Source organism: Vigna angularis, chromosome 7 (genome assembly GCF_016808095.1).
Source record: "Vigna angularis cultivar LongXiaoDou No.4 chromosome 7, ASM1680809v1, whole genome shotgun sequence".
Classification (NCBI taxonomy): domain Eukaryota; kingdom Viridiplantae; phylum Streptophyta; class Magnoliopsida; order Fabales; family Fabaceae; genus Vigna; species Vigna angularis.
In genome coordinates, this window is record NC_068976.1 from 11,872,158 (window position 1) to 12,016,336 (window position 144,179).

Consider the following 144,179-nt stretch of genomic DNA (forward strand, 5'->3'; position numbering starts at 1 on the left):
AAGTGAACCTCAATGGTACATGCTCATCACAAATTGTTTTTTCTTTTCATTATTTCAAAAAATACTAAAAAAAGAGTTTAAATCTAATCCATCTTCAAGAAAAAGAGACAACAATAATTATCAACAAATTAGTTTTATATTTAGTTGATATGAGATTTATATTTAATAAATTTTATTAAAATAGACTCTAATATTATTAAAATAAAAATTATTATTTTTATTTATATATTATAAATTAATTTTATTTTTAGTGGATTTAAAATTTAATTTCAAAACTCTTGAGATGAGACATACCTGAATATTCGAAACAAGGTTCAGAAAATAATGTAAATGTTATAGGAAGAAGGTTTGTTGGTATATTGGAAAGCAGTGTGATAAGTTAGGTTTGGAGTTTGAGTTAGGGCAGAATAAGGACATGAAGAAAATGGAGTGATAGGATCACGCGCACCTCAAAAGTACCTTAATCATATGATATCAAACTCATTTATATCCTCATTCACATAGGAGACAAAACCAAACATTGTCTTCATATTCCAAAGTCACCAAACAAAACTTTCGTAAGTACTTGAAAGTCCATCAACAAAGACACTGTGTCCCCCAGTTGTTGCAGGATTGTCCCTTTGCACATATGTTTTCACATCCTTTTAAATATTATCCCTTTTTATTTCCTCACAACTTTCTCATCAATGAATTAGCTTATCTCCTTTCTATTTCTAGTTACAACTGATTCATAATGAAATTGTATCAATTAAAAACAAGTTTTATTAATTGGAGTGAGATCGTGAGAGTTAAACACAACTTTGATGCTAACGGCTTAGAAGGAAACTTTTACTTTAATTCTCTTTTATAGCAAATTAAAATTGTTGTAGAATGACACGAATTTAAAAACAAAATTATGAATCTCTTTTTTATATGTTATTTAATTTTCTTATTTTCTACATAAAACTTTAACTCATACTTTAATTCTCAAGAATAATTTTTAACATAACAGTATTTTTGCTTTTCTCCCATGGGTCTCTCTTTGAAACCAATTTAGCAGAAACTATAAAAATGGTCCCCATAGGGTAAAAAAATCCTATGGTGATGAGTCGTATAGTGTGGCAGAAGAGACAAAATGGCCGACAATTAAAAGAGGAAGTTGATATGGAGTTCCTCTGATGCCCTTGATAGTGGTATTTGGGATGAAGTTAATAATTAGAATTAATATTAATATTATTATTATTATTATGGCGGATCTAATCTCTAAGTTAAAGTAATGGATTAGGTACATAAGTTTGGCTTTTGCAGAGGCATATAACACTAATTATTGTTACCATATTCGCAAGTCATTTTTGGCAACTTTGGTTAGCAAAAGTCCTAACCCCACCTTAAAGGGCAATGAGTGAGTTTGGGAATTTAAAAGAGAGTAATCCCATTGGGCAAACAACTCAATGACTTCATGTTAGTATATTGTTAGTTGTCTAATCAATGCAAAGAACCAAATCTCTTTATGAGATCTCTCTGTCTCTGTAAACAGGTCCACATTTGAAAGCTCTCCCACAAAACAAAATCACAAAGTTTCAATCCATCCATAAAAGTAATATCTTTCGGATCCACGTGAAAGTACCACATACAAGACAACTATCATGCTTTTTTCTCTTCTCAAATCTTCTCTTCTTGTTTATGTTTTGGATTGGATTCCATAGATTTTTAGGTATAAAAGACATTTGACTAAATTCAATCACCATTTTTTTATCTTATCATTTCTTTCCTTTCATTTTTAAATTCAAATGTGAATTGATTCACTTCAGATTTTATTTTCACTGTTTTTTTTTTCACTATGCTTGTTATATTTAAGGCAAACTTCAAATTAAGAATGATAATGGTACATAAAGATGTATTCTATTTATTTTGAAAGGAAGTTTAAATTTCTATAGTTTAGTTATATTTGAATTATTTGTTGTTAGATATATTAAATTATTAAATATTTTAGATATATATGTTTTTTTATTTTTTATCTTTAGTTAATTTGTTATTATTTTTTATTTGTATTTTAGGTTTAACTCATTTTTCTTATACTACAAATATAGTATCCTATGTATATATTTAACATAATGAAAGATTAATTTTATATATAATTTTTTACTATACTGAACATGGTATCTAGAGTTTAAGGTTCTTTAAAATTTCTCTTATACTATAAATACAGTATCCTATGTGTATATTTAACACAACAGAAGATTAATTTTATACATAATTTTTTATTATACTGAACACGGTATCTAGGGTTTAAGGTTATTTGAAATTTTTTTTGTCATCCTTGCCTATTGCAACCATCTTCACTATCATTGTTTATCCTTGTCATCATCCACCGGAGCATTAGTTTTGACTAGCGTCATCTCAACTAAGCGACCACAACGCTGTTGAGATCGTTGTCATTGGAGTTCATACATGCTCTCACACATCGATCATAGTTCGTTGTTGTCTAGGTTGGTATGTCATCTTTGCAAATCTTTATATGGCCTAAAATAGTGTCCTAGGACCTATGTTGAAAAATTTAGTAACATTGTTCAACAATTTAGTATGACTTGGTGTGAGGCAAATCATTCAGTTTTTTACCATTACTCGAGTGTTGAATGTGTCTACTTGATAATATATGTTGATGGCATCGTTCTTACATGCAATGACAGTCATAAGATTTCTCAAATGAAACAATATCCTTGTAACCATTTTTAGACCTAAGATCTTGACAAACTTAAATATTTCTATGAGATGACATAATCCAACAATGATATTGTTATATCTAAAAGGAAGTATGCATTGGATATTTTTGGAGAAACTAGGTTGATGAATTCAAAATTTGTTGACACACCCATGGATCCTAATACTAAACTTCTACCAAAATAGGGGAGCCTATGTTAGACTCTGAGCAATATAGAAGACTAATTGAAAAATTGAATTATCTTACAGTTATTCATCCTGACATTTCCTTTGCAGTTAATGTGATAAGCCAATTTCTTAATTCTCGTGTGAAGATTATTGGAATGCAGTTATCTATATATTAAAGTATATTAAAGTACATTAAAGATCACTTGAAAAAGGATTCTTATATGGTTCCAATAACTATACAAGAGTGGTTTGTTATTTAGATGTTGATTGGATATGATCTCCTTTTGATAGAAGGTCTACACCCAAATATTATGTCTCCATTGGTGGTAACTTGATATCTTTGAAAAACAAAAAATAAAGTGTTGTGGCAAGATCTAGTGTAGAAACAGAAGATAAAGTTATGGCTTCAGTCACTTGTGAGCTTGTTTGACTTAAGCAACTCCTAAGAGAGTTGCAATTCAGAGATGTCATTCAAATGACACTTATATATGACAATTAGGTTTCTCTCATATTATTTATAATTTTTTTTCATGAAAGAACCAAACACATTCAGATTGACTGTCATTCCATTTAGGAGAAGATTGTATTTGGAGACATCAAGACTGAGTTCGTTAATTCAAGTGACCAGTTAGTAGATATTTTCACTAAGTCTTTATGAGGGTCGAGAATTAATTATATTCGTAACAAGATTGAGACATACGACTTGTATGCACTAGTTTGAAGGGGAGTGTTAAATATATTAGACTATTAGATTATTTTTATCTTTTATCTTTAGTTAGTTTGTTATTATTTCTTATTTGTATTTTGAGCTTAGCTCATATCTTTTTTATTTTAAATACAATACCTTATATGTATATTCAACATAAGAGGAGATTAATTTATACATAGTTTTTTACTATATTGAATAATTGGTAACAATTATGGAGTGAATGTTATTTTTTTTTTTGTTTTAAATATTTTTTGTCTCTGGAAAAATTATATATTTATTCGTCCTTACAATTTATGAAAGTCATATGTTATGAAATTGTATTTTAAGACTAGCTCAACCCAAAACCGGGTTGTAAAGTTGGGTTTGTATTTACTTATATATTGTGAATTAATTTTAGTCAATGAAAGAATTTCAACACACTCCTTTGTGTTAAGCCATATAAATCTCATGTATGAGACTCTATATTAATAAGTGGTTCGATAACGAGTATAACAATAAATTCAACAACCAATAAATTTTACATAATATCCATAACTCTGATATTATGTTAAGAAGTATACTTAAAATCTAACTTAACCTTAAAAAATATTAGTAAGATGAGATTTGTATTTATTTATTTATTTATTTATATATAACCTAGTTTCGTTGTTCGAAAGGATATTTTACATTATTTTTATAAAGTGAGGAGATGAAATAGATATATAAGATAGTTTAGGAACAAAACACAAGTTTTCCCAAATAAATGATATTATTTAGTGAAATTATTTACTAAATTATAGATGGTAATTTAACTTAAGTTATATGTATTTGGTTCATAAAATAATATTTTCAGTAAAAGATATTAAAATAATGAATTTGGAGATATATTTTTTCTTATTTCTTATTCTAAGATTGCTTTCAAAAATTAAGTTTTAAAAACAATACTCCAATAAAAGAAATCATTTATAATTCCATTTCTACAGTTTACATTAAATTTATCGAGTTCATAGGGACTCGTGTTTCTAGTAGGTTTATTTTTGGGTCAGGCAAATAGAATAAAATACATTAGGTACAAGTAGCTAGAATATAGCAATATATTAGGTGTGTATGTACCTAGTAAAATGAAATAATGAATGATGTTTAAAATGTTTGTTTTTTCTTTCTCTGGACACAAAGATGATGCTGATAAGGACAAATGGAAACATGGTTAGCTGGGCCTTGACTGTCACGTACACGAGTAATCAATAACCCTAACATGGCATTCACTTTATCGTCTGAGATGCTTTTTTTCTTTGAAAAAGCACTTTCTAAACCTTAGTTTGTTTAATTTTGTGCATCATCTCTTACTCAGCTCCCTTCACACTCATCCAAAAAGTCATTTTCCCAAAGCCCAGTTTGCTTTACTGTCCATGCAAGTTGTGTGCTACTTATGACCACATGAATGGATCGAAAGTAAGTTTCTAAAATGAATCAATAGTTACCAATTGCTGAAGCAGTAATTTCAACTTCAAGTTCAAGTTCAAGACACAGGTTCCTTTAAAGAAACTTCTCCACAAATCCATCTAAAAGATATAAAATTAATTTCTGCCACAACAACAAAAAAGAGATATTGTGACAAAAGTTTAGTAATAAATATAAAATTTATCACTATTTATACTTGTGACAAATTTTTTATTTATTTCAAATATTATTCATAAAAATGACAAAATTAAAAAATTGTTAGAATAATTATATTAAAATAATTTAAAATATATATGTAATAAATATTTACTAAATTTTTTTATATAAATATAATAATTTTTCTTATGATAAGAATATGATTAATACAAAATTTTATTAAATATTTATAAATTAATGTTTATTTATTATTAAATTGTGAATTGCGACGAAGTTAAATTATTTGTGTCAAAAGTGTCAAATTCATTATTATATATATATATATATATATATATATATATATATATATATATATATATATATATATTTATATTAAATAAAGCACTTACACATATATATGTAGTGAAAAATATTATTTTAGATGTCAATTCAATAATTTTTAATATATTACTTGTGATTATTTTTAATTTGTTACATAAAATATACATGTCACAAATAATAGCTTAATAATATAAAATTTCTTAGTAATATAAAGTGTTGTATTGTAGAAGTATTTTCACTTTGATAAAAATATGATATCTAAAAGATATTGAATATTTAATAATTAATAAAAATCATATAATATTAATTTTCATTATGATGATAACATTGTAATTGTTAAAAAATAAGTTACTTTTATTTGTAACAATGTAATTATTATTAATAAATATAATATTTGTCATCATTTATATATTATTTGTGATTATTCACTAGTGTAGCGAAGGGAAACAATCGCGGTTGTTTTTGTATATACGTCGGGTTTTAACACTACAAGAAAAATCACTTACATACCGTCAAAATCCGTATATAACATCAAAAATCCGTATATAAAATGATTTTACATACGAATTATATACGGACAAAAATCCGTATATAAAAAAGGCGTAGCTAAATTATATACGGAAAATCCGTATATAAATTATATACGGATAAATCCATATGTAATTTACATACGGATATTACATACAGATAAATCCGTATGTAATTTACATATGGATATTATATACGGATAAATCCGTATGTAATTACAAATACATATGTATCTATTGTTTATAAAATATTTAACATATTTATTTAGATTGGTTTTTTGTAATAGTTATATAATTAATATTAAAATTTTTACACATTAAAACATCTCATTAAATTTTAAATAATTACTACCAGATTATAAATGTTAAGAATTTATAATATATAATTGTGTTGAAAATCAAATAATTAAAACATTGAAAATTTTATTTGAATACTCTATAAAGAGAGTTCAAAGAAATAAATACAGAAATTACTACCACCACTTCTCTCTCCTACTCATGAACTCCATGTCTTGCCAAACAACATTCACATGTCTTTGTTTTTTGTGAAAAAAAGATAAAATTACTTTCAACTTTTTGCTTGGATTTGGTTCTCCACTAACCACTGCTCCTCTTTATCCACAGCCCTACTACCAGCAAAATGCTAATGCTCTAAAACAATTGTTTTCTTTTTGTCTTGAACTAAAAAAAAATAAATTATCCTAATTTTCTATTCCTTTTGCAGTCCTGAACCTCTTAGCATCCTTTGTCATCCTCCCAAATTCCTCTATCACTCACTTCATGTTAAACTCTTCCACTTTCTCTACCATTTTCACAGTGCTTCAATTGCAGCTATTACAAAAGAACATAAGAATTAGTTAAGACAACAACTTACAACATTAATAATAGCTATACAGATATATTAAAATCGTTTTATTGAAATAAAATTGCACAAATATATTAAGAATGATGTGATAGAAATCTAGAAAAATTAACTAAGATATTGTATAATAACTCTTGTAATGTAAGATTACATGTCATAAGAATAAAGAACAATTACTTTATAACATCAATAAGAATATCATTGAAATATGAAACTTAAACTTGTTTGACTTAACCTTTATATATTCAACCTTATTTTGTACTCTAAATTAACTTTTTGTAGCATACTATTTTCGTCAAAAAGTGAATTTTTCATTCTTCAGTTTTTTTCAGTTTTCGTCAAAATGTGCATATATTTTATTTAACTTACTATACTCACCTAGTAATCATTAATAAACTTACTATTATTCAAACTCATTCCAAAACCACAAGTAACCAAACCATCCAGTCAGGTAATGTGCAATCAACTTTAAAACTAAGATAGCATATTCTAACAAAATGAAAGTAACTCTCAGATATTTCTATAAATGTTTTCTTAAAAAATATAACCAAATTTCCCATCAATTTATTAACATTTATATTGCATACTTAACTTCATAGTTCTACATTACTCTGCAACCATAAAATGAAATTACATTTTCTCCTTCAGATGCAAATTTAAAGGGGAACAACCCTTGAATAAAAATCAAACAAATCTAGTTAAGATTATGATACAGTAGCATTCAATAATGATGTCTACAAAATTGTTATTAACTCAAACAAGTCTCAACAATAATATCACAATACTGCCTTGCAACTAAAAATAAGCATATATGCCTCTATAAATGATCTATATTACATAAATTTTGGCCAAATTATATACCTTAGAAAAGAAGGAGCCATACAGCTTTGGGGCTCTGTACCATCTTGTAGCAACACAATCCTGCAATATGGACCAGAAGAAATAACGAGAAAACTCAATATTACTTTTGAATATAAAGAAAATTATATCAAAGTCTTAATCAATATTATAGTAATACAATACTTTTCCTTCAGATATAAATTTAATAACTCAAATCCCTGTTTTCTTCATTTTATTTGAAGGGCAACGATTGGTACAAAATATTGTGTGGTTCTGAGAGAGAAAACTTAATGAACAAAGAGTGAGGAGAAGCCCAATTTGTTGAGGACAATATGCCTTTGGCGTGAGGATACAGAGAGCGCATTTTAATATGAAGAGTAATAAGTTATCAAGAATGAACAATCTCATATTAGCTCTCTTAGACATTTAAACAAACAGTTTATGAGCAAAATTAACATATAATACTCAAAATTAAGACAAAACAAGCCAATACAAATTCAACCTTACATGAATCAGAGAAAAACATCAAAACAGAGATGTGAAACAATGTCAACACAATAATGAATCAAATGAAAACACGACACAAAGGAGAGATACTTAGCTTTTGAATTCCGTGGAAGAATCAGAGCTCTGAATACCACCTAATCGATTCAAAACGAGATTGAACGGTGGAAAAGAATTTTCAATCGGAGGAAAAGCTTTTAAACGTAGTAAAAGAGGATTTAATCGGTGAAACTTCAAGAAAATGGTGAAAGGATGACGAAACCCTAGAAGGAGATGAAGATAATCGGTGGAAGAGGAATTTTGTTGTTAAATAGGCTGAGGCAGGAAAGAAATATGAAATAAGATAATGAATGTTTGAAGAGAAAGAAAGCTTATCGTTGATGGTGAGCTCTCGAGAAGAAAATGAATGTGGCTGATGATGTGGTCTGAATGAAGACATGGCAAAGGAAGAACGCATGGCTACAAGGAGGGAAGGAAGAAGAAAGAAGTAAGGGTGTGAGATGGGGAAACAAAACCATCTGAGTGTTTCTTCTACTGAGAAAAAGAAAGAAGAAAGGATTTGTGGGTTTTTTTTATCTGAAATGAAGGAAGAAGGAAGGGTTAGTGAGTGAGTGAGAGACTCATTTTGGAGAGTTGTAGTTAGTTTTTTTTTTTCAAAGTTAGAAGAAGATCGGGGCTTTTTCTAAAGTTTTTTTAATTATTAATTAATTAAAAATCCGTATATAATATCTGTATGTAAAATATTTAATATATACAGATTAAAATCCGTATGTAATAATCTGTATAAAAAACGCAATTTTCTTGTAGTGTAGAACAGCGACATATACGAGCGAGGTAAAAAGTATGGGACTTTAGGCCGCGGTTACAACTGCGTTAATAACCTGGGGATATGACAGCGGTTTTTTCTTGAACCGCGACCAAAACCTCCTTTTTTTAAAAAAATAATTCGTGTAACCTTTGGCCGCGGTTCCAACCGCGGTAATAACCTGGGGATATGACAGCGGTTCCTACTGGAACCGCGACCAAAACCTTTTTTTTAAATTTTCGTCTAACCTTTCTACCTCGGTTTTGGCCACAACCGCGGCCTATTCTCCTGCAATTTTTTTTAATAGCAGGTCTGTTTTTGTGATATCCACTATCACAAAAACAGACCTGCATATCAAAAATTATCATAACAACATAGATTCAACAGATTCAACACAATAGTCAATATTTACATCACATAATGTACAAAGTCTAATAACTATAAATCAACATGTTCTAATGTATTTTAAATTAAATAACTATGAACTATTATATAATCTAACTAAATGTTTTGCAATTGCTTTCCTCAGGAATGTAAGTGACTTCTTAAGAATTGGAGTAGGAGTCTTGAATCTCTGCACAAGAAAATTGTTATTAATTAGTGTATATGAATTCCAAATGTTGGAGAAAATCAAAATTCATTAAATTTAAATATTACCGTTTCCCAGCCTCTTGTGATATGGGCACGAATAATGTGGGTCATCCAATACATTACATAGTATCCACACTCATATGCATATGAAGTTTGACGAGAAGAACTCCCAAAATAGTCTCGAATGCCTACTTCAATTCCAGCAGCACGCACACGTCCAAGGTGCTCAAGTCGTCCAATTGCAGTGGTAAGAATATCTTGGCGACCCTCTGGAGTGAATTGACCTTGGGAGCTCTGCTCAACCAAGGAGTCCTGTAACATAACAAAACACCATTATTCTTAAAAAAGTTCAAGGTAGTATGTATAATGAAATTATTATTATTTTAGGAACAGTGATAACTTACAATTCTTTCAGATATTTCCCGTGCAATGTTAGAAGAGTAGGCACCCGACGATTTTAAACGAGCCAACTTCCATTTCTCATGCTGACAAACGTGTGAACTTAGTTGAACCAACATACAAAGGTGTTTCCGCATCAGTCGACATCATATCATACACATGAGCTTTGACAAAATTTTCTGCGCCAACATCGCGGATCATGTCCTTTAATTTGTCTTCATTCGGTCGATCTTCTTCCATGGTGGAATCAATAACATTTTCAGTTTGGGAGTCAGTCGGAAAGTGTATTTCTTCGCCATGCCATATCTATGTTGTATAGCATCTTAGGAAACCATCACAGATAAGATGTTCTCTAATTTGGGTTGTGTTCAACTTTCTCGCATTCAAACAGTTCACACAAGGACATCTAAACTTCACTTCATCATCACTTCTACCCTTATTACGTTGCACAAATTGTATAAATTCCTCTACCCCTCTCGCGTACTCAGCACTAATGCGTGGTAAATTAATCCAAGATCCATACGTAAATATTCTACAAAATTACAATCATACAATTATACAATATATTCAACATACAATCAATTCAATCATACAATCAAACAATTAATAAACATTTAAATTATCAATTCAAACATTCAGTCATACATAATTATTCATATTCAACATACAAAAAATTAAAAATTAACAAAATGAAAATTAATAAACAGAATAATACGAACCTGAGAGCGTGAAAAACCACACAATGATGGAGAAAATGGAACAACCCGCGGTCTGAAAAGGAACAAATTTCAAAGAAAAAACACAATACCTACAATAAAATACAATAAAACGTAAGTTTGATAATATGAATCAATAAAAAAATCGTATCAAACCAACCCAAAAACGAAAAAAAAAACGAAAAAACTTCAGCGACCAAATCCAAATTTGATCGGATACAAACGTAGGTGATGAAAAATGAGGAAGGAAGTCCTTCTACAGTGACGACGGTGGCACAACAGAGGTGTAAGGAAGAAGGGAGAAAGTGGTGGCGGCAGAGAGAAGTTGCAGAGAGAGATCGCGCTAGAGAAGAGGAATTATTCATGATTTTTCGAATTTTAACCCTGTATAGGGGCTACTACCGCGGTTCACTAGAAAATCGCGATAAAAAATTTTAAATTGATCTGAAATGGAAATTTTGAAATTTTTTGCACACTTTATGCCGCGGTTCCCCGCCCAACCGTGGCCTATTCTCTTAAATATTTAAAATTTATTCAGATCAGGGAATAGACCGCGGTTCCCCAAACAACCGAGGCCTATTCCCTAACTCCAAATTTATTTCAGGACTGACTTGGCGGGAATGTTAGAAATTTGCAAGGAAATAGGCCGCGGTTCCCCTCAGAAATGCGGTCTATTCCCCTGCAAATTTATTTCAAGACTGACTTGGCGGGAATGTCAGAAATTTGCAGGGAGAATAGGTCGCGGTTCCCCTCAGAACCGCGGTCTATTCCCCTACAAATTTATTTCAAGACTGACTTGGCGGGAATGTCAGAAATTTGCAGGGAGAATAGGTCGCGGTTCCCCCAAGAACCGCGGCCTATTCCCCTGCAAATTTATTTCAGAAATGACTTGGCTGGTATGTCAGAATTTTGTAGTGAGAATAGGTCGCGGTTCCCCTCAGAACCATGACCTATATTGTCGATATAATTTCAAAAATGCCACCGCGCAATATTATGCTGCGGTTTCTAGTGAACCGATGCATAATGTGCGCGGTAGTAGATCAATTTTTTACTAGTGATTTCTTAATTAATCATAAAAATGAAAAAAATATACTTTTCACAAAATAATTATTCATTAATATTTATATGTGACATCCCAATTTAGTAATATAAAACTACTAAAATGAACATTACATGAATAATGATATAACAAGAACTACAAATTTATTATGAATAAAATTCTTTACCTAAAGATTTTAAGTACAACCTAAACTGCAGGCTTCACTCCTAACCTTCCGCTGAGTCAACTGAAAGATTGTATCCTTAAGCTCACACCTTTAAGGTGATCATCGCAAAAGAGAAACAACATAACTAACTTAAGCAAGGGTAAGCTAGAGTATTAAAAGATTTTGCATACTATTCAAAACAATAACAATATACATGTATGTTATGAATCAAGCAACACAGCAATTGTTCCTCTCCACTTGAAACCCTTTTTTTTACTATCTAGATAGATGCATTGATGTCGGACTCATGGGAAACATGCACTCGTGTATGGTGGAGCAACCTAGCTCAGAAATAATAATAATCACATCCTCAACCACCACTAATAATACCATACACCAAGGTTAATCCATCAAACATCTATGGCCCTAACCAGTGACCATAGACTAGGATCTCCTGCTACTCTCCATGACATAATCACTCATCTCTATGTGAAATGAGGTTATTGAGAGTGTCAGGATCATTCCCCAATCCAGGAGCCCCTACTTCAATACATAACACAACATAACTAACTTAAGGATTTTCCTCCTTGGAATTCCTTTCCCACATGATACTTGAAATACAAACTTCACAGACTATTTGAACATCATTATCACATCTCATACATAATCATATTCATAACTTTATTTCCATACAACATTGCATACTATCACATTGAATTCCAACATATAACATCAATAATCATATAATATCATAGATACTTTTACCCATTCTAAAAATCAAAACACAGTTCAAGGTTATAAGAAAACAAGGATAGAAAGAATAAAAGCAAGTTCTGGACTGGTCGCTCAGCGCACCCAAACTCGTTGTGCGAAAATAGAAACAATGGGTTCTGCTCACTCACCTCTCACTCAGCGGGAAGTTCGCTCAGCTAGAAGTGTTCTACTCGCTCAACAGACACCAGCTCGCTGTGTGAAAACAGAAAGAGTGGGTTTTGCTCACTCACCTCTCGCTCAGCGGAGAGTTCACTGAGCTAGAAGTGTTCTGCTCGCTCAGCGGGGAGTTCACTCAACGAGACTGCGTAATTCAGCAGCATCAATTCTGCAAAATTTGTGCCCCTCAACCCCTCATTACCTATCCTATTCATATTTTCCAACTTCTAAAACCCCTAGATTGAATTCTAGACTCAAATATACCTAAATAAATGTTTCTAAACCAATCTAAACACATTCTAAACTCACTAAACATAAGATTTCAAACTAAAACTTATCAAAATCTCACTTTAGAGACCCAAATTGAATTCCACCAATTATGGCTTATTTTCAAACAACTTAGGGACTCCAACAAGTCCCAAATGACTTACTAAGACTCCCCAAATTGACCATTTGAGCACATAACCTCTAAATAAGATTTTCACTAGTCCACTTCCCCAAAATTGAGTTCTAAACTAAGTTGAACTCTACCTAATCACCACCACACATTCACACTTCATATTTCTTCTATTTTAATTGTTAGAATAATAACTCACAAATCAACTTATAACCAACTCCAAATACCTCTAACCAGTTCACAACACTTCGCTCACAATTTCCCTGTCCAAAACCTATTTTTAGACAAAATGACTTACAATCAATAGTAACCATTTCTTTCCCACAATTCAATTAACATACTAGCTTCAGAAACACCAATTCCCAAGTCAATAACACATACAAACAGATTCAACATGTTTTAAATCATTCATCATCACACAAAGCATCAACTAACTCATTATCTAAAAAATACAATCAGAATTTCACTTTCTCAACATCTTCATTCTTACACGCATATGCATGCCTAAATATTAAATCACAACACATATAAATCCCACTTCTTTCAACATAATCACAATTTAAAGTAAAGATTCTAGCTTCCCTTATCTCTAGCAACTCGCACCGTTCCATAAAATACCCCGACCGAGACTTGCACCGCAAGGAACTTCTAAAAACATCTATAAATCATCGAATGATGATAGAAGAGAAGCCTTAGAACCTAAATTGAGTCAAGAATTTAAGAAGAGGAACGCTTGATCCATGCAAGCAGAACTCCTTCACAGGATCAAGAACCCTAAACACCAAAGAAAGGGGTTTACCACTTACCTGTTCGATTCAACTAATTGATCGGTCAGATTGGTGGCCCTTAACGCAGAGATTGCCTAGACACTTTGTGATCGTTGAATAGATGATTGAGAGTAAGAAATTGTAGAGAAAAGTGAGAAAGAGCGGAGAAAAAAGGTTTTAGAGAGATAAAGAGTTCTTAAAGTAAAGAGATGAGTTTAGAAAATTCTATTTATATTATAAAGTTATTTTATATTAAAATATTTGGTCTCATTATTTTAATACACCTACCAACTCTAATACTTTACTTTCTAGATAAAATTATTTTTTGTTTGATAAGAATATAGTTAATAAGAAATTTATTTAATGTTCATTAAGAATATCACATAATATTAATTTTTATTATTATTAGTATATTAGTAGTAATTGTTAGAAAAATAATTGTTGTGCCATATAATCAAAATCATGTCCTATAATACTTGGAATAACACTTCACACCCATTGTGCCATTTTAAGAATACAATTTTATATATGCTAATTTATAAACTTATCTATCACTTGATATCTTTATACTTTTTATTGTGATATTAATATATAAAATTTAAAGTGTCTAAATTACGTGGGTATACAAGTAAATATTTGAAGAGATAGATGGATGAAAATAAATCAATATATAAGATTTATTTACATCTAGATAGTGAAAAAACAATAAAAATAACTAATAGCGAAGTTTATTTTATAAAATAATATAAAACAATATTCAATTATTATTGATATCATCTTCATTAATAATATTGTTTCTTTGTCTTCTATTAAATCAATACTTTTATATAATTTTCTTCATCGTTATCATCAATAATTTTCACAAACATCATTGGATTTGGACTAAGTCATTTTTATGTAATGAAAAATGATGTTTATTTTGGAAAGCGCATTAGCTGTGAATTATATTGAGTCAAAGTCTTATTTTCTTGACACATTTCATTTGTAGATTCTTATGGCATATCATATTAATGTTGTGGTTTTGTTTTTACTCCTATTAGCCAATTAGGATCTTTGGTGTGTTTAACATAATATACTTGTTGAGCTATTATTAAAAGGTAATTTTAATAATAGTTTAACATAATATCATAATTTTTCACCTCTAAAAATTTGCAATATTAAAAGGTGGTCAAATGCGCTATTAGGTGTAAAAACTTACCAACATAATGTTCTTTGCGTAGTTAGAATCTGTTACCAGTAAGGCAAATAGTAAAAACCTTGTCCTCAATACTCGTCCTTGGATTATTAGTCAATGTGCACATAAAATATTTTCTAATTATCAATCCAATGAATTGACAATTTAATTATTCTATTTGTACATAATGTTTAGATATAGAATGTTTAGGTGAGTATATATGTTGATCTTAGCTTTTAGCTTTAACATTAAAAAGAAGGTTCAAGTCTGACATGTACGTGACCCATTAATCAACTCTTATAAACCTCATTAATAACCTCATTAATGGCTACTTTAAACTAAGGACCAAACACATCCTCTTTTAAAGAAATATGAGAAATAACTAAAATTAATTTATTAATCTCTCTGAAGAAACAATCAAATTATTCTTCCCACCATAATCTTTTACCAACTGAATTTATATATTCGCTTTAGTATGCATGGATGTTATTCATCAATCTTTTTACATTTCACATTTCTTTAAGGTGGCATGTCTTTTATATTCTTATTGTATGTGGATCAACTTAGGCTATGATAAACTTTAAAAATAATGTTGTCACATAAAAATGTCATTATTTCGAGTTGTAAAAAATGTTGATGTAAACTATTAGGTTCTAACCCTCGTGAACCAGCAAAGGACTTACGAATTCAGAAAAATCAATAAGTTTTAAATTTTAGTACTTTGACATAATCTTTTAAATACTTTGTTTGAAGTCATTATAAAAATTAAGGTGTTGTTTAAGATATTATAGTCAATATTAAATTTAAAATAAGTTAATTGAACTTTAGTTAAAAGTAATGCAATGGTTAAAAATATTTTTTACTTATGTTAGAAGATATGATTAGATTAGTGTCAGATAATAAGTATTTCTGACACATTAATGTCTTAAAAAAATGTGTTAGTTGAGACTAACCATAAAAGATTTGATAGAGATCAATAGGAAAAAAACATTAATTAAGTCTAACTAAAGTATGCAAAATTAATTTAAAGATTCTTTTGAATAATACCAAAGATTAACTAAAATTGAATTAATTAAAGAAAAATATGTTGTAATAAAGGCTAAGTTGAAGATCCTTCATTGAGCCAAAATTATATTTAATATGACTGTTAATAATGTTTTAAATGATACTTTACAAAATTTGATTGGTGTGATCATTTAATGTCTTCCCGCTTCGACAGTAGTGGATGAACAAAATACTTTTTAGCAACTAAATATAGAACAAGGAAATCAAGCATAGAGTAATTATTGAGTGGAACAATAAGATGAAAACCCCCCTACTTCACCTCATCCTTATTGGGATTATTAATATAAGAGAATTTTAGGCTTTATTTATTACTATGTTTCGAAATATTTGACTCATACATTACTGGAGATTTATATTTTATAATGTTTTGAGTTTATTTTCTTAATGACTATTTCTTAGATATTATATATAAATTTTTTACTGCTATGTGTACTTCAATCAATGTCCAAATTTACATAATTATTCCAAGAAATAAGTTGTGTTATCAATATTCAAATATATTTGTAAGTAATTATATACGAATTTATCCTTAAGTAATGTATGTTACGTTCACTTTGTCTACAAAATTTTATCTGTAAGTAATTTGTAGGTTTTCTATTACTTATGGATTATGTGAGTTATTTATCAATTTTTGTTGTAGGTAATGAAGCTTTTTCTTGTAGTGAAAGAATACCATTTACCAAAGTGCAAAAATGGAAACCAATAATTCCAAACAATTTCACCTTCCTATTTGAGTCTTAAGGATCCATATGGCCTCTCAATCGATTTTGATAATTGAGACGAATTGTGGCTCAGCACGCACCCTCACAAGGTCACCCTCGATAGTTTACAATTGTGTCACAACCTCCTTCTACATCACTGTGAGCTCTTGTACGTCTGCCCGCACCCAATCCAGCTCGACGCTCATTGCGATGATAACACAAAACTCTGCATCCACCTTCTACAACTTCTTGTAGATCTTGCACACCTCTATGTTACGCTTGGCGTTAGTTGAGTGGTAGTGTGGAGGGGCTGATGCAGGAGAAAAAGGGAAACCCACATAGAAAACTCCAAGAAACCAAAGGTTGAGTGGAGCATGGTAAGATAAGAGAAACAAGACTAGTGGTGGATGAAAACAACAACAAGGAAGAAGATGATAAGTCCTCAATTTAACTAATGGAATGACAAGATGGAGAAGATAAAAGTCCTAAAGAAAAATGAAGTTGACCAAAATAGAAATAGTATTGATATGGGAATACCATATTGGTTATCTAAAAAAACTAATATAGTAATTAGTAAAAAAATATTCTTTTACTCACATTTTTATTATATCAGTTGACTCATTTTATCATTGTAAAATGTCTATGTTACATCAATTTTAGTAGTAACTGTCAGACCCCATTAAAACACACCCAAAACCCCAAGTAGTGGGATCCATGTGCCAAGAAGTGAGTGAGCGTCTCAGTTAGTAGAGAACAGGTGGCTGCAAGGGAGTGGTCATTCGTTTTGGACGACGATAGTATTTAAGGCAAAATTTCGAATGTCGTGCCACTTCTCTGCATGCCTTTCTTCTTCTCCACCCTGCTGAAACCATTTTCTCCTCCTTCTCTCTAAGAGGTCTTAACCATTTCTTCTTCCGATCACCTCTCAGGCACCGTCTGAACACTCCCGGCGTCGAGGGCATTTGTTTGAACCGATCAGTTTTGGATTCTGGACTGGTAAGTTCTTCTCTCTCAGCCGAGTGGTTTTTCTGTACATGCAAACTCAGTTTTCGGTTACATGAATTCCTTAACCCATTTCTGAACGCCTTTTTGGTCTTTCATTTGGTTAGTTTCGTAAATCGTGATCGTAGTCTTCTAAGAGATTGGTGGTGAGCTATTCTGTTCAAATTGTGAACGTTCGGTCACGCTTAGAGGTAATTGAAGCTTATATAATTTAATTTAGCTTGTTGTGTTGAATGTTTGTATGCTTGCATGATACGTTTGATTATTTGAGGAGTATGAAATATGATTGTACTACTAGTTTGGATGTGTGGATGGACGTATGATATACGCTGTGAACTGAGTTGGAATAGAGTTTAATCTTCGAATCATAGTATTCTGAACAAAGGTGATAGTATGGTCGAGCGTCATTAGCGAGCGTTCAGTCTTTCTTGGGAGTGCATGGTCTTACTTGAATTATCATGTGCTAGGGATAGTGTTTAAGAGTCTTTCTGTAATATTATATAGGAATAGGTAAACTGTGACCGAGAGTTTGTATTCATCGTTCAGTTTTGGTTGAGCGTCCGTTCATGTAAAGTTCTTCTTCTAGAAATGATTTCGTTAATGAAGAGCGTGTTATAATAGTAGATATGTATATATGAGTGTTCAGTCTAATTGTAGTTCTTCTTTAGACTTCCTAAACAGTTTAGTTAAATGTGTTATATACTACTCAAGGTCGTAGACGTTATTGTTCCTTTTCATTTAGAATAAGTGGTGGCTCAATTGTATAGATTTATATAGTCATTCATTTTATGTAAGTTTATTAGTGATCGGTCTTGGACCAAGTGTTCAGTCTCAATAGCGCTCGTTCCTGATAATCACTTGGTCTTGGTCCAACGCTCGTTCAATAGTATTCAGTTTCTACAGGGCTCGGTCTTAAACCAAGCGTTGGGTCTTGTTTTCTATAATATATATTTACCGGGTTTAGAATAAGAGTTTTCATTCAAACTCTATAACGTTCGTTACTCATAGTTTCTCATCAGTATTAATATCGTGCGTCAAACAGTGTTGGTTTTTAAAAGGTATTTGGCCTAGAGTCTTAGTACTCGGCCTAGGCTTCGTGACGTTCGTTTTGAACTCTTAGTGGTCTGTTTATTTAAGTTAATAAGTAACGCCCAGCCACATTAGTTTCTGAGAAGTGTTAATCCAGTCGAATTTATGAGATAATGAGAGAGTGTGATCGTATTTCAGTCGAATGTGTCAATGATTGATTTTAATGGAGTTTGACATGTGATGTGAATGAAATAGCGTGATTATGAACGAGTATTCCAAGGAGGAATATTTCAGGAAGTGGTTATTGATTTGTAAAGTATGAATGTGGGCAAAGCTTAACGGGCATTCATCCTGGTATTCCATGATTACTCGTTCTCATGTAGAGAGGAGTAAGTCATGTGTGGGAATGGCAGGAGGTCCTAGTCCATAAGGTTAACTTGGACGGAACGGATCAACCTCGGGTGGCAATTGTTGAGGGTATCCCAGTTACTACATCACCCGAGTGCACAAACATCGTAGCTACACAGGATTCATACAGTCCGGACAGTCAGAGTCATGTGGTCGTTTTTGCATGCCTTGAATGTATGAATGATGGATTTGAGTGTCGTTGGTTTATTTATGAATGTTGTCTGTTGTTATGGAAGAAATTAAATTACATAAGCTTATCCTGTTTATCATTTTTGTCTGTGTTGTGCGTCCTGTCGTTGTCCTGTTGCAATGATCATCCGTGTGGATGTGAGCAGAAGGAGAAGAGCTGCTGGAAGAAGTATTGAAAGATGTAACGAAAGTGAAGGCCGAACCTTGACAGTGTTCGGTCTGGTGTTGGCTTTCTCTTTTGTAAAGATCGTGCGGTATTAGTATATTTTGGTAAACGTTCGGTCTAGTAGTAGATAGCGTTAGTTATTAAATTCCCTACTGTTATGTAAGGTCGTTCGGCCGTAATAGTATATAGTCGAGCATTGAACTAATCTGTAGTATTGTTAACATGTGATTATTTTCTATATGGTTTTACACTATATTTTTGGGATGTTACTGTAACCGATATAATATGTAATTCGATAATTATAAAATTGTCATGGCATTTTTTTTCATATCGATTTTGTTTTAACGGATGTAAAATTACGTGTATTTACACTAAAAAATATCCATATATAATTTTATTGAACTTTTTTTAGTTTTATAAATAATTATTTTCTAGATTTTTACTAATAGAATGGTTTAATAAGAAGATACAAATTTTGATATTTTATTTGTTAATATTTTTACTGTTTAATTATGTTTACTTACAATTTTTTCTCATATGCACATTTGGTGTATGATCTGTGTCTATTGATTTTTAATGTAAAGACGTACTGTCTCTTGAAATATTTTATCTCTTTTCATATTAGTTTTTTAGAAAATAAATAATATCTTGTGTAATGATAAATTCATTTTTAATATAATGATTCAACATTAATATTCCGGTGAAAAGTCAATTCAAAAACTTGCAGATATTCCGAATCAAAGGAGCGTTTTGCTCATTAATTAAAATGTCTCATTTGACACTAATAAAAATTGTTTTGACTAAATGATATTTTAGAATCAACATTAATTTTAGATTTTATGTAAATCTAAAAAAAGTATTTAACCATATCCAGTCTAAATTTAAGTAATTAAATTGAATTTAAAATAAAAAAATATGGATTTAAATTTGAAACGAATTAATTAAAATAAACTTCAGGTAATTTTCATCATTATTTTGAACTGGAATTGAATATTTGAATTTTTTGTATGCCCCAAACTAGAGAAATAATTAACATTGTATAAATAGTAAGTGTGAGTAGTCCAAAACCTTCAAAAAAGGACAAAAAGTGTTGCTTTAAATTCTTCAAACCTAGAGAACTTTAGTTTTAAGCTTACAAACTAGTAAAGACAAGAATTCATCAAATTAGGTGAAGTGGGGTTAATAAATTATAAATAAGTTATATATTACTATAAACTTGCTAGTTTTGATGTTAATTAATTATAAGATAAATCCTGCAAAACTTGGCACGTGCGAGGTCACATGTCTTAAAAGCTTATGTTAAAAACATTTGAACTTATCTATTACTTATGTTAAAAACATTTTTACCACATGTTTATATGTTCACCTCCATTCCAAGTAACTTCAATTCATAAACAAGAATATTTCTTGAGTACTACTGTGTATTATAAAACTGGTACACGAACCATTAAAAAGTGACTCCATCTAGTTTAAATCTCAAACACAAGCCTCTATTTTTTTGTCTTCTGTCTTTACATTTCTTGTTTAAGCAACAACTCTTCATGGTAGTTTCTCATTGTCATGTCTATATGTTTGGTTCTCTTGTATTTTGTTGTTGTACTTAATTATTTTGATAACTGAGTAGGTCAGTTTGTTGGAGATATTTTTGGTTTCTTTAATTTGGCACTGTCCTACATTAGCATCACTGTTTTCATTTGACAAATTCCACTACAAAAATCTATTATTCATTTGACATAATGAATCTGTGAGGACTGCAACATCAGTGCCCACACAATGAATGCACTGAATGAAGCCGAAACCACAAAAACAATTGCATTTGTTCTTCTCAACCAATGCCCTTCTTTCTTCCTTTCCTCCAACGAGTAAGTGGGTTGGTCATTTCTTTCAGTGGAAAGTGCCCAAACTCTCTCTAGTATCATACCTTCGTCCAAAGTGGTCACTTACGAATTATCTAAGAGTTGTAAATCTGAATAAATGTCATGGCTTTTCACCATACAGACTATAGTTTATGTCCTAATAATAAATAATACTTAATTCAACCCATTCTTATATATTATTAATTTTTTTCACATAGACTCACAATAATATATAAATAAAGTTTGTCTGATATAGTACATGTCTAGAAGGCACCTTTCACATACGGAGAAGACAATTTGTGGTACTTACGCATTACTTTCTCCAATGTAACTTCAGCAATGTTGACATTATCGAATAAAACCTAGTGTTGTGCACAACTTTATGATTCTAGACGGTTGACCTTTATTATACTGGTTACCTTGTCAAATTTTGTTTCCATCTGTTTGATCCATTGCCCCAACCAAATATACCCACCAATTGCAAGATTCAATTCAAACTTCAACAAAACCTACCTCACATGAGTTTCAAGACAACATTCCAAAATATAAACACCCACATGTGGATTTAAAAACCTCATTCAAGCATCCACACCTTCTTACGACAAAAAATGTCCCTCCAAACACTCATTTTCACATCCCTTTTGGTTCTATTCATGAGTGTCCATTCTCAAGCTCTTCTCGACCCTTCTAATCGGAAATATGCACCAAGCAAGGCAAGTGTTAGAGCTGCGTATTGGCCTTCGGGTGATGATCTTTCGCCTTCTTCCATCGACACAAAGTACTACACTCACATCTACTATGCTTTCATCCAACAAGACCCTCAATTTTTCCACCTTAGCGTCGCCGAATCCGAGAAAAAATGGATTCCACAATTCATCAACGGGCTCCGCCACCGTTACCCGCCTGTCAAAACTCTCTTGTCGATTGGCGGAGGTGGCAGCAACTCCACCGCCTTCTCCCTCATGGCCAGCACCCAACACAACCGACAAGTGTTCATCAACTCCACCATCCACGTGGCGCGCCAATTCGGATTCGACGGCCTCGATTTGGACTGGGAGTTCCCAGAAAACGAGGTCGACATGTCTAACCTAGGTATCTTGTTTCGTGAATGGCATCAAGCTATTACATTGGAAGCACAAGCTTGCAGAAAACCGCGTCTGCTTTTAACCGCCGCTGTTTATTACGCTTCCACCATTAAACTTATCGGTAATGGGCCAAGAACATATCCGGTTCAGGCCATTCGCAAGTACTTGGATTGGGCCAGCCCAATGTGCTTTGACTACCATGGGACTTGGGACAATTTTACAGGCTTCAATGCTGCTTTGTATGATCCAAACTCCAACATCAGTACCCGGTACGGAATCGGGTCTTGGATCGGATCGGGTGTGCCCGCGGGGAAGTTGGTTATGGGTTTACCATTATACGGACGGGCATGGGCTCTCCAAGACCCGAATGTTCATGGGGTCGGAGCAGAGGCTGTTGGGGAAGCCACTGATACTGATGGTACAATGGATTATGATGAAATTTTGGTGTTCAACAAAGAAAATGGTGCCACTGTTGTGTACGATGATGTAGCCGTGGCTTTCTACTCTTATGCGGGTACTACTTGGATCGGGTATGACGATGGAGCATCCATAACGAAGAAGGTTCGGTTTGCTAGGGCTTGGAGCTTGAAAGGCTATTTCTTTTGGGCTATCGGAAAGGATAAGGATTGGACCATCTCGAGACAAGGTAAGTCACTGTTCTTGTTCTTGTTAGCATATATTTTCATCTTCTTTGTTTCTAATTTAGTCTAATATGTTTCTTTTTCTTTTCAGCTTCAAATGCATGGGGACATTGATGAATCCACCGTAGTGTTGTTTGACTAGATAAAATTTCACATGAATCAGAATTTCATTCAATCCTCATATTCGGATTATGGTGCTACCTTACTTCAATAAGAAAACCATTGTAACATTCTTGAGTACTTTTGATTATGTACCAACAATGAATCAAAAATATATTTCAAATTTCAACTATTTTGCATGAATTCATCCAATGCAAACTTTTTGCATTATTTTAAAGGTTATTGTCAAAATTTGTTAGCTCAACCAACGACAATAAGAGATGGATAAAAATATTTAACACTGATAATGCATTTTAATGTCTTAAACCGTTGATATAAAAACAAAACAAACAAAAATGAATAAAGCATTTAATACATTCAAATCAGAATCTGGAGAGGTTTAAAACAGATGCCTAAAGAACGAATTTCTCATATAATAAAATTTGAATTTGAAATTATCTTTTTTAGGACTTTCACACGTTGATAAAGTTTGAAAAATGAAATTTCCAAATTTTAAAATACTTAATTATGAGAAGTTTGAAATAAGATGTATGGTCATGATAACTTTGATGTACATTTCATTTTAACGCCTAAACAAAATAACTTTGACGAAAATTCATCTAGAGTATTGGTGACATTTATTTTGACTTATGAACTAGGAAAACATATCATACATGCTTATCTACCGGTACGAACACCTTGATATACGACTATAGATATAATTTTTAACAAAGGTCAAATTGAACTTTATGCTAGGATCCTTTAAAATATTCACAATGTGAAGAAGGAAATAAAGAATAAGTAATAAGGTTCAATGCCCATTAAAAAAAAGCGATAAGTTTGAATTTTATATTTTGAAATTTATTTTGTAATATAAAACTCATCTTTCTCTTAAAAGATATTTTTCTATAAGACTTTGAGAATTCTTAATCTTCGAATTAAAAAGAAGACATAATGAATTTAATAACTATAATAGTCAAACTTAAAACTAATAATAATTTAAGTTTCATAATTTGATAACATCTTTATTTATAAATTTATTTTTCCTTATAAGCCATATTTTTCTTAAAATACAAGATAATCAAATATAAATTTTGCCAAGTAGGAATTATACAAGATAATCAAATATAAATTTTGCCAAGTAGGAATTATATGATATGCATTCTAAGTATTCGGTAAGAAAACCTCTTGTGAAGCAAGGATTATGTAATATCGGATTTTCACTGGGACAGTCTTTGAACGTATCGAATATGATATTCAGCCAACCTTAATTTTTTTAAGAAGTGTCTCCGGTCATACCAAAGTTGATATTGCTTGTCGAAAATTTGCTTATCATTCTTCCTTGTAAACTTTAAGTATGTAGTTTTTATATTTCTCCACTACAAAAATCTTTTCAAAATAATAGTTTTATTTTTCTAAAGAGTTTAGTAAATTATCATATTATCTAATAAACCAAACTCTATAATCCCTACTTAGAAAAATTAAAAGTCTACCATAAACATAACTTAAATGTACATAGTAATTAATTAAAAATGGTAATATTATACTCCTTATAAAGCCACACTTGAGTTCCTAAATGAAAGATAATTAAATTCATAGTTTTATAATAAGTTTTATTTAGGTATTATACTTTTACAACTTCAAAGTAAAAATAAAATAAAATAACACCATAATCAATATATATAGGAGTGAGCAAACTGAATTGCACTAGTTAAAAACGACACTGAATCCAAAAATAGTTCACTTGAACTGAATTAAACTAAAAAGTAGTTCAAATGAACTGAACTGAACTACTTTTTATTCTACCAAACGGTACTGCACTGAACTCTACTGAATTGAACTAAACTACAGTGTAAACTGAACTGCACTGTTAACTGCACTAAATTTAACTCAAAGTTTAAGTTTTCAATACAAAATCAAATCAGAGCAAAAAAGGTCAGCAACTGATTCATAAACTGGCAACAACTAACAAAATCCCAAATGTAAAACATATTTTCAAATAATCCAAATATGAATTTCCAAAAACTCTACATAAATATGGATCCTACATTAGATATACTTTTACAACATCTTATAGTTTATTATGTGGTAAGGTAAGTAATATTAGACCAATTAGGATGTAATAGAAAAATCAAGAAAAATGACCAGACTTGTATGCTTACCATCAACTATGATCTAATGTGCTTAGTTTTCTCTTAAGCATATCAACAAACATGTAGAGATCATAAATTTGAGAAAAATCAACCCAATGCAAATGATGAGTCAACTCCCAAAGAGAAAAAGATAGCAAAATTATGCTCCACTAAGAATCTTATGGTGGCAACGGAGTACTTAAACGAATATGGGAGAAGCTCCAACAAAAACCCTAGAAGATGGTTAAGGTCGAGCAGTGAAAAGCAAGTGCGGAAGGCTTGAAGACTTGTTGAGCAGCGAAGGGCTAATAGGGGAGAGGGGAGGGGGGATGGAAGATGACGAGGAGGAAGAGGTCGACGAAGACAAAATAGCTGGGAGGGTGATAATTGAATATGAATTGCAAAGAAAATAAGACAAACAATTAACACAGTAGTTAACTGCACTGAAAATATTTAAAGTTTAGTTCTTTTAAACTGAATCAAAGACTAGTTTAATTAGTTATTAATATACACCAGTTTAGTTTTTTTAAGTATAATATAGTATAGATAACGATAATTTAATATAATTTAGTAAATTATGGCCAGCTCTAAATATATAAATATTTTAACATTATGAATGTATATATATTATAAAAATAATTAATATTAAAATCCAAAAGTTCTAGATAACAAAAATAGAATAAAATATGAAATTAAATAAATTTCTCCATTTAAATCGTTTACTTATCTAAATTATAATATTATTTTGGTTTTAATTTCTATTTTAAAATTGGTTTAATTATTTTGATAGTCTCCCCTTTAAGGTAATGTATGAAGTTGATCTATATTTTTTAAAAAAAGTTGCAATTCTGTTCTAACTTTTAAAAATGATTCTTTTTTTAAAAAACTACTAACGATGTTAACAACATAATGTTAATATGTAGTCTTTTTAACTTTTTAATTTTTTTTAAACATAAAACAAATTATAAAATTTTTATTGCCAATGTCAAGTTCTTGATGTAACTCACTGTCAATGCCACATAATATGATACTACTTCAACATGAAGTTATATTATCTCTCTCTAAATTAAACAAAATTTATTATTTGTAACCCAGGGATATTAACCCACTTTTGATTTTATTAATAATGACTTTAAATACCAAATTTTAATATAAATATTAATATATATTTATAAAAAAATAAATTTGATCTTAATTATAAAAGGAAAAAATTTATTTATACAAAGTATAAATAGTATTAATTAATTTATTTTATAGAAAAACAGGAATGAATAATATATTAGTTTTAAATATTGTTTTTTTAAATATTCATACTTAATTAATTTTAATATTATATAAAAAAGATCCCAATTAATAGAGAAAAAATTTATTATTTGTATATATAATATTAATTAATTTATTTTTATAAAAGAACATGAATTAATAATTTTGAATTTTATTTTAATTTGATCTCTAATTATTTTAATTTTCAAAATATTTTTTTATTTTCTATATTGAATGATGTCCGAGTAGAGACATAATAAATAATAACTTAATTATTAAGTCAACATTCTATAACAAAAAATTACATAATTATTTTACTATTATAAAATCTCTTGGATATAAAATATGTGATATATTAATTAAAAATATATTATAATCATTTTATAATTACAAAACAAAGTATAATATATTAAAATAAATTAAAAGTGTTTTTAGTAAATTATATATAAAACTAAAAGTAAATTATTAATTAAAAAGTAAAAATATTATTACACAAGTTACTGTTGATAATACATTAAAATGTAAAATAAATTGTAGGTAACTCTCTTATTTATATGAAATAAAAGATAGTTATATACTTAAAAGTAATTTAACTATTTTAACTTATATTATATTTTGTTACTATACTTATCTTTTGTATTATTTTCATTTAGAAAAATATTTAATACAACTAAAACTAAAATATTTGTATGAATTTAAAAGTATTTGAAGTTTAAATTAATTAAGATATACTTTAAGAAGTGAAATATTTGTATGTTGTACAAAACTTTATCAATAAAAACATTTGATAAATTGAATTTATAGCTATATTTATATAAAAACACATACTATATTCCTATCAACTCTTTCAATCACTTCTCGAAATCAAATTTATTATTCCAAATTAATTTGTTCTGATTTGTGCCACGTCAGCTTCCAAACATTCAAATTAGTTTTCCCTAGGTTGTGAAGACAAAAGGAACACATTTAGGTACAAGAATATTTGTTTTCTTTTGGAATGATTTCCATAGAATCTCTCAAATAAATTATAAATTCACAATTTAACACAAATAATTATTGACATTTAAGAAAATGGATAGTAAAATCTAAACTACATAAAGTAGAATAATAACAGATACCACAAATGCATAATTGTTGCTCAATAAAATACATTTTGATTGACATCAACAACAAGTTTTTCACTAATTTGACAATCAATAAAACAACTTAATGATAGGAAAAAATAATCCTTTTTTTGTGTGAAAAATAAGAAAGAGTTTTTTTTTTTTTTGTGTTTTATTGATTTTGGTCAAATACAATATTATTTTTTTATTCTTCTTGCAAAACATTTTTAAACTACTTATCAAGTCAACTTTTTAATACTAGCTAATTAAATGAGAAAAAAAAAAAACAGAATTGCGAGAAATATTATATGTTGTAATATTAATTAATATTACTTTATTACTAACTTACTATTAGTTATATACATCCGTTTTCAATTTTATATAACAAATATTTTGTTTTTCATTTTTTCATATTTAGTCTTAGTAGTACTATTATAGATATAATATGTTTTTTCCTAACCTAATGACATAGTATATAATATATTTTAGTAACTAAAACATGATGAATTCACTTTCTAAAGACAATCTTGTTTTCTTTCAACTAATAAATACTTGTAAATTGTTATATATAATGATCAATAAAATATATAATTCATTTTTATCATGTTATACACTTAAAAAAAATCTAAATATTTTTTAAATCTTATTATAATCCAATCCTTCAAAACATTGTTACTATAAAAGGTAGTAACTTTCCCATAAATAGTATAATTTTTATAATTTATAGTAGTAACTTAATAATAATTTTAAATTTAGAGTAAATTACGATCATATTTAAGTTTGATCTAATATTTTTTTCTAGACAAGAAGATAATGCCATAAATAATGTAATGTATGTGAGATAATTAAGGAAATTTGTTAGTAGGTAATAAAAAGACATAAAAAATCATGAAAATTATGGAAGATCATATCTGTAATTTGATCTAAGTTGTAGAAGGAAATTATCATAGGTTTCTGTTTGGTTGGGCTGTACTGAAAGCATGAATTTTCTCTGAAAATTTTGAATAGGTGATTCTTTCTCTAAATTTTGATCATATCTGTTCTTTTTAGTATCTAAGAAGAAAGGAAGATCCATCACTATCTTCTATAATATAATTGGATCAATGTTTCATGTTGTAAGATTAACTTTCTCTGTGCACACACCAAGTTCAAGATTCTGTATCTTTCTCATTCAACAATTGTTGCACACACTCTCATGTACTACATCACAACTTCACAATCATGTTTATCAACTTTTCAATTGTTCTCTCTTTCTCTCCCTTCATCACTCGTACTTTCATAAAATTTTCTTTTCTTTCTTTTGGGTAACTGTGTTTCATAGATTTTCTGTCATGGGATTTTGGCTTCAAATATTTACAAAAGAGAAAAATCTATTAAAGTTTCAAGCTAATTTATAGCAGATGACACTTTTTGCAGAAATTTACTGTGGTAGAGAATCATAGAATGGATGATTTCAGAAATGAGTTTCACAAAGGATTGCATGTTCTTGCTGTTGACGATGACTCAACCTGTCTCAAGATTCTGGAGACTATGCTACAAAAGCACAAATACCATGGTTAGCATCTTATACTCTTTCTTTAAGCTTTATTTATAGTTTTTCATTGCATTATTAAGAGTCTGTGAATTCTACTCTCTGCTCTTTTTTTTTATTTAGCCATTGTTATTTGTTCTATTACTAAAGTAATTTGTTTTGTAAAGTTGAATTTTCAAATTGAGTTTGTTAGTCTGATTTGTTTGGGTTTTCATTTGGCAGATCTTATCATAAGATAGACCTTAAGTCTTCCAGATATGTCAGCTATTTAAAATTATTGTCAATGGAATTATCTGATTTTCTGTTGTTATTTGGTTTCAATGATGTGAAGTTTTGGTGTCATTGGATGCAACACTTTCCCATTGAATTTGTTTCTGCTTGTATCTCCAGTGTAAAATTTTGTCTTTTTGTAATTATATTTACTTTAGTTATGGATTTTGCAGTAACAGCCACTAAAAATGCACAAACGGCATTGAATCTGTTGAGAGGAAACAAAAACGGGTTTGACCTTGTTATCAGCGACGTGCAAATGCCAGACATGGATGGATTTAAGTTGCTTGAGCTTGTGGGGCTTGAGATGGACCTACCTGTCATAAGTAAGAAGCCATGATCTTAATTTCAATCTTAAACAGTTCAGTTTTGTGTCCTCTGTATATATATTATTATTAGTAGTTAGATAGTTAATATTTGTGGATATTTCAGTATTTGGGTTTAATTTGCAGATTCACTTTGTATATACTTTACACAAGTACTGTTTACTTCATTACTACTAAAGATCTTTAGTATTTTGGGTCTTGTTTTCAGAGCATAAACTGAATTGGTTGCAATGTATTTGATTTGGGATCATAGCAGTGCATATTGTTGATTTATCGCACAATTTAAGGTCTTCTTCAATTCATCACATAATGCACCTTTGGTATACACATGTATAGTAAACCTGGGAAAATTGTTTTGGGATATTAAGGTGTTGCAGCTTCATTTGGATGTTTGATTTGACAATGTTAAATGTTTTTTATATCAGTGATGTCGGTAGATGATGATTTTAAGATGGTGATGAAGGGAATTAAACATGGAGCTTGTGATTATCTTCTGAAACCTGTGAGACTTAAGGATGTAAAGAATATTTGGCAGCATGTTGCCAGAAGGAGGAAGATGGGTTCAAAGGAGCAGAATAGAAGCAGTAACCAAGAGAAAGCTAATACTGACAGCAATGAAAGAGGTTCAGTAGCAACAGGAAATTCAGATCAAAATGTAAAGTCTTCCCGAAAGAGGAGGGATGAGGATGACTATGATAATGAGGACCAAGAGAATGACCATGACAATGAGGACTCATCATGTCATAAGAAAGCTCGAGTTGTTTGGAATGCAGAACTGCACCACAAGTTTGTTTCTGCTGTCAATCAATTAGGCTTTGAAAGTATGTTCTTGAATTTATCTCTTACTCCAAATCGTCTTTATCTCATTTCCCAGAGCAAATTACACTATCACCTCTTGTTTTGGAATTCACATGATACCCTTTTCTCTGGTTTCCACTGTTAATAGTTTGAAATACATTACACTGCCATTTCTTGTTATTCATTGTGTTGTGTGAATATTATAAGGACCGTTACTTATCAATAGTTAAGTATTTTGAACAATCTCAATAGTTATTTGTACAATTTACTCTGTTTCTTATCAATTGTTCTTTCCTTTATTTTTATTTTAACAAGCTTCTTATGATTATTTGAGTAGGTGATAGCAATCAAATGTTGAGGTCCTTAAGATATGGAAATTGTATTAAGCATTATTTTGAACACTTTCTGTCATGAGCTCCCTGAGGGTGAATGTAATGAATGCCTTCGATCATTACTGATGTTGTACTTCTTGCCATGGAGTGTTCTATTTATGAATTGTGACTCTCATGATATTGTTAACCATTTTTTCTGCAGAAGCTGTACCTAAAAAGATTCTTGACTTGATGAATGTTGAAAAGCTTACAAGGGAGAATGTGGCCAGCCACCTTCAGGCATTTTTGTGAACTTTTCTTCTTTAGTTATTCGAACATAAACCATTTCACAAAGGAAATCTCACTGTGTCTTTCTATGGCTGCAGAAATATAGGCTTTATCTGAAAAAGATCAACTGTGCGGCGAACCGGCAGGCTAATATGGTTGCAGCATTAGGCACTACAGATCCATCCTTTCTGAGAATAGGTTCTCTGAGTGGTGTTGGACATTTGCAGTCATTGACTGGTTCTCAACAGTTTCATAACAGTACTTTCAGACCCTTTGGACCTGGTGGAATGGCTGGTAGATTGAACACTTCTGTTGGTGTGAATGTGCATGAAACTCTTCAGTTGGGTCATGCACAAAATTTTCACAAATCTATGCATGATCCATTCAAGTTTCAACCTGCTATAACTGGTGGCAATCAGAATAATGGTATTCAGGGAGTGCCATTGTCCACTGCTCTTGATCAATTTCAACATAATAAGGGTGTTGGTATTGCTGTTAGTCCGATTCAAAGCATTTCCCCTTTTATTGATGTTCAACCAAAATTTTCAGTGCCAAATAAACTCCCAGATCTGATACCAACATCAACAGTAGGTTGCTCAGCCTCTCCTGTTTTGGACGTATCAAACAATGCTTTGGTATTGAAAGCTGATAGTGAAAACACACAAGGGGGTGGAGTGTTGTTTGGTCAACCTTCATTAGCCTCTCAGAATTCTCAATTCTCACTCCCTTTGCTGGATCATGGTAGGTGCAGTGATATTTGGTCAAATACTGTTCAGTCATCAGGGACAAATTCTTACCCTGCAGGTGAAACTTTTCGAGTGAGGAATCTGAGTGGTGCTTCATCCATTACTTCACTGTCTAATCCATCCCATTATTCACTACAAGGAGTTCTTATTCCAAATAATTCTGGACAAATTACCAATAGTGTGGTGCCATTTCAAGGGTGGGATGACAACAATGATGATAGTACTTTCCCTTCAAATATTTTTTGTAACTCAATGGACTCTCTGATGGATACTGATGGCAACACTTCTTTCAACTCAATCTACAACAGAAACACAGAATTCAGTTTCTTTGATCCCTTACTGATGAAACCTGATGGAGTTACGGGATTGAGTGAAGAAAACACATTGAAACAACAACAGGGATACATCATGAACCATACCAAGTCTCAAAGCAATAGTGCCGCTAATAATCTTGGTTCCGTGGAAGAATTTGTCAGTTCAATGATGAAACAGGTGATTGTATTTGTTTCTAGTTTTGGTTTGTTATTGTAGGTTTTCCCTCTGTTTTCCTATTGATTAAAACATGTATAGATCTTTTGATTAGGTTGATACCAACATAGACAAGATAATAGTAACTTATTCGTTTAAGCTTATTATTATGTAAAGCTGTTAAAGTCTTGAAACTTTATGCATGCTTTTTATCAATTTATATATATGCATTACCTGTGATAAATAGTTAACACAATGTCCTGCTAAATTCTCTTGTTATATAATTAGTGAAATAATGATTTAATTGGTTACCCTTTAGCATTTTGCACCTGATTTTTTCCTCCAATCACAGATATCTCACATAACTATGTAATGCAGAAACAAGACAATGTGAAATTATTGGAAGGATACTTATGCGACAACAATCTCTCTGACGGGACATCCATTTGACACTATGTTTGGCAGTATATTTAAGCATCATGTCATGCTTGCTGACGAATTTTGTGGCGTGTCAAGTCTTCTGAGTTTACCTATTTTCTTAGTTTTTGTGATTTTGGCATTTTTCTCTAGTTATAGAGTATTGCTTTCAGCAAGGGCTTTTCTCATATTGTGAAATGATTTGTTTATGGATGGTGCAAAGTGGAGTTGACCATGTTTAGTTTTGTGGAGAAACGCTTTAGGTCCATAAGCAATGATAACTTTTTTTAGTGACAATAAAGACGGAGTTTTTCACTCTTTTTATGATGAATGCAAACAATGCCACCACGAACTAATATTCATTTATTATTTTAGCAATACATGAGTATTCTTGAATAGTTTTGCTTATGAAGTTCCTCAGAGCATCAGGTGAGGTTGATTTGTGTGATGTATTAATATTTAATCCCTTAGTTGTGATGGAGACACTGTTCATTGTTTAATTTATACTAAAATCATTGGAAATTACTTTTTTGTCTTGAACAATGTTGAGACCAACAACATATTGATTGAAGTTGAATCATGGTTTGTATGATCTAGCATATTGTGCTAACTATGTCCTTGTTTAGTTAACAACTACATGAAATTGTTTGCATAAATAGATTTATAAACTATGTTAGAAATTAAGAATGATTAGTATTTCAATTCTATTTTATTCTCATTGAATAAATTTCAACTTTTAATCTGAGTTTTAATTTTAATTTAATATGTAATTATTAATTATTTAAACTTAAAAATAATTAGTTCAATCTTTACAATGTTTTTCATTTTTTGTGGTGGATGACGTACATGTTGAGGTGAGGTGAGGCAATGATGTTCCAATTGATTATAAGTTAATTATTAAGTCAATATGCTAAACTCTGTCAACCTAGTGATTCCATGATGTAGATTGAGTTAGCAATTCTATAAATCATGTTGAGCTATAATGATTCATTATCCTTAAAATGTAATATCGATGTTCCAACCTCAGTCATAAATACATTGATATTGATTCAGGATACCACACTTAGATCGAAGTAGTATGAATCGAAAAGACAGACTATGAGAGATGAGATAGTACGAAATTTTTAAAATTTTTACTTTAAAGTGAGAAATTCTATAATTTTAAGTAATTACTATCACAATTTCTTACCTTGTGTTTAAATAGATGACTCAACAAATTAAATTAAATTTCAATATATTAAATGTGTTTTTTTTTCATTTTAAATCATTTTTTAATTCTTTTGCTTGGGCAAGATAGTTTAAATTTATTAAATTTTAATTGTCTCCTCTGGATACAATTTTTCAGTTATCACTAAATTCAAAAAGTTAATACTTTGACACTATACAACTATCAACAAAAAAAACCATAATCATTGCAAATTTTAACAAAAAATTTGGTTAACTCTAAAACAAACATTAACTGAGAATAATTATAGCCTACATTGGCCAATATATAATCCCAATAATGTCAACTAAAAAACAATCATGTTGACTAAAATAATTTAATTTATATTAACAAAAAAAATAGTATCATTATTTTAAAAAAAAGCAATCTCATTGGCGGAAATAAAAATCCTAACTAACATTACTAAAAAATAAGTAAGTCCTAGTTTTTTTTTCATTGTGGACTTGTTTTAAGTCCTATCCCGAAAAACCCAAGTAAAAAGAATTGAAATAGGATTGAAATGAGTAATGGTACTGTAAAAGTGTATCATAGTAATATTACTCATTTAAATCTTATTTTAATCCTTTTTATATTGTGTTTTTTATATACATTCATTTGAGACAGAATACAAGAATAAAATGGTCATAAAAGTGTAAATTTTTGTACTTTTTTAAGAAAAAAGAGAGTAAAAAATAAGAAAGAGCAGTGTCAAATGAATGTAAAAGTTTTAAGTGTGTCAAAGAATAATTTTCGATTTAAATAAATTATTACAACACTTTAAAAATTAATTTTATATTTAAAAAATCTTATTTGTTGTTATTTTTATATATAAATAATAACTTGAACACAAATATTAATGGAATATTTTACATTGTTAATGTATAATTTATGTACACATAAAATTATATTTTATTAGATAACCTAATATGTTATAATTTTATTATATTTAAATCAAGATTTTTATATCATATGTTATCAAATAAAGGGTTAAATATGTTTTTAGTCCCTAAACTATATTTTGTTTTTAGTCCCTCTTTCAAATTTTGGTACACTTTGATCCTTGTCCTTAAAGAAACTATAATTTTTCGTCCTCCAAACTAAGACCGTTAAAAAATAGGTTAAGTTGGCTAACGAAGTGCCACCTCATTTTCTCTTTTTTTGACACTGAGTCAATCTTTCCCTGCTTCTCTCTCTTCTTCTCCCTCCGTCTCCTTTCTTGCATCTTCACGCCGATTTTGAGGTTGCTTTTCACTTGGTTTTTCCTTTTCTTTTGAAGGGAGTCGAGCCAGTTTCAGAGACTGAATCAAATCATCACCACCTTTATCGCTAGACTTTGCAATCTCCATAGAGGATTCATGATCAGCCACAAGTGCACCAAAATCCAGGCCTGCATTGAGAAGTTCATCATACTTCCCACTTTGCATGATTCTCCCTTCCTTCATCACCTTGATTATGGTATTATTAAATACTAATAGATATATTATCCGTTAACCCTAGTCTCTCTCTTCCATTCTCTCTCTTCTCCAATTCTTCCCACACAGACATAAGAAAACCCAAATTCTTTGTTTTCGAATAATCAGACAAAAAATAAAAAAAGAGACGAAATTTGTATCCACACACATTCATCTATCACAATGGAGAAGCTTTTGTGTGATTCAACCACCGTCGCCGAACCATTCCAACGTTGGCAGCACTTCCATGGCGGGATCCCAAATTTGAGTCAATTACAGCCGTAGATCTCATCGTTTCGGCTAGCGTCGGTGGTGCGACCTTCGCCGACGGTTGGGAAGATATCGTCGGTCTGGAAGAGCAGCAGCGACGCCACCTCTAGAAGCTCCACGCCTAAGGCGTGCTTTGGAAGCCACCAGAGGAGGTAGAGGACTCGTCATCGTCTCCACCGTCGTCCTCCCATCTTAGATTTGTCGTTTTCCAGCTCTCATACAGTGGCGAGGTTTCGGTCGATGGGAACTGTCTGTTCACGGCGTCTCGGAAGGCGATGGGAGTTGAGGACATGGACTCGCGCGAGCTGTAGCGGCGAACGGTGAACCAGTTCTCGGAGGATCTTCGATCTTCGACACATGTACTCGCCAGATCTGAAGAATGGTTGGGGGATTCATGTTACTCAGGAGGTGAAGTTGCTGGCAAAGAAGGATGATCAATTTGCTCTTGATTTGGCCATCGACGAGCTCGTTCACCTCGGCATGCAAAGGTATTAAATCAATCTGACTTTGCATTGAAAAATACCAACGTGGCAAACGTTAGCATCATCACATGTGGCCAGACATTAGCCACCTCAGCTTCTTTTTAACGTCGTTGATTTGGAAAGACGACAAATTATGGTTTCCTTAAGGAGAATGATCAAAATGTACCAAAGTTTGAAAGGGAGACTAAAAACAAAATCGCTTAATAGTTTAGAAACTAAAAACATATTTAACTCTTAAATAAAATATATAATATATAGTTTAATATAATTATTGATTATATAATATATAATTCTTTAACCAATTAAAAATACTTAGATTTATGATAAATTACGATTTAATTGAATTTTTTTATATTCAAAATTAATATTCTTTTAAAAAAAGAAGACTCATGAACTTTTTTAGTGAGGGGTGTTTTAGCCCATGTATTTTTCTGATCTCAACCCATATATGTCATATGTGAACTAAATTTACAAAGTCTACAAACTACTCGAATACTAAAAAAAGGAGATCATCTTCCTGGTGAGGATTATTATTAGCCTCAATGAATATTGAACCTAACTAAGGTCTATAAATCACTCATAATATCAATAATATTATATGAAAAAATATGAACATATATGAGATTTAAATAATAATATTATAAAGGATTGATCCTAACACTTTGAATAATTGGAAAATACAAATTTGAACATGTAAAACTACTTATAGATAAGAAAAACATAAAAATAGACACTAAAGAACGAGATTTGATAAACCTTAAATATTGTCACCAAGATATACAAACTTTTGATAAGATAAAAATATTCAGGAAAAAATCCTACCAGATAATTTCTCTCACTTTAAATAATATAACTAAAATATATTGTCTATTCCTTTCTTCCACAAAATTATTTATATCCCTTTACAGAAAAAAAATCATAAGTAAATTTTTGAATATTTTATTCAAAGTTTAACAATTGGTTTTTTATTTTTAACAATGAAGTTCCCTTGGCCGACACTTTTTTGAGATAAATAGTGTTTCCCAGTCCTCGCCATGAAACTCGTATCATTTTTCATTTAATATTTAGTTAATACTAATCAATTGGAATCCCTAGATTGACGCTAACGGTGATAATACAGTGGCAACTGATCAACACTAAGCTTAATATTTGATTCTTTGTTTCTTTTTTGTTTTTTTTTTCGATTTTAATAGCGTCTAATAATTAATTTTAAGAACAAACTATATTTAATCGTTTGAAGAGATGTTTTATTCTGTTACTGTGTAATAATGTCTAATTTTTAGTATTTTTTATTCTTTATACATTCTGTTTTATGTATTCTCTTACGTGAGTGTTATTTAATAGCCTCTTTGATTTTAATAAAGGTATTCAGTTGGGAAGAATAGCAATATACATCTCTTATTCTTTTAGAGCTCCCAGTGGCCTGATATAGAAGTTGCAGCTTACGAAGATAAATAATGATAAATTCTCCTAAATAATCCCTTACTTTGATGGTCAACATTATGATTATTGGAGTGAACTGATGGAGATTCTTTTATATGCCAAGGGTCTCTGAAGTCTGATTAAAAATGGTGTTGAGGAGCCTATGGAGGGTACTGTTCTGTCTCGTGAACAATTGGAGCAATTGGAGAAATCCATAATTAAAGATCACAAAGTCAAGCATTACCTTTTCAGGGTCATAATATATCAATTTTTGAACAAATTCTAGATAGGAGCACATATCAGATTGTTTGGGATTCCTTGAAAAGAAAATATAGAGGAAATGATCGTGTGAAGAAATCAATGCTCAATGCATTGAGAAGGGAGTTTGAGGTGCTTGAAATGATAGAAATAGAAACCATCACATAATATTTTGCTAGAGTCATGGTAGTGGCAAACAAAATGAGAAGTAATGGAAAACTTATGTTTGACTCAAAGGTGGTTGAAAAAATACTTCGAACATTGACAACACGTTTTACCTATATTTGTGGTTTTTTTCGAAGAGTCAAAGGACATAGAGACAGTGTCTATTGACGAACTTCAAACACTAGTAAAAAATCGCTCTTTTAACTCGTAGATTACGCTTCGGTTCTAGAGAAACCGAAGCGTATCAAAATGTGATGGCAGTTTCGTTATTTTTACCAAACTATATGCCTCAGTTATACAAGAACCGATGCATAAAAGACATATTGCCTCGGTTAAATGAACAACCGAAGCATACTGATGCCTGTAGTGTTAAAATACTTTTAAGTTTGAAATTTACCGAGTGCTTTATGCATTGGTCTCACTGAAAACCGAGGTAGTCAGTTGTTATTGTCTCAGTTAAGTATAGTAACCAAGGTAATAGGGTCTTTACTTAGCCAGATTCACGAAACAGTTGTCTTCTCACGCGAACTTTCCTCTTCCTCTACGAATATCCTTCATTGTTGTCGCCTGCTCATCACGCCTCCCCCGCCGCTTCTCGTCGCTCCTTCGTCGCGTGCTCGCCCCTTCGTCGCGTGCTCGCCCCTCGTTCGTCGCTCCTTCTTCTTCTTTCTCTCGTGGTCTCCATTTTGTTTTCTGTCGCGTTTCTCTCGCTGCGTCAAAGGCTGCGTCGCCACAGTTCGTCCACCACAGGCGCCTCCATTGTCTCCGGCGAAGTCCTTCCAAAAATAAAAAATAAAAAACCTATTGCATCAGGTTTGGTCTTCCTTGCGGCGACACAAATTGGGGTTTTCTATGTAGGTGCGAATTCGCGATTAGGGTTTCCATGGTCTAATTTGAGGATTTTTTCTGCAGGTTTCATGGACGAAGTACGAGGAGGTTGTTGGAGATGAAGGAACTCACGATTTGGCTCACAGTGGTGATGGTGAATCATCATGATTTGGCTATGCGAATTGAGAATTTTCGAATTGATTTTGTGATTCTGGTTTGTAGGTTTCTTTGGATGGAGGTTTTGGGTGGTGCGTTGGAGAAGAAGTTGGTTTTTGTAGTGTTCACAATGGCGAGGAAAGCTCTATGATTAGGGTTCACAGTGGTTTCTAGGATATTGCTGGTGTGAGTGGTTTTTGGCTTTTACTGCAGGTGGTTGGATGATTGATGGAAGCATTGCGTGAGGAGGATGATGAACTGGGTTCTTGGCTAGGTGTTTTTGTAAGTTTGTAAATTTCTGATGATGGACGAAGAAGATGGTGGTTCGCAAATTGGGTGGCAGGGCGATTCTCATGAAGGACGAAGGTGGTCTATGGTGGTGTTTTGCGTGGTCCAATGCGAGAAAGACGAACCTGCAATGGTAGATCATGGTGGCGCATGGTCGTGTTGGCGGCGTGTGGAGTGGAACATAATTCAAATTGAACGAAGGTGCAAATATGGAGATCTCGTGGTGGTTGGCGGCGTCCTGATGGGAGGAAGACCATACTGCCTCGGTTCCCTTTGAACCGAGGTGAAATCCTACACCTTTTTGCCTCGGTTCACAACCGAGGCATAAAAGTGTAGACTTTTTACCTCGCTTTTATATGCCTCGGTTCAAGAACCGCTGCCTATAGGCGAAAATAATCGGTGTCGTTGCCTTTGACTGCACTAGTGAAAGCTTCTTGGTAGTCCATGAGCAAAAGTTTAAAAGGGACTACTAGTTATGGGATATTCTATAAGAAGGGAGGAGAAGAAAATATGCTTGCTTTCACAGATTCTGATTATGCAGGAGATGAGGATGATTCTAAAAGCACTTCTGGTTATGTATTCTTGCTAAGTTCAGGAGCAGTATCATGGATGTCCAAGAAACAACCAATTTTTACTCTCTCAAGTAAAGATGCAGAGTTTGTAGCTGCTGCTGCCAGTGCCTGTCAAGCAATGTGGATGAAAAGAGTGTTGGGAAACTTAACTTATATTCAAGACACTAGCACTATTTATTATTATGTGTGACAATAATTCTACCATTAAACTTTCAAAAAATCTAATGCATGGCAGGAGCAAGCTTATTAGAGTGTGTTTTCATTTTTTAAGAGATCTGGTGCAAGATGGAGAAATTGAGTTGATGCAATGTGGAACTAAGGAACAAGTTGTAGATATAATGACCAAAGCTTTAAAACTTCAATCTTTTCAGAAACTCAAGATGAAGATGAGAATGATTGATTTATCTGAAATAAACTAACACGGTAAGTCAATTTATGGGAGGAAATGAAGAAATATTTTATAATTTTACTGCATGATAATGCCTAATTTTTACGCACTTTTTATTCTTCAGCCGTTACCACTTGTATACATTCGGTTTCATGTATTCTGTTACCTGAGTGCTATTTAATAGCATCTTTAATTTTAATAAAGGTAGTTAGTTGGCAAGAGTATCAATATACATTTTTCAATCGTGACCCATTTAAATAAAAATTTATAAACTAAAAATTGTTGGTAATAAAAATAATTTTTAAATTGAATGTTTTAATGAATTGATTTCTAACCAGTAACATTAATTATTAAGATTTCGACTATAAAAAAATTTGTATTTAAATTAGTTACAATTAAAAGCCAATCATTTGGTAGTCAGTTAGTGTTATCGACAAATTTAAAAACCTAATTCATTATATTAACCAATTTAGAAATTAGTATAGTTATTAATAATTTTTAGTTTATAAATTGATATCTAAATTAATCATTACATTGATTAATTATTTTTGGTTAGAAAAATTAGTCAATACTTATAAATTTTCTTGTAACGATAACTTAAGACAAATATAAATAATAATCTATATAATATTTAGTCATGGAAAGGTGCCTTAAGTATCATCAACCTAAATAACAATTTTTTTTTATTAGTTACGGTATGTATACATACAAGGTTGTATATAGGTTAAACCACCTCAAATACTTGTATATCAAATATTGTTTAGTTGATAAAAAAAGAGTATATGAACTATTCATTAAAAGTAAAAAAATAGAAAAAAGAATTGAAATAAAAGTAGCATATAAATTTCCCAAACGAAATACTAATTGTGAAATCCCGTATGGCTATAACATAATTAATAAGATTAAAGTAAATATATTTATTGATCTAAAAAGTTATAGTAGTGTGTTGTAGGTTCTCCCATGAAACGTTGTCCTAGGAGACCTGAGCAACAGAATTATTATGATTAGATATAGATAGAGAAAAGAAGTTTCAGGAGGCCATGGTTAGAAAGCAGTGATTAAAAGCACTTATATGTTCAGCTTCCAAGCCAATTCTGACGTCGACGGCATTGTTGTCAGTAGGGCTTTGCATGAAGTAAGCGACCTGTGGGATAGGAGTGGCAAGAGGGGATGCATAGGTTGGTTTTCCATGGAAGAACTGAATGTTGTGAAAAGGCATTCTTGTCCAATCAGAAACCAGAGTGAGCTCCTTAAGTGGAGGAAGAGAAGAACCTTGTTCTGCTCCTTCTAATGCTTCAACGTAGCTTCTCACGTAATCGTGGTTCACTTTGTTCTTCGCCTCTCTTATTTTCTCAATGATGCTTTCATGGCTTGCATTTTCCAGTTCTCCCATTGGCATCATGATCGATGCAAGAACATATGCATTTCCACTGAAACACTTTGGCAATGGTGGTCTCGTCTTGTTCCTTATGTCCACTGCAAATTGGAGGCATACTTGTTTTTCCTTTTTCACCCCTAATGCTTTGCTCCTTGCCTATACTCAAACTCAAAAAATTAAAATATATTTATGTCATTTATTTTATATAACTTTTCAATTTAAGTATATGAAAAAAATTATATATTTTATATTATAATTAGTAATTCTAAAAATATAAAACATATCTTATTATTTTTTCTTTTAAAAATAATAAATATTTCGTGAAGGACTAATTATATAGAGTCATATTTACATAAACTAAAATCATATTTAAGACTTGTTTAATTAGGATATAGTTAATTTTAATTGAAATATTTATTCCAAAAGTACTTACAAAATTAAATTATTTAAATAAATAGTTAGTATTTTTATATTTTGCTTGTATTTTCGACAAACCACTTGCATAATAAATAAGTGTTCATATATTTCAAAGTAAAGTATTGACACAAAAGATAATTATATTCAAAACATATAAATGATTTTTTATAATTTTATAATAAAAAATACATCGATTTATTTCTTATATAAAATAAATTAATAATTTATACGTACTAAATTTATCAATTCAGTTGCTGCATCAGAAGTTCAGTCCAGAATGTTTACAAATTTCATACAACTTAAAAATTAATTAATATGTTCCATCATATTTTTATTTAGTATTAATCAATTATTTAAATTACAGGTAAATTTTATATGTTTAGAAAGGACTCAATTATTTGAAATTTAGTATAAAAGTATAAATATGACCATTAAATAATACCGGCTTAAATTCCTTTTTGATACATGTGATATAGATGCTTTTGATTTTAGTGTTATTTTAATTTTTGTTTGGGTGATGTTTTGAATATTTATTTTTCGGTATTAATCAGTTACCCAACTGCCATTAACTATTCTAACAACACATCATTTTATTTAATTATAACTTCAGTTTCACCATTTATATTCTTTTTTATTTGATTTCCTCTAAATATTTATTTTGTAATTCTTACCACCTTAATTAGTGTGACAACAAAATAAAAAAAAATATTAATGCCCACAATTTTTAATTAAAAATCCACATATTAAGTATAATTATAAAACCTTGACATCTCCCTAAGAGTGATACTCCAAAATTCAATCATATCTTAAATTGAAAGTTACAGAAATTATTCCAAGCATATTTTAAACAGATTAGTGTAGTTGTTCTGATATTTGGTGGCATAAGTTAGGGGCCAAAGAAAAAGATGTGTGTCAGGCTGTGGTATCTTTGTCATATAATGAAGTAAGAAAAGCACACAAGTACTGAACAAGGAAAAAGAGAAAATTGAGATATTAACTTACCTTCCAAAGGTGAGCTGCAAGAACCTCAAAGGTTGAGAAAGGAAATGAACCTCTTTGCATGGGGAAGTGTTTCCTTTTCAAGTTTTCTGTCATTGCACCTGAAACATGATACGTTTTAAGAACACACTTCTTTGAATTCGAGGCTGTTCCAATTTGCAGAGGAAAACCCTTTTGTGCACAAGCTGTTTGCATTATAAGATTATATAAGTGATCTACTGCCATGGCCCTTTCTTCTTTAGAATTTGAACTTGTGTCTGAAGGAAAATTTCCAGTCTCTCTTGCTGCTTCAAGAGTACCGCTCAGAAGCATGCCTCTCTCATGCACTGGCTTTGGAACCTCATCAGATCTGCTTCTTCCTTTCACAATTTCCGAATTTGAAGCCCATGCACGCAAGAATTCATAGGTTGCTGGCCCATCGAACAAAGAGTGGCTTGTTCCAATACCAATTGAATACCCTCCACAACCAAATTTAGTGACCTGTATTTATCATGCAGTGTTGTGCAAGTTTCTCATTAATCAATTTCCTATTTTTTTCTCGGAAGATCTGAGGAATGATCATATACACCAGTATATAAAAAGAATGGAGAGAAATGGAATATGTATAAAGCCAGATGATATGTAATGTAAAATCAGAAATTAATCTAGATTAATTTCTTGAAGGACTAAAATCTACTTAGATATTGTCTTTTCGTAGATCAGACAAATAAATCATGACAACATGTGATGAATATACACAAATATATATGACTATGGAATCCTGATCACATGTGATAGATATCAGAACATGAGATAAGTATACTACTTGAGTGGTGATGTGGGATTTGGCTGCATAATTATGATACTTAGGGCACAAAAGAAAGATGTTTCTATTTCTTCTTTCTAGTTTATAAATTTTGCAGACGCTGTGCTGTATTAAAAATAATAAGAAAGATAAGAATTAACAAAGTTATAAGCAAATAAGTTATAGGAACAAGAAGATCATACGATCCCTCTTATTGTCCAGTGTGAAGGGAACATGTCCCTTGTTTTCTTATAACGACAAGGACAAACCCTAGCTTCTGCCATACTTCACATAATGGGAAAATGATTCCAAACATTTCTTTATAACTATTTATGGGGAGGAGAGAAATTCTGAGGGACCTAATGGAGTGGTATAAATTTAGAAAAAGCCAGAAATCAATTGGGTAATTAGCATGGACGAAACAAAATACACAAAACCCTAAGCAGGTAAATTTTATTTTGTGTCTTATATATAAATTTTACATTTACTTATTCAACTTCCAGTATTTTAACCTTTGTCAGCAATCAGAAATTATATTCTATATGTAGATTTTTCTTACCTGAGCAACAATCAGCGGCATATTTGAGAAATTCCCATCAAAAGCTGGCTTATAAACCAGCTTCTCAAAGAATTCATTGTACTCAGAGAGGTTTCCAAGTTGTGAGATTTTAGCAGAGGTTTCAGCCTCTGCAAGAACTGCACCATGGTTGTTGCACCACAGGTTGAGCTTGCTATCACTTTGATTCGGCCAAAGCCTACCTGCAGCAGGATACCACAGAGCCAAGGTATCTTCCAAGCCAGATTTCAAGCTGCAGAACACTGAATTGAGGGACAAGTCCTTCAACCTCTGGTGAGGCAGGTTATTGTAGAAGAACACCAAGTGCATGAGGTGTGGACACTGCCTGTCCAAATTTGAAAGAGGCAAAACCCTCTGAGGTTGCACGAGTTTTGGATTCACAGACACAACCTTTGAAATAGAAACTATGCTTCTAGGATCATTAGCCTGAGTTGCAGCCATGATTAGATGAAATATATGGGATATTATTGCTCTAAATATATGTGCAACTATCTGGTTTATTTGTGATAAGTGGTGAGATGCATAGAAACTGAGGGTTACATTTATAGAGGGAGATAATTTGCAAGCTAGATTCTCATAGGAGAGAACAAATTATTAATATAGGTTCTTGGTAATAAGCATGTTGAGGGTGGTTATATTTTAAACATTGTGAACTGACTAATGAGAATAATGTTAATGCTAATTTAGTGTTGTAGAGGCATATCTTCTTTCTGACTACTTAATATTATGCATGGTACTGTAGTGTTGTGTAGAAAAGGAGGAATTCTGGTGTATGATCTGGCTCCCACTGTAGCTGAAAGTGACCTACTACCTGTCCCTCTCTATGATGCTAACATCAACTTTCATTATCTTTTCTGTGGGACCTTAATGAACGCTCTCTAACATAATCAGCCCTGGTTTTTTGGTTTCATTTTTGCTTTTCTGTGTCATAAAGAGGAGTGTATATTAAAATCTTTACTTATAAAATGGCTATCTTAAAAGGAAAAAAAAGGCCAGGTTTCAAATTTGATCAGATGAATTTATGATAAATGTGCTTCAAGATGAGCCTCTCCTATTCCTCATGTCATTTTATTGTTTTCATGAGTTTTGAAAATGATCATACGTACTATGTAAATTGTAATAACCTTAACCAAGCTTCAAACTTTCAGGTATTTCAAGAGGTATATTATCTATATACATATTTACTAACTACTTGCTGCAATACATATAATACAAGTTGCACAATCAAGAAAAAATTAAGGTAACAGTTTAATTAAGCTAGTGGAAACAGTTTATGATCTTCCTGCATATACTTTTTTTAGTGACGATAAAAAAACCAATTATTTCATCAATATCTCTTAGTTGAGGCTTATGTTGAAAGCTCTCATGTGATTAATCATAATATTGAACATATCAATAAGTAGTTATACAAAATAAAATAAATATAAGGGTAAATAATTTAAGTTTATCAAATGAATTCAAATCAACTTATATACCTCAATTATTTCAGGAACTCCCTTATTTAACCAATACCCAATATATATATATATATTGCATTTTGCGAATAAAAAAAAATACTTCAACTAATAAGTTTTTCACAAGCTAATAGTTTTGAATTCTTTCAAACTAGGTCTAAATTATTCAACCAAACCCTAATAAACTACAAAATGTCAATTTTCCATGAATATTAGGTTAAATTACTTAGTTCCAAAAACATATTAAACTTTTCGATTGAAGTTCTAAGTATTTTTTAATGGGGTGTCCTTAATTGTGTAAGTGTCGTTATAACTCATAATGAACTGTGATTATAAAGAATCGTGATGGTTGTTGATTGTGGAAGCAGTTTATGCTGTGGTGAATGTGCGCAGTGTAAGAATTATATAAAAGAATGAGAGATGCAAGAGTAATTTTAGAAGCAGTTGGGAAGAAGAATTTAAAAGGAAGAGGTGGAGATTGGAAGAGTGAGTAGGCGCTTTAGGTGGTTCGTTGCAAAAAGACAGAGGTTGTATAATGTGTACACAAAGATTGATAAAGGTCACAGAAAAGAATGGCAATAAGAAAAGGCACGCAATAAAGAAAAAGGGAAGGAAACATTGTGTTAGTGAAAAGAAATGGTGAGTCGAAAGAAAGGAAAAGAGGTTGTCGTGTCTGAGATAGAGAGGGTTTAGGGTTAGTAGGAAAAACATGCGTGCATTTCAAGCCCAGGCCTTGTCTTCTTGTCCCTCACTTTAACAGCATTTCCCTCATTTCCAGCTACTTAGCTTTACACTTTCTTTTTCTTAATTTCCCTATTCTCTATCCTTTCTTTCCCAACTCTTCTTTTCCTACTCTTCCAATAATTTATATAATACTCTCATTATTCACCTTCCATGGCATGCAATCCTTTACTTTGCTATTTCAACAACCATACATACTCTGCAACTTCATTTTCACACACACACACACACACACATATATATATATATATATATATATATACCTGGCTTCACCATGCATGCACCATCTATATAATTCCTCATTTAAGTTTTTGTCATGTATTGGAACATTTTCACAAAGTAAGAAAACATTGTTTTCATCTGTACTCATCAAATTAACGTTAGACAGAAACCTATGACAAATTTGGAGAAAGACTTTTTAAATTAGAGAACGTATGCGGCCTTTTTGGCTTTGAAAAACCTATGTAGCAAACATTTTGTTGTTAGTGAGTTTAAAGTTTGAATTTTAAAAATATGATTAAAAGAAGTTTGAATTTTAGTAGCCTTGTAAAATACTTACTCTATAAACATGTTGTTTTTCCCTGGTTTTTAGTTTTTGTTTTATAAAGTATGTACTTTTTCTCATCCTTCCATTTCTTTGTCATATATAGTTTCATTGCATTGCCTTGCTACGAGTTTATCTACTTAATAAAATTCCGAGTCATTTAGGCATTGTTTTAAGCTAAAATTAACACACATGTCGAAGTGTTAATATATTATATGATACACTTTTTTTTGAAATAATATATCAGAATTATTTTTTAAACTTTTTAATATCTCCATTTTACACTTCATGTTATGTTATCTTGCTCTATGTATTTATTATTTTTTGTTAATGCATCACATAAATATTTCATAATTAAATTTATGTTAAACATTTCAACAATTAGTTAAAAAATCATATTCCAGCAAAACATATTCTTTAGATGAAAAAGATTGTTCTACCGTGAATGTAGTAGAAAGAAATTAAACAACGAAAATAAAAGTATTTTCAAGAAGATAAATTTGTGTTTTTCTAGTATTTGACAACCAATGACATAATTGTCTAAAATTAAAAAGTTGTTAAACATATAAAAAAGATGCTCTAATTGCATCTTTAATTGTATCATTTCATATTTGGTAAAATTTGTTTCTAACAAATATAATAAATTCTGAATAATTTTTGTATCTATCAAGATCCAAATTTGAACAACAAATTAGCTTACTATATAAATAATGTAAGAACACAATGTAAAAGTTTACTGGTCCTCACATCTCGTATTTTAAAATGTAAGACAAAAAGATAAGATAGACTATTAGCTGTTAAATAAAATCTAATAACAATAATTTAATAATTAAAGTTTATAGAATCCTTATTTTTTTCATCTTATATATAATATAATCTCCTATGTCTTTTTGTTTAATTTATTATTAAATAGATTTATAATTATTCATCATTAATTTATTAAACCTCCAAAATTTATTTTTATCACAATCTTTTATATATATATATATATATATATATATATATATATATATATATATATATATATATATATATATTAGTTAAATGCATCTATAATTTACTCACTTATTAATATTAAAATGAGAAATATTATCCAAAATATTGCGTTAATATTTAACCTATAAAAAAAATCAGAGGGTTCGGAAACACTTCAAATTCCCAACATAGTTCCGTTACTACTTTTTACATTAAATAATGTATATGAATGCCATAAAAAGTTAAAAGTAGAATAAATTTTAAATAAATATGAGATGAATATTTATAGATTGAAATTAGTATATGTTTATAATGAACAAAATGGAGTCTTGACATGCACTCCTATGTCCTCATACATAGCCACATTTTTTATCTACCAATCGTGGAATCAAAGCGTACGTTCTTGATGCTTAAATAAACTATATATTTAATTAGCGATTCTCATAACTCTATATTGTTTTTTGGTTCTCTTATCTTCTCATCATATATGCATTATAATATCCCTAGGTTTTACGAAGATGCCAAGCTATAGGAGTAAGTTTTCACTCTTGCGTTAAGTTGAAACTACCATGATTCTTAAGCCTTTATAAGAGCAAAATAAAAAATGAAATCAATTTATTTATTTACTAAAATTATAGTTTTTATAGACGAGCTAGTAAATTTGTAGAAACCACCATTTTGCCAAGTTTTTCGGAATATGATTTTTATTTATTTATTTCTAATAAAAATGTTTATAAAAAGAAAGATTGTTCAAAACATGATATTAAACAGACATCAATATTCATAATGGAGGATTGACATTCTTTGTGAAACACTATCTACTTTATGAGCGGATGAGAAGGATGGTCACTAATGACCATAACGTTCAATGATTCTATTTTTATAAATTATTTCATCGATGGAGAGAAAAAGATGAGACACTAAAATCAATCTAACAAAGGGACACGATCGACAAGATATCTTCTATAAAATGAAAGACATTCCATTCAATGACCACCGACCGTATATTGACTCGGTTTTTTATTTTTCTTTTTTGTAATTCTTCATTTTTTACTCACTTTTAACTGTCAACGAGAGATTTCAATTTTATTACTTAACATAAAAAAAATCGTTAATGTTAAGTAACAAAATTGAAAATCAATACTTGCTTAATTATCTGTCAAAATGTTATTAATTAATTTAAATATTACAATCATTTTTGTGATGCATATGAAAAGGAAATGTGATGAACTTGTAGGCTTTTGTTAAGAACTTTTTTCATCACAAAGAACATGCAAAGTTCCATAATTAGTCTTATAATGAATTATTGAATCCTGTGATATCCAAAGCTTAGTTTGTTACAAAGAGTCGATAGAGTGGTGATTACAACTTTGAACTTATACTGTTGGATTAAGAGGTCTCTCTAGAACACAAGTCTATAATCAATATTTCTGCACAATGAATCCAATAAACAATGAGATCCGCGATTTGCATGTTACAAAGTACAACAAAATCTGTCTACAAGGTGTTGTGTTTTAGTCCTCAAAGAATATCACATCCTCTAAAAAACCAAAGTACAAGGTCATTAATGTTAGTACAATTCCTAGCATTTGGATATCAATTCATCTCCTGTACAAAACTCCATAACCAAATCTTTAGCTTTGCATTTAACTTCTTCAGGGCCATCAACTCCAGTCTGTGATAATGTATTTGATCTGTTATTGAAAATTTTCTCTCTCCTGTGTCTCACAACGTAGAAGTTCTTTGATATCAGCAGAAATGCTTTGGATTTGACCCAAGTTCCTAATAGCTTTGCGTTGTTGCTCTTCTGTTGCCGTTTCTTCAAAACCGGCTTGGCTGCCCTCCACAGTTTGCCACATCTGCCAAAATAAAGGGATAGATAGTTGGTAACATACTCAGCACAAAACTGTTTCCTACCCTCTGTTACATCACGCAGTGAAACAAATGTATTTCTACCTCATTGAAAAGATACACCAGTTGCAGACGATCTGCATCAAAATCATATAAGTAATGATACATTTCAAATTTATCTGCAGAAAAGTGGAAGAGCTAAAATCAATTCTTTGTCTTGGGCATGCAGATAGCAGCAAGAAATCATAGTAAAAGAATTATTCCCAAACAGAATATGGATAGGACAGCACAGTAAATTATTTGATGGAGTGGATGCAGACGATCATCATCCACCTCCTCGTTAGTGTCAAAACCGATATACTTTGTTTACATTAACACGCGTGGACTTGCCTTTAAATAGTTTGTTTTCTTCCTCATTTGCTCTGAGATCACTCTGCAGAAGTTCATAAGGTAGTCAGAAGGCAAGAAATTTTTACAATTTGGACTTAGGACTCAACTCCATCCAACACAACTAACTGATAAGCATGATCAACAAACATTTTGAGGTTGAATCCACGAATTCGGAACAGAAAAAAACTTCAGCATCAAAATAAGTTGTGTAGCATGGAACCTAATGCACTTACAAAGCGTTCATTCTGGCACTCAGCGGTGAGACCTGTTTCCAAGAGACGAAGCCTTTTCTTGATAAACTCAATATGTGCTCTATGGATTTGTTTATTCTGATCCCACGTGACGGATTTACGATGCGACTGCGTTTGCTTCCCACGATCACTGGAACCACACAAATCACTCTGCTTAGATTTGTTGAAGCTCGTGCTAGACTCCACATTTGTGATATTTGGACCATAGAGCTTTCGTGAGTCAGACTGTACTTGAACTGATACATCTGCAACTGGAATATTCAACTCCTGACAGATGACCTTCTCAATCTTCAGATCCTTATCCTTAATAATATCATGCCACCTTGCATAGCCATGCCTTAACAGAAAAGAATCAGGTTAATAAAAGTTACACCATTGCAGCACAGCAAAATACATTCTTCCAAAATTCTTGTCTCACAAGTCGTAAAATGAAATGGAAATACCAACATTAATGTACAGTACAAATTTATGGTATTCAAGCCTAAAAAACTCTTTCATGGTTTCATAACATGCTGTTGGAACTCGGAACATCTTTCACAATAAATTATTTAAATTCGAAGAGAGAGGCATTTCAAAGACATGCAAAGGCAGGGAAAATTATCTGCTAAAACTTACTTCAACACGGCCTGCAGTAGCACTAAATCATGCTCCGTCTTCCAGAAATTTGTACCCTTCAAACGTGGGTAGCGTATTAAGATATCAGCTGAAAAAAGATCAAGTCCAGGATTTTCTGATGCAAACTTCACCTGTCATACCACATTCAAAGATAAAGAATATATTCATCAGCTAGAGGTAGAATTAACTTCCAAAACATACTCCCCACCCTTTCAACGAAATACAAAACAGAAAAAGCAATGAAAACACTAGAGATAATAAATAATGCCCGAATAGTAAGCAATAAAAAATAAAGAAAGAACTTACTTTCTCTGATATCAAATTCAAAAGTGCAATCCTTACAAGTACATCTTGTATTCGAAGTCCTTCTTTTGGAACGCCATCTAAAGACAGATTATAATCAGTATTTAGAGTTATAAATTACTCTGTATCATGTAACTATACATGGATGGTTAAGATTATTTTTCTTCAAAAGTCATGTGATTGGTTAAAAAAATTCATGTGAGTAAACCTCATATGTGATCTAGCGGTAAATAACTATTCCTCAACTGGCAAAAAAACTTTGTAAGAACTGAGCAGATATCAAATATCAAAGATTTCACAAAACTCTTAACTTTCTCATGAAATCTAACGAGCAGAGAAGGAAAATTAGTAAACTGAAAGCACACGGGAGAATAACGAAAGAAACTGACAAAATATCAGACCACTAAGAATCTAGTACCTGTGAATGTTGGTGAATCAGTAATATCTTCTGCAATATGAGACAAAAAAAGTTTGCCATACCTGTTCAAAAGGTATGAGTATTTACTGACAAGTAATGAAGATTACATAAAGACAACAAATAGATTATCAAATAATGTTCAAATATGTGAAAAGTAATAAGATTATAAAAAAACTTACGCACATATAATAAATTGTAAGTCAAATACTAATATGGAAGACCACAAATATGATTGGTTGTACTTAAGGATCAAAATACTACTTTATTTATCGATGAATGCTGTTTTAGACAGACTGTTTTCAACGAAAACAATCACACAAGAAGGAATGCAAAAACTGGATGGAATCGCATGAGAATAAATTAGCTTTGAATCGAACTTCACATGCAGTTCACACGAGTATTATTATGCAGAAACAATCAACAAGTAAGCAATACTATCATGTTACTGTTATTTTGTTACCTGAGTATACATATACACAATATTCTTATCATTAAATGCCACAATTATAGTATTCATATGGGTTCGATTGTCATATAATTCCCCCCTCAAAGAAAAAGGGATACAATAAAAGGTTCAAGATCAATAGCATTAAAAACAAGCATAGCATTAAATTATGCAAAAAGTAAATGGAAAATGTCAGATTAATACTCCGTGATTTCTTCATAACTCTTGTGTTTCATCCTGGAAGCAAACTCTTTCCAATCATAATCACCAACCCCAAACCTGTAATTGATTCGCCAAATGAGATTAACAACAAATATCTATATGTAACAAGGTTAAAAGAGACTATACATGACCATAACCAACAATCAGGATATAACCTCATCAAAATTTGAAGAAAATCAGCCCTTTGATTTTGACTAAAGCCAAGTACTTTCAACGATTTTCCTTGACCTTCCATCAAAGGAAGTGGCTCTGGGCTCTCTGCTGTAAATGAGTAAAAGAAAATTAACATCACAGTCAAGGACAGATATTGAAATTCCATCACTACTAACAATCAATATTGAAAAAGTAAATGCTGATATGTACCGCGTAATTTCTTTCTCTGCAACCTTCTAGTAGGAGGAGTCTCAAATGAATTTGAATCATCTTCACTATGATCCGCTTCATAATCTTCACCATCGGAGCTTATATCTCCCCAATTACTACAACCTTCCCCCTAGAGAGAAATCATAGGGGAATTGGCAAAATCATCAACAAGATACAAGCTTAAATACACAACTAAAATAAGAAACAAAAATTGAAAAGGAAAAAATTCTCATATTTTAGGCGTGTAGTCCTTGGAATCGAAACCAGTATTAGAACAATTGAATGTAATCACACATTAACTTATTAAATAAGGACCAGTAAAAACTATTTTCGCTCCAATTAATACTTGTTAGCAGAAAAACTCGTGCTTGACTTACCAGCCATTTGGTGCGGGTTCGCTTCCCTTTGCCTAAGGCATTCAAATCCTCGACTCTACACTGATCATATCCTTTTTTCAACAAGCCATCCCAGTAAGCTGATTTCTTCAAATTGGCAGCAGAGAATTGATTCTCCTTTGATTCTTTTTGTGCCACCTCCTCTGCTGGCTTAACTTCGTCTATGTATTCGAAATTTGCCACCTTCAGCATAAAATATGTCTTGTCAATAAAGCAAAGAATCCGAAAGAATGGGAACAAGGATATTCTGAGCAATTATTTTACAGATGAAGAGAAAATGGAAAGTAAGAGAGGTTGAATGCTCCTCCAACAAAAGACAGTTATGACTTATGTATGAGATTGTTGTGTTTTTTAATTAGACCAGTTATTAGCATCAACAAATAGAGACAGATGACATTTATTGTTTAGTATCAGCAGACATGCATCAACCAGTGGAAGTTATTTATGGAATATAGAAATTCTTGACCTTAACTCTATCACTTAGACAAAAGGATTTTAATTGAAAGATCACAAAAGCATAGACTACTACAAATTTATGCAAACTTCTAGAGGCATAGACTACTACCAATTTCTTTTGAATGAGATATATGTATCCAAGTTTGTCTTTGAAAGTTTTTGAAAGTGCAGCAGTTGAGATAGAACAAAGAGTGGGAGCACAAAAGCATATGCAAAATTATATGATAGAATAAACCTTAAATGCCTTCAGAAATCCATCTTCATCTTCACCATCCAAACCAGCATCTTCACCTCCAACTCCATCACGATCCAGCAATCTATTATAAAGAGGAAAATGAAATTAAATTCTTTGAAATTTAACCATACTTTACACCAAGAATAAAAGCTTTTTATTACCTGTCTATAGCATCGTCATCATAATGAATTTGACGAGACTTGCTTGCCTCATCATTTTCATCAGCAAATAACTCCTCTGCGCCATACCTTACGATATCATCTAACTCTTCCTACTCACAATAAGTTATTAATAGTTACAATCAAAACTTCATAAATATTAATTTTTAATTGGACATAGCTAAACTCATCGTCAGGAATTCAAACTAATCAACATTTGATGTTAATACGTTCAACAAAATGCTGCATATTTCATACTCAAAATCAAAACACTGGAATGAAATGGAATTAATAACTTAACACTCCCCTTTCCTTTCTTTCCTTCTTTTTAATTTACCTGCTTAATGTTTTCAGCCTGTAGCCTCCCTACAACAAGGTGTTCTAACACCATTTTCTTCTTTGTCATTTGAATCATCCTTTCTTCAATTGTTCCTCTTGTTATGAGCCTATAAATCATCACCTACAACAGCAGAACTACCGTGACCTTTCATGTCAACAAAACTCACCTACATATTAATGAAAAACAACCCCAACCTTCTTTTTTTGTCCATGGCGGTGCGACCGGGCCATGGCTTGCAAATCAGCATGAGGATTCCAATCACTGTAGTTGCCAGTCGAATCAGTAAGTCGCAGGAAAAAATTATTGAACTAAAATAAACGATAAACAACAGAAAACTTTCACAGATACCAAATCAGCTTAAAAAGAAAGGATATATAAGAACATTATACTACTCTATTAATATGTAATCTAGAAAAAAAAAAGGAAAAGAAATGTTGAAAAATGTAAAGCTCCACCTGTCATATATAATGACTGTGTCCGCTGTAGTAAGGTTTATCCCTAATCCCCCAGCTCTTGTAGAAAGAAGAAAACAAAATCTTGAAGAATCTTCAGCATTAAACCGATCTATCTTTACTTGTCTTTCAGCTCCTCCAACCTTCCCATCTATCCTCTCAAATTGCCAATTCTAATGTTTAAAAGACAAAGAAAACAAATTCAATATCATACAAAAATTACAAACTTGTGCAAATTCTGAATAAACAAAACTAAAATACTAACTGGCTTACATTGTAACAGCAGTAATCTTCAAGCAAGTCCAGCATTTTCTGAAATTGGGAATATATAAGGACTCTATGACCTTGCTCTTTAAGTTTCACCATCATCTTGTCTAACAGTTGCAACTTCCCGGAGGATTCAAGCAAGTGGCTATGAAACAGAAAAGAAAGAAAATAATAATAGTAACAAAACCTTAATATTAACCAACAAAAGATGTCAATGTTAATGACTTTAAACTCAAGAAAATTAAATACTTTAGTTGTAAAAGTTAACAATTATAAACTTCATACAAAACCAGAAACAGGATTCAACACTAACTTTTGTATTTCCTTTTTCTTTTTATTGTATTAAGAATGCTGCATATGATTGATACACGTAGTTGTACCTTCCTTTATTTTCATTAAGAATAAAAAAAACAATGTTTCAAACGGATAATGGCACTCAGATAGTACATAGAAATATAGAATAAGAGCTTACTCAAGTGGAGCTTTTTCATCATTAATATTAAGATCAGGTTGAAGTCCATTAAACATAAAGGGATGGCAGCAGAGCTTACGCAGTTCCATAACAACGTTGATAAGAGAAATCTGAATTAAAAGGATACGAAACACATGAGAACAATATTACTGACACGTTCAATTTCATTCTTATGAAGTTAAAGTCAAGAATATATAACTTCAAAAAGTTCAGTTCATCAAAAAGTGAATCTTACATGTACACCAGCTTGGCGGGTTAATATCGGATAATTCCGAGTCAGAATTGCCTTGTAGTATTCTTTCTGCAGACTGGATAATTCAACACGTAAAATAAGTTCCTTTTTTGGAGGTAGTTCTGTCATCACATCTTTCTTCATCCCTGCAATGGCATAAGTAATTTATATTTTATTAAAGATTTGATAACCAGTAACTGGACCATGCAAGGAACACAAAAGAAGACAACAGAAAATGACAGGAAAAAACACTGATTCAATAGAATGAATACTAGGTAACAAATGTTGAGCGTAGGAAATAATCCTAACATTGAAATGAGGTTAAATATGCAAATTATTGAAGAACAAGGATAGATGTATACTTCGCAAAAGATGCGGTGCCAACATTTTATGTAGTCTCAGAATCTGCTCCTCTCTATTGATATCCTTAAATTCTTCCTGAAACTCCTCTAAACTTCCAAACTACCACAATCCAAACAAAATCATAAGCTACTCCTTAGTATCATCAATATATTAAAAAACTCACTCATCATAATTCTTAAAATATATAAATCTTCTTACAAACCTTTCCAGCATCAAGGAAGTGCATCAGAATAAAAAGTTCATCCAAATTGTTCTGAAAAGCATAGAACAAGGTGTGCTGTCAAATAGGATTCAACTTCCAATGAAAATATTCAATGCATGCACCATAAGCCAAAAAAAATAGTAAAAGCTAGTCATGCACTTTATATAAGAATTGCTGATGCAGAACTATAACAAAAACAAAAGCAGTACGCAGAAGAATAGTTATTATATATAATATACTTTTTGTGTGAAAGATGAACAAAAGAAAAGAACATGTCCATATATACACATGCATGCGAGGGAGATATGAGGTTGGTTTAGTGATAAAATTAGAAGAAAAGATGAGATAAATTGTGAGTTCAAGGCCGAAGAGGGATTTCAACCAGATTTCATAATGGTTTTAGAGCCCAAAATCCATTGCATACATATTATAGATATATGGGTACATTCCAAAAAACACATAACTATATTCATTTGTTTAAAACATCCAACAATTAACCAACTTATTCAAGGGTTCAAAACAATGTTATAAACAATGAAGAGTTCAAAAATAATAAAAAAGATAAAAACATAATGCAAACATTAAATAAAGTTTCTATTGTTGGAAAAACACTATTGTTGTAAATAGAACATTATTAGAATACAAATATTCTCAATATCTTTATAATAATTAAAAAAAAATCTTCAAAATCTTATTCGTTTCAGCATAGTTTTTTAATGGTTTTATTATTACAAATGAAGAAAATATAATTTATATAACTTTTATCCAGAAAATAATTCTTTATTTCAATAAATAAAAGAGCCAATAAAATAATTCTTTACGTAGTTTTTTATTATTTATATTTGCTGTTGTTTTTAGTGTATTTTTTCACTTATTGTTTTGTGTACAGATTTTTTAGTTTTTCTATTATATCTACTCTATTTTAGTGTTTATGTGTGTGTAATATTGCATCCACTAAGGCATGAATGACCATAAGAAAATAAAATTCTTCACTTTAATCACAAGACTCACATGCTTTCTAGACATTAAACAAAACAAACCAGACAATTTCAAATAACCTATGTCGTTAAAAGAGTTCAAGACATCATAAGTAAATCATCGTACATCAGTTTAAATATACCTGAAGAGGAGTTCCAGTCAAAAGCACACGATGTTTGCTGGAAAGTTGGGTCAACGAAGAAAACAACTTAGAATTTTTGTTTTTCAGACGGTGACCCTCATCAACTATCTGCATTCAGATATAGAAATCCATTTCTCCACATTATTGACAGAAGCAAAAATCAAAACAAGAGGCATAAGAAATTCATTTTTATGATTCTAGAACTTCAATGATGAGCAGAAGTGTACCATGCACTCCCACTTTATAGGCTTTAGTGCTAATAAATCACAATTTATCATCTCATATGATGTCAAAAGAACATCAAACTTTATTCTTCCTTGCTTGGTTTCATCAACAAGCTGTTTAGATTTCTTCCTCTGGAACCCCTTTTGGTTCTTGGGAAAGTAAAACTCATACTCTCGTATCAAATCACGGGCGTTGCCAGATCCAAAATACATAACCTGCTCAAACCAACATCCACTCAGAAGAATAAACACATACATGGAAATACAACTAAGGAATCACATATACTTACAACATTCATCTGAGGTGCCCACGTTGCAAATTCACGCTCCCAGTTTCTCAACGTGGAGAGGGGAGCAATCACCAAGTGTGGTGAAACGTTACTTTCAAAGAGCGATGCTAAAAACGCAATGCTCTGAATGGTTTTTCCTGAAAAAGAAAAACTCAACCACTAAGATGACACTGCTGTTTCAAACTCTCCAACTTAAGAATAAAGTGATGGGAGACAAATATAAGGGAAGGGAATAACAGATATTAAGTACCAAGTCCCATTTCATCAGCAAGTATAACATGGGTTTGCTTGGACCATGAAAATCGTAAGAAGTTCAATCCTTCAAGTTGATATGGATGCAGTGAACCTTCATTTGTGCATGAATATGAAATCAATTGATTAAGTTAGTCCAAATCTGAATAAATAATAAGATGCATAGTATTGTTGGAATAATCAAAATACATACCCCCTGAAAGAAACTCGGGGCTACTTTCATACGGAAGAAATTCTTTCTGCAGATTTTCTGATGCAGAAGCATCCAAAACTCTCCTTGTTCTAGACTGAAAGTTGTTGAATCTTTCTATTTCTGCTTGAAAAGCAGAAATATCTGATTCAAGCTCCCAGTGGCACTCGTCATACGGGAGCTCTTTCCACTTTACAAGGTATGCCTTCTTATCGTCTCCATGACCTTGTCTAAATTTTCCAAGAAATAAATAATTTCAAAACACTCAGCCACTGAACAGCATAGATCAGTGTCGATGATCTCTCTCATGAGTAAACAACAAATATGTGATATTAGAGAGAGAAGGGAGATTGAAGTTATGGTTCATTAAAATGTCGGAGATAGAAAATTAGTGTTATAGATTGGTGATGAAATAATGGCAATGTGAGGAAAACAATCAGTGACAACTAGTTTGAACCAAACCTAACCAGCACTCTTTCCTGTATAATTCTGGAATAAATTAATTTGACTCAATTTAATGTTCATAATCATGTCCACAGTTCGGAATGTGTTCATCTCGTATTAGTTTTCAATTGAATAAATTGGAAGATGGAAGTTTTTTATGAATGAACCTGCAAGCAAGTATTCTATCAACCATAGTCCATTCGGATCTAATGGCAACAAAATCTTCGTTAGAATTCTTGGCTGATTCGATACGACGATGGAAGCTGTTTATTCTGATCTTTAGACCTGGCTGAGTCTTGAAAGCCTTCAAAAACTCTTCTTCTGGAACCCTAAAGAGAAAAAAGGTGTAACTGGTGAACAACTAATAAATCAATACGTAAATAAATTAAGATCAGATAAAAAATCAACATGCAGTTTCGAAAGAGAAATTAATGAACAAATATTCAAAATAACAACAGTAGTGATACAATAAGAGAGAGGAAGTCTGCAAGATTCGAAGAAAGGAATATAGAGTTATGAAATAACAAAATAATCATTGAATTTACCATGTGCAGTGCAAATATGAGAGTCCCTTCCACTTAACAAGATAGTGCTTGACAGAATTTTGTTTCGACTCCAACTTTTGTGCATCACTTTCAGCAGCCAGCACAGGACGCATCTCACAATCTAATATCTTTTCAATACCACTGAGTGGGCTAACCTGCAAAAAGAAATAGAAATTTTAAGTACAGTCATAAAGCCATCACTCAAGCATTACATTTGTTTAAGGTATCATAGACTTACACATTCAGGGCACCTCCAACTATCTGGAAAGAGGCTTTTAAGTGGTGTGATTATACACTTAGAATGGAAAGAATAGGTGCATGTTTCACATGTCAAAAGATCTCCTTGTTCTCCACAAGCTTGACATGAATTCTCTTTCTATTATTGGGAAGGGAAGAAATGTCAAAACATGAGATGAAAGAGAAAAACTAAAACATTTACTTGTTTTAAGTTACAACATCAAATGAACATAGATAATACCTATTCCCAGATAGTAAACATTTATGAAAAACATGTTTTATCCATGGTAAGAAAATCATGGCAAACTGGGGTACTACCTTGACAATTTAGGGTTGAAAAATGTTTAGAAAGAAAAAAACTAGACCTTTCTGTATCACTTAGCAATCCTACTAAACTTGTCATGAGTTCTACCATGTTTTCTTGGCAAAACCATCATAAGTTATCTGACTCTTCATATCATCAGTTGGCATTTCATACTTACATAATATTTTCATAGTCAAGATTATATATTACGTAGAATAAGCATAATCATGAGATCTGAAATTTTAATTGTAAATGTAGACATACAAATATATATATATATATATATATATATATATATATATATATATATATATATATATATATATATATATATTACACGAGGTTTCTTATATATAGAAACTAGCCAAATCATAGGCAAAGCTCTATTTAAGTGATCTCTAGAAACTAAAAACAGCCTTAAGGTACAATTAAAGCAGCATCCGAAGAGTTAGCAACTAAGGGGGCTAGTGGTCATGGCAATTAAAACAAACTTATAGATTACTGTGCTGGTATTTTAAAATTTATTTGAATAATATCAAAGTAAAAGTATAACTCTTAAATAAGATTAGAATAGTGAACCTAAAAAGAAAAAGAATCATCTTACAGTGTCACTTCTTTCAATTTTGACTATGTCTTCTGTAGGGTCCCCATGTGTGCTGGGGAAAATATCTAAATCTTCTTCTAACTGATCAAGAACATAAGTTGGCTTCTTTATACTTGATCTTTCACGAAGCCGATCAGCAAAACTATTAACATTCTGCTATGATAGAATTTTCTCATAAGCAAGCAGAAATAACACCAGAAAACTTTTTGTATCAACCAACAAAAACTTAAGGGAACAAATAGTATATCAAACACTGTTAAACTTCTTCTACATTTGTCATCAATCAAGGAAATAAATTGAAATTTTAGGGAAAAAGCAACTTACAGTGTCAGTTGAATCACATTTCGTAGTGTTTTTTCTAGGTCTCCCTCGTTTCCTAGGGAGAATAACTGAATCGTTAGAATCATCTTTTCGCTTCCTTTGACGGGAGCTTCCAGGAAGCCCTTCAACCAAGCCGCCCACATTCTGCTAAGATAGAATTTTCTCATAAGCATGCAGAAATATGTAACACAATATATAATACCAAGAAAAAAGTTAAGAACCTAAAATAGTATATCAAAGAATTCTAAACATCTTTTACATTTATCAACAACTTTACAGCAAAATATCATTAACTATCATTCACTGATTGACCAATTCCCACAATGCCTTAAATCATATTCAAATTGCTAACACAAAAATGTGAACTAACTTACGGCATCATTTCCAGCAACTTTCACATTTTCTCCATATTTTCCATGTTCTGTATGGAAAATAACTTGATCTTCCTCGTCTGACTCATCAAAGTTATAGCGGGGTCTGCAACTCGATCTTTCACGAAGTTGAATCGAACTACTCATCTTTTGCTAAAAAATGTAGAATTTATGCATAATTAAGAGAGAACGTCAGAATAATTAATAGAATATTTAAAACAACTTGCTATCGAAAGAAAAATACATTTAATGCATCTTATCATACCAAAACCATGATTTTTCAAAAAGAAATCCTCAGAAACACATCATATTACTAAGTTGTTGCACATAAATTGGATTTTGTGTCTTTTTTAAGTTGAAAACGTTAAAAGTCATTTTTATTTCCTTTTCCATCAAAAGTAAGATTGTAGTTCATTCCTCTCGATAACGCCAGTGAAAAGAGGAGGGCAAAACAATAATGATAGGTCATTTACGTTAATATAATAAAAATAATAGAACACAGTAGCAGAAACAAGATAGATTCAGCATTTTGGTATCATATCCAGATCAATAAATACCAGGTTCAACCATTTCAACATCGTATCTCAACCCTTGTATGCATTTGAACTTTCTAAAAGGAAAAATTTGTTATTTTTTCTTGACAACTGAATGACATAAAAATTCTTAAAGAGAAAAGACAACAACAAATGCAGCTAGTGAAACTACATATCTATCATAAATGCAAACAAAGAAAACAAAATACACCCTCCAGATAAATCATACACAGCTATATACACACAATGTGTACTCTTCACAAAGGTAAACAACTTAAAAAAAACTTCTTCATTTTAGATTCAGATAAAGCCTCACAAAGAAAAGCAACATAAAACAAATTTAAAAAAAAAAAAAAAAAAAACCTTCTTCAGATTAGATTCAGATAAAGCCTCAACTAGATCTGCATTCTCGACAATAATTAATAACCAAAAAGTGCCTAGGAGAAAATAAAACAGCACATGCATCCACTGATCAACCATAAATATACAAACACATATAACCAAATACACACACCTGATAAAATACTTTGATACACATACAGCTTAATCTACACCAAGTAAAACAATAAAAATCATCATTTCAACTTCAGATAAGCCCTTGCAAAAAATGCTAAAACAAGACTGCTTACACAATTACACAGCATTTGAGACCACATACATTCATACATTCCCATAAAACAAAAAACAGCATCAACAAACAATCGAAACCAAGCAAACCAGAATGATTCAGATAAAACTAGGAAACAACAAAAGAATAAAATAAAAAACAATCACATCGGAAGACCATCAAGGTGTCCATTTGAGGATCCTTGGGAAACAAGTATGCTATCTGAGGTAACCTCATCAGAAGCCATGCACGGTTGATCAGTAATGATGTTTTCAAGAACACAGAAAAATTCATAAACATCAATAACAGTGGTCTTGAAAAGTTACAAAGAATAATACAAACCAAAATTACGAGAGGAAGAAACAACTGAACCACGTGACTGCAGTAGCTAAACTAACAGCAACCAGCTAGAATGGAAAGTGAATATCAACTGGTCAGAACTTCAGAATTTGGAAGAGAAAGAGATTTGAATACAAGAGGAGTTAGAGAAAGAAAGAGGCAAAGCAAGTTCACTTCTTAGTGAGAGCTTAGATGTAGTAGAAAGAGTGTAACATTGACGAGTTTAAATAGGCCGAGGCAGTCATTAGGTTATAATAAAAAACAATGTAATTATATATTAGTATCTTTTTTATATGTGAAAACATTTTTTACAGCTCGAGTAATTTGGGTTTGGGAGAAGTGACTTTCTTCACGACACGTCAATATATTTATTTTGAAAATAATAAAATATATATACATATTAAAAAGTGTATGATAATTTTTAAAAGACATAAGTATGTTTTTATTTCTTAATTTTTAGTGAAAATTAGAATTAGTTTTTTTTTTTAATTTTGGTCAAATTTAGTTCCACAATTTTAAAAATATATGAGTTTAATCTTTTTAACCAAATTTTATTAAGTTCATTTGATGTTTTAATTGTATTTCATAATAACATTTGAGTTATTTAGACTGCTTGACACTTTTTTTTCAATGTTAGATGAGAAATGTATTTAAAATTTTAAATAAATTTAATAAAATTGAGTTAAGATGACTAAATTCACATGATTTTAAATATGAAAGACTAAATTAATCTAAAACTTAAAAGATTGACTAAATTTAATTTTTACTGAAAATTAAAGAACCAAAAATATATTTAATCATTCTAAACAATATGATAAGTTTATGATTATTATCGTGTAAATCCAAAACTTAAAATTATATCTATCAAAGTTGCCAAAATAAAAAATTATAAATTATTATCATAAAAAAGTATTATTGATTTATATATTAGATATTTTATTATTTTTAGCCTTAAAAAACATGTTTCCTTAAGAGAATTTTAACAGTTTAAAGTTAATTAATTATGTTCTTTCAATTTCTGATAAAATTTTGAATATTTTTTTTTTATTATTATTAGAATCTACCCAACAATAATTTTGATACTGTATTTTTTTCTGAAATTTTCACAAAAATTTGTTTTAAAGAAACTAACTATTAAATTATATTTCTGATTACAAAACCATATATATTCATGCCATGAATAATATTAATATATACAACTGTTAAGGTGATAAAGTAAGAAATCTAGGAACATATTAGTTTATTAAATGTAACATTAATTATATAAATTAAACTTCTAAAACCAAGGTTTGTATTTGTTTTTTTATTAAAAGAAAACAATTGAAGTATATAAAAGATATCAAAAGAAAATGGACAAGTACATTATACTTTAAAAATAATACTAACAAGATATCTTATAGATCTTTGTTAAAAATTCATTATCAAAATATCTTTGAAAAATAAAAATTCACAGTTTTAAAATCTTAAAATAATGAAAATTAATTTAATCTTTAAGAATAAAAGAAACATAAAATATAAGTTAATACACATACTAAAAAGTATATTTAAGTATGTTGGTGTTACCTCATTGTTGTCTATAGATTATTATTTAATAAGTTACAGAAAGATAGGAAATAACTAACTGTTTCGCCGCCTAATTTTCTTGTCGATTTATAAACGATAAACACGTGTGTATTGGTTTTATCACTCACACTACAAACCCTAATATATTCTCGACATCTTCAAACGACTTGACTAAACCCGACAAAAGATATTACTGGTTAGAAGTCGCAAACCCGACAAAATCTATTATTAGTTAGAAGCCTCAAATCAGGAAATTACACTATGTTGGTAACAGTTGCATGTTCCCAAGATTACTAGGTTACTTGTAATTTTAATAATTAAATGCTTCATATTGAATTATAATAATTTTATTAAAGTAAAACTTTTAATTTTGGTAAGAAAATGAAAAATTATTAACAATATATTAGTGTATGAAATAATCACTTCCCTTATACTACAAAAACATTGAAAAGCATTAAGTGTTTTTGACATTTGAATTTCTTTTAATATAAAGATTAAATAAAAATTACTCTTTAAAATTATTTATGCACATACACGCACATAGGTTAATTAGATTTAAGTTTATGTATTTAAAAAATTCATATTCACTTTGCAGTATAAATTTACTATTTGTATTTCCCTTTTAAGAACAAGTTTTAAGATGTATATAATTTTCATACAGTATAGCAAGAATATTATCATTTCAAAATATATATATATATATATATTTGGTAAATAAGATTTATTAAAAAACAATTAGACTTGACCTCATTCGAAAAAAAGAGAAGATTGTGTTTGTTAATAAGTTCATGAATTCAAGTTATGAAGAATCATTTTATTAAGTTAAAACCTCTTTTTTCATGTTTTAATTTGTTTCAATATTGATTGTCTCAAGTTTGAATAATTCTGATAGACGAAAATCATTAATTGGAAGATAATCATTTCCTTATATATCCATTATGTGTTTCCTTCAACCGATATAATATATGAAATATTCTTATTAAAAAGTAAAGAAACACAAATACAAATAATTATTTCAAATGTCGAAGGCTCAATTCAAAATTTCAGTGATAAGCTTCAATTTATTATGATGTATAAATTTTAATGTTGTTTTCCAAATTCAAATATGATACACTGTAAAATGTATTAATGAAATTGAGTTTACTGGCAACAAAATATCAAGTAAATTTAAGCTTTTTAAACTTAAGCTAGTAATAGTTTGCTTTGAAAGATGTGATTACAATATTAAACTAACATAATTAAAGATTAACGAAATGTATGAAACATCAATACAAAGTGTTACAAGAAGCATATAAGGACAATAAGATTATAATTTTTTTATGAGTTTAAGCATGTAAATTTGATCAAGGTCTATATTAGATCAAGAAGCACAATTTCTATCTGTATTGAGACTTATAAATAAGAATGGTTTTGGACATAGGGTTCATATCACAATCAAAATACTCATTTACACTTTTCTCCAAGTCTTCAAACGTCTTTTTCGGTCTCCTTTACGAAGCTTTCCTATATCCTTAATATTTCAACTTCATACCGCATGGGTGAGTATCTGTCAAAGACATTCCGACGCTCAAGTCAGTTATATGGTCAATCGATTATTACAATAAAGTCTTAAATTCACAGTAAATACAATCACTTACTTTTTTACTTTACCAAATGTGTTCAATTTGTGATGTGATCACCTAGTAGGTATTTGAGGAATCGATCACTCACTCTTTAGAGTGGTCATTCGATATGTAGAAAGTAAGCAATGATAGGAACGTTGAACCTCAGTCACCTAGTACTCATTTAGAAATGTTAACCATCGATTAATAGAAGATCAATCGATCATATGATACATTAAGAATGCATAGAGATAAATTTAATAAAGGAAAACTTTCAACATTATTTCATGCCAAAACTTTTTGTTTACAAACTTCTATTTATGCTAAGTTAATATGAATACAAAATTGTATAGAATTGAATTAGTATTTACTCCAGTGGCAGTTGTGTTGAAGTTTAATGGTAGCTATCAACTAACCCATTAAGAATTTGGCTAATTCATTTATGTATCTAACGATTAAATAGAGTATGTGATTTAGTATTTAAAATAAAAGAGATATTAAAATGGAGAATTCAAAACAACAAACTATAAATAAATTAAAAATCAATAAATAATATTAAATTATTGTTATTGAGTTGTTAATTCAAAAAGTTGACATGAGTGAAAAAATATTATTTAGTCTAATATAAAAAGTGTGGTTATGTAGATTATTACTATTTACTAACACAATTATAATTTTATCAATCAAAGTTAATAAACTGTACGTGTGTTAAAATGAAAATTGAGATAATAAGTATTACTGTGAAGACTAAGTTAATGTGAAGTTATTTGACCTTCACTCTTTTTCCCCCCTCACTCTCTCAGCATCTTCTCACTCTTCTTCTCCTTGGACCTCTTCCTGCTGTGGTTCTCGTGTTCTTCATATCGTTGTTTTTTTCACTGTAATCGGTGATCTTTTTGTCACGGCTGTTGTAGCCCTCCTGCTGTCACTGGCCGCCACCATTTACGTCCAACAAGGGTTGATCTTGTCCTTATGCGTGATAACGATGGAACCATTTTCTTTTATGGAACCTCAAAAACTGTTTGGAGGCCATTGGGTACGAGAAAAAATCAATCTTGGCTTTCTTGGTATTGTGCAGAGCGCTCTTGCTTTTATCTATGTATGGTGCAGAGCACCTCGTGGTATTGTGCAGAGCACCTTGGAGCCATTGGATAAGAGTGCTGCAAAACAGCTACAGATAAAACAGATCAAAAGTTTGTCTCGTATGCTGCAAAGAACCTTTTTTTTTCCTTATAAATTCCAAATTTATCTGCGGAAAAACAGTGAAATTTGAAGTCTAGGAATAATTAAATTCCTTTTTATTAATGCAATTTTTCGAGTGATTAGTTTCAAAACACTATTTTTAGAATACGATGCAATCAGGAGAACAATTATTTTTTGGCTACTATGATAAAATTAAATAAAATCAACCTTTCAAAGTAATTGTGTAAGCATTTTCTTAAACATTAAACCTATTATTTTGATGTTTTTAATAATATCATAATGACCGGTTACATTTTTGGTGATTCAATTAAGAACGTGCATTATTAGAAAGTATTTATTTTATATTGTAGTTAATATTCTTATAAGAGTTATACAATTTTTTAAATTCTATCAACAAAGGTTATCAACGGATATAAAAGAGGATGCTCTATCCAATGATTTTTTGAAAAGTTAAATAGAGTGACATGGCATGACCAATTAATGAACATGCAAATATAGACGTGTCTCGTATAGAAAGAGAAGAAGTTTATATCCTCCAAACAAGAGAAAATAAATTTACTTTTTATGAGGGTTCTTTACTCCTCAAAGAGAGAAGAGATGAAATTACTTTGGATAGTCTTATAATATATATGATATAAAAAGTTGTACTTAATGTTTGAGGGATATTATATTAGAATGTGTAATTAAATTATTATGTGGAGGTTTTGAATTAAGTTTGTTTGGTGTTGAGGAAGATTTGAAAGAAAAGAATAAAGAATGTGGAGAAGAGTTAGGAAAGGAAAAGGAAGAGAGGCGACATGAAATAAAGAGTGATCACGCGACCCAACTTGAAATGAAGGGTAATCTTCATTTGCTCTTTCCAAAATCAACCTATTTAATGCTCACGCAACCCAACTTCAACAGATAATCAGATTATGTTCTCACCTTTTCTATTTCCCAATCAGATTCACTACTTTTATTGCAATTACTATTTCCAAAGTCAACCCTCAAACAACTAAATCAACCTCAAATATATTTTTTTACCTACCAACTATGCTAAAGAATATCATTTAATAATATTTATTAAGTCTAATATTTTAAAATAGTCCATATATGTTTATTGAAATAAATATTTACATATTAACGATAATATAATAAATATTCAGAGTTTAATTATATTATTATATTGTTGTTACGATAAGATATTATATTATTATTATTATATTAGGTTTAATAATTTATTTATTTCTGGTGATTTTTTTCAAAAATAGGTCTTTTACTTTTTTATTTCAATTGCATTTTTAACTGTGAGAATTGAAGTAATCAGATTTTTATCATTAGTTTCGTAGTTGATCGTAGTTTCTAATTTTTTTAATTATTTATATTTTTTATTTGTTTTTTAATATTTTTTAAATAAAAAAATTTTCCGTGACAATAGTAGTGTGATGTGGCACTCACAGTGTATCACTGTCATGTAACGTGTTATTACATTAGTCTCAATTTAATCTTTATATTTTTATTTTGTTATAATTTAGTCTTAATTTTATTTTTAAAATTAAACAATTTTATTCTTTCTCAAATTCAAACAAAATTTAATTTGTATATAAATTTTATATAAATACTTTTATTAAAATTGATATTTTTATTAAATATTTTTAATAAAATTAAGTTTATTTATATTTATATTTAGTTAATTATATAAATGTTAATTATGTTTTTTAAATATATATATATAACAATTAAAAAAACTCTGAAGAACTCAGTGATGTAGAATTTCATTTTTTTAAAATAAACAATTGGAGAAAATTTTGTGAAAATTCTAAGCAATGTGAAAGATCACGTAAGAAGAAACTATATTTGATTATAGTTTTATGGAAAGTTTCTCTAATCTTTTTATTTTAAAAAAAGAATTTTCACATCAATAATTTGTTCACTAAGTCATAATCTAATCAAATAATATTTACTTTGATATTTTTTAACATAGCACTTTGGTTTCTAAATATCAAGGCGAATTAAAAATAAGTTTTTTATTTTATTTTAATTGTGAATCGAAACATAAACTTACTTTGATTGTAAAAAACAAATAAGTCTATTGTGAAATTTTAAAAAAAAAATCCAGTATAATTGCCACATTATATTAAGTAACTTGAAAAATTAAACTAAAATTTAATAGGATTGAAAAGAGGGAAATGCGAATCTAGAAACATAATTTTAAATGATTCAATGTGGAAAAACATTCCACCATGAGGGTTCTTTAAATAATGAAGAAACAAACAAAACAACGAACCCAAACAATATCAAAGATCTTTTTAAATATAACAATTAGAACGTGTAAATGAAAGAAGGAGAGAGAAACCAAGAGAGAGGTCAAGAAGAGAAATTAAGAAGAGAAATCAAGAGAGAAAAGAACGTGTTAATGTTTTAGTTTCATATATTATTTTCTTTCTTTTCGTATTTTCCTTACGTTCTCTTAAGTCATAAATAGGAATTACGATGGGAGTATGGATTTGTCTCTCCATATTAACCCGTCTTGTATTAAATGGGTTAAATTCCTTTCTCTAATATAAAAATTATCATCTAGTTTTGTTAATGGTTGGCTCGTGTTTGAGAACCAATCCATATAAATAAAATCCTAAAAGTAAACTATACAAAATGATATAATAATAATCTTATTTTAACGTTTTAAATCGTTGTTACCTCTTATGCATATATTATTGACAATAAAGTTAAAATAAATTAAATAAAATATAATGTATATTAAACGCACATCAAATAATTTTGCAAAGTTAAATCTCTGTGAAGAAAAAAACATAAAAAAATAAATCATTATCTTAGTTATAAAAAAATATAACAATTAATCGATGTATACAAGAAAACTAATTTAAAAATTAAAGTAAAAAATATTAAAATAAAATAAAATAAAAGTTTTGTATAACTTAAAAGATTAAAATATGAAAAAAGAAGAGAAAGTAAATGTAAAATTTAAATAAGTTATCAACAGAATGAGAAAAATCTCATACATACCTAAAAAAACTCAATTTAAAGTGCAAACAAAAAAAAGAGAAAATGAAGTCTCTAATCCTCTTCTTTGTTGTAATCGTAATTGAAACCTCATTTTCTTAGACCTAGCTGTTTATTTTAGATATTTGAGTAACACGGTCACATGTTGTCTTTGTTCTTACTTCATTTTGTGCTTTCTATATATTATAGCATTTCCAAACATCCAAGTCTCTCATGAGATGGTTCCTATAATTTATAAAAAAATAAATAAAGAAAAGAAACCAACAAGTGGTGGAATTACTCTCATGTCATAAATATTTAATTGGAACTGCTTTCATAAATACTCCGCGTCAGATTTTAATACTTTTACTAATGATAGTTAGGTTATCTTACGTTTATGAATCATAACATAACGTCATCTTTTAATATAATCTTAATTAAGATTTAAATTCATCATAAATTTTGCATAACTTTAAACGAATCTCTATTAAATTTTTGTGGCTCTTTTATAGTTAGAATTTTTATATATTTTTTTATTGAATGTTAATATTTTTTTTTAACTGTGTAACCGATATCTTACCCGTCATCTTACTTGATCTTACTCCTAAAGGTGTAAGGTAATATGATTTTAATATAAAATAATACTGTGGTTGATGTAAAACAATAAAAATATTTTATCTTTTTCAATGACAATGTAATGAATACAAATAATTATGTAATGGTGGTGATAAGAATAGTTTCTTTATTATTTTAGATAATGACATGAAACTCATTGAAAAACATGACGATTTCATTATTCAATATGTTTTTTATGAGATAAATAAAAGAAACTTGTTACACTACAAAAAAAAAGGGTATTACCGAAGGCCCAAATCCCTCGGAAACAGCCAAAAGCCGTCGGAAAAAGACATTTACAGACGGCCTACCGACGGTCATCGAGCCGTCGGTAAATCTCTTGTCGCTAAGGCCGTCGGTAATTACCGAAGGCTTTACCGAAGGCCAAAAGCCTTCGGTAAATACGTCGATCTGGTTCATCTTCTTCCTCTTTCCCCTTCTCCTGTATCCTTCGTTTTTCAGTTTTTTTTACCCAAATTTCTTCATTCCTAAACCAAAACAACAATTTTATTCATTCCAAAACCAAAATCAGAGGCTACACTTCGGTTCTTTAATTGTTTTAGAAACCCTAAAATTGAAAAATTCCCAAATGGCAGTGAAGCTTGCACGGTGGTGTTCTCCCATGGCAACGGTGGTGCTCTCCAGTGACGGCGGCGGCGCTTCACCCACGGCAGCGGCGCTTCTCCCACGGCAGCAGCGGCGCTTCTCCCACGGCAGCAGCGGCGCTTCTCCCACGGCAGCGGCGCTTCTCCCACGGCAGCGGCACTTCTCCCACAGCAGCAGCGGCGTCCTCCCACAGCAGCGGCGGCGTCCTCCCATAGCAGCGGCGGCGTCCTCCCACAACAACGGTGGCGTCCTCCCATGGCAGCGGTCGCGTCCTCCCAAAGGCTGCGGTGGCGTTCTCCCAGCGGCACCGGTGACAGTGTGGGAAGATGGTTGCACAGCAGAGAAAAATGGGGGCAGAGAAGGTGAGAAAAGGTGAGAAATATAGTAGAGGAAGCGATTTGTGAGTGATAAAAATGTATAAACTTTGCCTAGAGAGAGTGAAAAAATGGGCGGGAATTTTGCCGCTCTTTTTACCGAAGGCTTTACCGAAGGCTTTTGGCCGTCGGTAATTACCGACGGCTTTACCGAAGGCTTTTGGCCGTCGGTAATTACCGAAGGCCCATATCCGTCGGTAAAATACATTTTTTTGCATCCGTCGGTAAAAGCCGTCGGTAATGCATCATTTACCGACGGAACTAAGTCCGTCGATAAAAAACCGTCGGTAATTCTATGTTTTGTTGTAGTGTTATTTTATATAAATCACATAGTTTTTTTTTTATAATTACAAAACCTTATATTTCTTAATACATAAAGATAAGTAAGCAAAATGGCAAGACAATATAACAATCACATCACTTAGTTAATAATTTTTTTTAATAAAAACTCAATTGAAAATAGACAATTTTGTGAAGAAATTAAAACTTAATTAAATATAAGTAATAGTATGTCATGTTTGCCAGTGTTATAAAGCTCATTTAAATATGTTATTACATTTTAACTTAAAATATTTATTATTATGAAATATTTTTTTGAAATGATTTTTTTTTTAATAATTTTTATTACCATAACTCTTAAGTTTATTACAATGTTAGCATATTTCAATACAAAAGTCTACCCATGTCTTAAATTTATTGTTATGATAGTATACTTCAATGTAGAGGTCTTATAAGACATGAAGATCGGTGACCCTGGTTTATATCCTAGAGAAGAGAGTGGTTTGAATGGGAGAAAAGTTTAGTGATTAACTTTTTGAATGAACTAAATGGGACAAATTTATATACAATAAAGGAAGATGAGTGACAATCAAAGAATGAAACACAAGAATACAAAGTTTAATCGACTTACAGAAAATTAAATTTAAAAAACAATGTTCAAAGTGGTTATAGACATGATGTGTTTTGGAAAACTAAAACTAATTTGTTGATAATTACGTTGACTATTATGTTGTGAAGGTTTGAAACTTTTTCTATTTATAATAACCCACCTACATTTATAATTTTTTAATTTAATAAAATCTATTTTTTATAATAAAAAAGAAATAAAATATAAAATTACAAAATACATAAAAATTAATCAAAATTATTTTTATTAATAATTTAAAATAAAGTACATTGACCATTACAATATAAATATAAAAAAAATACATAATTTAAGGAACGTTAATGTTTACATTCACAGTAGCACTTGGTAAAATCTCTTCTAAAAAATTTTCATGTATTTCTTGTTTTGATGGAGTTTGTGAGAGGGTAGAGAATGCAAAATTAAGGTTTTAAAAAAGATAAATAATGTTAAATGATAAAAGTTAAAAAAATTTAAGTTAGGATATTTTTGGAATAAGAAAAAATCTAGAAAGGTGTAAGAAGTAATTCGGGTGGTGGAGGGAGTAACTCTCGGTTTCTTTACTTCCTTCTGGTATTGTAGTTTCAAGTTTTTTAATCCACTTAGTAGTGAATCCTCTCTCAGGCCCATAAATTCTAGAATGAAGTAGTCTTATGTTATATTTGTTTCTATAAATCTTGATAAAATCACATAATACTTCATCTTCTCTACATTTGGCTAAGCTATGCATGTCCATGTGAGTACTTATAATAAGAAAAAAAATAAAAGATGCTGAATACAATAAATCTTGAGTTATCAAACACTACTTGTATAATGAGCAGGTTGTTATATAATCAAACAATAAAAAAAATATGCCGACATAAATAAATTATATGATTGGAAGTCTTCCAAAAAAATTAACATAGCATGGAAAATTATTAACTATTATTTGTTAAATTTACCATAACAAATAACTAGAAAGAAATAAAAATAAATTCAAGAAAAATGAATAAAGAGTGTTCAAATAAAAAAGAAAAAGGGGTTGAATATTAATCAATATGTTAATATTAATATGCACTTTCTATACTATCAATAACATATTTATTGTGTACGATAAATCTGTTAATTTTTCAATAACTTCTTTTGTCATATGCATATTATATTAAACTAATATTAAGCACACAATAACCTTGTCTTTATACCTACACTTTATATTAAAAATTTTCAAAAACGACATGATTCATGCGTGAATCTGATAAAGTGATAGTAGAATCTGTCTTAGATGTATTGTAATGACAAAAATTTGGTGTTTTGATAAAAATCACAATTCTAATTAATATCAACATTACTGTCTTAAAGCAATTCCATTGTCAAGTGCTGTGTAATGGCAAACTAAGACACCATCCATGTAAAAAGGAATGATTGCTAGGTTTTAAAGAAGCACAACATATAACAATAACCAATAAGTAAATTCTGCAGTAACAGTCATTTTGATATATTACATTAAGGCGCAGTAACAGTAAATTCTGCACTAAATTCCTAGACAATACAAAAACGAGAGCTCCTCCCTATACCACCACCCCCTTCTCCCTCCACCTCCCCAAATTCTATTATTTCCAAAAGTAACCTTTAAGTTAATTTTTTTTTACTTTTACCATTTAGATTTTATTTTTAAACCCTAATTCTACCCTCCCTTATTTGCACAGTCACTACACCCCACCCCCACTTCTCTCTCTCACGGATCTCTTCTCCATTTCTGTTTTCTCGCTTCTTCTTCCTTCCCTTTCACTTATGATTTTCGTTTCCATTTGTCATCCCCGTTTCTTCTTCCTTTCGCATTTCTGTTTCACTGCTTCCATTGATTGTTGAGTGGTGGTGTGGAGGATTGTCCAAGAGCAGGCGCACACATACAAATGAAGAGGCACGGTGTAGGAGAGAAGAAATAAAGTGCGTTAGTGTTGTGTGCACCGTGTAGAAAAAAAAATTAAAAAGAGTGAATAGAAGTGAGAAGTACCGTGTGAAGAAGAAAGAAAGTTTGTGTGTGTGCTGTGAGAACTGTGAAGAACAAAATAGAAAGGATGGTTGTATTTTAAATTGTTGAGTGTATATTTGTTGTGAGTTTGTTAGATTTCAGAGTGTTGTGCTTATGTATTTTAGATTTCCAGAAAAATGGTTAGTTTATTAATAGAGAATATATTTCCAAAATTCTACAATTTCTGTGTGGGGGGGGGGGGGGGGGGGGGGGGTGTAGAGATGATTTTATAGTGGGGACCAGAATTCAAAATGGTGCTTTTAGGTTTAACTTTTCTCCTTTGTTGCTGTTAACATCTTTTTTTCCTTTATTCCATTACTACTGTTTGCACATTCAAACCAATCTTCTCCATTTTAACTAATCACTATCTTCCCATTAATGTCTCACTGTATCTCAGAGTTTACACTCTCCAGAGATAAGAACAAGAAATAAGAAGAAGTGAAACGAAAATGGAAAACAGAGAAATAGAGATGGGTGGGATGAAGCTGTGCAGCAAAAATAAGATTTTCAAATTAATTAAAAAATCTTAAATGGTAAAAGTAAAAAAGGTTTTAACCTAAGGATAAAATTGAAATTAAAAGAATTTGGGGAGATGGAGAAAGATAGTGTGGTGGTGGAGGGAGCAACACCCTACAAAAACACAGAGAGTCCAACTCAAATCCAAATGGGTTCAAACAAGATCAGAGGACAATCGAAGTAGTTACTATTTGTAGTTTTTCTTGTCATTAATTTCTCTTAGACTACAAGATTTATGAATAATGGAGCTCAATAAATTATGAATAATGAAGCTCTATAAATAAGATGAGAGGCAAGTTGCATTTTTATTATAAAAAAAACGTGTTTAAAGCACAAGAAAAAATGGAGAAAATAGCAAAAAAGACAGTCAATTTAAGAAGAGAAACTAGTGATTAATTTATATACTAATATATAAACTAAAAATTAATGATAATTAAAATAGGTTATAATTATAATATTAATAATATTAATTATCAAGATTTTGATCATGAACAAATTGCATACTATCATATTATCGAATCTTGATTTGTATATCCTGTTTAAAAGGTTGAATTCTATAATTAATATACTTTTTATTATTGCTAAAAAGAAATACAATAAGGAAGAATACTTTAAACAACTTGAAATGTAAAAAATGTGACACCTTCGGCGCCATTGAAAAAAAAATGCCAAATTTCTCTCTGAATAAAATATGCGAAAGTCAAGCTCAATTAATTTAGATTAGAATAGGATTTTGGTGGTTTTGATCTTGAAGAAACGATACAGGGCTTATAAATTTGTTGTGGTTTCAACATTATATTGGTTCTCATGTATTTTAATTCGGTGCTTCCCATTATATTAATGCATTTATCTTAACATGCTAAAGACCATTATAACAACTAATACAAAATATATTTTGATGTATATTTTGATATATATATTTTGTATGCTACATATCATTTTGGTTAATAAATTAGATTGATTGAAGAACCAATTACACTGGTCATCTAGATTGATTTGCATATGGATAAGTACATCCTTGAGTTAATTACTCTGGTAAATCACTCTTGAGTCTTGGATCGATCACTCTTTGGTCGATTAGATTGATCTATCATCCAGACTAACAAGTAAATTGATCAGTACACCTTTAGGCTGATATCTAGACTGACAGGATGACTGACCGGTTGTAGAATAAAGGTCAAATTAACACTTAGTCAATAATAACTACAAATCAACCAATTGGCTATTGTAGATTAAGGTATGATTGAATCGTGATTAAACCAATTAAAAGGTAAAAACTCATAACAACTACTATAAATGAAGGTCTAACGTATGATTGTTTATACACATGCATCATTGCATTTAATACTTTTCTAATCGACCACCTACTAACTTTAATACCTTCTGCAAGTACCATTCAAGCAGTGTTGGATGAACATGAGACCTTGGAGATCAAACGTACAAGAGGTAGGAGCAACACACAACAAAATGTTCGGGAATTGGTAGTACTCTACCAACCCATATTGAAACATTTTGGTGTCCACCGTGGGACCAAACAAGCATTTCTTTTAATCTTATGGTAACTACAAGGAACAAGACGAGAAATATAGTAGTGAAAGATATCAGCGAGCAGCATATCGACCATTTGGTCGACCATTTGGCCTCAACCTCTTGGCCTCAATTTCTTTGTCAAAATTTCAGTCTTGACATTTTGGCTTCGGCATTCGATCTCAACCATTCATCCTCGATCAATCAGCTTGTTCGGTCATTCGACCTCAACCACTCGGTCTCAACCTCGACTTTGTCATTCGGCCTTAATCATTTGGTCTTAGCCATTGAACTAGTCAGCCTCAACCTTTCAATCTCGATTTCTCTATCGAGTTTTCAGTCTTGACATTTCGATCAGTTTAGCCATTCAGCCTCAATAAGTCAGCCTCTTCTTGTCGGCTTGTCCAACTGTTCAACCTCAACCATTTATCTCGGTCAGTTGGCCTCAACCTCTTGGCCTTATATTCTTTTTCAAGTTTTCAATCTTAACATTTCAATTCGGCCACTTAGCCTCAACAATTCGACCTCAATCTCTCGACCTCGATTTCTATGTTGACTTTTCAGTCTTCGCATTTCGACTCAGCCATTCAACCTCAATCATTTGGCCTCAATAATTCGAATTCGACCATTTGGCTCGGTCATTCAGCCTCAACCATTCGACCTCGACCAGCCAGTCTCCCTTAAGCATTCAGCCTCAACCTCTCGACCTTGATTTTTATGTCGACCTTTTAGTCTTGAGCTTTTGGCTCGTCTATTTGACCTCAACCTCTCGATCTCGATTTCTCTGTCGATTTTTCAATATTCACATGTCGCTCTATTAAGTCATTCGACTCAACCTCTTGGCCTCGATTTCTGTATTGACTTTTCAGTCTTGACGCCTCGACTCGACAATCGGCCTCAACCTTTAGGCCTCAATTTCTCTCTTGACTTTTCAGTATTAACATTTTGGCTTGACCTTTCAACCTTAACCTCTTGGCCACGATTTCTCTTGTCGACTTTTCAATCTCGACATTTCAGCTCAACCATTCAACCTCAACCATTCGACCTTAATCAGTCAGCTTGTTTAGCCATTCGGCCTCAATCATTCAGACTTAATCATTTGACTCGACCATTCAGCCTTAACCGTTCAACTTGAATTTCCTTGTCGACTTTTCAGTGTTGGCATTTCGGACATTTGACCTGAACTTCTTTGTTAACTTTTCAGTCCAAGCATTTTAGCCTCAACCATTCAGTTTGGCCATTCAGCCTCAACCATTCAGTTTGGCCATTTAGCCTCAACCATTATTTGTGTAAGGGTGAGTTCTAACTAAGGAACCCCTCTTGAAAACTCTATTGTGTAAGAGCGAGTTTCAACAAAGGAACCCCTTCCAAAAACTCCATTGGGTAAGGACAAGTTCCAACTAATGAACCATTTTTTATCAAACTAAAACATTTGGGTAAGGACAAGTTCCAACCAAGGAACCCCTCTTGAAAACTCCATCGACTAAGGATTAGTTCCAACAAAGGAACTCCTTCGGATCAAACTACAAACATTCTAGCATACACAAGCATCAAGTACTTTTTTTCTTATCAAACCCCTTCGTCCCTTCAGTTATAGGTACTCAGGTTTTAGGGCAGGGTATGGTATATACCTTTTTGATTAATAAGTCAAGCTGACTAACGAATTGACCAGACCGATCACCAAGACCGACTGGTAGACCCTTAGGCCAATCACATTGATGATCACTCATACCGACTAGTAGACCGACCAATACACTCTTGGGCCGATCACCCTGGACGATCATCCATACTGATAACATGATCAACCGACACTAGTACAAAAATATCGTATAACGTCGTTGTTTTTCGGTCTTTCACGTCGAATTTGAGATCGACGTCATATCGGGAGACGTTAAATTGACGTCGAACATAGAACAATTCGATGTTAATCAAATTAACGTCAAATTTTGTCAATATTCGATGTTAGTCAATTTTTTTTTTTGTTTTTTAGTTAATAGTAATCCTTTTTTACAACTCTACGAGCTTGAAAAGTAGAAAAACAACAAATTTCAGTTTTTGATATTTTATAAAGCATGAATTATGAACGTGTAGTCTAGTATCAACAACAAACAATAACAACAAACAATAACAAACAACAATTTAATCAAACAACAACAACAACAACAACAACAACAACAACAAACAGGTTCAACCAAACAAAAACAACAAACAAGTTAAAAAAAACAAGTTCAACCAAACAAAAACAACAAACAAGTAAAAAAAAAACAAGTTCAACAAATAAGTTCTTCAAAACGAAAACGAAAACTAACCTTCAAAAGTGAGTTCATCGAAATAAAGTATTGCCACCAGTGAGAGAGAAAACAGAATGTGCCTATGAAGAACAAAAACACGAAAATAATCGGTCAAAACAAATGAAAATCATACCTAGAGTAGTTAATTAACATGCATGTGTAACAAATGAAAGAAAGATTACATATGATGGTCGTCAAACTTCGTTCCAAAAAAGTTTGAGCAGAGAAGAAAGTATTGCGCGCTAAGATAAAGTGAATGAATTTTCAATCTTCCGTTCAAATTTTTATTGAATTCACTAACCTTTAATGTCTAACGCTGGGGCATTCAACGTTTTATATTCTTTTGACGTCTAATTCTAGAAAATTTGACGTCATACGTAAATTCATTTTCACCTTCACGTCAAATTTTTTTGCAAAATTTACCTAATATAAAAAATTGACGTCGAATTACAAAGCTAAACGACATCTAAGAATTGCATTTATTTACAAAAATGTCACCGATCATTTTTAACGTTGGTTATTCAGTGGTAGTTGGACGTTGAACGCGTGACGTTATATGCTGTTTTTGCACTAGTGCAGTTACAAAATAAAAGTCAAATTAAACTTAGCATATAATAACCAAGAATCAACCAACTAATGTTGATTAAGGTATGATTGGACTGTGATTAAGGTATGATTGAACCGTGAAGGACCGGGCGACTGACCATCCAGTGAGAAAACGATCGACCGGTCTGAAAATTATTTTAAGTAATAATAACCATGGGAAGTTAATGAAAATAATTGTCATTTATTGACAATTAACAGGAATAATGCTAGTTACTGGTTATTAATGAGTCAAACATAATGGTAAGCTCATTATAATAATTTATAAATATTTGTCTAAGGCAGGTAATTTGAACTCTAATTACTAGTCTTTATTACAAGATTATTACGTAAAGTCACTTACTTGAGCGTCGGTCTTTTGTAGGAACCCTCGCCCGGAGCTAGGACAAGGAGAAGAGAGAGAACAACGCAATTAGATGATCGAGCGGACAACTTTGAATACTTTGGATTAGGATTAGAGATCTCAATCCTACTTAAATAATATATATATATTTACCAAATTTGATATTGATGACAGATTTCAATATGCCACATCTGAATTAAAGTTCTTACACATAACAAAGATCGATTAATTAACAGAATTCGAAGTTGAATGATGAAAGGCACTAAACAATTATAGGAAAAACAACCCATGACCTAAACAAGGATACCTGACCTAGAAACAAAATAAAATAGCAAGACAGAACACAAACTTGTGATCATTCATGGTATCTCCTATGATCCCAATTTCATATTCTAGCCAACCTGGCCAATGATTTCGTCCACTACCATTGTCCCTTAGCACATCCAACCATTGTCCCTTAGCACATCCAACTCTCGCTTGGCACTTGGTTAAGCAGTTTCTCTCACCTCAACTTGGTCGGTTGTATCATCCAACCTTTTCACCATTTGTTTCCTCCTTACATAAACCTTAGTCACCTTAGGCTTGGTCATTTCATTGACTAACTTCTCATCATGTTTTTCCTCCTTCTTCTCTTCAATAGGAACAGTGACAGTGGGTACTGTGTGTGGTGTGTTGACTCCAGATGGCTCACCATCCCCAGTTGCATCAGACTTGATAGAACATTTAAACTGAGTTTTCCCTAATTCCTTTTTCAGTAAACGAACCTTCAACTCAGGGTAACTTGGAGCACTCAATTTTTTACCATAATCTCCAACAGCTTCAATCATTTTCTTGAAGCTTTTAGAGCGTGCAGCATTAAATGGAATTCCATTTTCACGGAAGAATTTGACAATGCTAACCCTTACCTTCTTAGCACAAGCATCTCTTCTACTGGTTTGTTGGTTTTCATAAGCTCTCCTAATTTTGAGCCTGATTTCGGGTGGAATTTTTTGGCAAGAATTAAAATCACCCTTCAGCCCCATTTGATGTTCTTTCGCTCTTGTTATTCCCCCGGTTGTTGTTTCCAGACAAAAGTCACATGTGACAACACTCTTGTTGTTGACATCTCTCAAAGAATTCCATTCCCAAGCCATATCAAGGTGCCGGCCACCTTTAGACTTTGCGATTGATGAAGCAGCCTTTCCAAACATTAATGGTTTTCTTAGTGGCTGAGAGAAAAACACACATAAGAGTCAGAAAACAGAAAGACTAAGAATAAATAATAAAGAGCCAAAAGTAAATGGAACAAGAAAGGAAGCACACAAAATGCTCTAATTCTCATGAAAAAAACACCAAATAGAAATTAACTTACAGCGTCACTTCTATCAGTTTTCTCAATTTTTTCTTCAGCTTTCCCATCTGCTATCGCCAAAAGTTCAGAAATTGGCTCCTTCGTGACCTGATTTAGCTTGCTGCCATCGGATCTTTCACCACGCCCCTCCATAATGCCACGCATCTTTTGCTTAAAAAATATAATTGTAAAGTTCTTCAAAATTTATCAAAATCATATCAAAGTTTGACTGGAAGTTGAAAAAAATAAAATAGCACGAACTGTCAGTGACTGAACATTGATCACAGTGCCATAATGCAGAAAATGCAAACACCGTTTAGGGAAAATAGGACAAGGAAAACGTGTGACCTAAATCAAATTAAAATTTTCAGTGAAGAAAACGGAAAAGAATTAACTTACAGTATCAATTCCATCTTTTTCCTTAATTTTCTTTTGATGTTTCTTAGGTTTTGCGAGCAAAATATTTGAATCAGCTTTTGAATCTTCAGTATGAAGGGGTCTCTTCGTTCCTGCACTGCTCATGTTCTGCCAAAGAGATTTCGTAAGCTAGAAGAACGAACATCACATGAATTCGTAACCAAAGTACACCACACAGAAACCACAATTCATCAAAGGAATTTACAACTCTAGCAAGTTAACTATAATATAAGCTTATAATCTTAAGCACAGGGATCAAGTCCCAGAGATCAAATCATTACCCTATAGCGTTTATGTTCTCAACAAAAGAACAATTTTAAGAGATAAACCAACAAGCTAGAAACATTTTTAAACTGAATAAATGCAGATCCTGGACTGCTTCTGTATTCCTTAAATGCATCCTAGGAATGCAGTGCTGTTGTCAGAAACAAATTTTGAGAATAGTGACAACAATTCACCGAAAAAAAAAATGCTGTCATTGGAGAATCAATGTGTGGTTTAAAAAATAGTTCAGTCTAGTGAGAACCAAAAACCAAAATTTATGTTTTATAATGACTCAGGTAAACGTGGATTAATAGTGTATGAATCTTGATAAATGTCTAAGACCCTTTGAAAGGACCAATTATACACACATCAGAATAACACATTATTAGATACACATACACCAATCACTTAATTCACAAACGTAAATAGTCAAACAAAACGAAATTTTCACTTCAATTTCAGATAAACCCTAACAAAAAGAAATCTAAAACAAAACGGCTGACGCAAATAAACAGCATTGACTACGTACGTTCCTACAATCACAGAAAACCAAGCAACAACCTCAACAAAACAGTCAAAACCTTTGAAAACAAGCAAAACATGAGGATTCATAAAAACTACGTAAGGATGCATCTATGCATCCATAACAACACCATCAGGGTGCCAATTAGATGGTAATCAAGCATGGTGTCCGGTGAATGCTTCCATGTTCAGGTTTCGAGAACAAGAAAACCGAATCAGAATCCATGCACCGTTTACGTTATCGTACTTTGAACAACACAAGAATTTGTGAAGTCGTATAGCAACATTGGTTTTATAAACTAAAACAGAAGATCATTATTTTGAAGTAGAAAAAACCGTACTGCAGAGAAGAAAAGTAAACTGTAGAGAGCGAGAAGGGTGTGAAGTGAAAATGGTGGTCAAAGAAAAGAAGATGTGAGAAAGGAAAAAAACTAGACAAAGAAAAAGTGCAGAGTGAGAGGTTTTGTATTAGAAACAGTGACAAGATGTGACTGCTCCAAGCACAATTGGTTCATATTTATATGCAAAATATTAATTAAGGTCATATGAGTCAACATAATTATTTTTAATAGTTGTCATAAATTTTCAGTTTAAAACCTGGAACTTTAAATTGATATCATAAACTTTCCTTGTAATGGCTAGGGCATGTGTTTTTTTCAGACACAATGAAGTTTCTATCGGTCACCGACCACGTGATTTGTGGGATGATACAGAAAAAGTTAATGTATTTTGAATTTCTTTTTTTTTTTTTGCTTTTTAATCGTTTGTTATTTTACTTAATCGTAAATTTAATTTCGAAATTATGTTCAAAATGAAAATATGCCTTGATATTATTATTCTTTTTTCTAAATTAATATAATTAGTGCTTTATTTTTTTAATCATTTGCTATTTTACTCTATGAATTTATTTGTGCAAATTAAACAGGAGAGCTTCGAATTGGGTTGAAAGTTGAAAATGCATTTAATTTTTCAGCAAGTTTTCATTGAGCTTAATTGTTCAAATTTAGCTCATAAAAAATAATAAATTCTCAAGTCTTCAAGCAGATTTCTGCTAAGCTAATTTTGCAGCTTAATAATTTACGCAGTAAACTCAAGCTGGATCTATAATTCGTGGAAGACATAAAATTTATACATTGGGAAGTGATTTTGGAAGTAATTAAATTAATTAAGTTTATCATTATTGCATTTATAGCACATGTAACAACACCTCAAGAAGGCTTTGTGAATATTATATGTTGTAAAAATTAGTTTTATTGAAGAACTAGTTGATTAATAACTGAAGTGATTTAGGAATAAACATGTTCATTTATTACCTACACCATATAAAGCCTCTCTAGCATTCTACTGTAATAATTACTTAATAACTCATACCCAATTAACTTTAAAAATATAGTAAATGAGTGAGTCCAAATAACCCTATTTTTGAGCATGGATTAACTCAATTGAATGTCTACTTCTATAAACTTGACAAACTTCTTTAATTCATCTGAGTTTGCAAAATTTCACACGCAAAATGCTTAACTTTCAAATCCAAACTGAAATGCATCCTCAAAAGAAGCCGAAAATGGGGGCACTACTAAAAGTTGTGTAAATAACCCACCATGTTATTGTGTAGGTTCAATATACACACATATATAGGGGTAGGCAAATAGAATTGAACTCCACTTTACTACTAAAATCTGTATTGAACTAAAAACTAATTTGTCTAAACTTAATTGAGTTATAAAATAGTTCAGACAAACTGAACTGAACTGGACTGAACTGAACTATACTAAATTGTACTAAACTACAATATAAATTAAATTGAACTACTAACTATACTAATTTTAAACTGAATTGTATTAATTTTAAACTGAATTGTACTAGTTTTTAAACTGAATAGTATAACAATAAATGTTCTTTTTAATTGAAATTTATTTTAACATTTATTTTATTTTATTCATAAGTGTCTTACAAATTAACTTTTTAATTATTTGATATTATTATTTTCTATTTTATTTATATTTCTTTTATTATTATATGTGTATGGAAATTATTTTATTATTTATTTATTTTTTTTTATATTTATTTTGTCATGAATTTATTTGTGCAAATTAAACAGGAGAGCTTCGAATTGGGTTGAAAGTTGAAAATGCATTTAATTTTTCAGCAAGTTTTCATTGAGCTTGTTCAAATTTAGCTCATAATAAATAATAAAATCTCAAGTCTTCAAGCAGATTTTTGCTAACCTAATTTTGCAACTTAATAATTTACGCAGTAAACTCAAGCTGGATCTATAATTCGTGGAAGACATAAAATTTATACATTGGAAAGTGATTTTGGAAGTAATTAAATTAATTAAGTTTATCATTATTGCATTTATAGCACATGTAACAACACCCTCAAGAAGGCTCTGTGAATATTATATATTATAAAAATTAGTTTTATTGAAGAACTAGTTGATTAATTACTGAAGTGATTTAAGAATAAGCATGTTTATTTATTACCTACACCATATAAAGCCTCCTTAGCATTTGACTATAATAACTGCTTAATAACTCATACCCAATTAACTTTAAAAGCATAGTAAATGAGTGAGTCCAAATAACCCTATTTTTGGACATGGATTAACTCAGTTGAATGTCTACTTCTATAAACTTGACAAACTTCTTTAATTCATTGGAGTTTGCAAAATTTCACACGCAAAATGCTTAACTTTCAAATCCAAACTAAAATGCATCCTTAAAAGAAGCCGAAAATGGGGGCACTTTTAAAAGTTGTGTAAATAACCCACCATGTAACAGCTGCATGTTCTAAACTGTGAGGCCTAGTTTAGTTGGATCAATGTTAGCATGCTCAAGTTACTATTCCTCTTGTTAAAGTCTCACAAAATTACTAAGTGAGTTTATGTCTAACACAATTTTATAAAATCATTTTGAAAATTAGAATTTGTATTTATACACTATAAATTTGATCATATAATGTGGGATCCTCAACTTATTTTCACACATCAAGAAATGAACTACTTGAGTGTGAAATTAAATACTTAAAGATAATTCAATCGAAGCCTAATTATGAGTGTCATAACAATCCTATGACACTACAAAAAAAATATATTTTAATAGGGGTTATTTTTCGGTGGTTTTCGTAATCTCAAATAATTCCAGCGGATAATAAGCAAAACCGTGCCTAACATTTATTTATTTATTTTTAAATAATTTTTCGGGCTAATCAGTAAATATTTTCTATTAACCCTAGTTTCCTTCCCGTTTCTGCTTTCCGTCTCTGTGCTCTCATTTTTGTTCATCTTCAAGGTATGGAACTCTTTGGGCCTTGATCTCACTTTCGCAATCAAGGTAATTAAACTTGTAAACAAATCTGTTACTTTCTCCTCACTTTGTCTCACTTTCTCACCGATTAAATTTTTCAAATCCACCTCAGTTCAATAGGTAGGGTTTTCTACCGATTCGTCTTCGCTCATCTTCGTCTAGAGGTTTGTATCATTTAAAAAGCTTCGTAACTTTGATTTCTTCATTTCATTGACTAATTCATCTTTTCTACCATTTAAATTATTCTCTTCCACCAATCCTTCGAACCCAGGGTTCGTAGTTCGTTTCCCCTTCTTCCGCGGCTTCCTCTATTCGCCCACTCGATTTTCACCAGATTCATGGTTTCTCACCAATCTGCCATGACCTGGGGTCATCAGAGCCTAGGTTAGGCGCGTTCGTTTGAGCTAAGTGTTTTTCTTAACTTTTCTGTTGTAAATTTGACTTTCAGAATTTTGTTGCATTGAGCTAAGTTTGTATTCATGGAGCTAATTTGATCTTTGTTCTTCTCCCTTTTTAATTTTAAAGGATTATAGGAACATAAATCTTTAATCAGAATGTAGCATGGATCTTGCTCTGAACTACTTTGTTTTATTTTATTTTTGCAATGTAAGAAGTTATTGGCTTTTCAATTTTTTTATCATAATTTTCTGGTCAGTTCTAATTTCTTAAATTGACGCACTTCAGATCCTAAGGCAATTGCAGCAGGAGACAGCCTCTATGCGTGGAAGTCAAATGTTGATGCAGGTGTCTCTAATTATTTCATTCTTATGCAATTTTTGTTAAATTGTTTAGTAATAGAGTGGTTAATGTTGATTTTATGGTTGTGTATTATATCTTCACTATTCAAGCAGGGTTTCTACTGCACATTTGGTTCTATGAAAGTGAGTAACATTATTGTACCATTTATTCATTATTTGTTTCTATAGATGTTGTACACAATTAATTTATTGTTCTGATGATGAACATGATTAACCTACATCTCGTAACTGTGAAATAAATCAAATTTAACAATTTTTGTTGAAGACTAAGGGGCTTCTTATGTAGGGGCACATAGTGGTCTTTGAATGTTAACTTTGTGCTACTAGTGTTTTGATATCCTGTCTGAGATCAAGCTTAAATTTGTGAAATTTGATGGGGGCAAATAAAGAATTGTGCTAGAAAGAATGTACATCAGTCTCACTTGTTTTCTATCTTGTCTGTCATGTTTCACTTTGTAATTTCACTTGATTAGCAAGAAGTAAAGTGTTGGCAATGCTTTTAGGTGTCCTCTGATCAGGCACAGCTGTTTGCAATGCTTGTGCAGATTCTTGGAGAAGAACGGTGTATTGAAGTTGGCGTTTATACAGTATGCCCTTCATTCTTTATACACCTTGCACTAGTTTTATTCATGTTACATAGTAGAGGACGTCACTTCTTAAAATTTTTAAGAAGTGGTAATGGCAGTGGGTTCTCCTCAGGTTACTTTTAAATGAACAAGCCCTCATTGAAAAAGTGGAGAATCATGATGTGCCCTTGTATGATGCTATAAAGTTTTCCTCACCTAGTCCTGAGAAGGCTGCTAGTGCTTCTGAGAATGAGAACAATTTTATTCAAATACTTCTCACTAGGTTACTGGTTAGACCTGATGCTGCACCCCTTTTTGCAGAATTGATTCATCTCTTTGGTAGGTCACTAGAGGATTCAATGTTGTTGCAAGCTAAATGGTTCCTTGGAGGCTAGGATGTCCTCTTTGGCCGGAAGGCCATTAGACAAAGGTTGCATAACATTGCTGTTAATAAAAAACTTTCTCTTAAGACCCAATTTTGGGAACCTTGGGGTTGGTGTAGGCCGACTACTGATTCATTGACTATAGAAGGGGATAACAAGAAGTTTGACAACACCTCTCTTGAAGGAGAAGTTGTTGAAGAGGGAACATATTTGAAAAGGTGCCAGCAGCAAGTGATTGAGAGGGCTCTTACCGAGTTGCTTCTTCCTTCCATAGATCAAAGCTCTGATGAAGCTCGCAATTCTTTTGCAACTGACTTGGTAAAACAATTGAGTTATATTGAGACACACATAATTGCTATTACAGGTGGAAGTAAACCATTGGGAAGTGCTCCTGCTGGAGTTGAAGGTCAGCCAAATAAAGTAAATAACCGCAAAAATTTGAGAACTGGAAGTGCTGCATTATCTAGACGACCAATAGTGGCAACAAATTCTTCTCCACCATCTCCTGCAGCCCTACGAGCTTCTATGTCATTACAATTGCAGTTGCTCCTGAGATTTCTTCCTACTCTTTGCACTGACAGGTAAGAAAGACTAGATATTGAAATGTCCAATTGGTTTTCATTACAGGATTCTTGTTGAACTTGTTAATGTGAAATAAATTCTATGGTTTTTTGTTCTTGAAATTGAGGAAACAATGGAGAAAATTGCAGCAATTTTCAGGTTCAAAAAATATGGTTCTCAATAAAAATGTACTTTATTAATTAATTATATTTTTATGACAACATTATCTCAACAAATTTAATAATACGCTAACACATTTTATATGTTTTTTATTACTGAGTGGGCTTGTTCCTTTCCATCTAGGAATTCCCTAACAAGCATGAATAATGGAAAATTAATGTTCCTACTTTTTCTTGTATTGAATTTGAACCTCAAAATAAGTTTAAAATGTGTTTTGTTGCAGTAACTGGAAAATTGTGGCCAAAGTTGTATGAAATCAAGGTTAGTCCTATAACGACACCCATTGATGAAGGAACCATTGAGGAACTTTGCTTGCCAGATATCCACCACAAGGAGCTCAAACTCAATAGACAATATTTGCTAAGCCAAATTAAAAGGAAGACCTTAAGTTGATTGAGGACTTTAAAATTGGCTTTGGAATAAATGTAAGATACAAGATATTTTGACATTAAATATAATTGTATGTTTATCTTTTATTTATTATTATATTAAATGTTGTTTTTTCAATTTATTTTAAAAAATTGGGTTTTGTCCTATATTAAATATATATTTATTTTATCTATGCATTTTATGAAAAGTAATGTAAAATATAATTCCAATAAAATTGTAGGTTGAGTTTATTATGAAACAAACCAAGTTTCACAGTAAATTATAAGATAATCTTCATGTGATATTTGTTGGAGATGATGTTTTATGTGATTTTTATAAAGTGAAGAATGTAGGGAGAAAATTAGTATATATTTAATATTTTATTTTATTTTTAATAATAGATTTTCATAAATCTCTTATTAGCTTGATTATTTAAACATTATTACTTTTTTATATTTCTAAAAATTGTTTTTTTTGTACATTTTTTTCTTACTTTTTGTACCTTTATTATATTATTCTGAAATTAGGAGTAAAAGTAAACTAAGGTATTGAAGAAAAGGAGAAGAGAGGAAAACCCAATTTGTATTATTAAATTGTGATGAAAACTAATACAAAAGAGAATAAGAGATACACTATATTTAGATAACTAAAGAATGATAAAACGCAATACAGAATATTTTATATATAATATTCAATAAAATTAATTTTATCATAATTTAATTTATTACAATAAAAAATTAAAAAAAAATTGTATCGTTTTCCGGCGGTATTGGAAAAAACCCCAATTAGTTCTAGGGGTTTTGAAAAACCGTAATTATTTCCGGCGGTTTTGAGAAACCTTGGCTATTTCCGGCGGTTTTGAAAAACTCCTGCTAATATCGGCGGTTTTGAAAAACCCCCGTTAATACTAGCGGTTTTTAAAAAATCGCCGGTAATTTTTTAGCGACGCCTGCGATTTTTCCAACTGCGGGTAACGCATTTTTCGGGGATTAAAACCGCGGCAATGAAAAAAAAAACCCCGAAAAAATTATAAATTTTTGTAGTGTGAATGCTAATAGAATAGGCTCTGATACCATCTTAGTTAATGAGTATATGTATAATTCAACTTTACAAAATTGACTTTTACGATGAAGTTTGCAACATCTAAATATAACATATTTACACTACTAACTAAAATGTTTTAAATTAGGTATTAAGAAATAACAAATACATAAGCATATAATATGTATTTACACTCCTCCTTGAAACTCGGTAAATTTCTTAGAATATATAATTTTTTCAACACATGAAGGATCTATACAATACAAAAAATATATACTTATACAATACTATCACTTATTCAACACTCTCACTACCTACACCATATAAAGCCTCCGTAGCATTTGACTATAATAACCGCTTAATAACTCATACCCAATTAACTTTAAAAGCATAGTAAATGAGTGAGTGCAAATAACCCTATTTTTGGGCATGGATTAACTTAGTTGAATGTCTACTTCTATAAACTTGACAAACTTCTTTAATTCATTGGAGTTTGCAACATTTCACACGCAAAATGCTTAACTTTCAAATCCAAACTGAAATGCATCCTTAAATGAAGCCGAAAATGGGGGCACTTTTAAAAGTTGTGTAAATAACCCATCATGTAACAGCTGCATGTTCTGAATTGTGAGGCCTAGTTTAGTTGGATCAATGTTAGCATGCTCAAGTTACTATTCCTCTTGTTAAAGTCTCACAAAATTACTAAGTGAGTTTATGTCTAACACAACTTTATAAAATCATTTTGAAAATTAGGATTTGTATTTATACACTATAAATTTGATCATATAATGTGGGATCTTCAACATATTTTCTCACATCAATAAATGAACAACTTGGGTGTGAAATTAAATACTTATAGATAATTCAATCGAAGCCTAATTATGAGTGTCATAACAATCCTATGAATGCTAATAGAATAGGCTCTGATACCATCTTAGTTAATGAGTATATGCATAATTCAACTTTACAAAATTGACTTTTACGATAAAGTTTGCAACATCTAAATTTAGCATATTTAATCTACTAACTAAAATGTTTTAAATTAGGTATTAAGAAATAACAAATACATAAGCATATAATATGTATTTACACTCCTCCTTGAAACTCGGTAAATTTCTTAGAATATATAATTTTTTCAACAAATGAAGGATCTATACAATACAAAAAATATATACTTATACAATACTATCACTTATTCAACACTCTCACTACCTACACCATATAAAGCCTCCCTAGCATTTGACTTTAATAACCGCTTAATAACTCATACCCAATTAACTTTAAAAGCATAGTAAATGACTGAGTCCAAATAACCCTATTTTTGGGCATGGATTAACTCAGTTGAATGTCTACTTCTATAAACTTGACAAACTTCTTTAATTCCTTGGAGTTTGCAAAATTTCACACGCAAAATGCTTAACTTTCAAATCCAAACTGAAATGCATCCTTAAAAGAAGCCAAAAATGGAGGCACTTTTAAAAGTTGTGTAAATAACCCACCATGTAACAGCTGCATGTTCTGAATTGTGAGGCCTAGTTTAGTTGGATCAATGTTAGCATGCTCAAGTTACTATTCCTCTTGTTAAACTCTCAAAAAATTACTAGGTGAGTTTATGTCTAACACAACTTTATAAAATCATTTTGAAAATTAAGATTTGTATTTATACACTATAAATTTGATCATATAATGTGGGATCTTCAACATATTTTCTCAGATCAATAAATGAACAACTTGGGTGTGAAATTAAATACTTATAGATAATTCAATCGAAGCCTAATTATGAGTGTCATAACAATCCTATGAATGCTAATAGAATAGGCTCTGATACCATCTTAGTTAATGAGTATATGCATAATTCAACTTTACAAAATTGACTTTTACGATAAAGTTTGCAACATCTAAATTTAGCATATTTACACTACTAACTAAAATGTTTTAAATTAGGTATTAAGAAATAACAAATACATAAGCATATAATATGTATTTACACTCCTCCTTGAAACTCGGTAAATTTCTTAGAATATATAATTTTTTCAACAAATGAAGGATCTATACAATACAAAAAATATTTACTTATACAATACTATCACTTATTCAACACTCTCACTACCTACACCATATAAAGCCTCCCTAGCATTTGACTTTAATAACCGCTTAATAACTCATACCCAGTTAACTTTAAAAGCATAGTAAATGACTGAGTCCAAATAACCCTATTTTTGGGCATGGATTAACTCAGTTGAAGGTCTACTTCTATAAACTTGACAACCTTCTTTAATTCATTAGAGTTTGCAAAATTTCACACGCAAAATGCTTAACTTTCAAATCTAAACTGAAATGCATCCTTAAATGAAGCCGAAAATGGGGCACTTTTAAAAGTTGTGTAAGTAACCCACCATGTAACAGCTGCATGTTCTGAATTGTGAGGCCTAGTTTAGTTGGATCAATGTTAGCATGCTCAAGTTACTATTCCTCTTGTTAAAGTCTCACAAAATTACTAAGTAAGTTTATGTCTAACACAACTTTATAAAATCATTTTGAAAATTAGGATTTGTATTTATACACTATAAATTTGATCATATAATGTGGGATCTTCAACATATTTTCTCACATCAAGAAATGAACAACTTGGGTGTGAAATTAAATACTTATAGATAATTCAATCGAAGCATAATTATGAGTGTTATAACAATCCTATGAATGCTAATAGAATAGGCTCTGATACCATCTTAGTTAATGAGTATATGCATAATTCAACTTTACAAAATTGATTTTTACGATGAAGTTTGCAATATCTAAATTTAGCATATTTACACTACTAACTAAAATATTTTAAATTAGGTATTAAGAAATAACAACTACATAAGCATATAATATGTATTTACACTCCTCCTTGAAACTCGATAAATTTCTTAGAATATATAATTTTTTCAACAAATGAAGGATCTATACAATACAAAAAATATATACTTATACAATGCTATCACTTATTCAACACTCTCACTACCTACACCATATAAAGCCTCCCTAGCATTTGACTGTAATAACCGCTTAATAACTCATACCCAATTAACTTTAAAAGCATAGTAAATGACTGAGTCCAAATAACCCTATTTTTGGGCATGGATTAACTCAGTTGAAGGTCTACTTCTATAAACTTGACAAACTTCTTTATTTCATTGGAGTTTGCAAAATTTCACACGCAAAATGCTTAACTTTCAAATCCAAACTGAAATGCATCCTTAAAAGAAGCCAAAAATGGAGGCACTTTTAAAAGTTGTGTAAATAACCCACCATGTAACAGCTGCATGTTCTGAATTGTGAGGCCTAGTTTAGTTGGATCAATGTTAGCATGCTCAAGTTACTATTCCTCTTGTTAAACTCTCACAAAATTACTAGGTGAGTTTATGTCTAACACAACTTTATAAAATCATTTTGAAAATTAAGATTTGTATTTATACACTATAAATTTGATCATATAATGTGGGATCTTCAACATATTTTCTCAGATCATGAAATGAACAACTTGGGTGTGAAATTAAATAGTTATAGATAATTCAATCGATGCCTAATTATGAGTGTCATAACAATCCTATGAATGCTAATAGAATAGGTTCTGATACCATCTTAGTTAATGAGTATATGCATAATTCAACTTTACAAAATTGACTTTTACGATGAAGTTTGCAACATCTAAATTTAGCATATTTACACTACTAACTAAAATATTATAAATTATGTATTAAGAAATAACAAATACATAAGCATATAATATGTATTTACATTCCTCCTTGAAACTCGGTAAATTTCTTATATATAATTTTTTCAACAAATGAAGGATCTATACAATACAAAAAATATATACTTATACAATACTATCACTTATTCAACACTCTCACTACCTCTCAACCCTCTTATTTACACTACCATTTGCTCACGTATAACATACGATCATCACAAGCGGATAAACTACAAAATAACATAGAAGATAGGATAAGCTAGTGTAATTAAATCATACTATTATTCCTAAATACTAATTAAAAGTAAATCATACATATTGTCACAATTCACAGATCACATTCAATAACTAAAGTCTAAAGAATATCACAACTACAAAAGCCCCTATGCCTCTTTCATACACCATCATACATTTGAGACGACCTCCAAAAAACTTAGTGTATTGAGTAGAATCTAAGACTATGAATGTAACACCCTAATATTTTAAGGGTATTACTGATAGTAGAGACTAAATTAATTTGATATATTCTATAAACAATCAAACTTTATTTCAATTCTCCCAAAGTACAATACCAAACTTACAAACTTCAAACAATATAGTCTTCACCACTTAACATAAATTCGAAATTTCAACTTATAAGTTTTACACAACATAATTTTTCCAATACAAATTTATTCTTTTTACAAAATATCCCTGAAAGTTTTTCCTCGCATCTCTCTCATCTCTAAGCTTTTTCAACCGCATCTGCAACATTATCTATTCACATATAACATGAGTTATATGATCATAGCACAAACAAATAAGGGTAAGCCAACCATATCATATAATTCATTAAACTTGTAATAAAAATATTTCAATCATGTATTTCTACAATTTATAAAATATCATTATCCCGATGTCATTAATTCATCATTATCAAAATCATCTTCCTTATTTTCATAAACCTTACAAGTGTACCATGCTTACTAACGAAGCCTTATGGTCAGACCACTCTCTACCTGCTTCCCTAAGACTCACCTGTATACTATGTCTTACTTTCTGAAGCCTTACGGTCAGACCTCTCTCTGCCTGCTTCTATAAAACTTATGAACCATATATTTATGTCAAAGCCTTATGGTCAGACCACTTTCTGCCTGCTTTCATAAACCTCAGGTGTTACTTTGCTCATATCAAGCTCTCATGGTATAAACCGAACATACTACTCCCCGTAGTAAACATCATTTCATAAGCAATGATTTCTTATATCCAGTCCAACATTTCATCAAATCAACATTTCATACCCTCTTATCCACTCCAACATTTCATCAAATCAACAATTCATAACCTCTTATCCACATAACTCAATCATGTTCATTCTCTAATCATAATTTGACAATAACCTATTTTGGTGTCAATAAATTAAACATATTGCCAGATATCATACTTCATATTATAAACTCATTTTGACCATAACGAGTATAACTCAACATATTTTCACCAATCACAGATCATAGATCAGCCAAAACACTTCAACATATCTTAGCAACTACATATTAAAGTCTGGGCTCAATGTAACGATAAATGAAATATATATGAAGTTTTTACCATGATAACTTTATGCATCTATAATCAACTTGTTTTATTTTATTTTCATCCTAGTAGAGATCTTTCTTTACCCCAATTGGTCACCGGAGAGGACCCAGATGTCTGAACGCATCAAACTCACCTTCGACGCCAGCACATATGACTAGTCACAACTGACTGGACCAGGCCAGGGCTGCTCTATGATCAGGGATGTGCCAACTCAGGTTTTTAAGGTTCCTCTATCCTACCAACAAAGGGAGGCCCTCAATAATTAGCAATTTATTTATTTAAATTATCTACTTTGTTCTCTTATGCTCTAAATCTAAAATGCCTAATTTTAATATTTTTACTTCCTCTCACAACAACCTCAAATAGTATATGTACATCTATTTAATACCCATATACAAGCTATTACAGAACCCTTACTCCAGACCTTCCAACAAGATCAATTTCAGCCAACAAACTCATTCATAATAGAATTCATACAAGATAATTATAAACAATAATAAAATATTACTATAAATGGTCATAGAAGAATACAATATTTGACAATCATAAAAATAATCTTAATATAAAAATTCATGGGGAAACAAGAAGTTGAATCTGGCAGAGCCGGTTAGACAACTTCTAATCCATCCAAAAATACAATATAATTAAATAACAAGAACAATACATGTATGGGGAAATAAGAAGTTGAATCTGGCAGAGCCGGTTAGACAACTTCTAATCCTTCCAAAAATGCAATAAAATAAATAAGTAAAGCAATAAATAGTTTGGGGAAACAAGAAGTTGAATCTGGCAGAGCCGGTTAGACAACTTCTAATCCTTCCAAAAATGCAATAAAATAAATAAGTAAAGCAATAAAAAGTTTGGGGAAACAAGAAATTGAATCTGGCAGAGCCAGTTAGACAATTTCTAATCCTTCCAAAATACAATAAAAATAAATAAGGAAAACAATAAAATGTTTGGGGAAACAAGAAATTGAATCTGGCAGAGCCGGTTAGACAATTTCTAATCCTTCCAAAATACAAAAATGAACAACTAATAACATACAAATGGCATAACATAATCAACATCACATTTTACAACTATCACACTTGGATATCAACACAAAAGCATACTCTCATTTAAAATTTAAGATCATACAGAAACAAAATACTCCATCTTCAAGATTTAAGATCAGACAAAAGCAAAATATAGCATATTCAAGACTCAAGATAATTCAAAAGGAAATACTCAAAGTTAGCTCCCCTTACCTCTATTACAGACTTAATCTCCTCGCTCTCTGAAAACTTCCAGAATATCCCCTTTGCAATTAGAAATTCTTCCAACTCTCTTCTCTCAAAAATTTTCTAAGTTCTTTGGTGTAAATTTTCAGCCTCCCCCCCTTGGCTATTTATAGCAAAAAAATTTACTATTCATTTTTTACTATTCATTTTAACTATTCATTTTTTTATTCATTTTACTATTACAAAAATAATTTTTTATTTGCAATTTGATGAATTCTGATCTCAAAGCTACGTGGAACACTTATCCTTTCCAAAAATATTGTTTTTTTACTATTCATTTTTTACTATTCACAATTTACTATTCACTTTTTTTTCTTTTTTATCTAGTATCTAACTTACAAATATTTTCAAGGATCTTACAATGAACATGTCATATTCACCCTTGCTACTCAAGGGTTATAACTATCTCATGATAAGGTCACATCTCGTAATAAAGAGTATTAAAGGGTAATCACCCATATGTAATATTTGATATTCGTTGTCAAATCTATCAATGAGGACTTTCTTCAACTCTCACTCTAAGTATTTTCCTTTACATGGGTCTAATACTTAGTAGGGTTAAGATAGTATCACTTCAAACTTTGATGTCAATACACTCCACACATAATCAACTATAGTAGTATTCTCACCTTAGGAATCATTACCCTCTCATTTCACATATCAAACCAAAGTACAATTAATTCAAAATACATACAACATGAACACCTTCCATACTTTTTTCTTTTCACATATAATTCATCCATTTTTAGCTAATACACATGAAAGCGATAAAATAAGTTTGCATACATAAAACAGGGCAACATATAACAAATATTTCTCAACGTTTAGTGTCAGAAACACTTGGAACCCTTGGACTTAAACTCCTAAGAGGCGCCCAACGGTAAGTCCCCAACGACAAAACCCTCTGATGCTCTCTATGAAGGGAGTGCTTAAAGCTCATAACATGGTGTCCAATGCACTAGACCACTAAAGCTCACCATCTAGGGAAAGCGCATCGGTTTTGGAGTGGAGCCTGACATTACCTCCACTTTAGCTCATTAACTTTGGATTTTAAGTTAGCATCCAACGATACAACCATGTTTCCTAATGTTGCATCAGAAGACAAATTCTTGATTTCTCTATACTAGGTTGTCCAATCAAGATGATTTCATCTTTCCTTTCGTGTAAAACATCATATTATGGTTTAAAATTTATCATCAATCAAAGTAAATTGAATATCCTATAATAAAATCTATATCACAAATTCATCAATTCACTCAATTCATTTACAAAATCAGTTTTACATTCAATCACAGTCTATCGATTCAATTTATATGAAAAACTTAATACTTCACAAATCATATATTTCACGGTTCAAATATAAACAATAGCGACAAGCTTTTCTTTCTGATAACAGTTGAATTTACTGTTATATGTGATGCAATTTTGATACTAAATTAACCCTTTTTTACTTCAAAGCTTGCTTAAACTCTTGTTTTTAGTTTATTTTTGTGAATAAGAGAGTTGAGGTTATACTTGATGATTTTATCACTAAAGTCCCTTGATTTTGTAGGTTATTAGAATGAATTGGAAGATGAGTTGAAGTATCAAGGAGTTGGAATAAGGGATGGCAACGGGTCGGGTCGGGCACAGGTATTGCCTACCCGCAACCCAACCCGCCGGATAAAATCGTACTCGCTACCCGACCCGCTACCCGCCGGGTACCCATTTAAAAAATACCCGCGGGTACCCGCGTATACCCGCAAAAAAAATATTTAATACATTTTAAAAATAAAATTTAAATAAAAATACAAATATATATATATATAATATAAAATAAATTAAATGTAAATTAAAATTTAATTTTATTTAAATTTAAACTAATAAAATATTATTTTATTTTATTTTTAATTAAATTTAATTAAAAAATATATAAATTATTTATTTTTTAATTTTTTGCGAGTAACGGGTACCCGCGAGGCGGGTAGTATACTACCCGTACCCGAACCGTTTAGAAGCAGGTATTAAAATACCTGCTACCCATTACCCGTGGGTAGTAAATATCTGCGGATAGTTACTACCCGCCGCGAATTTTACCCACGAGTGCCTGTACCCACGGGTAAAATTGCCATCCCTAGTTGGAACCTAGGAAGGACAGAAAAAGCATCAGAAGAAAAGGTTACATAAGGTCGCAGGGCGCCTGGTTGCCCTTTTATGGGGCCCTGGGCGTAGGAGCTCGTGCAACCATGCCTGGTTGCCCTTTTCTGGGGCCCTCAGCGCCAGGTAGCTCGAACCAGTGTCTGCTTGCCCTCTGAGGGTTGCTGAGCACCAGACTCCACAAACCGTACGACGTCTGGTTGCCCCTTTTCAGAGCCCTAAGCACCACTCCTCTCGCAAGCTCGCCTGGTTGCCTTAAGTAGGGGCGTTGAGCGCCAACGTGTTGGGCTTATGGGCAAATTTTGGATCTATTTAAGGACTTGCACGCTCTAGGGTTCACATCTTTGGACGGCTGAAGCACAGAAACACTATTTTCGAACCTTTGGAGGGAGATTGGGCATGCATGAGCTTTCCTTCTCACTTTATAGGGTTTCCATTCATTCATTCTTTCATTGTACACCAAGGTTCTCCATGACAATGGAGAACTAAACTCATTTGTTGTTGTGGATGATGTAACCTCTAAACTTTCATGTATTTGAACATGTTTTAAATATTTTATGCATCTTTCATTGAATGTAAGTGATTTTCTCCTATTCTTAATACTTGTCTTGTTTTGGCCATTCATGACTTGATGTTTGGTTTGTTTGAGTATTGGGAAATATCTTATGAATCATGATCCGGAGGATTTCACCCAAAGGGAATATTGCCTAGGGATAGGGATAAGACGTTTGGTTGTCTTAAGTTTCTTTTTTTAATGCGGAATTGGTTATTAGGGATTCAAGGGATTGAGGTCTAATAATTAAGACTAGACTGTTTACGCTGAGGGATCGGGTTCTAAGTAATTTCGTAAGTGACATTAACTTTCCAATGAAGAATATGAGTTCTAATATACATGAAAGTGAAGTAGGTGAAGTCTAACCCCAACAACATCATCATCTTGTATAACCAATATCATTCATTCATTCTTGCTTTTAGTTCCAAAAGATCAAGATTTTACATTCAAGTTTAGGTTTACTTTTATTGCATTTTACCCTTAATCATTGGAATCATTCTTTAGTCTTAATTGGTTAAAGTATTACACGATTGTTTAGTAACACGAGTCTCTTGGAAATCGATACTTGGTCTTACCATTTTATATTACTTGATACGATTTGGTACACTTGCCAATGAGTTAACACTTTCCTAGATAGACGCTTTGAACTAAAAGAATACCTCACACAGGTTACTCTACTTGTATATAAAAAACTCTAAAAAAAATCATAAAATACCTTAGCAATCCTAACCGAACAAAGATTCATCTTGAGCCCTTAAATGTCATATGCAAGGCCAAAACACCCTAAAAGTAACAAATTTCTATAAAGACCAAAAAGAAAGGCAAAAGATGGACTTATTCTATTCAAGATTTTGATTGGGTAGAACCTTAACGCTAAAGATTCTATGGCGTACTTCTATCTTCAAAGAGATATAGAATGGAGTCAAAGATATAAAAAACTGAACAAAAAAGTTTTACAAATACGATGATTCTTAATTATAAAATGAAACTTGACTAATAACAAATTTTATTTATAGTTTGATTTTTTGTAATAAAATAATCGAGTATCATATTTTAAAACCATGGTTACTCTTAACTATTTTCTAAATTCTTACCAAGTTTGTACTTCAATTATATATTATAATTTTATTTTATTTCTAATTAATACGAGAATTCCAATCAAACTTTGAAATATTAAAAGGTTATTGAATTTTTTTATGAAATAAATAATGAAATCCAAAAACAAAGTGTTATACTTCAATATTGTGTGTAAAATCTAATTGGATTATTAAAAGTTAGAAAAACAATATATTAAATTAAATTAAATATTTTGTATGTAAAAGTAGATTATAAACAATATTAAAAAGGAGGTGAATTCGTGTTTTAAAACACACTCTTGAAATACTAATATATCTTAGAAAACTTGTCTTTAATATTTTAAATTAGAAAATTTGGACTTATAATGAAAAAAGAATTATATTAAAAGATAATAAGACATAAGGGAAAAAAAATTCACAATAAAGTTTTAAATCTGTTGGAACATAATCTATTCTACACTTGACTATAATCACTTTTACTTAGAAAGAGATTATTTTCATTTGATAATTTAAATAATAACCATATTTTATATGTGAAATATGTAATCATAAAAAAAAAGTTATTTGATACTATTTGATAAACTTAGATGTAAAATAGTTACAAAAGAAGTAAACTTTTGTGTTTGAAAAAAAAATAATAAAAAATAGTGTTAAATGAATGTAATAAGATTTTGAGTGAAAATATCTCCAATTACAATATATATGAACGAATCCTTTTAAACACTTCTCAAGCACTTAAAACACCAAACAAAACCTAAAATGTAACCATCTAAAATTGTAAATTTATAAGTTTGCAATAAAACATTTAATATTTTGAATCGGATGATTTCTATGCTTTTAGAATAAGCTAACAAATAGTGTGTCTCACTTAATAGTTAATAGATTAAAACAGATCATGGATTGTATAAGAGTAAAGTTGTCATAATAGACATTTAGTGTGGTATGTTATTTATTGTGAGAAGAGTTCAACTTGTTAATTCGTTAATCATAATAGACATTTAGTGTCATAAAAAGTTAACATTAGTTAAGAATTTCAAATTTGTATTGTAATGCGTATCACTCTAATTAACATTCCGTTGATGCGTGTGACTCTAAGTAACATTAACAATTTATCTTTTAGTTTTGATTTTTGAAAATTGACTTTAACCAAAGTCATAATTGATTTTTTTCGTAAAAATAGTTTAGTATTCATCGTGCTGATGTCAATCTCTTTTTATTTTAATATATTTAATTTAATGTTGATCAAGTTGACTCTAAATAATTTTTTTAACATTAATTTAATTTGTGTCAAACTTGATAGACGTTAATAATAATAATATTTTAAGAGAAATTTAATTTAAATGAAGAAGATAAGTATAGAAAATTTATATAAAAAGTGAATGAAGATAATTATGAATGCGAAAACATTTGTTTTTAATATAAACTTCACCGATAATAAAATTATTTATTTTTAATATTTAATTTAGTCTAGCATTAACATAAATATTTTTACTTATTTAAAAAAAATTAACTTCATAATATAGTTAACTAAACTAACTTTATTAGCATTTAACATTAAATGATTTTAAACTAACTTTATTAAGTCCATCTTAATCTAATATCAATATAAATATTTATTTCTTAAAAAAGTTAAAAATAATTTTAAATTTTTTATTTTTTATATTTAATCTTTTATGTCACATTAATATTAAGTAGACTCTAGTACGATAAAAGTATTCATTAAAATTAATTTTATGATTTTTAACTTTTTAGAAAAAAAAATTTTACATGACTTTTTAATAACGTCGGAATTTGACTAATATTAATATTTATTAGAAGTTGATTTGATGTTTTATTGCAGTGAAATGTGGATATAAATACTTCGTAGTTGCCATACTTATCAATGGTGTGGGTTGTTATCAAAAGAGTTAGGTGACATTAAAAATGGTAGGAACATTCCTCTTAGTTATCTGAATAAGTCATTTTAAGTTGACTCGGAAATGCATGCATTCTGATTCATAATGGGCTAACTTCATGCGGGCTATATTACAGCCAATTTCTTTTCCAGCTCCTTATTTTCTTATTCTACCACCCTTTTATTCAAATTACTTATTTCTCCCCTGCTTTTACTGGTGCTCTTTGGTCTTGTGCAGCCTTGGACATCAATATTTTCGCGCAATTCACTTTTATAAATACATGAATTATGGAAGCCTCTTAAATTACATGCTACTCTGTAAAAAAGTGTACCAGATATAATTTACTTTTATACGTCCTAATTTTCTATTATTTTATTGTTACTTTTGAGCAAAGACATATTTAAGGAAAAAATACCTATATGAAAAGGTGTGAGAAAAGGATTGCAGTGAAAAAAAAAAAACAAAAATAAAATAAAACAACAAGAACCATTGTGGTCAAATTCATCCAAATTTCCACCACCACAACTTTCTTTATACACTTTCCCAAATTATTTTTTTTTCAAAAATATCTTTAGGTTAATTCTTTTTTAATTTTACCATTAACTTTTTATACTTTTAATTAAAAACCCTCGTTCCAGCGCATATCACACCCCCTCTTTCTCTCTTCTCCTTCTCTTTCTCATTTCCGTCACCCACTCTCACACTTACCACCCCCTCCCTCTCCTCCTTTTCTTTTCCATTTCCATCACCCACCCTCACACCCACCACTCCCTTTTTCTCCTTCTCTTTCCCATTTCCGTCCTCCACCACCCTCCTCCACCCCTCTTCTCCTTCTCTTTCCCATTTCTGTCTTCCACCCTCACACCCCCTCTCTTCTCCTTCTTTTTCCCATTTATGTCACCCACCCTCACACCTATAATAAATAATATAATATTTTGACATATAAGTTAAAATGATTTATATATTATTTAACATTATAATAAAAATTATCAACTAATTTATTATGTTAAAAAAACTTAATGATTTATACACTTTTAAATCTTTTTATACATTTCAAACATTTAATAAAATACTAATATTTTAACTTTTCTACTTAATTCATCACAATTTATTTTGTTTTTAAAATAAAAATACTCTTCAATAAAAATAAACACATATTTTTTTTCTGGATATAGAAGTCATTGTCTTTGTCCTTTGGGCGGCCTTGGATTCAAAAAGAAGTATTATAGCTGCATAGGAAAATCAATCAAAGTTAGCAAATTTGGAGTGAAAAAGAAGATTAAGAAAAAGAAAGAAAGAGAGAGGAATGAGAAGGAACCAGAAGTGAGATCAGTCATGGTAATGTTTTTGTTATTGTTAGGCATTGAGAAGAAGGTTGAAGCGGAAAAGAGGAAAACAGGAAGAGGACTAAAACCCTGGAAAGAAGGGAATGAAGAGAAGCAAAAGAGAGAGAAAAAGATGTGTCTGCATCACGCGCAGAGGAGCATAAGAGAGAGAAAAAAATGCAGATTTATTTACCATTTTTCCACAAAATTAACTCCATTTCTGCAAAATTAACGGAATGGACTTGATTGATGCAAATTATACAAAGTGAGGACGAAATTGTGACTTTTTTAAGAGGGGGACGAAGTTGAGACTCAATAGTGAATTTAGGAACTAAATAAGCAATTAAACCTAAAAACTATGTATGAGATTAATCTCCCTTGTGTTAAATATACACATAGGGTCCTCTATTTATAATACAAGAAATATGAGCTAAGCCCAAAATACAAATAAAAAATAATAACAAACTAATTAAAGATAAAAGATAAAAATAATGTATCTAACACTCCCCTCAAGCTTGTGCATACAAATCGTATATACCAAGCTTGTTACTAATATAATCCATAAAGACTTAGTGAAAATATCTACTTCTACACTCGAATGACACCAAATTGCTAATGATTTGCAATATGACATAGAAGATGATTAACCTAGAAGACTCCCATGGGCAACAAATTTGGAAGGTTGCTCCATGTAAATCTCTTCTTACAAATCGCCATTGAGGAATGCATTGCTGACATCCCGTGGAAAAATAGGTCCTTGTTGGAGAGTCACCACAGTTATAAATAAAATAACAAAATCTATCTTTTCCATGGGAGAAAAAACATATATGGACGGATCAAATGCAATACTGACAAAAGGGAGGTTAGAAGAGACGACAGTGGAAGAAGACATGGATGAACAGGAAAGAGAAACCATAAAAATCCAAGATTCTCTGATCAAGACACTTGAAAAAGGAAAAAAAGTAACCTAGATGCTCTGAATAATTGTTTGAGAGGAGACGAGACATGCAACAATGCACGATGAACCTGAAAGAGGAAAACGAGCGACCTTGATGCTCTGAATTTCTACTAGACATGCCACATTGCACGACGAAAAAGGGAGTAAACCACAATTTCAAAAGGCGTTAAGAGCGCATAGAAACTCCAATGAAGGCGTCATTGACGGCATGGTAGTCGCTTGACCGAGACGATCAAAATCATGTGATCGTTGGTCGAAACTACAACTCCGATAGTGGCAACGGTAGATGGCGTCGCCGCCGACAGCGGCTAGTGTAGTGGTAGAGACAACAAGAATTTTTTACTCAAAAGAACTTGACTTTGATACCATGTTGAATATAGTAGAAACTATGTATGAGATTAATCTTCCTTGTGTTGAATATACACATAAGATCCTCTATTTATAATAGAAGAAATATGAGCTAAGCCAAAATACAGATAAAAATAATAATAAAATAACTAAAGATAAAAGATAAAGATAATATCTATCAGATATGACAGTTATTGGAAAATTGCATTACTTTTTGAACATTGAAGTAAAACAATCAGTTTGTGAGAATTTTTATTTCTAAAAAAAAGGTATGTGCATGAGATTTTGGACAGATTCAAAATGAAGGATTGCAATCCAGTCAGCACACTTATGAATACAGATTTGAAGTTGGTTAAAGAATATGGAGGTAAGAAGGTTAACAATATTGTTTACAAGTAATAAGTCTAATACTTGACAACAACAAAACCAAACACAATAAATGTTGTAAGTATTATTAGCAAATGAATATGGCTTATTTTATCAAAAGGGTCAAAATTTATATTTGTTTGGTTTCACAAATAATGATTATACCGGTGATCTTTGTGCTAGAAAAACCACGACTGGGTATGTATTTTTGATGGGTTCAACAATCATATCATGGTGCTAAAAAAAGCAACCATTGTACAGCAAAGGTTGTGTTAGTAGCCACAACAACATAGACATGTTAAGTTATTTGGTTGAAAAATATATTTAATGAAATTTATTTCAAGCAACATGGACCAATGATAATTTATTAGGATAATAGCTCAACCATAAAACTGAAGCAAGCACATCAATTTCAAGTATAATTATCTTAGAGATCTAGTCAAAGATGAAATTATTAATATTATTTATTGTAGAAATGAAGAGTGTTGAGATAAGTTTTTATTTTTTCTTAGTAAAAAGGATAAGTATGGAGACAATGGTTATTATCTTTTCTATATTTTAAGAGGTAGTTTGAATTTTTCTTTTCTATTATTCAATCAGTTTCTTTACGTCAATTTTTTTTAGACTTATTACTTAATCAATAATATATTATTTAATCAATAATATAGCAAGAAAATTCTTTTCTATTATTCTCTATTTTTAATAAAATTCTTGTCATTTTACACATAATTGGTCTTTCTCTAGCGCTCCTCTATTTTGTTAATCTTCTTCAAGGCCATACCTAATTTCTTTGGTGGGTTGTCTTCCAAAATAATGCATGCTATTTTTGTCATTCGTTTAGTTTTCTTTTATTTTTATTTAACTCAACTTTGAATCAGTGCTCTCTCTCATCTTTTTCTGTTCCTATTGAAACTTATGCCATTCTACCACTTTTATTTTGAAATCCATTTTGAAACCTAACAGCTCTACCTTCTATTTTGTTAGCTTTATTTTCTGATTACAGTTTTCCGGCAACAACACCAATGGCTGAGTTTAATTTTCTGTTAATGGAATTTATTTTTGGTTTTTTATAATTTTCTGCTAGGAATGGCTAGTTTGTTATGCAACTATGAATTTTCAAAGGACAAGAAAAACCAACCAGATCATATTGTAATAATGCTAAAAATTTATGAACCAGATTTGTAGGAAAAAAATATTATAACAGAGGAAATGGAACAGGATCAAACATGCAATTGCGAAGCCAAAAGTCAAAAGTTTATCAGTGAGATCAATCGATTCTATCAAAGAGCAAAGGAATTGAGTAGAAAAATCTTCGTGAATACGCTTCTAACCTTTTATTCTTTATCTTTTTCCTTTTTCAGAACTCCAACTCTTTTCCAATTTCCAGTGCAAGAAAAACTTTGTTTCTCTCTTCTTCAATTCCAGTCAACTTCAAAATTCTTTTCCAAATCTTCTTCCGCTTTCTTCAAATTCTCGAAACTTTCCTTTTCTTTTTTACCCCTTTTTTTCAAACTTCCACTTATATATAGCAAGTCACGTTGTCGTGGTGCATGAGTGGCGACTTTTCTCTTTTAAAAAGGAGGTGCCTCAATAAGATCATTTCGTTGGGTTTTTAGTCTTTTCCTATTTTTCCTTTTATATATCAATTTTAAATTCTATTTGTAATGATTTTTATCATACATATATATTTTTAATATATTTGTATTTTATTCTATTTTATTATATTTTTTCTATTCATTTATTATTATTATATTTTCTTTTAAAACCTAAAATACTTATGTTTTTTAAATATTTTATATTTTACCCGAACGGTGTTAATATCTGACACAAAAAAATATGAGTGTCTCTTTAAACTAAGGGATAAATTCTATTCTAATAGAAAGAGTTGGGTATTTAAAGGTAATATACAAATATCATAACCATGAATTGACTAAGACTTTAGTTGGCCACCCTTATGACGACACGTTAAACCTTACTAAATAGTCATTAATTGTTAAAATGACTAATAATCAACTAAAGTCATTTTCTTAGAAAGTAACTCCAATCGGCCTCTTCCTCAAAGTGTGCTTCCATTATGGTGTCCAATGTAGGTGATTATTTAAAAATTTCAATTTTGACATTTTATCCACACTTTCTTGGATTCCAATTTGTTTTACTTGACCCAAGAGCTTCTTGTTGAATTATTAGATAAAAATAAAATAATGAAGATTAATGATATAATTAGATGAGAATAACCAATATCTAACTTACTTACAAACAAATATCAAATTAAGGACTAAGTAAGATCAAAACTAAAGAAAAGTTAGCTTATTAATCTAAAATGACTAATATAATGGTGAAAATTAATACTATCAATGGTTTTGCACGAAGCATAATTGTGTGATGTTATCTTTAATGAGTTCAAGACAACTAAGAAAGGACATTAAAGTCTATTTAAGTTGATTGGTTGAAGATTTTAAGATGTTATTGGAGAAATGTATTGATATATTTGATGGGTACACATCTGACTCTTCTAAGTTATGTATCATGTTATTCTATACATTAGTGACTTTTCAAACAAATGATAACTTAAGTGGATACAATATTAAAGACCACAAAACATGTCCTATATCTAAATAATAGAGCACGTATGTTACCATCAACTACAACATGGAATGAAACAATATATCTTGGAAATAAGAAACTTCTTATTTCAAACCATCATTTTCATATATTTAAGAATAAAAATAAACAAATGTCTAGAAAATTAACTAACTTTGATGACCTTAAGCGGATCATAAGTATATGAAGACATGAAAAACATAAGTTTTTCTTGGAAAGATACTAGTCATAGGAAGAAACACATAGAAGAAAAGAGTGATCACTAATGCAAAATAGACATACTAGAATAGGCTATTGAATTGGTTGTAAAGGAACTGATGTAATCTAGAACGTGGTGACAATTTTGTAAATACTGGGAACTATATTAGATTGGTTATAGTGGAACCGATCTAATATGTACATATTAGATCAATTATAAAGGAAACCAATCTAATATATGCATATTATATCAGTTAAGAAAAATGATCTAATATGTCTTATTCTTTACCAAGCGTGAAATCCCTTTTTCACTTTTCGCAGAGTTTCTTCTCTTTTCTCTCTCATTTTCAAAGTCTTATTTTTGAAGCCCCAAAACCTTCTCTTTCAATATAATCCTTTCTCATTTGTCACCAATGTTGGTATGCCAGATCTCCACCACCGTGATGATGTTAGCTTCATCCTCAACACTACTATCACCATTAGCCAATGCGCCTCACCACTACGAATGTTGTTGGAGCTCCACGCGTCATCACCAACAACATAAAAAAACACAACTTGTGAACTAGATGTGCAATGAGCCACTGCAACATCATTCAAACGCCACCTTGTCAGAAACAAACTTGGAGCCAAAATGCAACAAATTAGCGTCATGCCACCGTTAGCCTTTGTCAGAGTAGATGCGAGCATCATCGTCAACCACCATGAACCATTGCAACAAATATGCCAACTATGCAGTAAGTATGTAGAAACCACTGTCGAAAGTGCTTTCTTTTTCTCTTTTAGTTAAAGATATATATTAGATTGATTGTTCTAGAACCGATCTAATATGTCTTCAAAATTACACCGGAACATATTAGATCGGTTGTGAAACCGATCTAATAACGCCCCATAACCGATTTAATATACTTGTTTTGCGCTAGTGGATCTTCAGTCTCCTATATAGGAAGGTAGATGATATAAGATATTATATAGATGTTATGCATGTGGAGAAAATGTGTGTAATAATATTACCATAACACTTTTCAATATTTAAGACAAGACAAAATATTTGGACATGGTTGAAAATAGTTAACTTCATTGTCTCATGGTACGTAAACATATTTGCCTTTAGTATATCATTAATCATGTAATTTGTTAGATCAAACATGTACCCTTACAAAAGGTTATGACTGATAGTTAAAAAAACATCTCTTTCCATTTAAATGCATAACAACCCAATTGCTATGATTTAATTGTAATTTGGCTCACTTGACTCGGTGAAACAATTAATTGATGTAAAATACAGCATTCTCTCTTTCAATAATTGTTCCATTGAAAATCCAATATGTGAATATGACTTTGATACAAATGGTTGAATTAAGTATTTGCCATTAGAGTAATAATTATAATTAATAGTCAGGTATAACTCTTTCTACATAAAATATAATAACTCAATTACTATAATTTGATTGTAATTGAACACCATAAAATATAATTAATCTAACATGCAATATAAAACAAGTTAAAAAAAATGTTTTTTTGATTTTTTACAAGCCAATATAATCTACATGGTTATTCTATTAATGAAAAGTTAGAAATTACTTAGGTTTAAAGTCTCACTAACTTCTACTTGTGGCCATATAGAAGTTATTGTTCAAGAATGTTGAATATATCTTTATATATATATATATATATATATATATATATATATATATATATATATATATATATATATATATATATATATATTTTCTAATTAAAATGTGTACTAAACTTATCAACCTGTTCAATTAGTTAAAAAATGAAGTTGTGCTTATCTTATCTCAATTAAAATATATATTTTATATCATAACCTACTTAACATCTAACATCTAGCAAGGAAAGTTAAACTTTGTGAACAGATGGTAAGTATACCTATACATGTACTCACACGCTACCTACGAATACAAATATATCCAAAATTTACCTATTTCAACGTTGTTAATAAACATTTGTTGTCTGAAAATTCGTTAATAATAAAATTTTACCTCCATTTTTTTAATTTAATTCTATCGGATTGTTTGCGTTGATAAATACGTTTTTGTAGTATATATCATTAAACAAACTGATTCCCAACATTATTATGATTTGAGTGAAACTGATCTCAATTTTTTAAAGCAAAAGTCTTGAAACTATACATATTTTGTGAACACAAAATATAAGAAAATAAGTCCATTAATTAGACTCTTTAATAAAAATTAGTCATTACTAAAATTGGTGGTGAATATTTCACACACAGAACATGATAACTAAACAAATAATTTAAAGTTTAAGTGACGTTTTAAATGAACTATGTAAATTTATTTTTATTAAAAGATTACGAAAATAAATATCTTCGCTTAACTTAAATGTGATATATATATATATATATATATATATATATATATATATATATATATATATATATATATATATATATATACACACACACATTTCTTTTTCCTAATAGTGATGTAAAGTGTTTTCATTATGTGCCAAAACTAAGTGAGCATTACAAAAACAAAATATTGTATTCATACCGTCGAAAAAAGAATCACATATCTTTCTAAGTGTCGATTAATTTTTCGATATTAGAGCAATTATACAGGCAATCACGGAAAAGAAAATTAAAATTCACTGTGAAGAAATGATTATCCAAAAGAAGAACCCATTAAAGGTAATGAAAGGTCCAAACGAATAATGAGACATGCTTGTAGTTAGGCAACACTTTCATTATCTTAATCATAATTTAGAACTTCACATGTCATAACTATTAACTATTCGAATATATATATATTTCATTGGTTAGGGTTATAGTATTTCTGTTCATAAGAAAATGACACACGTGTGCTAAAAGTTAATAGATGATGAATTAATAATAATCTTGAGAATGCAATAATGCAATTATGAAATTAAGATTTTGATGATGATAGTCAGTAGTCAATATTAATATAAAAAGTACCACACTTTCTACATTAATATTATTTACATAGGTTGAGTAATATATCATATCTAAAATAATTTATATAAAAAGCCTCTTTCTACCATAGACAAATATGTTAAAAATAAAAAAATTATCTAGATTTTATTTCTTGGTTAATGAGTGAAATTAATGATTTTTTAAAATAAATTTTAGTTAAGAATATAGAAAATGATACAAAATATATATTAATACATACGTTGTTAGCAGCCTCTAATATAAAATTTTGATTCACTGTTGTTATTTCATTATTTCATCAATTGCTTAATTTTATAATTTTAAAAAATTAGAAGCTAAAATATGTTATAAAATTTTTATAGAAATCAAAGAGTCAACATTAAAATTTCTTAGACCAAAAAGTGAAGTTTGACTAGAAAAAAAAAAGCAGTTAAAAAGACTTCAAAAGGAAAACCTATTAATAATAATATTATTAAATTCGTATTTTAACTATTACTTTCAATCAGTTATTTTTATTAAATTTTTAATCAGAGATAATCAACAACTTTAGTTAAGCACAAACTATAAAACAAGAAGCTTTGTATTTTAGTTGTTGGAATTTGATTCACTTTATTCAGAGTGAATACATGCACAGCTTTTAACATGTAGTCTTATGATGCGGACTTAGTTCACTCTTTCAGTTTTCGCCTATCATGTTTCTTGTGAGCATATCTCCACCATAACGTAAATGTACCCTCCAATCAGAGTCGCTTATCTACAAGATTATGTGGGTCCCGTGCTGACAAAACTATAGGGCCCACAGGAAACTTCTTTGCTCCACACGATTAGCTGGCCTGCAATAGCCACAATGTTTGTACAACGCACACAATAGTACACTCCACGTGGCGTCTTTTGTCTACGTTAAGAATTTCGTCCCTATTTTTTTTTTTATAGTTGCAATCTCATTCGTTTTGTTTAGATAATAAAAGTATTTTTCTTTTACCTCAAAACATATTTTTTTTTCTATAATAAGAAATTTTTAATTTTCAAAAATATAAAATTATTAATCTTAATTTTTAATATGTATTTATGATAAGTAAATAATATATATTCTATTTATTAAATTTACTTTTAAGAATATTATCTGTTGATAACACTTGTAAATATCCTTTAAAAATGTTATTTTATTTTTTGGTTTAACAAGTAATTAATAAATATTATATAACATTAGAAATAAACAATAATAATTTTTTTATTTTAAGAAACTTAAAAAAGTTACCAAACAAACGAAAGCAAAAGTATGTTTATTATGTATAGGAACTAAGAGCATTTTAAACTTCAATAAATAAATTTTAAAAGAAGGAATGGCGATAAGATATTTCTTAAAGAATTAAAGAAGTTATAGATAATGACTCTATATAAATAATTTTAATAAGAATTTTTTTAAAAAATAAAAATAAAATAAATTTCTTTATACAAAATAGGTTATATATACAACTTAAAAAATAGATTCTAAAAGAAGTTTTTGAACTTTTTTATGAATTAACTTAAATTAATTAATTTTAATTTATAACAAAAATTTAATATATATTTTTTTAATTTTTCTTTTGTAAGAGCGTTAAGCTAAATTGAGTTTGTAAAAAAAAATATTTATCTTATTTTCATAAGATATTTATGAATTATGAACTGTCCACTAATAAAATTCTTAAATTAATAAAAACTAACGAAACAGTCTTTATTATATATTAATGATGATTAAGTACATGTCGAGTTTACGTTAAAGAAATTTAAAATTAAGTTATAAATTTGATCTATAGATTTAATTTTAAGTTTTAATATTTTATCATTGAAAAATTCTGAGTAAAATATTTTTGTATAAATATTTTTAAAATTTTTGTTAACTTTAATATTTTTTGTTATTTTCATTGACACATATTTTTTTTTATTTTGTTATTTCTCCTGAATTAACAATACCTTGAATAACATTAGAGAAAAGGTATATTTTCTTTTTTTAGAAAATTTCAAATAAATAAAAGATTGTATATTTTTGTAGAAATGTATGTTTTCCATTAAAAATACAAATGAAATGTTTTTGATGAAAAGGTGTATTTATTCAAGAAATTGTGAAAGATTGTATTTTTTTTCTTGAAAAACATATTTTGAGAGGTTGTTTTTTCTTCAAACAATATAATAAGATAATCTATTATCTTAAACATTGACGATTCTTTATAAAGAATTATTTCTCTTTACCAAAATATATAAATATCACCGAAGATTGTTTTTCATCAAAATAATGCATAAAATAAATTAGCATGTAGAGAAAATAACAAATTTTATTTTTCCTATTCATGGTAATCACTTTGATTTTATCTTATACATAGAAAGAATAAAGTAAATTATTGTTTTAAAAACTGTTATCGATAATAAATTTATTGTATCCAACCAAGATTAATGAATTCCATTGTAAGAAATTATTACATATAAAGAATAAAGTAAATTATTGTTTTAGAAACTGTTATTGATAATAAATTTATTGTATCCAACCAAGATTAATGAATCCCATTGTAAGAAATTATTTATTGTCGCTGTTATCACTTATGTAAATAAGTAAAGGGGAATTAATTTAAAATTTAATATTCACGAATTACGAGACTTGCATTTTCTTTTAATTTTATTAATTTTATGGTGTACTATAACCACCAATTTTTACATTCAATTAACAATGCCTTACTCTAATAATTCATAATAAAGCGAAAAGTTTTTATAATTGATCTTAAAATAGAGAAAAAAATATTTTCATTTAAAAAGTTAACTTTTTTTGAACAACCAATAAATTAGGAGAAAAATTTAAAATAATATAATAAAACTTATTTTAAGATACTTTTATAAAAAAGGTTTAATTGCTTCCTTTGTCCCCAGTTTGGTTGAATTGTGTCAAATTCATCCTCATTTTTAAAAAAGTTTCATTGTCGTCCTCACGTGGTGTAAAAGTGTCAATTGAATCCAAACATAGAAAAAATTTGTGTCAATGTAGTCATCTCCGTTAAATACACACTAACAGTGTTAAGTGGCTGATTATTTGGCACTAACGTGGCAAATGAGTCACAGTAGTGGTAATGACGTGTGCACAAACTCTGGCCATGTGTTCCCCTCTTCTTCTGATACTTCCTCTTCTTCTTCTTCTCTTTTTTCTCCAGGGTACGAATATGCTTCCTCAATTTGAGAGTGAAACCAGAAGGCGTGTTGCTCTTGTCACGCATGTAGATAGTAGAATGCAATCTCACGCCACTCTCCATGAGCAGTAGAACCTTCTCGCTCTCCCCAGATTCCGAAACTCCACTGCTGTTCATCAGCTTAAACACGTAGGTCTGCAGAGAAGGAAAATGGAATCAAATCGTAGACGTTGGAGCACCGCATTCCAATGAAGCGCCGGAGGCATTTAACCTCGGCGGCTACATCGGCGGTGTTCATTCGCACCTTCACCATCTTGTGTTAGGGTTTTGATAAATTAGTGCGAGGGGGTAGAAGAAGAAAAGAATATAATTTTATAGTGTGTTTTGATTTAATTAATTAGAATGGTTTTGGAGAAGAAGAAGAGGGAAGAGCATGAATGTATATTCTGTTCTGTATTTGGTTGCAGGGAGAGGAAGAGAGACAAGGGGAGGCTTTTAGTCTTACACTTTTAATTTTTGGTGGGTTTTGCTTCCCTCCCTCACTCCCTTCCAAGCCAATGCTCGGACAACACTAATTCCAAATGCGTCGCCGTCTTCCCTTCTTCTCCGGCCGCCTCCGCCATGTACTTCTCCCCAATACCACCAATCCCCTGCGGCCAATTTCAGTTTTTCCTATCCTGCACCCACCTCTCTCCTCCCCTCGTCGTTTCTCCTCTTCCACCCTCTCCAGAGACGATGGCGTCTCCCTCTGCTGTCAGATGTGGATCGACAACTTCCGCCACCCCGACCGCGTCGTCACCTCCATCTCCCCCCTCCTCCGCCGCTTCGACCTCTGGCTCCTCGCCTACCAGAAAGTCGCCACCGACGACACGGGCTCCTACGTCCCCCGCTCCTCCATCTCCACCTCCACCCTCCAGGACCTTCTCGCCCTTCGCAACGCCGTCCTCGACGGAAAATTCAAGTGGGGCGCCAGACTCAAGTTCTTCGTGAAATCCCCGCGAGACAAAACCGTTGCTGCTTATTTGTGGTATATAAAGGTTGATTTTAGTGTTTTGTTAGATGGGATGAAAGTGGGGTTGGTGATCAATGCTGTCATGAGGGATGTTAGGGATAAATTGATTGTTGATTTGATTAAAGACGCTCTGGTTACGCCGGTGGTTGTCACTACCCTGGAGAAAAAAGAGAAGAAGAAGAAGAGGAAGTATCAGAAGAAGAGGGGAACACATGGCCAGAGTTTGTGCACACGTCATTACCACTACTGTGACTCATTTGCCACGTTAGTGCCAAATAATCAGCCACTTAACACCGTTAGTGTGTATTTAACGGAGATGACTACATTGACACAAATTTTTTCTATGTTTGGATTCAATTGACACTTTTACACCACGTGAGGACGACAATGAAATTTTTTTAAAAATGAGGATGAATTTGACACAATTCAACCAAACTGGGGACAAAGGAAGCAATTAAACCTATAAAAAATAATAAACGTGGATGATAAGTTTCTTCTCCGTTAAACTAATTTAACAAAATCAGTGTTAGTGTGCGTGAGAAGCATGCTAACAGTCACGCTTTTTCACACAAACACGTTCTTTGGGGCAACTATAAATATTGAAGAGAAGGCAAAAACGTGGACTCAACGGTCCCTTCTCTCTCTACAAAGTTCCCACTCAAACAAAAACAAGAAAAAAAAAACACACTCTCTTCTCTCTCTCGTTTTTTTTTCAGTTTTTTTTCTCTCTCTGCAATGTAGTTCGCCGGAGATGGCAAACTTCCACCGTAACAACGTCGAGAACGTGGTCCTTGGCCACCACCGTTCCAAGAGCACCTCCGTCGCCGGTGGCCACTTCCGCCTATGGCACTCCCTCTCCACCACCTCCTTCCGCCGCCTGGTCTTCAATGCCGTCAGCTGCGGCGCCAGCTCCCGCTACGCCGAGAGATCGGACACGTCCTCCGAGAGACACTACCACCAACCGAAACAACAGCACCGGCACAAGACGAAGCCGAATAACGCGAAGTCGGAGAAGCTCTCGGATCTGCTAAACCTGGCCGAGGTCGAAGCTGACGCGGAAACGAAGAAGAAAGAGGACAAACTCGAGGAGCTGAAGAGCCTAGTGAAGGAGCTTCATAAGGAAGATGAGGAAGAGAAGGAAGAAGAATCAATGACGCGGAGAAGAGAAGCTGCTTCGAAAGTGAGGTTGCTAGCCAAAGAGGATTTGGAAGTTAGAGGGACGCTCGCGATGCTTGGAGCTATTCCTCCTCTCGCCGCAATGCTCGATGAATCCAAAAACGACGTCGATTCGCTCGTTGCTTCTCTCTACGCGCTGCTCAACCTTGGAATCGGAAACGACGCGTCGGTTTCTCTTCCTGTTCTTTTTTTTTTTCTGTTTTCCTACGTTTTGTTTTTTCATCTTTGCTTGGATGAATCATTACGAGGTGTCATTTTCTATTAACATTTTTGTTTTTGTTTTTGGTTAGGCTATTCATTAATGTGATACGTCTCTTCTCATATGATCTTCTCTCTCTCTTCTTTTCTGATTATTTTTAATTTTCTTTTAAAGTCGTGTCTTTGCCTGTAAATCCTTCGTTGCTCTTTGCTCTTTTAATTGTTAAAATGACAGGTTCGTTTTGTTAGTTTTTTTATTTTCTGTTTTACATTTCTACTTTGCATGAATCAAACTTTTTCTTTACATGAGTATATATAAATAATTTTTTCTTTACTTTCCAGTTGTGCACATTGTGTGGCCTTTCACTGTTTCTTGAATATGTTAGACTAATTTTGATTATTAATTTTTTTAGTTGTATAGATATTTCTCGTTCATTTTGCCGTTCTGCACATGATGTTGCCTGTGAATTGTTTCTTGAAATCTTTGACTGTAACTTTATGTGATTAGCAATATAAGTTCGACAATCCTTTTATCTTCTGTTTAATATGTTGGGTGTACTTATATACATATATAAATGGTTTATGATTAATTTGCGGTTCTCTACACATGATGTTGTTGGCGTTCTTCGTGATTAACGGTAAAGTTATTGATTTATTTTATTTTATTTTATTTTGCTGTGTTTTAACAGGAATAAAGCAGCTATTGTGAAAGTTGGGTCAGTTGAGAAGATGCTGAAGCTGATTGAATCTCCAGATGGTCTAGATTCTTCGGTTTCTGAAGCAATTGTTGCGAATTTCCTTGGACTTAGTGCGTTGGATTCGAATAAGCCCATAATTGGGTCTTCGGCTTCAATTTCTTTCTTAGTTAGAACCCTTCAGAGTTTAGAGGACAAGAGTAGTCCCCAAGCCAAGCAAGATGCTTTACGGGCATTGTACAATCTTTCGATCTACCCAGCCAATGTTGCATTTGTTTTGGAAACAGCTTTGGTTCTGTTTCTGGTGAATTCAATAGGGGACATGGAGGTAACTGAAAGAGCCCTTGCGATTCTCAGCAACTTGGTGTCGACCCGAGAGGGTAGAAAGGCGATTAGTGCAGTGCAAGATTCGATTCCGATCCTGGTGGATGTGTTGAATTGGACAGATTCACCAGAATGCCAGGAGAAGGCGTCCTACATTTTGATGGTTATGGCACACAGGTCTTATGGGGACAAACAGGCCATGATTGAGGCAGGGATTGCGTCATCACTGCTTGAGTTGTCCCTTTTGGGTACCACATTAGCTCAGAAAAGGGCATCAAGGATACTAGAAATTTTGAGGGTAGACAAAGGGAAACAGATTTCTGGGAGCTATGGCTTGGGTGCTGCTGTCTCTGCCCCTATTAGCGGCTCTTCGTCCGCGAAGCCGGACGACGGAGGGAGGGAGTGTTTTGATGAGGAGGAAGATATGATGAGTGAGGAGAAGAAAGCAGTGAAGCAACTAGTCCAACAGAGTTTGCAGAACAACATGAGGAAAATTGTAAAAAGGGCCAATTTGCCTCACGATATTGTGCCATCGGATCATTTTAAGTCACTCACCTCAAGTTCTACTTCAAAGAGCCTACCATTTTGAAGAATTGCAGCAGGGAAGAGAGTCAAGGTTAAAGAGAATAAACCTTGAAGTGAAGTTAGCGTTCAAATCATAGTTTTGTTGAATATTGATATTTTAGGTTGTAGTTAATTGCTAGATCTGCAAAAGTAGCAATTGCATGTCAAAATCTTGATATATAATTATAAATTTAAATTCCTTTTGAAATTGCATCCTTTTATGGTATGTTCTTCAGATCTTACATCTATGCGAGTAAACCCAGTGTTTTTAAACTGAAAATGAGACCCTCCAAACTATATAAATGGACAATTATCACGGTGCTACATAAGTTGTATGATGGAGTGCCTCCCAATCAGGGGTATGATCTGCAAAATTGGCTAATCTTAGGGTTGCTTCAGTCAGACCATCGTTACAAGCATCCCTACCTTCAAGGAGTCACTTTCAAACCACAGTACATGTTTGTCTCCCTGCTGGCCCCTACCATATGTTTTATATAAATTAATCTTACTGGATAAGTGGAAAGTGTGGTCATCTTTTTCGTATTTTTATATATACAAACAGGGACTATTCACAGTAGTTCTCTATTTGAGAATCTTTATCCTGTTAGTTTGTCAATTTCATGTGTTTGGTTATTTCAGGAATCTTTGGATTAAGAGTTGAATATAAGTTGTTCTTTGTTGTCATGCATTTGCAGTGATATTCTTAGCTGTTAACCCCTTAAATATCTTGGTTAAAGAATTGATAAATTACCTCTCTGTTTATTTAATGCGCACATGAACTAGTCTAATGAATTGTTTCTCTTTCAACCAGTCGCAGATCCAAATGGCGTTGAAGAAAGATTACAATATAGATCTGATTGGGATGAAAAGCTGAGCTGTTCGTCGCAAATAAGTTTGAAGGGCCATTTTGTTCCCATTATGTAAATGTTTCGTGATGCCCTTGCCCTTGTGCTTGTGGGGTACGCTCATTTGTAATGTTATCTTCTGCTGGTGGCTTTAATTTTGTTGACTTTAGTGTAAATATTTTATTCTCAATGTAGTTTTGGTCTTAATTAATTGGGTTGTGCTTCCATCATGTGCCAATTAAGTGTAGAATTGTCATTTATTTTCTTCTTTTTGCCTGGGACCAAACTTCTCAAATTTACTTTTTGTGGAAGACACTGTCCCAAACGATGATCAGTTATTGGTTCCAAGCACACTATTATTCCTGCTTTTGGACGGCAAGGAAATGAGAATTTAGAGCACAGACAATGATATGTCGACTAATCCACACTAAATTATGGAACAGATTTAGATATATTAATTGCTGGCACTTACTATTTTGAACTTGATTTTCATTTCAATAGGTTTCGAGTACGAGATGTTAACCCTCATTATTTTGAATAATAATAACAAAATAAGAGGTCAGGTTTCGAGAAGCACCATGCATGTGCTTGTAATAATAATCATCCACTGCTCAGTAGCTTCGCACAAAAGTCCACAAAATGACAAAGGTAATTTTCATTGTCAAACTGAACAATATACCTTCGTTGACAATCTCATGTTCAGTGGTAGACATATGAACTTAACCTAAGTACTTTGTATATCGCCAATTTGTCTTCTGGCTAGTGTATTGCGTAAACGTGACATGTTTGAGATCTAAACAACTGGTGGTGACCACCACCTTTGATTCCCATGCTCGAACCTTGGCAGCAGCAAAGTCTCACTAGTCATGAAGGTGATTATGAATTGAGAGGCCAAAAACTTGAAACAGCAGAACAGTTGCTCATGACTTGTTTGTCTAGTTTTATATTTTTGTTGACCTTCGGTTGTACGAGGTTGTCTCAACCTAAGGTACGAGACTTGTTTTCACTTGGGATTCAAAGCTAGTTATTTCTTATAACGTCGTCGAACTTCCTATATGTTTGGGATGTTTGTTTAATAACGACTTTGGTTATCTATAAAACTATCTTTGTCTATAAAAATTGTGTGAAAACTCATTTTGTAGAAGTTAGTCTTTAAATGTGGTTTTCAACCTAATTCAATCTTTTTTAAAAAACCAATTTTTTTACTAAATACGTATATTTTTATCCAAACATGTACCTATTCCTTACATAGAAGAGCAAGTCCACATCTTATTCCTCTGTGGGTTATGATTTATGATTATAACTAATCTTGTACTGTGCCTCATAAAAATGAATGTGAACTATTGGTGGTTGATACAATGTGAATGAGATAGACAGAGATGAGGAAGTAATGGTTGGAAGAGCAAATGCACTTCCAGAATTGATGATTCATTGGCAGTTGCAGGTGGCTGGCTTTGCCTGCCCATTTTACTACCAAGTCAGTTCAACCAGCCAAAGCGTGAGCACATGTTGGCTAATATCATCTACAGATCTTTTATTTAGACAACAAACAAACTTTCCTAGTGGGGTAGGCAAGACTAGTGGTTTCAATTTTTCTGGTTAATTTTCAGTACTTACTATAGCACCAGGCCTTTGTGGTCGCATGCCAGAAACCTTTACGAACATGTAAAATCATGTTTCAGTGTCAATGTGGTTCAAAATTTGTGTCAGCACAGTGTTTGATAATTTTGCAGCTGAATCATTATTTTCTTACCTAAAAGCAAAAGTAAAGTTTAATTAATTACCTTTTTGAGATTGTGCATAATCTGATTCTCTGTAAATATTTATTATTCTCACAACTTTAACAACACTAACATACCTATTTTTACTAACATTACGTTTTTCAGAAGAAAAAAAAAATCTAAACATGAATAACACAATCTAATGTTACTGTTTCTTTATGAGTTCTTGTCAAAGCATTATTGGGAGCTTAGTTCTTCCACCAACCGCACTAACCAAATTAAACTTAGATGCATATATGAAGCCAGCAGCAGCACTACTGCACTGGCCTCTTTTTAACATGTTAAGTTCTCTATTTGCTTTCAGGAGCTGTCCAAGTTAATGCTATTATATTAATGACTTAAACCTATATATAATTTCTTGATTGAGGAGTATATGGAAAATTTATTGTGCTAATGGTCCCAACTTTCTCTGACTTCAAGGCAAAACATTTAGTTTTCTGATATCAGGTCTTCATAGTGGCACATGATCACTCCTTTTCCTCTTTTTGTAAAGTGAAAATTTATTAGATGCATATGATTGCTCTTTCCACACACTAACGTTGAATACAACATCAACAGAAAGAAGCAAAAGAAGAGAATCAAGGTAAAGACAATTGTGGGTGCTCATAAAATTAAAGTGATTTGATTATCTTACCTTAGAGTGATAAATTTTTTTTTGTTGAATTAAACTAAAAGTAAAATTCTGCAAATGCAAAAGAAAAGGGCACGCCTTTAGTAGAAAAGGTTAGATAAGTGTTGCAGGTGCCCCATTCTATAATCAATGTTGCAGCTATTTAGACCCTACATCAAATGTGTGGCATAACTTTCCTTTCTTAAGAGAGACTACCCCATGAGCTATACAAGTACTGACCTACCCTTCAATTATGCTACATTTTACACACAAACTAGAGCATCAATCACTACCTTCAGCTTCCACCTTTATATAATGAAAGTTACATTGTCAATGGAAGAATGTTTGACAAAAATCTTGTTATACATCTCTTCCATGTAAACATCATTTCCTCAAATTGGTGTAGATGACAGCCATTGATTGATTACAGCTAACAACACACAATCACATCATGGAATTTGTAGGGTAAGCTATATAAGTTATTTTGATTATTTTATACCATACTATTTTGATCGGAATACTCTTATATGATATATGCTTATTTTAGAACTTTGTTTTTTAATTTCCCTAAGCTATTTTAATAATTTTCTAAAAATAAACCACTTCAAATTAACTAACTCTTTAGCCCACTAAACACTTTAGAATATGTTTACTAAAACTAGCTAATAAGATTTCAAAGGGTAAAACCATCAATCAAGCACATTTTTATTCATAATTCATTCATAAACTGATTTTTTTTTTTCTAAACCCATCAATTTCACATTTATTTTTCCTATAATCACTGTGCTCAAGAACATCACTCACCATGACAATTATCAACCCGCGTTTCATGGACCAGCGAAGGACACAAGGCCAGAAAATTATTGGACCCAGATTTCTTATAGTCCAAAAAAACAAGCATTTAATCTTGTGGTCTTTAAATGATATCATGGTTAAAAAAAACATTATTGTAATGGTTACATTGAACAGAGGGGAAAATTAGTATAGTTAAAACGGAGTAGTTGAAGTAAAACTACATGTCGGTGGCAATCATTGAAGGAGGTGTTTGAAGCCAAACACAAAATACATGTTGTGAAGAAGTAGAAAGTTGAAGCCATTGTCTGAATATGTATCTATGTGGAAGGAAACCGACACGTGTATACAAACATTAAGTAACCCGAAAAGTTTGGTGTGTGCAATAAATATATCCGACATGTTTCCTTTTTTTTCCCACCAAGATTTGACCATTGAAAAAACACAAGATTCTGTTTCTCATTGTTTTATGAATATTGGCATTGGTGTAAGGCCAAGAACACCTATTATGATAATAGTAATAAATAGAGAATGGTAAAGATCTCTTATGAACCTAATTAACCATAAAAGCACATTTTTTTTTTGCTCACCTGAGAAATCCATCGCCACGAAGGATTTGGAATGTGATCCTCTCTTGACCTTATTGGTCAAATGACTAGGCATGATGCACACTAGTCGAAGGCCTCTTTTAATTGTCATGAAGTGATGAAGGGGACCATTGCTTCACTATGGTTATTTGTTACCCTCAATGTTACGCACTTAACGACATATGCTTTCTTCTCATTTTTACTCTTTAATATTTTCCAAACTTTATTTTTAAATTCAATTTCTTTGGCTTCAATAATAATTTAGAACCCTATTTAATTTTTTTTTATTTGTTTTTATTCTTATATTTGATGTTGACCCAATTGAGTCTTTATTTTTATAGAATAACTTAATGTAATCTCTTATGTTAAATTGACGTTAACATTATCAAAAAAGTATGATATGTCAAAATCTAGATCTAACTCATCTCAAAATATGTATCATCTTCTATATTAAAATTCATTTGATTTTAATACATGACGCTTTTAAAACAGATATCTAGATTTTAAAATGTGATAGGCTAAAATCTTAACACGTGACAATTTCAAAACAAAAAATAACCTAAATTTTAAAATATGATCAACTCAAATTTAACATAAGAAACCATTGAATTTTTAAATAGAGACTTGATTGATTTATTTTAAGAAAAATAAACATTCAATTAAATATATATATATATATATATATATATATATATATATATATATATATATATATATATATATATATATATATATATATATATATATATATATATATATATATATATATATATATATATAGATACCAAAATAAATGAAAAGTCTAAATTTAGAAATCAAATATCACTAATTAAGCCTATTTCTTTTTATCAAGTTTTCAAGTAAGTTTTAAGAAAAATAACCTTTAAGTTTCTTGATAAGTTTTAATACATAAATTTAAGCTTAAATTACTAAATTAGAGTTATTTGGCATAGCTGATAATCTAATTAGTATATGTAAAATGCATATAATTTTTTTATATAAATAAAATTTATGCCTTTTTAAATAAAATGTTATTATGTAATTATAATTTTATATTTTTAAAAATAAATTAAATTCTAATTAAATTTTTTAATGTTCCTATTTAAATAAAAAAGTTTGCACTTTTTACTATTAGGGTTTCAAAACCTTTTTAACCTTCTTTATATTGTTCATATTACCGTTTTCTTTGTCAAAAGAAGAAACGTTTACCCTATTAGAGTTGCATTATTCATATATTTTGTGCAAAATATTAAACTTTAAACATACTAAGACAATATTTTGGTTTTAAAATGTTAAAGTTTGTAAATTTTAGGATTAGGGTTTCTAAACATTATTTCATCATACAATGTTACAATATTTATATATCTTCACTCATTTTGTTATTTTCTTCAAATTTGGGTATCCATAGCTGCAATATGTCTATATTGCAAATACAAAAGTAAATCTACTTCATAAATATTGTCACTCTAGAAAAGAAAAACTGAAATGTCATCGTGAGGTTTATACGATGTTGGTTTGTGTCGGATTTCATTAAAAAGAAGCTTCCATTTTCAATAGAGTTTGTTCAACAAAAACAAAGATGTAATATATTTATTTACTTAAGATTCATATTTTTCTCTAAGTTGTAATTTTTCTACTCAAAATATGCATTGTTCTTTACATTTTTCTATGAAATGTGCAAGCATGTCATGAAAGTTACGCTTAGCTACTTCAAACATATTTTAAAACATTTTTTATTCTGTAGCAATATTTCTTTTAACATGATATTGTTATATAATTGATCAAATATATTCAATAACATTCTATGATTCTTGATAAGGATGCAACTACGCTCCTAAAAAATATCCTACACAGGGATCTTTAAATTTCATGACAAGATTAATTGTAAAACAATTTAACATCTATTTTTTTTAGATACTTCAAATAAAATGATTTAAACAGTGTTTCTAGTTAGGAAGAATGTACATGATAAAGTTATTATGTTCAAAAGTTGAGTGTCATAATTATCAAAGTTTTATGATAATATCATTCGAAAATAATGATTCAATGAAGTTAACAATACCAACTTTCTTGTTTTATGTGTATAGTTTTGTATTTTTGTTTTGAAATTAATTTCTCTTATAAATATTAATTTTGTTTCTTTTCCAATAGATATTGACAGATCAAAATATTAATTTAAGTTAAAGTTTTATAGAGTTCATATCTTAGGAAACTTCTTGTTTTTGGTGTAAGGCTAAAGTATTGTCTGAATTATTTGTGTTGTATGAAGTCTAGCCTAATTATGTTTCAATCTCTTCTAAGTAATTAATTTTAAGTTAATAATTTTTAAGGTTAATCTATTATGGTATTTTTCATTTTGATTAGTCCAATTTAAGCCCAAATGATATGTTTGGTGATCATTTAGGCTACTTGGTCTGTTCTCTTAACTAGTACTTGACTATCTGAGTTGTACATAGTCGACTGGTTTGTTTGTTAGTTGGTCGAGCACACTAGTTTACTCTTCCAAGTTAGTACTTGACCATCTAAGTTAGTTTGTGGCTAGTCGAGCTATTGGTGGTCGACTGAATTTGCTGGTTTGTTCTTCTGAGTCAGAGTTAATTATCTGGACTTGTATGACAGACCAACCCATGACTGGTTGGACTCACTGGTTCACTCTCCAAGTTGGGGATTGACCATCTTGACTATAGTTGATTGTCCGAACTATGATTGACAGAACTCTCTTGATTAGCCAAACTCACTGGTTCACTCTCTGAGTTAGAGGTTAATCATCCGAACTATAGTTGATTGTTCAAGCTCTGACTAACAAAATGATCATATGATATATATTTGTAATAAATATTCAAATGCATATCTTTTATTTGTAATATTTTATTTATTTTAGTTTTTAAATATTGAAATGCATATCTTTTAAGATAATTATCATTTCTATATTATGATAATTTTTATATTATGATAAAGTCATTCTAGTGAACTACATGATGTGTTTTAAACTCATTTAAGTACTTATAATTGTTATACAAATAAGAAAAAATATTATTTTTTTACAAATATTCCATTAATTATAATAAAATAATTCATTAACATAAACAAAATTTATTTACCTTTTCTTCAATAAAAATCCTGTGCATTGCACGGATAAAAACACTAGTATATCAATCAAATGCAGTCTTTGGTTGTAAGTTAACGAAAATGAGAGATTTGAAGTTATTTGAGTATTTTGAGTGTCGACTCAAGGGTCAAATAAGTAAAAAAAAAAATACTTTAAAAAATGTTTTAGTACTAATATTTTTTACTAAATTAATTATAAAATTATATTTAAAAATATATTTTAAATTTTTTTAGTAATAATATACCTTTATTAAATTCATTATAAAATTATGTTTAAAAAACGTCTCTAAACGTTTTTTAATATTAATATGCCTTTTATAGAATTTCTCATAACTAAAAATAAAAATTATTTAAACAAAGATTAAATATATTAGTTTTATTATTTATTAAAAAAAATGTTAAATAAATTAATTATAACAGTTTAATAAATAATTTTATATCAATTTAAGTTTGTTTTAGACTTTTTCAAGTCTTTTGAGTTGCGTCTGAATATTTTCATCATCGTATTTTAGTATGATATAACTCAATATTGTGATAATCATATTTTAGTATGATATAACTGTATGTTAAGCTAATTCAAATATTAATAATCAAACAAATATATAATGTTATAGGATATCTCTACTAAAAAAATGTTAACTTTTGGTATGCATATATAGAAGATGATAAAGTGATTATTAACTGATATAAAATTCTGGTATTTTTATTTGAAATAAGCAGTAAAAGTTATGTTTGAAAAGAAATAAATGTAAACATCAATGAGATTTTAAGAATGAAAATACTAATTACAGTAATTCCTAAGTTTCTGAAAAATACCAGCATGCTTACGTAAGTGTTATAGATGATAAAAAAAATGCACTTAATACGAGGATTTTATATTACAAGAAACTGAGAACTTGAAACAGGAATTTGGGATTTAACTACCATTTGAATTTGTTGAAAGAAAGTGTAAGCAACTTGAATTAAAATACACTTGCGTAAGTTATTGGTTTCAGCTAGCTGCAACTCTTGTACCTGTAAGATCATTGCTGAAAAAAAAGCAGAAATCATTTTGTTGAATGGATTCATGGCATGATTATACTGAAAAGGCGTGAGTATACATAGACTGATATAAAAAAGGTAAAACATGTGCTAACTTTGCAGTACTATGATTATAGCAGACTCACACTCTAACTAAATGGGTCCATCTCATTCAACAACAAAACACCACCAAAGCAATCACAGGAATTTTATTCTGGTAAAGGCATTAGATAAAAATAAAAAATAAAACATTATATAAAGTGAAAATTTATTAATTTATTATATTAAAATTTTGACTTAAAAATAGTGTCAATTATTAGTTTATAAACCTAACACTTCGCTCACAAAATCACTACTCTTAAAAGGTCAAGTTCAACTTCGTGGCTTTAAGAGTTTCACCTTTACTAAAAATCAAGCTTTTGGCATGCTGGTAACGATCTTGGTCATATCCAACAAATTGATTTGTTCAGAAGAGAGAGAGAGCCTATGAGGAAGAAAATTAAGGGAAGGAAAAGAAAATGTAGAAAGAAATCAAAGATGGGAAGATGTAGGAGAACTACCAAATCAAACTGTGAAGGTAATCTTGTGTCTGAGACCGAAGAGAAGTTTGGATTCCGGTAATATGCCAAGGTTTTCAAATCTCTACTTTGGATTGAATGAATGAACGTGGACGACATTGAAGTTGGATACTGGAGAATAATAGAGCAACCAATTCATTTTATTTCTTCTTTTTTGGCGACATGTTGGAAGTCACACAAGCTAATTTTCTAAATCTCATCATGGTATGTAATTAGGTATAAACTTTAGGTTACAAATCAGTTTTGTAAATTTGATATTAAAATTTATTTCTAAATATGGTGTTAGAGATATGAGTTAGAGTCTATTCTAACAAATTTTATTGTTAAATCTATTTTTCATCTATTATCGAACCATTAACAAAAATTCATGATATTATCGACAAAATTTCACTGACAAAAATAAATATGTCGACAAATTTGTATTGTCGATAGACTAAAAAATTTTACTTATTGATGGATTTTATCAACGAAAACTTTACCGATGAAAAATATCTGTCGATAAATTCGTCGATAAATTCTGTTGATAATGGTCAATTCCTTTCTTTCCGCGAAACATGATTTTTATTCTCTATATCTCGCATGCTTCTTTATTTGTGCGAGAATACTTTCTTTTTCTCCTTCAAACCAACAAATTTCAGCAACTTCACCAACAAACTTCTTCATCCCCAAACACACCACCGTAAGCATTGTCGGCGGTCACCCATTGCAACGTGCCATCGTCATTTCGTTAGTCGTTGGTAACTCAGGCACAACTAGATTTGAACCGGCGTCCACCAGGTTCTCCATCGTGTCACCCATTACCTCGAAGGAGAAGACTTTGCGATCTCCACTACCACCAAGACGTGCCAAACTAGTCTCTCCTCCTCCTTGCGGACCACCCAGAACCAAGACATAGGGGAGGAAAGAGTGACACCTCCCCTCCTTGCATCAACAACCATAAAAAAGAAGAAAGGAAGAATATTTTTGCACTCTAGAAAGAGGAACAATGACCTTGCACATTTTTTGTTTGAGAAAAAAAAAGCTCTGGACCTTAGATTAAAATAAAAGAAAGAAGAAGAAGGAGAGCGGAAAAAAAGATGAACCAGATCGCGATATTTTATCAACAGATTTACTGACGGATTTATCCGTATGTAATTATTAATAGGTTTTTTCATCGATAATTACTGATGAATGTTTGATGGATTTTTTCGTCAATAATTATCGACAAATTTACCGATGGATATTTTATTCGATAATTATCGATAAATTTATTAATGAATTTTTTCATCGATAGTTATCAACGAAACAAAAAAAAATCGTTGATAAAATTTGATTATCGATAATTCGTCGATAATTTTAATTTACCGATAAATTTTACACATTATCTTTATTTATATATATATATATATATATATATATATATATATATAACGAGTAAAGTCGTAACCGATGAATAAGGTGGTTTGTGAAATGTGATACAATATTTTTAATTTGGTTTCTTACCAAATTAGAATATTGAATATTTCATGAAATATAAACTCGTAGTTATAATTTTTTTCTTAATTAAATTACTTTAATAATTTGATTAATAAAATATAATGATCCTAACACATAAATAAAATATAAATTTAAGAAAAAAAAATCAAAATGTGCTTATTGGATAATTTTATGTTTTATTATTTTTTAATGTTTGAAAAATTATTTATACAAACAAAATTAATGAGTGAATGGGATTTAAAATAAACAAATGATTGAAACGTTTTTGTGATTGTTTTCCTAAAATAAGAATTTTTTAAACAAAATCTCCTTAAATTATTCTTCCAAAAGATCTGTTTAGAATTTTCTGATGTTTGTTTTCTAAAATGAGCAGGAAAAAAAATTAAAATTATGGAAAAATAGTATAAAATAATTAATTAAAAATAGTTTTAAAAATTAATTATTTTAAGAAAAGGATTAATTTATAACTTCTTCGTAATATAAATTGAAATTAAATTTATTATTATTGATTTTTTTGAAGAATAAAAATATTATAATAGATAGTATTTATGATCAATAATAATGACAATAATAATATTATTCTAAAATTTAAATTTATATTTCATTTCTTTTTTTTCTATAAATCATTATAATAATATACCCTTTTGGGTTATGAGAGCCTGATATTCAAAACTGGATAGAACATTTAATGGTCGATCTAAAGTCTATAGGCACATAAATTGAGTCTAAAGAAATTTTGATTTAATTAATACATCTTGTAATATAAGAGATATTTTAACAAAAGAAAAATAGATTTATATATTTGTTTATATTTTGTTATTATGTTTATATTTTTGTAACGAAATATTATTTTCTTATTCTGAATATAAACAATTTGTAACCACTTTATTAGTAAATAGAAGAATATTCTCATTCTAAAGACACAACACTAGTTTGCTTAGAGTAGTTATTAGCTTTGAATCAAAAGAGTTCACTATATTATTTGTTAGCTTTAATCATTATGGAGGTCTCTATGTGTGCAGATTCGTGTCAATTAGATCCCGTATTTTAAAAAAGTTCACAATTGAGTTCTTTTTATGTAAAATTGAATCAATAAAGCTCTTGCCGTTAAATTCTGTGGACGACATTAAATTTTGTGTGGATTGACTTGTTAACTACGCAATTTTTAATGACGTGACAAAGTTACGTGAAAGCTTCCTCCATTGATGCACCATCAGGAAGCTTCGTCCATCACCACCTACAAATCAAACATAGAGAAATCCAACAGAAAGCCGTTGGGAGCCGGGGCAAAACCACCATCTCCCTCGTGCTTTCATCAAACTGCAAATAGGGAACCACAATCCCTCGTACTTTCATGTGCAACTTCATTGACAATTAACCACTAGCTCCATTCATCATAGTATATTGACAACCACAGAATTTAATTGGAAAAAGAGAGAAAATGAAAGAGAAGAAGTTAGAATCGAGATCTGAAAGGGAAAGGGTGTTCTCTTCTCTGTGGTGGTCGGGCGTTGAAAAAAGCTTTTTCTTTTAGCAAATCACTTTTTGCAGGAACAAGAAAATTCTGTAAGATTTCCTGCTCGCTTTCTTTCTAATTTTAAAAACTATTTTCTAAAACAATTTCATATTGCACCAATTTTTGTATAGGAACTAAAATCAGTTCTCAAAAAATAAAAATCAAACACACCCAAAACAAAGTTATCTCTAGATCTGCCAAGAGAGAGAACAAAATTTAGCCATCAATGAACAGTGGAGTACAGTGGCATGTGTTGAACATGAAAAGCAAGAGAGAGTGGTATTTGTTTCAATCTATTAGAAACATATAAATCAAGATCTCAATCATCATCGCATAGTATTGATAGTTATTGTGCATCTTTACCACCACCAACAATCCAAAACCTGCAAATTATTACCAAAATCACAGAAATCGCAGCGCCTTCATCTTCCATCAACCAATGCTTTTTATCTACTTGCGTGAAATCTCAAATCGAACATGTAAGAAGCATCAACATCCAATGCGCCACCACGGAAGGAATTTCCAGCACCTTCATTCTCCTTCGCGTGCAGCACGACGCACGACGCAAGCTCCTTTGCCTCATCGGCAGAATTCTAATTTGGGAGAAAAGAAATTGTCACGTGATAACCTCTTTATGTATCATGTGGTTATGAAATGCCACCTCATCATGTCATATAAAATTTAATGACAGAGGCTTTATTGATTCAATTTTACATAAAATGGATCCAATTAAACTCTTTCAAAATACAAAGGACTTAATTGTTACCAATATGCACAAATAAAAACATTCAAAATAGTTAAACCTATTTGTTATTCAATTTAAGGCACTCAACTTTTTACTAGATTAAATCGGCGTTCATAGTGAAACTCGATAAAACTCAATTCCAATCCGACTCACAAAACATAAAATAATGTTAGTGTATTTCTATTATGATTTATGTTAATATATAAGAATCGTGAATATTAAAATTCTAAAATAGTTTTCTGAAATTGAATTAGCAACATAAAAAATCTAAAAATAACTTATAGTGTATTAGAGCCAGATTATTAGATTTATGATTCTTCTTTTATAATGTTTGTTTCCAAATTTATGTTTGTTCCCAAATTTATTTACGAACCCTAATTATGATTTAGGTATTTTATATTTTTGATGAAAATATATTTTGAACCGTTGATTTTTTGAATTATTTGAAAGCATATTGTCACTGAATGGCCCCGATTGGAAAAAACAATTTCTTGCTATGCCAATCGAAAAATTTGGATGCACCCCTGTTACGACTCTAAATGCCTTAATTGCTCATAAATGTTTTGGATTGGTTTGCGTGCGTATCGATTCAATTTTTCCATAAATGAAAGCATTGAATTGCAAATTGAAATCATAAATGCATGATGTCATGTTGTGTCGTTCCTAAGGTTTAATTCCAATCGAAATTGAATAAAGAAAACATTTTTACTGTTGCAAACTTAATAAGGTGCAAATGGTCTTCAATTGCGTTAATCGAAAATTTTGATTACCTGCCAAATCGACATTTATTTGGATGCACGAGTTTTAATTTCTATTTTCAATTGAAATTATACTGCTGGACAATATACGATTTTAAGCTGTGTATTGCAATTTGGAAAATCGTAGTTATTGTTGTGTGGATCACTTTGATTTTGTAGCTATATTAAAAGTATTAATCATGTTTAAATCAACTAACTTTAATTAGGTTGGGAGACGAGTTGTTCGTTTAAAAGCAATTCAACTTTTAACACAGTTGAAAGCTGTTGCCATTTGACTAAAGAAAAAGATAATTCCAACACAGCTTTGAACGGATGTTTACTTCATTAAGGGTGTGGTTCTCTTGGGGTATTTGGGGGAGATGATTTAGGGGAGATGATTTGAATGAATTTGAGTGGATTTGAGGGTAATTTTTTAGTTGTTTTTTTGAGTAGATTTGTGAGTAATTGAGAGTGGATTTGGAAGTAAAGTTTATGAGAATTAGTGTAGGATTTGATTGATGTGATAGATTTTAAAAATTAGTTTAATTGGTAGAAAATGAAGATGACCAAATGGCCCCTAGTTATAAAAGTATTATAAAATGACCTTCACTATAAGAAGACGAACACGATCTTCATATCCGGATACACCAAAAAGTATCCGAATACACCAACTCCACAAAAACTACATAACACTGTATCCTGATACACTTGACTTGATCCGGATACATCAATGTATTCTGCGCTATCATCACCGAGACCTGCTTCCGTCGTCATCTTCTCCCTGCCATGTTCCTTCTACTTCGACTTCTTCATCCGCCGCACTGCTCTCCATGAACGACCTTCTTCCAGAAATCCTCATGACGTCGTTGTCTTCGTCTTCACCACATCCACACGTCTTCAACCTGCAAGCACAACATAAAACCGTGCCATAAACATGAGCTCACCTCTTCTTCTCCACGGCTGCTCCACTCTCAGACTCTTCACCACACACGCAACTCTGAATACTGCAAACCTCTACTGATAAGCACACCCTCTCACAGTTAATACGCAGACCAAATACTACTACCGAAGACCGTCTTATTAATGGTTATAATGCTCAAAGATTTTTTTTCAGATTCAAAAACGAATCTATTCTTTGCGCAGTGAATGGTTCTCTCAACCAGGGAATCTCCCTACTCCCTACGACACTCTATGCGTTGCCCACTATGCAAAAGCATGCCTCTGGACAATTGAAAGTCTTCACTTCGGAACCCACTTCTATTCACTCGTGATAGCACTGTGCAACTGGAATGGAGTACGAAAAAAATTTAAACAATTACGTGACACAGTGTTTGTATATAATGCATGCAATTAATTAATGCTCGTGGAATTATTCTTATAGCAGAGGGATATATATGACATTTCATCCCAAATCAGCACAAATCTTTGCAAAAGTGGGAGAACCTCAAAAAGCAACTATCGTCGCAAATCAGTCCTTTTACGTGCTTATCCGTCCTCGCAAATCACACGCACCGAACGCCGATTTCTTTGCAAATCCATCCACGCAAATTCACTTCTACAGTAAATCATCGCAAACGAACGCAGCGTAAAGAAAAAAATTTCAACACAATGGGTGTTCACTCAATTAAAAGAAAAAAAGAATTCTAATAAACGTAATAACCACTGTCTCACTCGACTAAAAAAGTGACATTCCAAGTCAACTAAAAGCTAGTCATAGCCTAATCAAACAAAAAACAACATTCTATCTCTAGTGGGAGCTAAACATAGTCTGACTAAACAAAACTTGACATTCCAACTTAATTGGATATACAACATAGCTTGACTAAACAAAAAGTGATATTCTAGCTCAACTAAGAGTAAGTCATAGCCTAAGTAAACAAAATATCGATATTCCAACTCGATTAGGAGCAGACCATAGTTTCACTAAACAAACATCGACATTCCAACTCGATTGGGGGAATGACATAACCTGACTAAACAAAAGGTAAAATTCCAGCTCAGTTGGGAGTATGACATAGCTTGACTAAACAAGAAACAACATTTCAATTTTCTTAAGAGCATGACATTACCTGACTGAAAAAAAGCGACATTCCCTGACTGAACAAAAAGCGACATTCCAGCTCAGTTAAGAGAAGGCATATAGCTTGACTAAACAAAATTGACATTCCAACTTGGCTAGGAGTAGGTCATAGCCTAAGATTAAACAAAAATTGACATTTCAATTTGGTTGGGAGCAAGCCATAATTTGACTAAATAAAAAACAACATTTCAACTTGGTTGGGAGCAGACCATAACCTGACTAAAAATATGACATTCTAGCTCAACTTGGAGCAAGCCATAGTCTGACTTAAAAAAGAGACATACCAGCTCTGTAGGAAGCATGCCATAGCCTGACTTAAAAATCAACATACCAACTCTAATAGGAGTAGGCCATAGCCTGACCTAAGAATTGACATACTAGCTTAGTTGTGAGTAAGTCATACCCTAACTTAAAAATTGAAATGCTAGTTCAGTTGGTAGCTTACCTAAAACGACTGTTTAATTCAAGCCCAACATGATTGGGGTTGCTCATTGTTCATCTAAAATAAAACCAATAAGTTATTGATTTTGTAGTGGCTAAAGGCTGAGGGACTATGTACCATCTCGGTCGTCTATAGTGCTGTCAAAACATGTCACTTGACCCGACCCGGCCTAGCCTACCACGGGTTGGCCACTTAGTGAATCAGCTCAACCAAACTCACTTATTAGCGAATCAAAAAAATTTAAACCCGATCCAGCCGATCGCGATCACAAGTTGGTAGGTTAAACAGGTTGACTCACTAACTTAATTAATTACAAGTTTTTTTTTTCAATTTCAAAAAATAACAATTATTTTTTAATTCAAATCTAAATAAATTTCTATCCAAAATGATGTTAAACTTCAGAGACAATTCCAAATGAATAAAAAATACAATCTAAAATCATCTTAAACTCCAAATGTAATTCAAAACCAAAACAAATAAGTATTTAACATTGATAATTTTTGTATCACTTATTCATTTATAAGATTAGAGTCTTAAATGGATAAATCCACAATATTTTACTCTCTTGAAGCATCTTCTTCTTTATTTTTATCTATAATACAATAAAGAATTGTGTTAACTAATAATATTGAAAAAGAAAATAATAATTAGGTAAGTTTGTGAGTCAATCCGGCTCACTAGGCATTAACCCAAGTGAGCCAGATTCTTAGTGAATCAGACTCAAAATTGGCCCATATTAAAATTTTCAAATTTTTTCAACCCAATCTAATCCAAACCTATAGTGGTCTGAATTAGAGTTATTCTCTTCACCACCACACAGCTCCCTCCACTCCTCGTTTTTTTTTTACCATTTAGTAATATTTAAATAGGTATAAATATACGTTGGATTCTGCATGTTAAAAACCGTTTACAGATGTTATAATGTGTTGAAGGACACACGGACGTCGAAATCCATTCACCGCACCACACTCCACCTGGCCCGAGAAAACTGTGTTTGAGCCCTCCAAGGCGTTTTTTCCTCTCACCGCTTCCTCTTCTTTCTTACCTCACCAATGTTACCACTGTTAGTTACTGCTCTACTGTTCAAATTTTGTACCAATTCATTTGTCATCATCATTTTGCAATAAAATTCCTTCCTTATTCTATCTAACTCTCTGTGTAATCCTAAACATTTTATGAAAAAGAAAATTATAACTTTTCTAATTTTACAGTTTTTTTTTGCCACTACACTCTAATAATTTTTTCAATTATTTTATTAAATATTTTTTAGAGCATTTTTATAATAGAGTATAGTGATTTTGATTTTTGTTTAAAAGAAGTGGATAACTCTTTCTTTGCTTTTTGCAACCTAATCCTGTGAAAGAATTGATGAGTGTTCTTAAAAGAAGTGGATAAGTCTTTCTTTCGATTTTTGTATGTTCTTAAAATTAATAAAGAATTGATGTCAGACAACTACTTGAGAAAGGTTAAAAAAAATTTCTTTGGAAACAAAAGTTGTTTGATTAAAGATTTAGATGACAAATATATTCTCAAAGTAAAACTAGAAGGGAAAAAGCTTTGTTTTAAAACGCATTGATGGAGGATCAAATTTCTTTTCCAATGAAAAGAATATCATTAGATCAAATTTCTTTTCCAATGAAAACGAGATTAAAGAAGGTGGAGAGGGACTCGGGTGTGAGAGAGTCCATGATCCATGCGATGGTGTCGGGCTTGAGTTTCTGCAGCTGGGAGCGGAGGCAGGTGCTATCGTGTGCCGGGAGAGCTGGATATAATTTCTTGGAGCAGTTGGAGGAGGAGAGGAAGGAAGGGGTTTTGTGATGAAAGGTGGCACTTTTCGGAGACCCACAGAGGCTTGTGGGCGTTGTGTGGGTGAAAGCCTTGCAAGCATACGATGAAGGTGACCATCGCTTCTGAGTCAGACTCGGAGGTTCTATCAGCTTTCAGGTGGATGGAACGAACTAAGTTGTCTTTCTCTTCACTCGCCAATTCGAATATGAAAAGAAGAGAAAGTGAGAGTTGGGAGATGGAAAGAAACGGATCTGAAAGTGAGAGTTGAGGGGTGGCAACAAACGGATCTGGAAAAGTGAGAGTTAGGAGAATGGGGAAGGTGGTGGGCTGCCAAGAGATCAGACAAAAAGTAAATAAATATGATTAAGTAAAAAAAGAGTACTATTATAATTAAAAAACTTTTAAAGAGGTTTGGAAAGGTGCAAGAAACGTTTGGTGATGGTGGTGGAGGGAGCAACACCCTTCGAATATTGATTGAATGTGTAACGGTCAATCCAAAGCTTATAAGCGTAAGAATTGGGCCCAGAGAAATTTTGATTTAATTAACCATATGGTAATCTAGTAAATATTTTAGCACAAGATAAAAAGGTTTATATTTGTTTATATTTTGTTATTATATTTATACTTTTGTAACTGAAGTATCATCTTATTTAGAAGATAAACGATTAATAATCATATTATTAATAAATAGAAGAACATTCCTCTGGCCAAAGATGACACTCTTTTGGCTTAAAAAGTTACTAGCTTTGAGTTAAAAGAGTTTACTATATTTTTGTTTTTCAGTTTAAGGCACTCAACTTTTTATTAGAAAAATAATAATAAATTTTTTATTTTAAATTATGTTAGAATCTAATGCTACAAAAATTAAAGTTTATTCACCCTTAATTTATTTTTTAGTTTTTTTAAACAATTAAAATATTTAAATGCAGCTTTTTAATTAATTAATTTAAATTACTTTTCTCTTGTTATAATTTTTAATATTTAAGTTTTTCAATTTTACCTCCTTAGAAAAAATAAAAGGAAAAATATATCCTTCCGGAATTTGATAAGTTGTAGTTGAATTCTGAAAGGATTTCTAATATCGACTATTAAAAAATCAGTTAAGAATTCGACTTTCGTCTATTTGAATAAATCTATTGAAAAAAAAATTCCATAAAAAAGTATTATTTTGAAAATAAAAACACGTTTTGTTTGTTATTTGTTTGACGTAATTTAATATAAAAATAATTTTTTTAAAAAGGAAGCAAATTTTAAGAATTAATTGAGATGACACTTGGGTCAAAGTTTCAATTGAAAAAAAGAGTAAAATTTAAAGATTAATGATAATGAAATTAATTAAAATATTATAAATTAGAAAACTTTATTAACAATAATGAAATTAATTAAAACACTATTAATTAAAGTTTATCAAACTCATTTGAAAATTATAAATTAATTAGTATATAATTACAATTTAATGTATTATTTAAATAGTAAAATTTAAAGATTAATTAAAACAAAATAAAAGTATTGAATTTTATTTCATAATAAAATAAAATATAGTACTGTTTCAGTTTCAATTATAATCGCTCCTTCATCGTCCATCAGCTATCATCAACTATCAAATCCTGCATTACACCAACTAATTTGCGCCTTTCACAAAAAAAATATATTATTCTAAAACTGATAATATATTCTTCTACCCAAAAATAATATATGAATATATTAGAAATAACCTTGTATTATAATAATTAATGATATTTAAATATATTGAATTTATGTTAATTTTATTTATTTTTAAAATATTTTATTTAAGTAAAATATGTTAAATTTTTATTTTTTTGTCAATTAAAAAATATATTTATTACCATGAAAGGTAAAAAATTAGTGAAATATCAATTATTAATAACTTAAAAATATTCATATCAATAATTTTATAATTGATTATTTATCTGGTAAAGTTCATCAAATTTTTGAATTCATAGTAATAAGTATTTTTCTATATTGATATCAGTTAAAATTGATTTTAGTTGCTATATGTATTTAACTTATATATGAAACAATAAAGAACCACAAATTAGGACACGGTACATTAATTAGGATTTAAATTTATGTCAATAATGTTTTCTATTAATGCACTATCAATATTATTAATAGATACAGAAATCCCGAGGATTTTTCTTTACAAAAATTCAATTCACATTAATTGTGATTTCTTTCCACTTAATAAAAAAAAATTGTGTATGTCTTTTTCTTTATCATGTTGCTAACGATGTAATTTGTCACCTATAAATAATGCAGCATATCAGTGTCAAACACATCCAAAAAGAATTTCAAAATCAAAGCTTGCATTTGTATCTCTGCAATGGCTCATTTGACAATTCTTTGCATCATTCTCCTCCTTCCCATAATCTGTGAAGGTAAAAATTTTCTCACAATATAATACAATTTTTTCTCATAATCTGTGAAGCTTGCATCATTCATTACTGTACAGTTTTACATCTCTAAAATATTCTTTCACTACTCTGTGACTCTGTCATATCATAGACATTTAGTTTAAAAGTTTAGGAATTAAAAATATAATTAATCTATTTTTTTTAATAAAATGGGATTTCTAAACTCTTCCATGGATCATGATGTCAGGTACATGCTCTTTCAGAGACCTTTCAATTACCCAAAATCTAACTGGAGTTAAAGTACGGGGAAAGCCAGAATGGACAGTGAAAATCACCAATAATTGTGCATGTGTTCAATTGAACGTGATCTTGAATTGCCAGGGATTTCGAACGGTTGAGAAAATAGACCCATCAGTTTTGAGAATCTCCCCTGCTCGCTGTCTTGTTAACAATGGTCAATCTGTCTATGGAGATGCTGTTCAATTTAATTATGCTTCGGACAAACAATTTGAATTCACTCCTCTTTCCTCTCAGATTGCATGTTCTTGAATGAACAAACCTCTTCTCATGTACTTTTTGTTTTTCATATGTAGTTTGTTTTTTCTTTTATGCACTTTTGAGTCAAACCTTGATATATAATGTAGTTTGTCTTACAAATTATAATCCATTAATAATGCATTCGCTTTTCATATGTTAAATTTGCTTCTGCAGTGTCATTGTGAAAGAATATAAATGGTTACTCTTAAATCAGAGAGAAATACTTCAAATGTTAGAAACCAGTTTTTTTTTATGTTTATGTTGAAATGGGACGAGGATAACCGCCTATTCTCCTTCTGTACCGAACGTTCTCCTAGCTCTAAGCTCCGATAAACCGATTGGCCTTATAATTCTACATGATGAGCGTCCTTGCTCCTTCATTCAGGATATTAAACACCGGATTGGGGGAGACCTGCAGAAGACATTCCGACGCTCAAGTCATAATTTTTCTCTGTAGATCTATTATGAGAAGTCAAAAAGTCCTTTTACCTCGAAAATAAATCCCTATTTACAGAGTTTAAAGGAATATGATCAATTAAGTTACCTCTTAATGGTCATTAATGCAAACCTTAACCGTTTAACATTAGCCGTTATGACCTTAATTGCGCCTTAACTGTGCTCAACAGTTGTCGAGACCGAGCGGCTCCAAGACATTTTCAAGTGTCTACCACTCAGTTTTACTTAGCGTCTACCACTCGGTTTTATTCATGTACTTTGCAACCCTTACCAATCGGTTAGATTCGAGCCCATAGTAACATTATTCATGTAAGACTTTGTTCACTTGGAGGAGATGATTTGAGAGAAAGTGAGTGGAGGGATTTAAGGGTAAATTTTTTGTTTATTTAAGTGCATTTAGAGGTAAGTGAGAGTAGATTTTGAAGTAAAGTTTGTAAGAATTAATGTAGGATTTGATTGATGTAACAAGATAAAAAAATTTGTTTAATAGGTAGAAATTAAAGATTATCAAAATACCCTTTCTAGTAAAAGTAGTATAAAATGATAATGGTTAATATTATATATAAAATTGTAAAAATTATTATAAAGAGAGAAAAATATAAAATATAATTTTTAAAATTCCATTATTATTATTATTATTACTATTATTATTATTATTATTATTATTATTATTATTATTAAGCACGTGAGAATAAATAATAGGAATCAGATAAGATAATATAGGGAATTGAATAAAAAAATGTGTAATTGAATACACTTTAATGGAAGGGGCTAAGCATATGGGGAACCGAATACTATATGGTGTATTCGAATACACCTGATTGAAGTTGAATAAGGAGGGGCAATTGGTCATTTTATTAACAATCACTGCAAATATTCGCTAGTATGCGAGGATTCAAAATATCTGTAATCCCTCAAGTCCCTTCCATTACTCGCTTGCAAATCATTCAAAGTGAACGTGATAAATCCCACAAATCATTCTTCGTCAATCACCGTGAACAGAAAATTCTTTGCAAGTGAACACAACGTAAATGTTTTCTTTATGACCTTGTGACAAATACAAGACTTAAAGTGTTATATATCACTAAAAAAACTTGAATCACCGGTAGATAAATGTCATTAGTAACATTGAAATTTTTTTATGAATTATTGATAAATGAAGATTCGTTGGTAATTATTTTATCAGAAATATTTATTGATGAATTATGTTCGTCGATAATTTTTTACGGATAAATCTATCAATAATTATTCACAGAATCATAATTATTCACAGAATCATAATTATTCACAGAATCATAATTATTGATGGTTATAATCCATCAATAATTACTGACAGACATAATTCATTGGTAATATCGACGAACATAATTCATTGATAGTCCATCGGTAATGTGCGAACCAGATTGAAGTGTAGTGGACAAGATTTGCTTCCCACCACATTCAACTTTGACAAAATCAGAAGCAATCAAAGGCAATCTCAATCAGAGAATCCAGATATATGTAGTCATAAATCAACCAATGGAGTGAAATAAAAGTAGCCCATAGCATTAACGAGTGTAAATGTTTGCATTATGACCTTCTAACAAATACAAGACTCAAAGTGTTATATATCATTACAAAAGAAAATTAATGGTTAAATATTGTCGATAACATCGAAAATCTGTTAGTATTTGACTTTTTTTATGTGAAATATTTCGGTAATTATTTTATTAGAAACATTTACCAATTTATGTTTGTTGGTAATTTTCAACAGATAAATCCTTCAATAATTATAGACAAAAAAAATTCGTCGATAATTATCGTGGATAAGATTCGTCAATAATTACCGACGATCATGATTCGTCGATATCGGTAGACATAATTTACCAATAATTACCGGCGGACATAATTTGTCGATGGTTTGCCATTAATGTACGAAACAGATTGAAGTGTAGTAAGCAAAATTTGCTCCCCACCACATTCAACTTGGACAAAATCAAAGACAATCAAAGACAATCCCATTTAGAGAATCCAAATATACATAGTTATATAAATCAACCAATGCAGTGAGATAAATGTAGTACATATCATTAAAAACATAAAATAATGTGCAATTAGCTTGTCTTACTTGGCCAACTGCTCACAAGACTTTAACTAGTGCAACACCTCTCAATTTGCAGGATGCTTTATCTACACATAGAAACATCACAATAATGAGCAGGACATATTGTTATGATCACTAATCTGTCGAGACTCATTTAAATGACTAAAATTACGTATGCAAGTAGAGGAATGCTCACGTATAATAGATAACGAAAAAAGACCTAGAAAAAGGACTAAAACTCAACTTACATGAACGAAGAAACTGGTTGGTCCAAATTGAAGAGCTCGTCGCAAGGATTAATTCAGCAGCCTCAATTCTTCAATCAGACGAGTAAAGAGGAAGAACCCTTAGAGAAAAATCAGAAAACTCTAAAATAGTGATTTCTAGATGATGTATTTTAAAATAATAAAATTATAATAAAACTATTTATATTAAAACTTTTTAACATTAAAATAATTAAGTTTCACTATTTTTAAAATACTATCACTTTTAAAATGTCATTTTTTAGGTTTTGTGGTCAATAACATACATCAAAATTTTTGAAATTTAAAATATATAATAACAGTTTGAATTTGAAATTTAAAGTTGAAAAAAATTTGTAAAATAGTTCTAACATGTTTCTAAGTTCTAATTTTAAAATAGTTCGCATTTAAGGAGCAAACAAAATGGGAAAGTCGAAAAGTTCCATAGATTTAATGATTTTTAATAATATAATAATATATTATAATACACATTAATATTTATTAATATAATAAAATAATAACACAATAATACTAACATAAATAATAAAACTTAAAAAAATGATAAAATAAATAAATAAATAATAGAATAATGTCATAATTAATAAATTAAATATTATATATATATACATATATATATATATATATATATTTAAATACATATTTATCGTAAAAATAATTAAAGTATTATTTTTTAAATTTTTATAATAAAATAATTATATTAGATTGTAATTACTTTTAATAAATAAATATATGATCTTTACATGTCACCTTTTTATAATTTTACATATGCTTTTAATAATAATACTAATAATTATTATATTAATAATAATAATGATAATAACATTAATCATCATTATTATTATTTTCGTAACAAATAAAAATAATAAAAATGTTAGTAATAATAATATTAATACTACTACTAATAATTACATTTTATTTTCTATTAATTTTAAAACATGGTAACAAAAATTTGAATTTAAAATTTAAAAATTTAAAAAAATTGTAAAAAAATAATGTCCTTAGGAATTTTTAATGGCTCTAAAAAACTTTCACATATTTCTAACATATCAAAACAATTCGTAGATGTGAACAAAATATAAAACATAAAGAACTCAAAAACATTAATGAAAATATGTAAATAAATAATAATAATAATAATAATAATAATTAAACTATGATATAAAATAAATAAATAATTATGACATCATTAATAAACTAAATAATAAAATATTATAAATATTAATTCATTTAAAATTATAATACACTTATGTTAAATTTAAATAAAAATTTCAATAACATAAAAGTAAGTATATTATTAAAAAGTAAATTATAAATTCTTTCAACATTTAAAGATATAGAAATAACTAACAGATTTTAATTTCAATATTTACTTAAAATTAAGATTTATATTGGTAAATTTAAAATTCGTAATATTTATAGTAACAATTGATTTTGAAATTCAAAATCTAAAAAGAATGTAAAATTGTGGTAACAAAGTTTTTGAGTAGAAAATTCAAAAGCCAAAAATATTTTAAAAAGATAAAACCATTTCAATGAACATTTCTAACACCAGTGCACTAAAGGGAAACGATAGCGGTTATTTTCGCTTATACGCAGCAGTTCTGCAACTGAGACATATACAGGCGAATGTTAGGCTTTTTGTCTCGGTTCAAATCCAACAGAGACAATAAAGGGTTTTTTTTTTTTTTACAACATGTTCAGTTGTGATAGTGCAAGCTCCAAGCAGAACCGCTCAAACCGAAAGCCTCCGGTATCAACTTCTAAGAAGATCAATCATGCAAATGTAATGCATTATACTGTTTCATCCAGTGTCTAAGACACCTCGAACAGTCTGCTTTCTTTTTATGTAAGAATCATATAACCACATTTATAAGCATAAATTGGCTAAAGCAAAAAGCAACAAAAGAAAAAGTAGGTAAAAATTATAGTCTAAACTCAAAAATAATGTGACCAATTCAGTGAATCATCAACACTCATTATTCAGGCAAATAAACAAAACTGACAGTTATATTGTAGAGCAAAGAAATAACCTCTCATCAAAGGCAAGCACTATGGGCAGGAAGAGGTGACAGAACCACGTAATCAACAACGACCACACTATCGATCTGATCTCTAACTCCTTCTGGTAATTCACCAAATCATGATTTGAATCC

At 30.8% G+C, this 144,179-nt stretch overlaps 9 protein-coding genes across 41 annotated transcripts; 6 read left to right on the top strand and 3 right to left on the bottom strand.

Moving 5' to 3' along the window:
- Window positions 1-21,833: 21,833 nt before the first annotated feature.
- On the top strand, window positions 21,834-23,645 carry LOC108337542 (class V chitinase CHIT5). The gene is made up of 2 exons (XM_017574095.2): window positions 21,834-23,358; window positions 23,445-23,645. The coding sequence occupies exons 1-2, from the start codon at window positions 22,236-22,238 to the stop codon at window positions 23,465-23,467; spliced, it is 1,146 nt and encodes a 381-aa protein (XP_017429584.1). The 5' UTR covers window positions 21,834-22,235; the 3' UTR covers window positions 23,468-23,645.
- A 5,728-nt stretch (window positions 23,646-29,373) lies between these two features.
- On the top strand, window positions 29,374-31,498 carry LOC108336977 (two-component response regulator ARR12). The gene is made up of 4 exons (XM_017573417.2): window positions 29,374-29,505; window positions 29,925-30,077; window positions 30,503-30,898; window positions 31,410-31,498. Exons 1-4 carry the CDS (start codon window positions 29,394-29,396, stop codon window positions 31,496-31,498), a joined length of 750 nt encoding a protein of 249 aa, XP_017428906.2. The 5' UTR covers window positions 29,374-29,393.
- Window positions 31,499-31,597: 99 nt separating this feature from the next.
- Window positions 31,598-33,436, top strand: LOC128197927 (uncharacterized). The gene is made up of 2 exons (XM_052880792.1): window positions 31,598-32,712; window positions 33,067-33,436. The coding sequence occupies exons 1-2, from the start codon at window positions 31,627-31,629 to the stop codon at window positions 33,136-33,138; spliced, it is 1,158 nt and encodes a 385-aa protein (XP_052736752.1). The 5' UTR covers window positions 31,598-31,626; the 3' UTR covers window positions 33,139-33,436.
- An 8,084-nt stretch (window positions 33,437-41,520) lies between these two features.
- On the bottom strand, window positions 41,521-45,256 carry LOC108336980 (brassinosteroid-related acyltransferase 1). Its single transcript, XM_017573418.2, has 3 exons — window positions 44,727-45,256; window positions 43,387-43,863; window positions 41,521-42,123 (listed from the first exon to the last, which is right to left on the bottom strand). The coding sequence occupies exons 1-3, from the start codon at window positions 45,183-45,185 to the stop codon at window positions 41,620-41,622; spliced, it is 1,440 nt and encodes a 479-aa protein (XP_017428907.1). The 5' UTR covers window positions 45,186-45,256; the 3' UTR covers window positions 41,521-41,619.
- Window positions 45,257-49,809: 4,553 nt separating this feature from the next.
- LOC108338504 (CHD3-type chromatin-remodeling factor PICKLE) lies at window positions 49,810-63,450 on the bottom strand. Of its 2 annotated transcripts, none has more exons than XM_017575417.1 (33): window positions 63,273-63,450; window positions 61,794-61,943; window positions 61,423-61,563; window positions 61,099-61,251; window positions 60,192-60,329; window positions 59,954-60,108; window positions 59,576-59,737; window positions 58,968-59,194; window positions 58,773-58,868; window positions 58,523-58,659; window positions 58,236-58,448; window positions 58,009-58,116; window positions 56,889-56,939; window positions 56,686-56,785; window positions 56,327-56,469; window positions 56,092-56,201; window positions 55,626-55,764; window positions 55,356-55,525; window positions 55,095-55,161; window positions 54,898-55,020; window positions 54,564-54,673; window positions 54,403-54,484; window positions 53,694-53,894; window positions 53,317-53,446; window positions 53,109-53,211; window positions 52,936-53,010; window positions 52,287-52,348; window positions 51,872-51,948; window positions 51,566-51,696; window positions 50,933-51,287; window positions 50,700-50,742; window positions 50,415-50,488; window positions 49,810-50,317 (listed from the first exon to the last, which is right to left on the bottom strand). In XM_017575417.1, the coding sequence occupies exons 2-33, from the start codon at window positions 61,935-61,937 to the stop codon at window positions 50,156-50,158; spliced, it is 4,182 nt and encodes a 1,393-aa protein (XP_017430906.1). In that variant the 5' UTR covers window positions 61,938-61,943; window positions 63,273-63,450; the 3' UTR covers window positions 49,810-50,155. The 2 variants fall into 2 exon arrangements, with proteins under 2 accessions (XP_017430906.1, XP_017430905.1); XM_017575416.1 differs by having other exon boundaries at window positions 53,109-53,214.
- Window positions 63,451-80,575: 17,125 nt separating this feature from the next.
- LOC108337410 (uncharacterized) lies at window positions 80,576-83,406 on the bottom strand. Of its 2 annotated transcripts, XM_017573931.1 has the most exons (4): window positions 83,280-83,406; window positions 82,135-82,260; window positions 81,757-81,906; window positions 80,576-81,613 (listed from the first exon to the last, which is right to left on the bottom strand). In XM_017573931.1, the coding sequence occupies exons 2-4, from the start codon at window positions 82,255-82,257 to the stop codon at window positions 80,894-80,896; spliced, it is 993 nt and encodes a 330-aa protein (XP_017429420.1). In that variant the 5' UTR covers window positions 82,258-82,260; window positions 83,280-83,406; the 3' UTR covers window positions 80,576-80,893. The 2 variants fall into 2 exon arrangements, with proteins under 2 accessions (XP_017429420.1, XP_017429421.1); XM_017573932.1 differs by having other exon boundaries at window positions 81,757-81,900; window positions 82,135-83,406.
- A 2,725-nt stretch (window positions 83,407-86,131) lies between these two features.
- Window positions 86,132-89,170, top strand: LOC108338701 (mediator of RNA polymerase II transcription subunit 12-like). 30 transcript variants are annotated; one of them, XR_008250514.1, is made up of 8 exons: window positions 86,132-86,273; window positions 86,359-86,410; window positions 86,518-86,852; window positions 86,931-86,990; window positions 87,098-87,127; window positions 87,508-87,591; window positions 88,318-88,534; window positions 88,918-89,170. XR_008250514.1 is itself a non-coding variant. In XM_052880371.1 (7 exons), the coding sequence occupies exons 3-7, from the start codon at window positions 86,585-86,587 to the stop codon at window positions 88,946-88,948; spliced, it is 387 nt and encodes a 128-aa protein (XP_052736331.1). In that variant the 5' UTR covers window positions 86,136-86,273; window positions 86,359-86,410; window positions 86,518-86,584; the 3' UTR covers window positions 88,949-89,170. The 30 variants fall into 30 exon arrangements, 3 of the variants coding, with proteins under 3 accessions (XP_052736331.1, XP_052736332.1, XP_052736333.1); XR_008250504.1 differs by having other exon boundaries at window positions 86,133-86,273; window positions 87,095-87,127; window positions 87,704-88,534; XR_008250506.1 differs by having other exon boundaries at window positions 86,133-86,273; window positions 87,095-87,127; window positions 87,550-87,591; window positions 87,704-88,534.
- A 26,712-nt stretch (window positions 89,171-115,882) lies between these two features.
- LOC108336288 (U-box domain-containing protein 7) lies at window positions 115,883-119,263 on the top strand. Of its 2 annotated transcripts, none has more exons than XM_017572681.2 (3): window positions 115,883-116,591; window positions 117,314-118,259; window positions 119,019-119,263. In XM_017572681.2, the coding sequence occupies exons 1-2, from the start codon at window positions 116,002-116,004 to the stop codon at window positions 118,230-118,232; spliced, it is 1,509 nt and encodes a 502-aa protein (XP_017428170.1). In that variant the 5' UTR covers window positions 115,883-116,001; the 3' UTR covers window positions 118,233-118,259; window positions 119,019-119,263. The 2 variants fall into 2 exon arrangements, with proteins under 2 accessions (XP_017428170.1, XP_017428171.1); XM_017572682.2 differs by having other exon boundaries at window positions 119,025-119,263.
- A 19,338-nt stretch (window positions 119,264-138,601) lies between these two features.
- LOC108337865 (uncharacterized) lies at window positions 138,602-139,376 on the top strand. Its single transcript, XM_017574465.2, has 2 exons — window positions 138,602-138,711; window positions 138,935-139,376. Exons 1-2 carry the CDS (start codon window positions 138,657-138,659, stop codon window positions 139,234-139,236), a joined length of 357 nt encoding a protein of 118 aa, XP_017429954.1. The 5' UTR covers window positions 138,602-138,656; the 3' UTR covers window positions 139,237-139,376.
- Window positions 139,377-144,179: the final 4,803 nt, after the last annotated feature.

Coding starts and splice junctions, on each gene's coding strand:
- LOC108337542 (XM_017574095.2), top strand. CDS start 22,236: ATGTCCCTCCAAACACTCATTTTCACATCCCTTTTGGTTCTATTCATG. Junction 23,359..23,444: donor TTGGACCATCTCGAGACAAG/GTAAGTCACTGT, acceptor TTTTCTTTTCAG/CTTCAAATGCATGGGGACAT.
- LOC108336977 (XM_017573417.2), top strand. CDS start 29,394: ATGGATGATTTCAGAAATGAGTTTCACAAAGGATTGCATGTTCTTGCT. Junction 30,078..30,502: donor GATGGACCTACCTGTCATAA/GTAAGAAGCCAT, acceptor TTTTTATATCAG/TGATGTCGGTAGATGATGAT. Junction 30,899..31,409: donor CAATCAATTAGGCTTTGAAA/GTATGTTCTTGA, acceptor TTTTTTCTGCAG/AAGCTGTACCTAAAAAGATT.
- LOC128197927 (XM_052880792.1), top strand. CDS start 31,627: ATGGTTGCAGCATTAGGCACTACAGATCCATCCTTTCTGAGAATAGGT. Junction 32,713..33,066: donor TCAGTTCAATGATGAAACAG/GTGATTGTATTT, acceptor TATGTAATGCAG/AAACAAGACAATGTGAAATT.
- LOC108336980 (XM_017573418.2), bottom strand. CDS start 45,185: ATGGCTGCAACTCAGGCTAATGATCCTAGAAGCATAGTTTCTATTTCA. Junction 43,864..44,726: donor TGCCGCTGATTGTTGCTCAG/GTAAGAAAAATC, acceptor TGATAAATACAG/GTCACTAAATTTGGTTGTGG. Junction 42,124..43,386: donor TTGCAGCTCACCTTTGGAAG/GTAAGTTAATAT, acceptor GTTTGAGTATAG/GCAAGGAGCAAAGCATTAGG.
- LOC108338504 (XM_017575416.1), bottom strand. CDS start 61,937: ATGAGTAGTTCGATTCAACTTCGTGAAAGATCGAGTTGCAGACCCCGC. Junction 53,011..53,108: donor TTTCTTCAAATTTTGATGAG/GTTATATCCTGA, acceptor AATCAATTACAG/GTTTGGGGTTGGTGATTATG. Junction 50,743..50,932: donor AGTGCCAGAATGAACGCTTT/GTAAGTGCATTA, acceptor GAACTTCTGCAG/AGTGATCTCAGAGCAAATGA.
- LOC108337410 (XM_017573931.1), bottom strand. CDS start 82,257: ATGAGCAGTGCAGGAACGAAGAGACCCCTTCATACTGAAGATTCAAAA. Junction 81,907..82,134: donor AAAAAGATGGAATTGATACT/GTAAGTTAATTC, acceptor ATATTTTTTAAG/CAAAAGATGCGTGGCATTAT. Junction 81,614..81,756: donor AAACTGATAGAAGTGACGCT/GTAAGTTAATTT, acceptor TTTTTCTCTCAG/CCACTAAGAAAACCATTAAT.
- LOC108338701 (XM_052880371.1), top strand. CDS start 86,585: ATGGTTTCTCACCAATCTGCCATGACCTGGGGTCATCAGAGCCTAG. Junction 86,991..87,094: donor GAAGTCAAATGTTGATGCAG/GTGTCTCTAATT, acceptor TCACTATTCAAG/CAGGGTTTCTACTGCACATT. Junction 87,128..88,317: donor GCACATTTGGTTCTATGAAA/GTGAGTAACATT, acceptor TTGCTATTACAG/GTGGAAGTAAACCATTGGGA.
- LOC108336288 (XM_017572681.2), top strand. CDS start 116,002: ATGGCAAACTTCCACCGTAACAACGTCGAGAACGTGGTCCTTGGCCAC. Junction 116,592..117,313: donor CTTGGAATCGGAAACGACGC/GTCGGTTTCTCT, acceptor GTGTTTTAACAG/GAATAAAGCAGCTATTGTGA.
- LOC108337865 (XM_017574465.2), top strand. CDS start 138,657: ATGGCTCATTTGACAATTCTTTGCATCATTCTCCTCCTTCCCATAATC. Junction 138,712..138,934: donor CCTTCCCATAATCTGTGAAG/GTAAAAATTTTC, acceptor TCATGATGTCAG/GTACATGCTCTTTCAGAGAC.